Below are 125,750 nucleotides of genomic sequence, written 5' to 3' on the forward strand. Positions count from 1 at the left end.
GATTTTCTACTTCCCTTCTCCTAGAAGAAGATGGCTCTAAACTGGCCAAAGCACTAAAACCTCCAACTTCCTGAAGCCACTAAATACACGAGAAGGGAAACTGAGGAACGTATGACCTGATGTTGGGCCAGGTAAGCTGCAGTTACACTTATCCAAGCAGGTAATATGACATTTTTCTCACATACATTCTCCCTTCGCTGCTCACAGCAGGGCTATGACAAGCTAGGGAGTTCAGGCTATAGTTTTAAGTGGGTTGTTATCATTTTGTTTTCATTAATAAGTGACTGTTTTGTTCATGAAAGTGAAAACCAGGCCTTGGGCATGTAGGTGTTGCATAATCTCTCCTCCCCCACCCTAATATGGTAAACTCCTCTCAGTCCTTCTAGCAGAATCTGATCCCTCCAACCATGGGCTTCTCTCTCCAACAGAAAACAACAACATCTGTGTCAAACTGCAGGGTGCCACTGTAGTCACAGACACCTGGACTAAACAGGAGGTGTTTAATTCATCAGTTTGGGACTTTGTGAAATAAAAACCCAAACTAGAGCTGATTGGGGTCCTAGGTCTCATTTTATCCAAACCCCAAAGTACTGGCTTGTGTGGATCTATCTTATTGATGCACTTATACAGCACCTTGCACAATATGGTCTCATACATGAGTGTGGTTTGTAGGCCCTACAATTAAATTACATTTAAAAATATGAAATTTTAAAAAATATGGGTAAAAATGGTGGTTAAAAACTGGCAATTTTTTTTCTTATATAAAATCCTTTGTTTTGTCTTTTTTCCTTGTTTGTGTTGCAAAACAAACCCCCCAGGTTTAGCGGCAGGACCTGTCCTTTTCTCAAATCCAAAAACTTGGAGATGGGTGGAGTCAGCTACGTGATTCTAATGTTGGCTTTTGTTAATCTTAAGGATGATCAAATCCTAGTCTTGTATTGTGAAGGTACACTGAAGAATGTATGTTCCTTACCTCGGCATTTCAGCTCTAATAAAACCTATCAGCACAGTGCAATGTGATAGACTAAGGCTACATCTACACTACGGGGGGGGGGGGGGGGGTCGATTTAAGATATGCAAATTCAGCTACGTGAATAGCGTAGCTGAATTCGACATATCGCAGCCGACTTACCCTGCTGTAGGGACGGCGGCAAAATCGACCTCTGCGGCTTCCTGTCGACGGCGCTTACTCCCACCTCCGCTGGTGGAGTAAGAGCGTCGATTCGGGGATCGATTGTCGCGTCCCGACGGGACGCGATAAATCGATCCCCAAGAGGTCGATTTCTACCCGCCGATTCAGGCGGGTAGTATAGACCCAGCCTGAGTTTGCAATACTGTAGTAATGTGACCCAGTGACAGTGTCTTCCTATAAATGTCCCTCCTGTTGGAAAAGGGCTGAGTTAAGACATCTCATGTTGTCAGCTGCTGCTGCGCTTTCGGTTTGGAGTCCTTGTATTATTGTGTTAGCATCACAATGAGCCATTGCAGAAGGTGGACTTTGACTGGGGTAAATAACAAAAGTGGAAAGAACTTCAAGTGCCAAACTCTCCAGGGGGACTTAACCTGGCCATTTGTGGGAAGTAATTTCTGCCTGTGGTGTGTTTACACTGAGACATGGCCATAGCCTTCTCCCTTTTCTCCTCAGGGGCATGGGGCCTGGACTCCCCTATAAGAGTGTCTGGTGCCTCCATCCAAAGAAGCCGCTCCTAGTGCAGAGAACACAGAGGGCCTGGCCCTTGGGATAATTTTCAACACCCAATCTCTTACAGAAGAGTGTAAATCATAGAACCCCCAAATAAAATAGCTATCCCTATTCCCAGAGTGAGAAAACAGGAATCAGGGCTTTATTAGGTCTTGGGAACTCGGGATGAGGGACAACCAAAAAAGGGTCAGGATAATAAAAGACACAAACAGCAATACATAAATTCTCCCCCACCCAACATTTACAGCCAGCACAAGCCGCCTTATGCTCCATCCCAGCACCTGCCTAGGCAAATAGTGAGTTTAGGCTCTGTCTCCGATGGGCGGTGCAGCGCTGAAAGCACAATATCTAAATAAATAAATGGGGGTGTTCTTACAAAGTATCCACCCCAAGGGTGGCCAGGTTGTCCCTGAAGCTCGCTGGTCTGGATTCTAAGGTGCAGTTAAGCTGGCTCTTGGTAGCCTGACCATCACTCTCTCCTCAGTTTCTGGTCTCTGCTGAGATGACGCTGTTCAATGTCCCAGAAATCCCAAAAAAACTCAGTCTCCCCTTGGGTAGGAATGTGGAGGGTTGAAAGGTCCTCCCGGGCTGTGATGCTTCAATCTCGCTCTGCTCTGCTCCAACAACAGCCAAAAACAAACCTTTGTCTCTGACTTGTGGCTTATGATAGAACCAGGTAGCAACACTACCAGAACCTATCTCCACCCTGGACCCTAGGCAATCTGGGAAAGGGAGTTCTGCACCTCTGTAGCCATTGCTCTATAGTCCAGGGGTGAGCTGTGTGTTATTTCAGAAGCATCCCTCTAAGGAGTTACACGCACGACCCATGTGCATTCCGTTTGTGCTTAGCTTCAGTTTCATGGACATACACAAGTGGATTTTGTACATGGAAATTCCATCAGTTGCACTCAAGTTTTTCAGCAGTGTCCCTGCTCGTGAAAAGGTGTGCATGTGCAAAGGGATAAATGTACAAACAGACTGACTTTTGAATACGTGGCCATTGGTATCTAATCAGTGTGGTGTATCTTTCCCTGCAAGCATACAGATTGTTCTACAAAAAGCTTAGATAGCAATCTCCACAATACAGCACAGGAGGCTAGTGAGGGTGAGTTAGCTAACAGTTGTGAGGAGTAGGGAAGATGAAAATGTTATGATACAAGTGCTAAATATATTCAGAAATGGTGAGCCAAGCCCATAGCTCAAATGGGATGTAAGTGGTTCATAGCCTTTGTGGTGGCCCTGTGTACTAGGTGAATTTCACCCATTCTCTAGATGTCCTGCACTTTTTTTTTTTTCTGTGTCTGTTTTGGTAGCCATGAGAGATGCAACACTGGACTTTATCCAAGGCCTCGTGCAGTGAAGTCCCAGTTTTCCCCTCTCTTGACAGCTCCAGTTACACAATTCCTTCACACATCATATGGCGCAAGTCACTGTCTCTGCTAAGGAAAGCACTCCGTTCAAAGGCAACCTGAGGCCTGTCTTACAGAGGTGAGGGCTGATGTTTCCACAGTGGAGTTGGGCGGGGCTAAGCCGGGTTCATTACAGACTAGTGTAGGCCAGACCTTTGTAACAACGCTTGTACAAACTTCCTTGTTATTTCATCCAGCAATCCTAAGGGAATCAATGGGACATTTAATTACTATTTGATTAGCTAATAAACCACTTTTGTTTGCTGCAGTAACAATTAACTTTGAGGGGATTATTTCTATTACAAGCTATTGGTAATCTTTTATATTTAATTTTGTTTCCTGTCATTTCATGATCAAATTTCTACCAATCCAAATTCCTAGTTCTTGGTATATAAAGCATACCAAGGAATTTCTTGTCTGTAGTGCAAGTTTCTCAAGCACATGTTCCTTCTTTCACTTACATTAATGTGAAAAGGATATAAGCCAGGTGGGAGCAGCAGTCATTTGTATGTATCCTATGCAGTTGTGTTTAATGTTTGTTCTTTAAAAGGCAGCTAATTACCAACTGGAGAAATCTCATGATGTCTGGCGTTGTTACAAAGGTCTGGCCTACACTAGAAAATTAGGTCAATTTAACTCCATTGGTCAGGGTGTGAAAAATCCACACCCTGAGCAGCATTATTACACATAGCCAGCGCTACTACCTCTGGGAGGAGTCAGGGGGTGGATTACCTACCTAAACTGTGTCTCTTTTGTTGAGCCAGATTACATTGAACCATGGATGAGCAAGAGGGCATATGGAAACTTCTCCTGCCATGCACCACTGCACAGGAACCAGGCACAGTCTTAGTCCTTGAATTCCTGATGTGTAAGGACCTAGGGATTCTAGGGCCAGCTACAGTGCTAAAAACTCTGTTGGCAATTGCCCCAGCTCTCTCTACGCCGGCCAATCGAACAGCACATCTAAACATTGCCCGACTCTGGTGTGCTTCTGCACTTGCCTTACCTTAAAGCAGCAATAAAATAATGGTTAGCAAATTTAGACCTGATCATTCTTACTTTTCTGACACTACAGGCCACATCTTTCAGCCCTTGCTCACATGGATATTCCCAGTTAAATCACTGGATCTGCTCATTTGAATAAGGCCTACATCTACTATGAGTTGAAGGGCTTAATTTATGCATGTTATAAAACATCCAGTGGACTGACCTTTCCTTCTTAGTGATTCTCAGTCACTATTGTTTAATTTAGATTAAAATCATTCAAATGAAAGGGACATGTGTTAAAATGGTCATTGTATGACCATCAATTCTCTGTTAGAGAAAATGAAAGTGTTGTAATCTACATAATTCTGTTCCTACTTGGTTCTTCCTAAAGGAGAACAAAGGATTAAAAGGAGAGTCTGCCTGTCTGTAGGTACTCTTTACCATAGTGCCTGCACACCTCCTAGGTATCGAAATAAGTAATAATATCCCTCTCGTCCTTCCCAGTTGGTCAAGTATCCTCCTGGTGGGTGGTTTCATTGATCCTGTGGAACAGGGGTGGGCAAACTACGGTGTCGCGAGCCACATCCAGCCTGTGGGACCATCCTGCCTGGCTCCCAAGCTCCTGGCCTGGGAGGCCAGCCCCCGGTCCCTCCCCCGCAGCCTCGACTTGCTTGCTCCACCGCCGGCACAATGCTCCGGGCGGCGAGGCTGTGAGCTTCTGGGGCAGTGCAGCTGCAGAGCCCGGCCTGGGTGGTGGCGGTGGCAGCATGGCCCAGCTCCAGCCGGGCGGTGCGACTGTAGCGCCGCCAGCCACCGATGCTCCAGGCAGGGGTCCGGGGGGGGGGGCGGCCATCAGGAATGAGAGGAGGGGTTGGATGGGGTGGCAGGAGTCCAGGGGCAGTCAGAGGACAGGGAGAAGGATTGCTTGGATGGGGCAGGGGTCCCGGGGGGGGGGGCTGTCAGGAATGAGAGGAGGGGTTGGATGGGGCGGCGAGGGTCTGGGGGCAATCAGGGGACAGGGAGCGGGGGGGGGTGGATGGGGCAGGGGTCCCAGAGGGGCCATCAGGGAACGGGGAGGTTGGATAGGGCAGGATTCCTGGGCGGGAGGTGGGCAGATAGGAGTTGGGGGCCAGGCCCCCATTCCCTCCCCTAACCGGCCCTCCATACAATTTACAAAACCCGATGCGGCCCTCAGGCCAAAAAGTTTGCCCGCCCCTGCTGCAGAACATAGCTGTAGAGGGATCTCCTAGTAATGGAGGAAAGGGTCTATATGTGCAGGAGTCTTCTGTACAAGCACCCTAACACTAAAGATAGGATTTTCAAAAGCTTTGCTTTTCAGTGCAACTTGTGCTCCTAAATCAGGTAAGGTCTTTTGAAAATCCACAAACCCAGGAGCCTTAAAAGGTGGTTTGTTTCACTTTAAAACAACTCTTAATGTTTTTGAACCATCCAATTATATAAGTTGTACATGCAAGAGAGCATTCTAATCTTTTTTTGACTTATACTGAACTCCTAGGACCACCTCCTTTTAAAAATTAGGAGTGACACATTTGATCATACCCGTCTGGAATGTGGAATCTGTTCTTCTCTCTCAAGAGTCATTTATATTACTTGGCTTTGCCTTGCCAGGATTACGATGAACATGCTTGCTAGCTCGCATTATCATAGAGGCACTAAAAGGTAAAGCAGAGATGGAAGGAGGACAGGCCGTGTTGAGTGATCTTTGCCAGGCACCCTGATGGTGTTGCCAAAGCATGCAGGACTTTCCTGTGGTGTTTGTCTTTGGGAATGTTCATAGTGCAGTCATGTCTTCCCGTACCCAGGGTGTGGGAATGTCACTTCACATCTGGCGCTCTCACTGCGTTTTGATCTGACAGCCATTTCACCAGTCAGTTCACTAACGCCATTTTTAAAAATAAAAGATTACATATTACACATGAAAAGGACCATTTCCCAGCGAACAGTTTAACACATCAGATGTGTCTGGGTATTTCAACAGGTTGATGAATCTTTTCTCAATAAAAAAGGGCTTGTAATTCATGAGTCCCGATTTCCTCATTGTCCTCTTTTGTTCAAGGCATATTGACTAAATGCATGTCAACATTTATAGCTTTTTAGGATGAGCGCTGTAAAAGCTACATTCACAGTTCACATCCCTCCCCCATAACAATGTCGCTTCTAGGTTCACAATGTTGCTATATATGAGGCCATCTCCGAGGGCGAATGGAGTGGGATTCTGCTCTTTAAAAGAATACATTAATGAAGATATGTCCTTATTTCTCACTCATCTTTCAGAATGTAACCTGTTGTCTGTTTACTTTTCATCACAACAGTATTTTAAGCACGTCACAAACACCCACCCAAAAACATCTCTGAAATAAGGAAGTTTCAGCCCCATTTTACACATGGTGAACAGAGGCTTTGACCTGGCCAAGGTCTGTGGCAAACCAGCAAAAGTGTTGCCTATATGGCTCTGATGTCCCATCTGATGGTCCAGAGCTATCTTTAGCACACTAGCACGAGCCCTGTTAATACATGGTTGGGGACCTGGGTTAGGAGGCTCCCTTCCAGATGCCGTGTAAATACGCCATCTGCTACTTGGAAAGCCATGACTGAAAAGCACTGTAAGAGCCAAGTACAGTATTGTCATCGGAGCAGGCCACAAGTTTGTTTTGCATTTCAATGAAAACCCAGTATACATGGGGCGGGAGGATTAAATGTTTGTGTAACTTTTCCCCTGTGTTCTTTGTACCGGTTCTAAACATTAGTGTAGCTAAATGTGTAGCTAAATGTACAATTCTGGAATTCTGAAGTGTTCTCTTCTGTAAATAGAGAAATTCAGTTTTCATTGAAAATATCTGATATATTTGGAAAGGGTTAAGTGAATACTAGTCAAATCCAGCTCCTATTGGAGTTGGCTTCAATGGAAGTTAGGACAGGCCCTAAAAATGTAATGTATTCATTAACATTCAAAACCCATAAAATATCTATTAGCTATTCTTCTGATTGAATCCCAGCCAGATAGCAAGCTTTTGGGCTCTGGAAATGGCATAAAATCAGGGCTTGTCTACGCAGTGTGTTAGCCCACACTTGAAGGGTGTAAATTCTAGTGCGCACTAGCATGCTATGCACTAATTAGCCCATATGGACCTTGCTGGTGTGCACTAAAAGTTCCCTTGGACATATTAATGTAGTCCTATTTCAAACAGTACTACAACAATGTGTATTCCAGAACTTTTAGTGCACACTAGCAGGGTCCATGTGGGCTAGTTAGTACACACAACGCTAGTGCGCACTAGAATTTACACCCCTCTACGTGGTTCATTAGCTCATATTCGACAAGCTCAGTTGGGTCACAACTAGAAATGCTTCCTCTTGACGTTAGCACACTTAAGAGACCCTGTACTTCTCTCCACTGCCATGTGGTAAATCCAAGCTTAATTCACTGACTTCACTGGCACTACTCACTTGCTTAAGGTTAGACACATGCTTAAGTACCTGGCTGAATCATTGGGGCCTAGTCTTGTAGTGATTTGGCCTTCAGGTCTGTGTGACTGCTAAGAGCATTGCACAAGAACAGAATGGCCTAAGTCTAATCTCTTGGGTCTGCTAGTTCACAGATGCCTCCTAAACTATATTTGAAGAATCTCCTCCTCCTTTCATGCCTGTGTCTTACTAATAATAGTGTGGTATCCAGAAGGCCATGTTGGCCTGCCTGACATCACACAAACACAACTGCTGTAACACATGAACAGGGATAAGAACTCTCTCAGCTGAAGATTAAATAACATCTTCTGTAATAGTTCTTGGAGCGTCCTGTTAAAAGTAATCAAAGTTTTCAAATCTTCATTTGAAAATTACACATGTTCATCTTGCATAACTTTAGTGCCTACCTAAAAAGATCAAATGAATGTGCATATAGTGAAAATCCACTCGGGTTCCTCTTTTTGGTTCCCAGTTTGGGACTGTAAACTGTATGTTTAAAGGTGCCTGGAACACTAAAGAAGGAAGACGGTTGGGTATTAGAATTCCTCCATCCCCATGCCTCCAAGGTCATGTCTACCGTGCCCTGCAGTTTGGACTAAGGAGGTGTGACTAGCAGTGTGTACCAGAGTGCTACGCTGTAACTCCACTGTGTGGATGCTGCAGGCCCAAATTTAAAGGTCCCAAGTTCACACCAATGTAGTCCTCAAAAAGTTGAAGCTTGGTAACTGTTAGAACACAACTTTTGTCAACATCACTTCAAAGTAAATACCCTTAAATCAAACCAATAAGTTCTCAAGCAGCATTTTTCTTTCTCTGTCTGTCTGTAAATGTTGATTATCATCAATGGAAAAGTGGTTTTGTAGGTTTATGTGCATACGGTGAAACCAATTAAAATCTTTCAAGCCTATTTTTATTCTTTACATTCAAGAACTTGTAAATCTTGGTTCTGCCACCTGACCCAAATCCAAGATCAGTAGGAGTTGGATTGAATAAAGGAAATTCTTAGGGGAGTACAGTTCCCTTATTAAAATGGGCTAAATTTTCCAAAGTGAATGCATCATTTTGGATGCATCAGGTCTTTGGCACCCAACTCAAGATACCCTAAAGGGGCCTGATTCTTGAAGTGTTGAGCACTAACCTTGTGAAAACCTGGTGCTTTAAAGTGCCAGAGTGGGCAGTCAAAAATTAAAGCACCAAAATCACTTGGGAAATTTAGCCCATCTTTGCCCTTTAATTAGAAAGGACAGAAAAAAAGAGGGGGCTACCCCTCCTCATTCAAGATGCAGCTTATTTGTCTCTGTTCCACTTTCCCTACCTAGTGCATATATATATGATGACTCAATGACAGATTTTGTTGGAAATCAAAATGCATCTAGGTGATGGTTTGGTTCCAAACTTACTGTAGGAATCAGCTGGTGTGACTACGAGAAGAACTAAAGAATACTATCATCCAACACTCTAACCAAACACCATGAACCCTTCCAGAACTTCCAAAGTGTTCTGATAACTAGCTCCAGGCCTGATTCTGCCCAGTCTATGCCTGTATGCACAATTGGGAAGGGGGGGAGTTAAGGAGCCCTTTTTGTATGACCTCTGTAACAAAGAGGCTGCAAGTGTGGAACTCCAAAGCAGACTGATAGGAGGCTAGAGAAGAGAGTGCTATTTCCCCTGGCTCCGGATGGTTTCCCCCCAAAGAGGGTGGGAAGGACTTCTTAGGAGGAGGATTACCACTTGTTTAACAAATATTTCATATCCTATGGAAGATATAGCTGAAGAATTAGAAAGCATATTGATCATCAAGGACAGCATGGCAGGTTAATTAAACCACTTCAAAGACATTAGCAATATGGGTTGGAATTAAACGGAGGAAAGAGTCAGCTCTCTAATTGATGTCTCTGTAATGGAAGAGGCTCTTTGTTAATTATTGACTCTATTCCAAGTTCCCTGAGGTTGCCGTACTCTGGAGAACATGAAATGCTATATTAAGACCCATGAATGCCTATTTCCAAATCAAAAATGTAAAATCCCAGCCACATGCAGTCACAGAATTAGAGTGGTGAATCCAAAGCATTTGCATCAGTTTATGAATTCAGACATGTTGCCACTTGTCCATTATATTTTCAATCTAATGGCAAAACAGAAGACAGGATATAGATTATTAATGAGTTCCTATGAAAATGCACCTGACAGTAACTCAGCCATATTCAGCTTTTCTTTGGCTATTCCTGTTGCATCATTAGATTGAGGCCTGTCACACTCAGAACTCTTAGTTAAATTGGACACAAATCATATACAAGACTTGCCTACGCTGATAAAGAACGGCTCAGCTATAGGTACCCGGGACTCTGTTCTATTCTGGCTCTGATGCTGCCTTCTTCACTGTAGTATCTGAGAACTTCCCAGAAGTGTAATAAGTGGCTGACTAACAACTGCTATGTGTGACTCATTGTCTCCCTGAGGCAAACTGTGTGTGCAATGCAGTAGTGTTCTTTTTAGATGGACATGCGGCTAGGTCTATATTAGTGAAGGGAGGTCAAAGTGCATCTTGCACTTGGTGCAGAAGGTGATGAGGTTTGGGATGGTTTTTGCTGTCTGAGCCTGTTCCACGCTCTTGGACTGGCCCCTGAGAAAGCTGAATCTCCTGCACAGATGAGCTCTACCTTTCATTGGCTCCAATTCTATTGTGCCATACCCTGACTTCAGTGGGAGTTCTGTACGTTAAGTGACTACAGAGTTAGGCTTGAGATCAGGATGTAGAACAGACACCTCCCTAGAAAGAGGATAAGAGCCACTCCCTTAAAATGAGTTTCAGCTGAATGGGCTAAAAGTATCTTGGATTTACCTGGCTAGAACCTAACAGAGCTGGACTCTGAACCAGAGGGTAGAGTCAGTATGCGGCTCTCAAGAATCAGGCTATGTCTACGTTAGAGACCTTACTATATCAATGCAGCTGCACCGCTGTAAGATCCCTTGTGTAGTCGCTCTATGCCGATGGGAGACAGCTCTCCCATCAACATAATTAAAGCACCCCCAAAGAGCGGTGGTAGCTATGTCAGTCGCTGTGCACACTACCACTCGTGCCACTCAGGATGGTGGTTTTTTCAAACAATTTATTAGATGTATTATGTAAACTTTGGTGTCTATCTGATTTGTCAAATGCTTACCTGCTCTAATAATAAATAAGGTGAGTATTGCTGACAAACATGTTTGCTACAGAGACATCTCTTGCTTCCAAGTCTAATGGTACAATAATCTGCTTGGACCATCTGACATATCTTGTGCCCTGATCCCAAGTCAATTGAAATCGATACTCATATTTACTTCACTGGTCTTCGAACCATGCTCTTGTTTTATAAATAAGTGAGCGCCTGCTCCTTGCAGGGGTTCAGTGCATTCTGTGAGACAGTGGGAGTGGAGGGTGTTGAACACTTCAGAGGACCCAGCCACAATGTCATAACCTGAGAGTCCTCTGACAACATGTAACTGAATGATCATTCTACTACTCCTCTACCTTGATATAATGCTGTCCTCGGGAGCCAAAAAATCTTACCGCGTTATAGGTGAAACCGCGTTATATCGAATTTGCTTTGATCCACCGGAGTGCACAGCCCCGCCCACCCGGAGCACTGCTTTACTGCGTTATATCCGAATTTGTGTTATATCGGGGTAGCAGTGTATTTTATTCTTCAAAGGTGGATGGCTAAGATAGCAGGATGCTACTGTCAAGTACTGCAGGCAAAGTGGTCCCACAATTGTTGAGTAAAGGTCAAGAGTTCAGACTCCGACTTCAGAACAGCTGTGTAGCCACAGACCAATTATTCACTAGAAACCTGTGAAACTGATCGTCTTGTTGCATCAAAATGTAATTCTTTCAAAGGGCCTGTTCCTTTTAAAGAAGCTTCTGCTATCCTGAAATAGAACACAGGAAATGTCTTCATGTTACAAAGATCTCCAATCTCTATGGTAATAAATATATAAAGTAGTTTAAAAAACACTTTGTACATGACATAAACAGCACAGGCCAGATTCTCAGCTAGGGTAAACAGGCATAGTTTCTGTAGAGCTACAGCAGTTGAGGATCTGGTCTCAGAGTCCTGTATCAGAGAGCTATTCAGATGCTTTATTTTCTGTTGCGCTTTATTCCTTTTTCAGTTGATCAAATACAACTGGACACCCCCCTTCCCCCAATCCCCAATTTGGATCCGGTAGAGCCAATGTTTTTAACAGGCTTGTTCTTTTAACAGGTCTTTAGTCGGCTACACTGTAGCACAGATGACCTTTCCCATGAATTTAGAGACTAATAGAGTGTGATTTAACATTAGACAATGTAACATATTATAGTGTGGGGGAACAACAGACACTTTGGCCCACTGACAAAATGCCTATTTAATATCCAAATCCATACGGCAACTTGCCCACGCAACGTGCTTCTGAGTGTCTGTCTGCAGTCTGTATGTTTTCCTTTCTTCTGTTTGTAGTGCACCGCTCTATGCCATTGTCTTTCCTCACCAGGGAACAGTGGTCACTGCCCAGAAAGACAATTAAAAGGCCCAAAATGGGTAATCCCTAGGAACAATCAGATACTAGCAATCACACACAGTAAATGTAATGTATGGTTAGCAAGAGGCACCCATTCAGTGAGGCACTGTTATTCTACAGCCTCCACTTCCATTGTTCCATGGGCTATAAGACAAAGGGTTAAGTAAATGTTTTTAGAAGATAAGGTGCCCTGTTGACAACCAGCAGGCTCCAGTGGTCTCAGCAGGATCTCTCTCAGCTGTGATAAATCGGGAGGGTTTCAAAGTGGACTGAGGAGACGCCATGAGAAAGGGAGGTTGCTGATGATGCTGGCAGCAGGGAAGGAATCTGGAGGTGTTTAACGATCCCACACTCTTGGATAGTTTTTATTTAAAGACTCCATGTCTAGCCAGAGGAAAGTCTATCAGCCTTTGTGACTCGTACACCCATTTTCCATGGTGACGTCCGTTGAAATGCATCCCGGATAAGGGCTGTCTGGGGATCTTTCATCCTCTCACATTGACTGAGGAATTTTTAAGCTGATCCTCTTTGGGGAAACTGTATTTGAGCAGTGGCTATTTTCTTACACATGGTTGTACTATCCCAATCATTGACTTTTCTATTCCCCAGCTAACTTAAATACAAACTAGAAATGACACTGAAAGGAAAATGTTAAAAGTACCTACATGACTTAAGCACCTATGTCACTTATGAAAGTGAATCTTCGGGTCCTCTGAGAACTTCACCCTGCATCACCAAGTTTGGATATGAACTTTCTCGGGGTGGGGGTGGGAGGGTTGTTCAGGAAACAGATTCAGAGCTGGAGTCATGTCACCTAGCATGTGGTTTGTACAGTGGCTAGCACAGTGGGGGACTGACCTGCCTGAAGCCTCTAGAACTCCTGAAATGTAAACCTTAATAATAAAAATACACCGATAGCATGAGCAGCTTGCTGTACCCCATCTCCTAGGGCAAGTTTTAAGGCTCCTCGTCACTCTTGGGGGGGGGGGAAGGGGATAGTATTGCTGATGTCAGGTGATAGCCTCAATTAAGCCTAACCATTTAGATCATCACATAGTGCAGCACTGCCAACCAGCCTCAAGAAGTCAGATGAGTTGGGCCCCAAAAATGTCATGAGGCTGCCCTCACAATTATGAGATTAAAAAGTTTTGAAGCTTTTCTCTGCAACCATGGGGGTTAGAATCTTACTATATTAATAATAAAAGCGAGGGTCCCTCACAATAACATGACTCCAGGAACTGGGGCAAATGAACAGGTAAACCACAAATATTGTGAGATTCATGACAAAAATGACAGGTCTTGGCAACACTGCACTAATCTCTAGCTTATTCACACAGAGGTGCCGTAAAAGGGATTTTCTACGTGCTCTGAGTAGAATGCAGTGGTGTTGGCCAGAGTTTACTCAGGCAGACTGTTCCTGGCTGGAGAATCTTGCTCAGTTATGGTATTGGGATACGTTATGATTACTTTATAATCCTGAGAGTAAATGAAAAGAAGGATCTTGTCAGTGTGAGGAACAAGGATAGAACAAAAAGATTTATGAGAATATAGGCTAAATATATACCCGATAGCTAGTCATAGAACCATGGTGTTAGACTAGATGACCCTTGTGGTCCCTTCTAACTCCCCTGCCAAGATGCAGGATTGGTTGTGTCTAAACCATCCAAGACAGATGGCTCTCCAGCCTCCTTTTGAAAAACTCCAGCGAAAGAGTTTCCACAACCTCCCTCCGCAGTCCGTTCCACTGTCCTACATGGAGAGCCTGTTAAATTGGAATCGAAAGGAATACATAGGGCTTGATTCTCCACTGCCCTGCACTTTGTGCTGTCCCTTACACCAGGGCAGAGTAGGTGCAAGATGCTACCCTTCTGCTTTGGTAACATCTCAGACCCACTCTGAGGGATGGTCAGTGACAACACAAAGTGCAGGGCAATGGAGATTCAGGCCGACAGAGTTGGTGGCAGGTCTAGATGTCTTATAATGGAAAGACTTTCCTCACTGCAGAGTCAGCTTGTTACAAACTAACCAACAGAATAAAATCCCTCCAATCTACAACCCTTTCTCTCCAACTTCCTACTGTGTGGTGCTCGCAATGCTTCTGTCTATGGACCATCATGAATGGATCCATGGGCTGTGGCGTGAGAACCACTGATCTGAACAACCTACAGCGAGCTCAAGGAAGAGCAACAAAAATGGGAGTGGAAGGATAGTTTTATGGGGAATGATTAATGGAACGATGTGTAACTCAGCTGAGGGACTAATGAGTTGGAAGATGAAAAGTGTACACAAATAGTTGAACATAAACACCAAGGTGGAAGAGGAATTATTTAGCATGTGAAGGGCTTGAACTAGTGGTGATGGGATGAAACTAAGAGAAAACCTGGGCTAAATAGCAGGAAAACCTTTCTAGAAGCCAAATCTGGAAGAATCTCTAAAAGGGAAGAGCGCTTTCCCAGGAAAAGTTTAAAAGTAGAATGGACAAAGTCCTAGAAAATATACTGTAGGGAACAAGATTGCACTGGCCTGTGATGAGCTTTTCCTGTGATTGATATCAAGCAACATCAGGCAGACTTCATAGTGAAAAGCAGGGAACTTAATGGAATATCTTCAATAGAAGCACAGCCAAACCATTGATCAAGGCAATTTTAATGGCTTAGATTTGGCTTGTGATGCCAGTACACACCCGCTTCTCAAGACTCTGCAGCATTGTTTTCTGCAGTGTGTTGAGCAGCCTATCGCGTAAGCTATTCTGAACCTAAACCTGGGAAATGAGCCAAGGGAGGTTCAAGTTGAGAGCAAATGGGATTTAGCAATCAGAAGAGGGGAATGCAAAATGCCCAAAGGAATTTTGATTGAAATTTTATAATGTATAGAAAATCTACTGCAGATAAATTGGGAGGTGGTTTAATAAACAGTTTGAGAGATTAAAATTTGAAATAAATCCCAGCTAAGTCGCAGCAGCGAAAAGAGTAACACAGACCATTGCAGTTAGAGGAGGTCAAGGGTATTCTAGGCACTAAACAGAAGGCTTTTCAAAAACATAAACAATCTGGGGAGGAGGCGGGTTGGAAAATCGGTGTTTGTTTTTTTTAAGCAGAATAATATTAAAAGGAAAAATAAAGGCGCAAAATCAAATAATGAACCCCAGACTGTAGGGAGTATTTGGACTAATAAAGCGTTCACCAAATATATTTTAAATGGACAAAGTGAAAGCAAACTGCTGAAAACCAAGAGTAAACTAGGAGACAGAGTAATGGTCTAATTTAAACAGTGGGGTTTTAATTCTGTATTTACAGAGGAGGAAGAGATGAGCTTTGAAGGTGTGGTTCGGACATCCTGGTATGGCAGGAGAAGAGTCGGACCACGTGCAGATATTGCACCACAAATACCTATTTAAAGATTAGAAACCAGTTAAGGTAGAAAAGATCCCCCGCAGTGAGCACCCAAATTAGCTGGGCATCTTCCACTTACATGTGTGGTAGTTTCCTAAGGAACAAAGGACTGATATCTAAACAAATATGTAACAGAGGATTACAGAACACGATGAGACCTATGCATAGAGTCAGAGTTTAAAGCCAGATGTGACCACAAGGTCTTCTACCTTCACCTTCGTGTATATCACAGACCACCACCAACACCCAGCATCTGCACACTCAAGCCAACAACTGAAATTAGACCAAAGTATTACAGCCCACAAGAGACTAGACTACTATGTGCCACAGGGAGGGAATAGCAGGGACTGAGGTGTACCAATGCCTGAAGCCCCCATGAAGGCAGAGAAATGATTAAATGGGATCTACCCAGATAATCCTCAGTCACATGCTGCAGAAGAAGGTGACACTCCCCCCCACACACACACACACACAAGATCACTGTCAGTCTGACCTGAGGGGAAATTCCTGCCTTTTTTGCAGCCATATCACGTTGGTGGCTTATAATCATCCTGACCCACACACCTGGACTTTCTCCTCCTCTCTTGCTTCCAACTGATGGGGCCCCCAGCTTGTAGCAGAAATTCTTATTGTTAGATGCTAAGTGCATGACCTTGTCACATTCTGGGGTGCAGTCAGGCCAGCGAGAGGTTGTCCCCACCTGCCTTGCAACCTGGGGTGCCTCACCATGCTTTGCTGTTGTGGCTTCCACCCTGGGCTGCTCACGTAGAGCCAAACAGCATGCAGGTCACACCCTGAGTGTCTGTGTATAGCTGCAGCCCTGGTCCAAGAGCTCTGACCCCAGCAGCCTGTCAGCCATGCTGTGGCTTCCACCAGTCTTGGTTACTACTTGCAGGGTGACCCCCAACGCACTCCCAGCCCTGAACTTTCCCAGAAAACATGTGATCTGCACTGCCCAGCTCGCTACTGCACAGATCACTACGAGGGGTCCGTTGGCCTTGTAAGGGGTTAATACAGGGCCGGCACTTCCATTTAGGTGACCTAGGCGGTTGCCTAGGGCACCAGGATTTGGGGGGGAGGCATTTTGCCGCCCTCTGTGGCAATTCGGCAGCGGGGGGGTCCTTCCGCGCTCCAGGTCTTCGGCAGCAATTCAGCAGCAGGGGGGTCCTTCTGCACTTCGGGACACACCGCCGAAGTGCCCCAAAGACCGGGAGCACAGAAGGACCCTCCCCCCACCACCGTAGAATTGACTACGACGACCGGGAGTGCAGAAGGACCCCCGCCTAAGGCGCCAAAAATCCTGGCGCTGCTCCTGGGTTAATATGCAACAGTTTGCTACTTTAACCAGAGTTACCAAACAGCTCAGTTTAACCACAACACTGGATTAATTTCAATGTATACAACACATTTATTTAACTACAAAGAGGTTTTAAGTGAGTACAAGTATAAAATATTAGAGTCAGAAATGAAGAGCAATAAAGATGAAAATGCTTTTTAGTAGCTAAAATTTAACAAATGAGACCTGGTTCAAGGTAAACTCCTTACCACATGCTCCCAGCAACAGGGCTGGCCAAATTCTCAGGTCAGGATCCCTGCCCCCGCCCCCACCCCAAAGTCAAAGGGCTTGTTCCTTTGTCTTCCTAGGTGAAAGAGAGAGAGATAGGAAGAGAGAGCCTGGGGTATGGTGCGCTTCACTTTTATAGTCCAGTCACCCTTTGAAATGCATTTCCCTGATGGTTACGTCAGCTAGTCCTCTGTCTTTGAGAAACCAGTTTACCCCTTCTTGCTGTCTCGAGGACCCTGTTGACTACTTGTATGTAAATTGAGATAAACATACATTCCTTTGTTTAGTTTAGGCCTGTTTAACAACTTTTGCCCAGTTGTGGCTGTGTGGGTGTGAACATGTGCTAACAACAGCATACAGGGGGAATTCATAACTCTACATCTAATGTTACTACACACATTTCACTATGATGTTATTGACCAGTGAGTTATTAGTTTTCAAATGATGCCTCACAAGGTGTATTATTACAAAGATTATTGCAATAGTGTGTAGGGTGTGAATACCAAGGTGCTTTAGGTCACATCTTGCACTTTGTACTCTTGAATTTCATCCCATTTCAGTCACTCCCATCTTCAAGGTCATCCAGGTCTTTCTGTATAATGTTCCGATCCTCCTCTTGATTGACAATACCTCCCAACTTGGTATTATCAACACATTTTGTTAGCGCACTCCTGCTTCTTGTGCCAAAGTCATCATTAAAAATGTTGAATAACATTGGTTTCAAGACCAATCCTTGGGGAGCTCCTCTAGTAGCCTCCCTAAAGAAAGTTAAGACTCTCTCTTGTTAGCTGGGAGATCTGGCAAATATTGTTTGCAGATGGCTCACACAATATAGAAAATGGGGTGAGGAGGAAATCGCATAATAAGTACAAAAAAATACACCAAAGCAGAAATGGATTTCAACAAGACTGCCTGATGTAAGCGTGGACTGATAGTGGGTTTTTTTTTTTTTTTCAAAACTTAATGGTAAAATAGTGTGAACAAACCAAAGCATTAGGTAAGTATGTGACCCATCGTACCCCAAGGGATGATCACAGATTGGAGGAAGTTCGCCCATACCTAATTAAAACTTTGCTGAAGAGTACAGTATCAACCCCATACTATTGGAACTGTAGTGCTGCACCTTTTAAAAACACAATTACTCATTCGAGCATGCAATACATCTTCGGTTCAAAATCCCATCTTCTCTAGTGTATCTATTGATTAGTGAACGCAAGTCAGATCATTCCTGCTTATCAACCTGGTGAAGCTGTCACATACAGTAGATGGGAAACTAATTGAACTGCTCCTTGAAACTATTGAAACTAATTGAGCTCCTTGAACTTGCCATGTGTTTCTCTAGTACAAACCCGGCCTCCAGTGCCGGCGGTGAAATGGAGAATGCGTCACTTTCCTTTCATAAATCCTGGGTCTACTCTTCTGCTTGAACTGAATCTCCCACTTGCCCTCCTCTCAACCCCCTCCCTCCCTTTGTACCATCCATATCCTGGATAATACGTACAAATCTAGGGGAGAGGGTTGGATCCCACTGAAGTTGGGAATATTTCCATTGGATGTCTTTTTGTGGAGAGGAAGAAAAGGTATCTACTTTGGGGTACATATTAGCTCAGTCTTATGTAGTATTTAGACATACTGCATATGTCTATTTTATTTTATTTTATTTTATTACCAATGTACCTATATCCGTGAAACTGCATCAGTGCACCACTTCTACATTAGGGTTTTGCACAGGTACAGCTACATCATTGCAGCTAGAAAAGGCCTTCCTAACTAGCAGGAGCCCTCAAGGGCTGCCTCTCCCATTAATCCATAGCTGGTAATCTCGCATAGGTGCAGACACATGAAGTTACAACTTGATTACATGCAGCAGCTACACAGATGCCTGTGTCACTTTCGCAGCTCAGCAGGTAAGAAGCAAGGCTGTCTTCTTAGAGACTGTCTATATAGCAAGAGCTGTACATGGGCTACCCTACCCAGTCTAGCTTGACTCCAGGTAGGCCGGGTAACAATAGCAGTGAAGATAGTAGTGCAAGCTAGCAAACGGTACTCAGATACGTGCTAGGCTCGTATTACCTACCTATGCTCCACTGTCTTCACTTCTAATGTTATGCACACTAACTTGATTCAAGCTAGCTTGAGTAGGCTAGACAGTGCAGAGCTTTTGTCTATAGTAGATGGACCCTAGGTGGCAATACCATGGAGATGGGAGGTTTTGCAGCCCAGAGTAGCAGTGGCATGGCAAAGCAGTGGTTTAAGAATTCATGCTGATGGGTGACAATTTGATATTTGTATGAATTCCGTGGCTTCCTCCTACCACAAGCCTCTTCCATTCAGTGATTCCCTCACATACATATCCCATTCATTGCCATACTTCCCCACTCCCCTTCATAATCTGCTGAACCCTCCTCTTACAGTCATACCCTGCCCTCAGATTATCTGGTTGTTCCTGTTAAAGTGCTCTGCATCTTTAGCTTTGCCATCTTTAGGGTTCAAGTAAATGAATGGGGTAGTTTGTGCCTATAGGAGCCATAGTTTTAGACTGTCTGCAAGCTCATTTAAACAGTACTACACTGCTTACAGCCACTTCACCTTTTCAAAGTTATCTTCACCATTCCGAAAGCCAGAAGCAGGCAACCAAACTTATTTAAGAAATGTTTGTTTTAAATTGTGCTCAGGATAAGACTTAGCACTTACAAAGCAAAGCGTGTTACACCCACTAGTTAATGTACAATTCATTAACTTTCTCAGCCCTCCTTGTGAGCTGGAAAAGTAGTAGAATACCCTTGGGGATACTGAGGCCTGGAGCAGGTAAGTGACCAAGGCCACAGAATTAGTGGTAGAGCTGGAACTAGTGGCAGGAGTTCCTTCTTCCCAGTCCCTGACTCAGTCGCCTAGACCATCTTGCCTCTTACAGTGTTGCAATGACAAACTCCTCAGGTGTGTGTTGGGGAACTATTTTCAATCCTCGACTTTTGGAACACCCCATTCACGCTGGGTCTGCGAAGAGGCATGTAAGAGCTGATTAACAGCTGGTTCCTGCCTGTTTAGACAGCTCTGACAATGCATCCCTTCTTTTCAAGGTGACAGGAACACCCAGCTGCCTAATGGTTACAGAAGTGTCTATTCTTTCCCAGTGACATTTATTGTGAAATATCTGAGTGGGACTGAGAGACATGCAAGGCTTTCTCCCTCCTTATCAGGCGACCCTGGTCAGTGTCCTGCTGTCAAGGACTAAAGTAATTTATGTCAGAGCTGCAAGTGTTTACTTATCTACCCCAGCGACTGGCTGAGGCGAAATCAGCCAGACTGGCTCCTTTGTCTCACGGGCTTTTTCCTGCCAGTGGGAAAAATGAGGCACTGGGCGCTATTACCACGCCACCGAGCCATGTCACGCTTTGGAAAAAACAGCACAGAAGGTGTAAGAAGTGGTGCCATACATGGAGCAGCCCAGTCTCCTGTGGCCACCCTTAAGCTGACATGAGAACACTGATAGCCGCCGCTATCCAAAATGTTACTACAACTCTGGCACAGATGGAAAATTTAAAGTGCCAGCTAGCGAAAGCCAGTGCTGCTCTAACGACAGATGACGTCCAAAATCAATCCCCCGTTTGGGGTGTACAAGTATCTTCGCATCAGCTTCAGCAGCTTCACCATCAGTGAGATAAGCCGCACAAACAAAATACCTCCTTGTAAATGGTACAATATTGCTTGGACAGACTTCAGTGTTGAATGTCAAATCTGCGTGTGCGTCTCTCTGCCCCGGGGAGTCTGCATGTGAATACAAAGCAAGTGAACAATCCGAACACCGGGCAGGTAGGAGATAATCACACTGAGGAGATCTGTGTTGGAAGCCTTTGTGAGAGAAGTGAGTTTTAAAGAGGGATTTGTAAGAGAAGAGGAAGAAAACGTTGTGCACGAGAAGTGGGGCATGTATCAAGTTTAAGGAATACCCTTACCAGTTCTCCCCCATGATTTCACTGGGAGTTGTGCCTGAGTAAGGACTGCAAGATAGGGTGCTATAAAACAATGATACATCTCTGATTAATGCATCTCTGCCCTTTATAACTGTGGTCATATTGATTGGTACTTTACTTTAACTGTTATGGCAAATATCCTCCACCATGAAGGTCCAGTGCTAATAAAGACTTGCTCCAATTTCTGCAGGGCCTGACTTCTCCGCCCCCTCCCCCCACCAGTGGTGCTGAGTTCCCACAACTTCATTTGAAGTCTATGGGAGCTTGGCACCTCTGAAAATTGGGCCCATCTAATGGAAACCCATGCAAGCCTCAAAACAGACTTTAAGAACTGATCCAATTTTTGTTTCTTGTATCGTGAAAGAGGAATGAGAACTATGACTACGTCTGGCCCAGAGGCCCGGGCTGTTTCCCATAGATGTAGTTTCATAAATCACAGAGGAAGATTTGTTGTTGGTTGTTGTTGTTGTTGGGTTTTTTTGTTATCCAGGCATTCTGCTTTCCAGACTAAAAACTGTCACCCTAAATACAGAACAACTTTCATCTTGTCTCTCTACATCCTTCCTGGTGAAGGAAAGAGGAGCATGTGTATGATAGATTTGCTCTTATGGAAGCTTCCCTCCTTTGAGAAGACAAATATTAAGCAGTGGTACCCTGTTTCCCCGAAAATAAGACATCCTCCGAAAATAAGACCTACTTACAGTTTTGCCTCTCGTTGTAATATAAGGCATCCCCCCGATAATAAGACCTCCCCGATAATAAGGCATCCACCGATAATAAGGCATTTTTCATTTCTGAAAAATAAGACATCCCCTGAAAATAAGACCTAGCGCATCTTTGGGAGCAAAAATTAATATAAGACACTGTCTTATTTTCGGGGAAACAGGGTAGCTTCCTTTCCTAAACTGAATAGTTTATCATTATCCGGCAAGGAAGCCTTTAACTATATGGACAATGGATTAAAGAAGCCAGACTATCTCTCTCTAAATGAGCTGTTATTTTAAATTAGCTTCCTTCTTAACCCAGGTCACTCCTCACAAAATATTCCACTGACTGATTGTATTTTTCTAGACAAATATTTTTGTGAGCTGTCTTCTCTCCCCACCCAGCAGGGAATGTTCAAAGGCTTATTCCTCCACTCTGAAGAGTTTAGTAAGAGACAAACAGGCTTAATAATCTAGTGGTTAGAGCTGAAGTCTGGGACTCTAAGGCCTGGTCTACACTAGTGGGGGGGATCGAGCTAAGTTACGCAACTTCAGCTACGTGAATAACGTAGCTGAAGTCGACATACTTAGATCTATTTACCGTGGTGTCTTCACTGCGGTAAGTCGACAGCTGACGCTCTCCCGTCGATTCTGCCAGTGCCTCTCGTCCTGGTGGAGCACTGGAGTCGACAGAGCGCTCAGTGGTTGATTTATCACGTCGAGACTAGACGCGATAAATTGACCCTTGCTGGATTGATCGCTGCCCGTCGATCCAGCGGGTAATGTAGACGACCCCTTAAACTGTGTCCCTACCTAGCCATGCTGTTCATTCAATGTGATCTTGAGCAAGTCCTGTAAATTTTCAAGGGCCTGAGGCCTAGGCTACCTTTGGGTGGCTGGCCATTTTAATTTCTGCACTCCCAAAATAAATTGTGGACGTTAATGTGAGTGGATTAGCAGATTAGAGGGGCAAAGGTCCAGCTACGTGTCAAACGGGGGCATAAAATAACATAAGTGCAAATTTAGCACCACCAAACTGCATCTATAAAAGTGAGATGACATGTGAAAGATCACCCCCCCTAACCTCCTGGTGCATTAGTTCACCTGTCTGGGAAATGCATATAACAACCCTCTGGGTGGGTGGCCAATAGGGCTTGAATTTGGGACTCTAGCTCCAAAACACAGGCCTTTACTACTTGAGCTAAAGGAGTAAATCTGTCAGCTGGAATTGACTGAAGGCTGATATACTCTTATGTGATCCAGCCACTAGAGGGTGGAGAGACCTACTTGGACATATTCACACTTCCCTTCCTTAGAAGTACCTGATTCCCAGAAGGAATTGTAAGGATTAATCAATTGGGTTGCTCCATATCACTGCTATAAAAATACCATGTTTTTATGTAATAAAAACAATGTATTTTGTCTTCACCTCTTTTTGGATGTGTATGATCCTGGCAGGGCTGGCTCCAGGCAGCAGGCAACCAAGCACGTGCTTGGGGCGGCACCTGGTAAGGGGCGGCCAATCTTGGGGTGGCGGGGGGGCAACGCGGCGCTTGGCTGGGGGGGGTTCCGGCAGCGCGGTTCTCGGTGGGGGGTGTTTGGCGGCACGGCGCTCAGCAGAGGTGGGGGGGTTCAGCAGCGCGGCGGGGAGTGGGGAGTGTTCGGCAGCACGGTGGGGGGCAGCGGTTGTTCGGCGGCGCTCGGTGGGGGGGGTTGGCGGCGCGGCACTCAGTGGGGGGGTGTTACGGCGGGGCGGCACTTTTTTTTGCAGCTTGGGGCGGCAAAAAAGTTAGAGCCGGCCCTGGATCCTGGATGGAAACGAAGATTAACACTGTGTTAGAAATATTATTGGAAAGAAGTGGACTCTGGTCTCGAAATCAACAGGCACAAATGTGTTGGCTTTGGTTACATCTTGGAAGGACTGGTTGTAGGTTATTGTAGTCGGGGATGACCAGTGAGGAGAGGGATAAATGGTATGTGACTGATCATTGGAAGGTCAGCTGCTAAGTATGGGCAGTTAGCAGAGTTTCTGAAGCCTTCTCAATCCACTGCTATGTCACCGCTGAGAAAATGGACTTTACTTAGTTACTATTCCCTCCTTCCAATGCATTTGTTAGTACTTGGAAGACTTAGGGGTTGAGGGAAAACATTCTCAGATGCTTAAAGGGTCAGCGTTGAGGTTGGTTTAGCCTAATATTTGGTCTAAATGAATTGATATAGATTTGTTTGCAAAGTCCTTATAATTCTTCACTTGTAATTTTTTTTTTTAAACAAATGAGTCAATGAGATTCAAAGTTCATTGGCAGCAGCCCAGCATGAATGAGGAACTAACTGAATAATAGCAAACCAATGCAGCTATGCAAGGGTGGAAACAGATTTCAGATTCAGATTTTCAAGGGATCGTAGGCGACAGCGAGAGATGGAGGGGAAGCAATGTCCTACATTTTGGAAAGCGTGCAGCAATAGCACATCAACCCTTGCAGGAAAGAGGGAGTTCCCTTAACTTGCTCAAGAGTGATATAGCTGTTACAACCTGGTCCAGCACCCCACTGCACAGTCACCGGTCAGCTGCAAGTGATCCCAACTGCTGGATCCCCCATGTTCCCAAGTCAACTGGCTTTGGAAAGTCTAGACACAGCTGCTTGTACATGCTCCACCTAGCCTAGGAGCACTCCGGGCTTCTAGTTTAACCCCTCTTGGGGCAGGAAAGCACAGAGCACAGGCTTAGCAAAGGAATTTCTTAACCACAGAAACTCTTCAAGCACTCAAGAGTTCCAGATCTTTGAAAATAACAAGTTTTGAGATGCCCCTCCCCTAGGCAGAGCCCACCCCTTCTTTCAAGTCAGGTTTGTCAGCATTTCAGGCTGGGCAGAGTCCATCCTGCCCTGTGTCTCCTGCAAGTCCTTCTTCCATCTCGTGATGGTCAAAACCCCTGGACCAAGTAGAAACCCGTTCTCTCCTCTGGGCTACAATGCTTTATGGTCAGCTGGAAGCTCAAGGACCATACCCTAGTAATGCTTGCCCCCATCTGCAGGCCCCTGTGTAGGGGGGGGAGGGAGTTGTTTCATGAGGGAGAGCCAGTAGTTGAGTCATTCAAAGTCAATGGCTTCAGATTGCCGTCTTGATGGCTGTTTTTTTAGTGTTAGTCATTCAGGAGGTGTCAAACACCTTTCCTTGGCAAGGCAGCTGTCTGCATGCAGCACACCAGGCTGACTTTGGGCATGTCCAGGCTTGGTGCAACTCCTAAAACAACACAGCGTTCATAATTGGACCTAGGATATCCCCCACTCTTTTACAACTGCTAACAGTGGGCTGCTCTAGCAGACCTTCCTGTGAAGGCCTCACAGAACGATCACTGACGAGATCCTGCAGAAAGGGAAAAGTGGAGAATGGGCAGGACACCTGAAGGATCGCAGAGGATCCCCTGGATGACGAAATATTCCAAAAGTACCCCAACATTGCACTCTTCTTACTTATCCCAGCTGCACATGCATTAATATTTGCACATTCCCTGGAAGCACAAATTTCAGACTGAGTGCCCACCAGGGTCAATAGCTGGGCCAAAGGAACAGCTGTAAATCCACCGATTCCGAACAGCTAAAATGATCTGTAAATGTATCATATGTTAGCTGGATTGATCAGAGGGTTCAGACCTCTACTCACGAACTGCAGTGGGAACTGGGGCAGCCCCAGAAAGCAGAGATAAGGACAGAGGATGCACACACTCTGAATCAGGAGTGGTGCCAGGGTTTTTGGCACCCTAGGCGGGGGTCCTTCCACGCTCCCGGTCATTGTCGGCAATTCTGCGGTGGGGGGGGGGGCCTTCTGCACTCCCGGTCTTCGGGGCACTTCGGTGGCGGGTCCCGGAGCGAGTGAAGGACCCACTGCAGAATTGCCACTAAAGACCCGGAGCGCAGAAGGACGCCCCGCCGCCGAATTGCTGCCGATGGCGGCAAAATGCCGCACCCCCAAATCCTGGTGCCCTAGGCAACCACCTAGGTCACCTAAATGGAAGCGCCGGCCCTGCTCTGAATGCATTTGTGAAAGGCTTCAGTATGTGCCGTGTTGTACCTGAGAGAGAGACCCGAGCCTTGCCGCCTGTGAGAAAAGTGCATTAGCAGCTAGTGGGGCAGGAGTCTGTCGTTCACTCATCTCTTTCAAGTACCAGGAGATTTCTTAAGTGCAGTCTGATCATATGAAGTGTAACTCCTCATATTTCTCACTCAATAGCCTGCTGCACAAAGCCCTGAACATGGCAGACAATAACACACAGCCCCAGTGCTCATTGCCCTGGCTCTGACAGAGGCATATGCAGAAGTACAAAAGGCTTTTTTTTAAAAAGAAGATATTAATTATGCCTTTGATGTTCCATAAAAACAGCGCAGCTTCTGCTTAGTCTCCAGAGTCCAATTGACAATTGTTTATTAGTTTTCAAATAGCTGAAATTCATGTCAAACATTCCGCATGTTAGAAAAATGTTTATGAAGTGTTATCATGGTTTATTTAACTACGAATGTTTGGGAACCCAGTATAAAATATAATGGACCACACAAGACTCTGGGCGTTCTGATCATGACACATACTTTAAAAAGCATTGGTAAAAATCATGTCACCTTAATCCGCATACAGATTTCAACCAGCTAAAAGGTGTCCTCGAGGTAGGCTAGCATGATCTGATCACGATGCCAATTGAATGGACAACCTATTTCTGTTTTAATTTTAAAGGAAATTTCTAATATTAGGAATATGATGGGCAATGTTGCTTATGAATGCCAAATTACTCTGAGGCTAATTGTTGGTCCTGCGATGAGCATAAGGTCTTGAATCCAGGGAGGGAGGAATTTCCTAATATGACCGATAGAAGCCCAACTGGAGCGCTCCGTGAAGAGCGCCAGGAGTCCAGAGAAGGAATTCAGATGTCAAGGATTAATATTCGTGCATCATTCATATTTATAATTTGCAATACCCTGTATAAATATTTATAGTATCCACGCCACTGCAAATGAGTTATCTTTTTTCAAACATAAAGACGATCAAAAAGCAACAGGTTTAAGCTTTGAACGAGGTGACGTTTTAATCCTCTTTCTCTTGAGTTGCAGCTTTAAACCCAGGAGGTGGAATGATTGCTGGCCTTTAGCTGGGCTCCATTTTGCCCTGTTCTCCATATCTAACGTGTGGCCAATGTTGCCCTGTGCGTGCATGTCCGCTGCCTGGGGCTGGAGAACTTCCTATAAAGCTGGCCCTCCAAAACTGGCAATGGAAAATCTTGAGCTGTAAGAAAGTGAGACCCAATCTCCACAAGAGCTGCATCTCCTTCTAGGAGCTGACCATTCTGCAACCCCATTTCTCCCTCTCTGGTGTTTAGATGCAGAATGAGAAATTGGGTAAAGATCATCTTAGTGCAGCAGGGAAAACTATTATGGTAGCATCTAAAGTCTGGGACCACATCAAGGGAGGTGCTAGTCAGACACATAAGACAATCCTTATCCTGAAGCGCTTATGATCTATGGACAGCACTGAAAAAATGTGGGAAGGGAAATGGGCACAGGAGTGATGTAACTGTCTATGGTCAAACTGCAGGTTAGCAGCAGAACTGGAATAGCGCCCCAATTCCCTGGCCTGTCCCCTGGTCACTAAGCCACGCTGAGCCCACAGCTGTCTCTAGCTGCATATTGGAGGCCAGGCTGTAAAATTAGGGCAAAAGCATTCATTCCATGTCCACAGTACCTTGGGGAACTGAACCCCTGAGATCTGAGCCATTCACACCATCATGACACTCCAATAAGAGGGGAAATGTCTGGTTATTCTTTCCAACCATTGACAAAGAAATGAGAGAATGGTGAGTTGAGTTTTGTTTTTAGCAACTCGAGTTCAAAATATTTCTCCACACTTATCAAAATGAACTCAAGGTTGGCTTTATTATGCCGAAACCCAAGTGAATCCACTTCCTATTCCATGATATTAGAGTATATCTTTTAAGACTGTTAACGCTGCAAAGATGCTTTGATAGCACGCGCTCCATTTCTTTAAGGCATTTCTCATAAGCTCAGAATCTACCCTCCTGACAAAAGCCAAATTCCCATTGACTTCATTAGTGAACGTAACGCATGGGGATTTATAAAAACAAAGCAAATTATCATCTAGTAAGGATCATACAGTAGTGAAGAGCCTTTCTATTGGCAGCAGCTCCTGCTAGATTTGATTCCCTGGTTAGATATTACAATACCTTGTGCCATTTATCTGCAAAGCATCCACATTCCAAGCAGAAAATCAGAAGGGAAGCTACTCCACACTGACTCATTCCCCAAAGTACGGTAATTGCTTTTTCTTTTAACATTTGACGGTTCAGCATTATTTCCCTCATTTTAGTTTTGCTTTTTGGCACATGAGTGTGTCTGTCTAAGGAGCTTTGCTTCACTGTTGTTTTTCAATGAAACTTAAATTATTTTTCATCCATCTCCAGCAACCTCCCTGTGGGGCCTGATCCTGTTTCCATTCAAAAAATCCCAGGGGCTTTAATGCATGCAGAAGAGAATAAAGTGAAGAGTTCACATTGGGAGCTTGTTTCAAACCATCCAAGTTCACACACAAAGGGTCCTCCCTCCTCTCTCTCTGCTATGAAGGAGCCAATTAATAACCCTTGCTTTTTGCACGCTTTTTTTTTTCATGTCACCTTAATCTGAACACTCTTTTCCTTCAATCAGAAAATTGTTGCTTTTAATATTTTAAACTCTGATTTCTCATAAAAGCCCCAAGTATTAGAATTTCTCTTAAGAAATATACCATTAATATATCTTTATTATGTGTAGCTGATCCTCACTGCATGGGCAATGACTTTTTTATATTCCCTGCTTGTCCCTGAGGCATCTGTTGAGCCATTTTATTTTGACGTGATACCCTTATATGTTAAATTAAAACTTGGTTTTTATTATCTGTTATGTGCCAGTAGACAACAGAGCCTTAATGCTATTGTACAACTCCTCCTGTCGTGATCTTTAACCAATATGGGGTGCCTCCCTCTCTTCCTCCTTCTGCCCCATCTCACTCCCATCCTCTCCAGAAAAAAACCCCTGGATTGAGTTATCCAGACTGACAGCAATTTACAATCCCCATTAATGGTCATATAAATTCCAGTGGATCAAGGAAGCCTCTAGTACATTATATTCAGACACAGCTAATAGGTCTGGGATAACTGCCATTGCTTGTTTCTGTGTTCTGAGTCCGACTGTTTATATCTACAGTACAAGTAAGCGGTATAACAAGTTTTCACATTCTCACAGTCATTCAAGGAGGCCCAGTAATTGCTTGCTCCAATAGCACTCAGAGGGCTGGAGGTGGTAGCAGTCACTCCCTATATTTAGGGAAAGCTGTTGCACCAGAGGCTTAGCAGTTTGTTTGGGAAAGTGGGATCAGTTCCCTAGGACCTTCTGGGGGTCTTGCGCTCAGATCTTAATCCAGCATCCATTAAAGTCAATGAGAAAATTCCCAGTGAGTGAACCACTGGATCAGACCCTTGGCACTAAGGGCTGGTCTACACTTGAAATGCTACAGCCCCAGTTGAGCCACTTCAGTGTAGATGCTATCTACGGCGACAGGAAGAGTTCTCCTGTCAGCATAGGCAATCCACCTCCCCGACAGGTGGTAGCTAGGTCGATGGAAAAATTCTTCTATTGACCTAGTGTAACCCACACACCTCCTGGGTGTGGTGTTCTGTCCCATCCAGTGGCACCAAGACCACTTAGAGCAGACTCATTAATCTCTCTCTATAGCCTTAGCTACAAGCGATGTAGCTTTTAGCTCATGCAGGTCTTTAGCACCAGAGGTCCCAGGTTCGATCCCGATGACCGGGGTCTGTTGGCGTTACACTAGCTCTGTATACACAGGGACTTAGGGTTTGTCTACACTATCGTCCGGATCGATGGCAGCAATCGATCCAGCGGGAGTCGATTTATTGTGTCTACTATAGACGTGATAAATCAACCGCCGATCGCTCTAGCATCGACTCCAGTACTCCACCTCAACGAGAAGCACAAGTAGTAAGTAGATCGAAGTATGTCGCCTTCAGCTACATTATTCACATAGCTGAAGTTGTGTAACTTAGATCAATCCCCCTGTAGTGTAGACCAGCCCTTAGATAGGTTTAACTACGCTGCTCAGGGCTGTGGATTTTTCACACCCCTGTTTTCTGTAGTTATGCTGACCTAATATTCTACTGTAGACTAGGCCTAAGACGACAACAACAACAAAAAACAATCTTGTTGTGCATCAGTTCTTATGGCAGGAATCTTCACCCTGGCTATTTTTAAGGAGCTGAATCGAATCTTTCCGTAGGTAGGTTCTCTATGGAGAGACAACAGACAACATGGCAGAGCAAAATAAGAAACCAAGCAAAAATAAAATTCATTACTAATTCCACCTTTTGAGGGGTGAAAATTTAACACTTGAGACAGGCTTTCAGAAATGAGAAATTTTAACGACACAATTTTGACAAAAAATGGACTTTCTTCAAACCCGTTGCAACAAAAACAACTTAGAATTTTTTCACAAAGTCAGTATTTCATTTTTTTCAAGCAGCATTAGATAGAACACAATAGTGGGCTGACAGTGGTACAACACAGACTGGTTTTAGCTGGGTGGATGAGACGTAACCTCACTGTAATTATGTTACAGATCCATGTTATAGTCCTGCATAAACCAAGGTTCTAACGGTCTTCTGTAACATGCATTGGTCCCATAGTCTCGCATCCTGTTACTAGACTACCTAACAGGGGCATGCATTGGGGCAGGAGTGGCATGGTCATTAAGGTGGAATTTGGTCCTGTGTGTGGTGAGTGTTCTGACTTTTACCCAAAAATGTTCACAGGACAATCTGTGACAGATTCTATATTGCCAGATCATTGCTAGGATTCAATGTCACCATAAGCAGAGCTAAAGCGGTAGTCAATAATTTCCCTTCCCTCCACCCTTGGATATCAGGCTCTGGGTTACTTGGGTCTATGCAGCCATGGAGAATCCAGAAGAGAAAAGAACGCCACTGTTAGAGATCCAGAGCTGAGCCCTACATTGGAAAGAGCAGGCAGAAGACAACAGCAATCAATCAGTAGCTATTGCAGGGGAGGTGATTTAAAAGGCCAATCTCCGGACCACCAGGCCTTGTAGAAGATACTTTGTCTCCATAACTTAGCTACACAATCTTCACCAAAGTTTTTCCCTTGCAACAGATCAGCAAGAAGGTGAAACAGCCCTGAATTTCCAGGGCACTACATCATCATCTTCCCCTTCTTCAGCAGCAGAGGTACTGTTCCCACCCACACAGTCTAGATGATTCATTGCAGCTTAAAACGCCCCTCTCTCATTTGCCATCTCACAAGCCAAGAAAACCTTTTCTTACTAAATGAAGACGAATCCTCTCAATTCTGTACATTTTTCATAAATTATTTGTGAGCGCTAGGCTTTCACATCTGCAGGGTATGTCGGTAGTGTTTGCAGGCGATTGATTGCATCCCCTGCGTTCCAGGGAGCAATTTGATTATGATATAATTAAGCCTGACAAGGTTATCAGATGACCCTCTGCAAAATGGTAAAGCACTTTCCTTCTTTTGCAAGTTAGATAAATGAACCTTTTTCTGGGAGCAGCACAGAAAATCAGCATGGCGAAAGTGCCAAATGGATGCCAGGGCTCAATGCCATATATGAGGAGAGTGGCACAAGCCCTACTCCCTTCCAGTGCACGCCACATTACCTTCATCGTTCACACCTGCCAGATTGCCGGAGCACTAACTCTTGGATGTTAATTTATGATTCATTTTGCGGTGTGTATTAAATTGTCTCAGACTTTGTTCAGAGTCAATTACATTCCAATTTCCAACCATCTTTCTGCAGTAGATACTGTTTTATAAATGGGCTGTTGTATCGTGCCCTTAGTGGTGGTAAAGCTTAAACTGTAGAGCAGGGGTCGGCAACATTCGGCACGCGGCTCACCAGGGTAAGCACCCTGGCGGGCCGGGCCAGTTTTATTTTCTTGCTGACGTGGCAGGTTCGGCCGATCGCGGCCCCCACTGGCTGCGGTTCGCCGTCCCAGGCCAATGGGGGCGGCGGGAAGCTGCGGCCAGCACATCCCTCGCCCGTGCCACTTCCCACCACCCCCATTGGCCTGGGACGGCGAACCGCGGCGAGTGGAGGCCGCGATCTGCCGAACTTGCTGCGTCAGCAGGTAAATAAACTGGCCTGGCCCGCCAGGGTGCTTACCCTGGCGAGCCGCGTGCCGAACGTTGCCGACCCCTGCTGTAGAGTGTGGTGGGGATATCAAATTTATTTTTCTCAAGAGGGTGAACTAGAGACTTGGCATGGAGAAGGAAGGTTCCACTGCGTATGTGTGTGCAGAAGGTTCCTAGTGGGGTTGGCCCTATGGAAGCATTGCTCAGCCTGTTTTGAGCTGCAGGCAATATGACTTTCACGGCAGCATGACTTCTGGTGTAGGGCTTGTCTCCTTGGTGAGTTAATGATTCCCAAGCCACAGTGTGAACCTACAGCACACTAGCCTGCCATGCACCGACTCACCAGGTGGCTCCTGCAACTGTGCACTAAAAGTTCCCTAGTGCGTGTTGTTAGTGCTCCTGTTATGGGACGTTCCACATGGCAAGTTAGTACGCGGCAAGCTAGTGCGCTGTAGATTCATACCACTGTGTGGACAAGCATGTTCTCAACCGTCATTTCTCTCTTGCACACCCGTAGTACTTTCACGTGGAATCCGGACTTGGTAAAAGAGACAACGGTCCATGTGATGGTCTATGCTGGGAATTGCAGCTAGAACTGACTGCTCCAACTTGATGCACTGCAGATCAGCAGCAGTACTGCGTGGTAGTTCGTGCATTGATTAGAAAAGTAAGGTCGTCATCAGCAACCAACAGAATTCTTCTACTGCCCCGTTCCGTCTTGCATGCTGCCAACCCATCTTTTTTGTGCCCACTTTTGCCTGTCACTGAGGTTTCTAGGAAAGTATCAGTGCTAGAACCTGCAATTGCAATGGCTGAAACTCCTGTAATGTCTGAGGCTGCATCCCTGATATTAACCTGGACTTTTAGAGGGGGTTAACTAAGATTTTGTGCTGGTAGTTAGTCTGGCATAGCACAGGCTGGTAGTTCTTAGGCACCTACGTTATACTTACAGCAGTCCTGTATATCGCACATGCAGACATGACTGTTTATAGTGTCCTTCTAATGGCTGCCCCATCAATCTGCAATCCTGGCAGTAGTCACTGGATCTTTGGAAGGAGCTGGTGATCATTGCTCTGAAGGCACCTCATTTATATAGAGCCATGGAACTATGGAGCCAGAGAGTGTGCTTGGAGCTGCTCTCTGGCACCGTTGGCTTCAGCTGCTCTGACCGACATTTTTTATCTGTGAACTTTGTTTTCTCTTGGGGAGTAAAAGGCAAAGTTTGTTTGTGTTCACTTGCAGGTCTCTATGGAGTCAAAACAGAAACTCCCCAGATACAGTATAAGTCCGGGAGCCTATCAGCAGGGAAAGTGCGGTGTTGGTTGGGAAAGGAACACAAGGAGTCCAGATTGACTGGCATTAGTTCTCCCTGTGCTCACACCCCTTTAACACCTTCTCTGATAGAGTGGGGCCAAGGCAATGAACTATTGTGCTCAGAGTCCATGGTGAAGGTGCTCTTAGGGCTAGTCTACGCCCAGACTTACGCTGAAATAACCAAGTCAGTTGTAACTCCCTTGTTTTGGACTAGAAGTGTTTTATTCTCAATAAGTGACTATACACAGCCTTGCACAGGCTTTGTGTGTAGACCACCCCAGTATCCATGTGATAGGTAAGGTGCCCAAACCTAGAACTGGCATGTTTCACAGTACTGTCTCAAGAGGTTTGCCAACACTTCCTTCATACGTGTGTTCTTTTCATGTGCACATAACTTAGTTTTAATACTCTAGCACTGACCAAACTTCTTCTTATTGGTTGTGAATTTAGCTCTGCCCGGAGCAAGTGAACTTTCCCGTATTGAGCCTCCTATATTCATTATTCCCAAGTATTTGCTGAGTAGTTGGGTCAGTAACTTTCATCCTCTGGGCTGCTCATAAGCAGTTAGTTTTGACTATTAGTCACTCATTATTCAATCAGTAGAACTGGCAAAAACTTTTCCAAAAGCTTTTTTGTTGTTGGAGGGGAGGGGAGAGGCCCCTTTTTTTAATACAAAAGTTTTCATAAACTTGAAATTCTCCCTTTTTATCAAAAACTTATTATCAGAATCTTTCACTTACTGAAAACTAGGGTTTGTTTGTTTTTTCAGTATATGACAAATGATTACAGATGTCATGCAAAATTTCACACGCACATCCCCGAAAACAGGTCTCGTTTAAACCCTGCGAAATGAATACAATCCTGAAATTTGCCAGATTGTTTTTACATCTCTTAACTAGCACTGTTACATCATCCATTTGGTCAATTGTTAGGTCCTGAGATTGCCAGAAACAAAATATGGGGGAGGGGTAGAAGAGGAGCCTGGGACCCATCAGTAGGTTGGGTTGGATGCTGGCTTTTGGTTTATACTTGTATACCTTTTCAGTATTTGTATTTTTTTACTAGTTTGGTGATTTTTAAAAAATATTATTCTTGTTTCCTAGAAAAAATATTTTTATTTGACTTGTGGCTGCATATGTTTGGACAGAAATCCAGTTGTTTCATCAGCAATTAAATAAACGCAAGGTTCTTTAATACGCTAAGCTTTTTTTAACAGCCTCATTGATTAGTTGTATCCAATATTCCCAGACTGCATAGAACTGCACCAAAAGGTGCTTATCACACTACAGCTATGCACCATGTCTGAGAGCCTGAAAAGGGAGTAATACAAGGACTTCACAGCAGATGGTGTGAGGAGGACATAAGTGCAACTGAAAATCCCGTTAGGAGAAATTGGTTACTTCCTTTCCCCACCCCGACCCTGGTTTGTTTGTTTGTTGTTGTTTTTCAAACCAGAATCTTCCAAAATTGCATTTGGGGTTGTTGTGTTTTGGGGGGACACTTGGTTTAAACTAAAACTTGACTCCATGGTTGAGTGCAGTGGGTAAATTGTTAGCCCTCTGCACATCTATCCACATTCAGCTTCTGCTCTTAGAAGTTCTGTCCTTCCTCGCTCCTTCAGAGAGGGTCAGTGCCACACTCACTGGCCAGAGGGGACACTGTTGAACAAGCGGTTGTTCCCTACTCACCCATGAGCAAAGTAAGCTTTCTTGGCAGTACTGGAAAGCAAACCGTGGTCCCCCAAAGCAGTGCAGTGCAGACAATTTCACTTATGGAAAGAGTAAGTGTTGAGGGGGGCAGGGCCCAGGAGAAGAGGGTCAGAGGTGCAGGTTTGGAGTGAAGCTGAAGTGAAAAGACTATGAGGGATGGGCAGGGGGAGCAGGAGGGCTGGAGCAAACAGCCAGTCAGCACAGGGCAAAGAAAGTCAAAACTGTAGAAAGTTCCTCGTCCATGTTACAAAAGCTATCAGCTTGGGCTAACTTCCCCCATTGCCAGCCATCTCAGAGAAGAGGATTGAACAAGCCTGGAGAGGGAACCACTTTCTCACCCCTTGAGGTGATCCCACCAGAAGAACTGTGAGGCACATGGACAGGATAGTGTGGAGGAACACTTACCACTATCCATGCTGCGACTGTTCTGTGTCTCCAGAGAGGGCATCACTGGTGCAGTTGACAGGGGATGGGGGGGGGTCAAAGAGTGTGTCTGTCCTGGAAAAAACCAAACATTTGAACCTGCTTTTCCTATTCCGTGGGACGGGAAAGAGAAAGCCAAGATGCAGGCAGGTCAGAGCAGATGTTTAACAAGATGGTTTCAAGACAGCACATGGTTTGCAGATTCAGTGCTGAATGACATCTGTTAGGGGAAGCGAATCTCCTTTTACTGTGTCAACTATAAAATAAAAACCCCACTGAAGCAAAATGATTTCAGATTTTAACTTTTTTTGATTTGCAGTAAACCTAAGTTCAGTAAATTGATTTTCATAGCAATAAAAGCTGAACACTCATAACCCCAAAAGCAATAACCATTTTACTGCTATTTAGAATTTATATTTTATTTCTAGTCTTTTTCGTGGATGTGCCCTGAGGGGAAACGTTTTATGTGCAGCTCTGGAAATGAACTGAGTGCAAATATTTTTATTTTCTGCTTGGCATCAAAATTTTGATGCATCCTCCTGAGACCCAACACACTTCTTAAAAAATACAGCACAGCCTTGCTTATAAGCAACTGAGCCAGTTTCCAGAGAGAAAGCAGCATCAGCGACCACTTGGCCATGAGGCCCAGCAGCCACTGGGCATAGGAGATTGGATGCAATGAGAAACAGCCTGAACCTCTGCCCAAAATTGACCACCTTTCTTGAGGTTCAGAATGACTTGATTTGATTTGAAATTATTTTTCAATTTCATGAAGCCCTGCAATTCTTGCTTCTGGCCGGGGAGCAGAAGCAAAGATGCTAAAGTGCCGCAAGAAATAACATTCACATGGGGGCTGATTCTTTTGTTGCTATGCTAATGTAATTACGTCGTCTTTCACTAGTGTAGCTTCACTGGGCCAGATCCTCAGCTAGTGTAAAATCAGCATAACTTCACTGTCTTCAATGGAGCTATGCTACTGTACCCCAGTTGAAGAGTGGACCCATTGCCTTGATTGGAGTTACTCATAATTTACATCAGTGTCTGTGAAGACGAATTTGGCATTTGCATTAGAAGCAGGTAGACTCCGAAGAACTTGTAATATTTCTAGAGCCATTTTGTTATTGGTCAGGACCCTTTGGGGGATGGTAGGAGGCTCGTCGTCTTCTGAACCCTCCCGGAGATATAATTAGGGGCAATGAGATTAGGCCAGAAAAATGGAAGAACTCACCCCTGCAATAACGACAAGGAGCAAAATTCATCCCTGTTTAACTCCACTGAAGTTGGTGTAGTTACAGCATGGGTGAGTTTGGGTCTCTGTAAGTATATGGAGATACTATTTGTGTGATAGGGTGATATTAATGTGATACATTATCATGCACCACGCCACTAACTGCCTCACGTGCACTCTTCTCATTAATGCTTCTCCAGGATTAAACCTCCTGAGAAGCTCTGAAGAGTCACCATATCTTCTTGAAACACTCATCTGGCAGGTGTGTGTTTCCTCTTCTCCTCAAATGGGGTGTTTCCCATCACAATCCCACTGGCTGTGGTCCATGGTGGGCACTCATCACCTTGGACCAGTGACAGACTTAAATTCTGGTAAAGCATGACCTTTGGAGGCCTAAAAAGGAAGCAATGTGCCACTTAAAAGAGGCGATACTCAGAATTTCCATAGAATATACAGCACTTGGTCTGAGCCTTGGAAGGGTAAAATAACGACACTATGATGTATGGAAAAGCTACTTTAGGTAATTTTTAGAAGTTTCTATTAGCTATAACTTTCCTCTTCTTGTGACTCCTGGGCAGTCTGATTCCTGGTAACTAATGCATCTGGCTTTACATGATAGAAGCATAGAAATGTAGGGCTGGAAGGGACCTCAAAAGATCATCAAGTAAACCTAGACCATCCCTGACAGGTGTTTGTCCAACCTGTTCTTAAAAACCTCCAAAGATGAGGATTTCACAGCCTCCCTCGGAAGCCTATTTCAGAGCTTAAGTACCCTTATAGTTAGGTTAGATATTAGGGAAAACTTTCTAACTCTCCCTTGCTGCAGATTAAGATAATTATTTCTTGTCCTACCTTCAGCAGACATGGAGAACCATTGATCATCATCCTCTTTATAACAGTCCTTAACATACCAGAAGACAGTTATCACGTCTTGCCCCCAATCTTCTTTTCTCAAGACTAAACGTTCCCAGTTTTAACCTTTCTTCACAGGTCAGGTTCTCTAAACTTTTTATCATTTTTGTGGTTCTCCTCTGGACTCTCTCCAGTTTATCTACATCTTTGCTACAGTGCGGCTCCCAGAATTGGACACAGTACTCCAGCTGAGGCCTCTCCAGTGCTGAGTAGAGCAGGATAATTACCTCCCATGTCTTGCATCTGATACTCCTTTCCCGCAATTGCATCACATTGTTGACTCGTATACAATTTGTGATACACTATAACTCCCAGATCCTTGTCAGCAGTAATACCACCCATTTTCTACTTGTACATTTGATTTTTCCTTCCTAAATGTAGTTCTTTGCACTTGCCTTTATTGAATTTCATCTTGTTGATTTCAGACAAATTCTCTAATTTGTCAAGGTCATTTTGAATTCTAATCCTCTGCTCCAAAGTGGTAGCAACCCCTTCCAACTTGGCGTCATCCCCACATTTTATAAACATACTCTCTACTCTGTTATCCAAGTCATTAATGAAAATATTGAATACAGACGCTCCCCAGGTTAACGCAAACCCGACTTATGGAAAAAGTTCTGTAAATTCCATAAGCTTTTTTTTTTTTTGGTAATTGTCGGGTATACATTCCCGACTTACGCAAAATTCAACTTGCGCAAGGTGTTCCAGAATGGAACGCTTGCATAAGTCGGGGAGCGTCTGTAGTACCGGACCTAGTACTGACCCCTGCAGGACCCACAAGATATGCTCTCTCAATTTGACAACAAACCATTGAGAACTACTCTTTAAGTGTGGTCTTTCAATCAGCTGTGCACCCACCCATAGGACCACATTTCCCTAGTTTTTTTGAGAATGTCATGTGGGATTGTGTCAAAATCAAGATATATCACATCTAACTGCTTACCCCCGCCACCTCATGTCTACTAGGCCAGTAACCTTGTCAAAGAAGGAAATTTGGTTGGTTTGGCATGATTTATCCTTGACAAATCCATGTTGGCTATTACTGATAACCCTGTTGTCCTCAAGGTGCTTACAAATTGATTGTTTAATAATTTGTTCCAGTATCTTTCCAGGTATCAAAGTTAGGCTGACTGGTGTAAATTCCCTGGTCATCTTTATTCCCCGTTTTAAACCTCACCTGTCCTCCATGAGTTCTCAAAAATAATTGCTAATGGTCGGAGATTTTCAGCTAGTTCCCTAAGTACTCGAGGATGAATTTTGGCTTGAGGGGCATATGAATATTTAGCATATCTGGCACATAAATACCTTGCAATGCCGACTACAAAAGTGCCATGCAAATAGACTCATAGACTCATAGACTTTAAGGTCAGAAGGGACCATTATGATCATCAGGTCTGACCCCCTGCATGCTGCAGGCCACAAAACTGTCCCTAATCTTCCTTGTCTCTGCTGATGAAGTCCCCAACTCCTGTGTCTTAGTGACTTCAATTGGCAGAGAACTCTCCTGCTAGAGATCCCTGCCCCATGCTGCGGAGGAAGGCGAAAAACCTCCAGGGCCTCAGCCAATCTACCCTGGAGGAAAATTCCTTCCCGACCCCAAATATGGCGATCAGTAAGACCCCGAGCATGTAGGCAAGAGTCTCCAGCCTGACCCTTGTTAGCCATTATACTGTTTACCTACCATTGCTTGGTATTCCTCAGCTAATATGTTTTACCATTAAACCATTCCCTCCATAAACTTGTCTAACTTAGTCTTAAAACCAGACAGGTCCCTCGCTCCCACCGTTCTCACTTTCTGTTCTCACTTTCTGGTGACATTGTAAATAAGAAGAGAGCAGCATTATCTCCTGTACATGTCAACAAACTTGTTTGTCTTAGCAATTGGCTGAACAAGAAGTAGGACTGAGTGGACTTGTAGGCTCTGAAGTTTTACATTGTTTTGTTACATAACTGCACTCAAAACCAAAAAAAATCTATATTTGTAAGTTGCACTTTCATGACAAAGAAATTGCACTACAGTACTTGTATGAGGTGAATTGAAAAATACTGTTTCTTTTGTTTATCATTTTTACAGTGCAAATATTTGTAATAAAAAATAATATACACTTTGATTTCAATTACAACACAGAATACAATGTATATGAAAATGTAGAAAAACATCCAAAATATTTAATAAATGTCAGTTGGTATTCTATTGTTTAACAGTGCAAGTAAAACTGCGATGAATCGCAATACATTTTTTAATTGTGATTACATTTTTTTGAGTTAATCATGTGAATTAACTGCGATTAATTGACAGCCCTAGTATCCACAGAATATGCAATCGGATATGAAAAGCAATACTTACAAAAAATGTTAACGCTCACTAAAACATTTTTAAAATATTCTTTCTGTAAAATACGTGTAAAATAGAGATTATTTTATTTGGGGTGATCCAAATAAAATTTTGCCACAATGAGTAAAGTGGCCATCCTATGTCCTGGCCAATACAATATTTATATAATGCCATACCACCATATATATTCTCTCTCTCTCTCTCTCTCTCTCTCTCCCTCTGCCCCTTGTATAGAGACAACTACAGTATTTTCATTATGTATAAATAAGTGGTAGAAGAACCTAGAAGGCTGAGTTCAGCAAACTGTCAGGACCCAAACCCTTGGAAATGTTTTGGCACCGTGACCGATGTAAAATTTTGTTTCTGAACTGGGTGTAACCTGTACCTTGCAGCTACATCTAAGAAATAAATCCGAATATAAGACATGGGTAAAACAGACTTTACTGGGGATACGCTCATTATTTAAAAGAATTGCAGCACAGTTGAGGAAAAACCTTTCTCTAAGAGCTAACAACGTATTCAGGGGTTCTCAAGCACCTTACCTATGGACCACATCTTAATAGAAAGATTGTCTTATGGACAATCATTCCCATTCACGGTTGGGTAGACCACTTCCTTTTTTGCTGGTGATCAAATAACATCCCTAGGACAACTACAGCAATTGCTTCATGGGAGAGTAAAATTAGGAAAGCATTTGACGTATTTAACTTACTTAGCTGCTGGAAGCAAGATGGAGGCACCAATACCTTGTGAGCGGTCAGCTCCCCACAACAGGGAGCTCTACGGACCACAATTTGGGAACCACTGGCATGTACTTTGTTAAACAGAACTAGCAGGATCCCTATGTTAACAGCACCAGCTGTTGGCTCTGCAAAATGGTACACGATTAACCCATTCTGCTGCTTTGGCCTCCACACGGGGAAGAGGTGATGAGCTGGCTCTTCCTGGTGATCCATGTGCCCATACAGCCGTCATTCTGGAGATGAAGTCCTAGGCCAGGATTTTCTTTGCTAGTTTCTCCCCTTTCCATCTACGCTCCTGTTACCGTCATTCAGAAAACTGACCTGGTCCATCCATCAGGGCATCTGCCCGTGCACGCTGCTCCTAGGCTTCCAGATCCCCACCTCATTCCTGAGACTCCACCATGGACTCCTCCGCTATTGTCCCCCTGTCTCCTTTCTGTATGTGCGTCCACCCTGGTACGTATGATTTGCTCACACCAGCACCGTTCCACTAATTTCAGTGGAGTCACTGCTGTTTTACACTGGTATACATGAGGGTAGCATCAGGCCTCCCGGAACTTGCTTGATCTGTTTGGTGCCAGCTCAGGAATTGCCATAATATTAACACAACTGTAGAGCAAACTATGTTCAGTAAATCAACATTTTAATTCATGTACATATAACTTCAGCAGCCCTCTCTTACCATCATACACAGAATGGCTAGCACCAGGCTATTATCAGACCACATACACTGTGACATTTCCCTCCCCACACCTCATCACATTTTCTGGCTCCCCCCATCATTAGCTTTTATTTGATTTAATACCACTGTTAGCCAAAACACCACCAGTGATGAGTAGCACGCAGTGAGTAAGCAGAACCCAATGTAAAATGCATTGCTAGTCACATTACAGAGACAATATAAAATTTAAGAAACGTTAGTCTTCGCAGACGGATTTAATGAACTGAGCATCTCAAAAGGCAGGGAGCAACATTCGTGTTCAGTGCTCAGCTTACTAAAAAGAAAGGCATGACCGTGAGATAAAGGTAATAGGGGAAAAAACAGCCTTTTCTAACTAAAACCTAATTTGACCAGCAGCAGGAGTTGCATCTGGTTCAGGAATTCACAGCCCAGAAAATATTGTCCCCTCAATCAAAATAAAGCCCCATTTGTTAGAATTGTTTGACCAGCTTCTATCTCACTTACGCCTGTGTAAATTGGGAGTAACCGTTTTAAACTGATGCAGCTCATTAAGCTAGATGACTCTTAGTTACGCAGGTGTAAATCTAATATTGACTAACTCCACTGATTTCAATGGGACTACAGCAGATTGACCCCCCTTGTAACCGGGAGCAGAGTATGACCCAATGCAGTTGCACCAGCTTAAAACAGGAGTGAGATCAGAGTCACTCTTTCACCTTTCAAAATATTCATTTGCAAAGTTATGGAGTAATCTTAATGCAACCTCCGAAATAAAAGAGACACTAGCATGCACAGAAAGGAGCTCATTCTTACATTACCTCCCCTGTTACTTTTCTAAACACTTGGGAACCTTTGGCTCAACTTTACTGCAATAACAGGAAGAGTAATGTCAAAAGTAAGAACCCTGGGAGAATATTAGATCAAACACCCAAAGGGCCTACACATTGTTTGTCCATTTTTTAATGTTCTGTAGTCGCTAATTTGCCACCCCTCCACTTCCTGCGCTGCCAGCTCTGGCACCGCTTGCTGTGGGGTGATATTTAATCTGGGTGGCGAACGTTTGGCCTGAATTTGTTTTGCATCTAATCTTTGGGTGGCGCAAGGGCAGCGTGCCAGGAATGGAGACATTTTTAGCCTTTCCATGCCAAAGTGGGGAACAGGATTTCAATACTGAGCCTGCTTATCTCTTCCCACGACGCCTCTTATCGTGCAGCCCTGCCGCACCCTGACTTTAGAAGATGTCTCTCTGCATCTCTGCCCCACATAACCCAGCCAAAGGGGTTCTGTGGTTAACCCTCTGCAGGGCCGGGAACTCAGGGGTGACTGCATTGTTTGCGACTGTCCAGAGGGGCTATTGGCCTGGGCACGTTGGTTTAGTTGAGAAGGATGCTGAGAAACAAAAAGGCACCCAAAAGAGCACAGCCTGTAAGGGCTAAATTCTGTCCTCAGCTACAGCCCTGTAACCCTGCTGACTACAGAGAATGTGTATGGGGATGGACCTGACAATAGAATTTAGCATCCAGGCTACTGCTATACACCGAAAGCTTGTGCTCACCGAGGTGCAGAGGGGGCATACAACCACTGAACTACTTTAACAGTCAAGCAGAACCACATAGGCCCATATTTTTGCCTAGTGGGAGCCACATATTTCCCTGCGTGGGCTGGACTCAGTGATGGCATGTTCGGGACATGCCCTACACTGGCCACCCTTTGCAGCACCTTGGATCAGATAGGCAGTGTAGCCAGGGAAAGGGGGATTGGCCAGAGTCCTTGCACTCCAGTGAGTATGCCAGCTGGCATAATAGCCCATTGGGGACTAGTACAACAGCACAAAGGCTGCTCTAGGTTGTACCGGGTTGAGCCAAAGCATCCCCCAGCCAGTGTCAGGGTTGAGGAGCTGCTAAGTGTCTCAAAGGGTATGTCTACACTGCAAATAAAAACCCACAGCTGGCTTGTAGCAGCTGGCTTAGGCTGCAGGGCTGTTTAATTGCAGTGTAGACTTCCAAGCTCGGGCTGAGGCCCAAACTCTGGGACCCTCTCACTTTGCAGGGTCCTAGAGCCTGAGCTCCAGCCAAGCCTGGAAGCCTACACTGCAATAAAACGGTCCCTTAGCCCAAGCCCTGCGCACCTGAGTCAGCTGGCATGGGTCAGCCACGGGTGTCTAATTGCAGTGTAGACACACCCTCAAGGTCCTTGTCCCCTTCCCCCCTCCGTTGTACCAATGGGAGCTCATCCACATCTGAGGTTTGAGTTGGATTTTGTGTGTGCAGATGGGTAAAGGGAGTGTGTCACCCTGTCATGAGTGGAATATTCTGCTTGACAGAACAGGAGGGTCTATTAGAAACCAGACAAGGATATTCCCAACAATATCCCGAATGGCTCTGGTTTGTTCCAAATAGAGCTCTGGTTTTAAATGTTGTGCCATGCAGGATGTTTTCTCCTCATTTAATTGTGCGCGGTCCAGGTGCTATTAATCACATACTTTGACAGGTAGGCCGGAGCCTATGGGTGGGCTGAGAGGAACTGCTTTGTCTGGTCATTGACATGGAGTTGGACCCAGGAAAGGTTACACAAATGACTAAGCCCTTGTTTACCAGTCAACTCTCATTTGCCAGCTTAGGGTGCCAATCTGGCATTCATTCCCTACACACTCAAAACTCTCACTGAAGGAATGAAGCCAATGGGAGGTTAGGGTGCAGGAGAAATGCAAAATCAGTCTTCTGAAGAGACATGTGGCTAGAGACCCCAGCAACACTTCTCCCCCTGGATCTCAGACCTTTTTTTTTTTTTTTTGTGGGACAAGTACACATTCAGTAGGGTGTTTGTAGATATTAAAGCATAAAACAACACTGTGGGCCTGATTCTCCTTTCAGACAGATGTAAATCAGGAGTAATTCCATTGAAGACAGCACTCACTTACACCACTTTTGGTACCAACTTTTGGGTCAGGTCTTCAGCTGGTATAAATTATTATCTTCCTTGTTATGCAATTATTCTGTAAGTAATTATTATGATGGGTGAAATCCTGGCTGCATTGAAGACAACGGGCATTTGGCTATTGACTTCAGTGGAGGCTCAATTGCCACCTATGTGATTCATTTACACGTGAAGGGAAAAGGTTTCTCATTACAAATAGGTGCCTAATTCCAAGAATTTGGGTCATCTTTCATTTTCTCTTAGTGTTACTGAACCCATTGCCCTGCAGGGTGGCTTTGCCTTGAGATACAAACCAGAACGAAACGTGTTACATGTTCCAGGCACTGACAGCGAAGCATGTACTTTCAGTCGAGATGACTTTTGCCTGAGATAAAGGAAGAAAAGAAAGCATCGTCTCCATGAGAGACAATGCGGGTTTCTCTCCCTCTCTTTCCCTGTAAGATCCTCCATCTTGAACTGACTCCCAGTCCTGATTCCCCAAACACAACATGAAGATTCCCGCTATCTATTTTCAGATTTTGTACTGCTACCCATCACTGTCATGTCTGAGCATCTTCCATATAAACTACAGCAATAACAAAGTCCCTAGAGGACTTTATGGGCTCTCTGGCGCTCTTCCCTTTTTAGGGTAAAAACTCTCCTTGGGGTAGGTTTTTGGGTTAGTTTGGTCAGTCGGAGTTTGGAGGAAGAAGGGGATCTCAAGTGTTGCGAGTGTTGTTTTTATGGTGGAAAGGCTTCTGAAGGTGCAATACGCAGAAAACAAAATCAAAGTCTCTCCCCTATGTCTAAGTAGCTACATATGCCGCAGAATGCAAGATGATTTCAGAGGCATTATTTATCTCTGGCATAAATGTTTGCAAAGGAGAAGAATCGTTTTTGGTCTCAAACCAACACTAAAATGCCTGCTTCCTGGTATTGAAAGAAATCAAGAGGATCGGTGTCGCTAAGAAAGTGCTAGAGATTGAAAGATGGACTCTCTTTAAAAAAAAACAAACAACATGTATAGCAACACACAGGATTTTAAAGGGGAAAAGTAGTCAGGAATAATGTTAATTATTTAAGGGCACTAAATTATATGCCAAGAATTTTGTCCATCCGACAAAAGTTTCAATCAATTGTTTCTGCCTTTTCACTGACATTGATTTCCACTCCCAGGCCATTAGACTAGTGACGTCTAAGGGTCTGTTTACACTGCAAGTGAGCACCTGTGGCTGGCCCATATCAGCTGACCCGGGGTCGTAGGGCTCAGGCTGTAGGCCTGTTTAATTGCAGTGCATTCAGGCTCAGGCTCTGGGATCTCACGAGGGGCAGGATCCCACAGCCCGGCTCCAGCCTGAGCCCAAACATCTACACCGCAATTAAACAGCCCGCAGACTGAGCCCAAGTCAGCTAACATGGGCCAGCCGCAAGTGTTTAACTGCAGTGTAGACAGACTTTTAGGGATCTTCCATAGGGTGTGGATGGGGATGTCTTTCTGCAAAGCTTTTAGCCTCATGTGTGTTCTTCAGCATAGAGTAGGAAAAGGGAAAGACTCTAAAACTGAGTGCAACCTTCACTCACATTAGTGAACACCGTCACACGTGTTGTCCCACTGACTTTGAGCCTGTAGGTCAGCGCTCACCTAGTGAGTGTGGCACAAGCAGGTACTTCAGCAACCAATTAGGGGCCCAATCCTGTTGCCCTTTTACTCTTGCAAACAGTCCTTAGTCATATGTAGGTCCTTTAATGGCAGGAGGAAGGAGCACAAGACTAGACCCTAAAACTTGACCTGAACAGCTCCAGTTCAACTTCTCAGGTGTTGTATTCCAATCCCTCTCAATGCACAATACATAAACCTTTGGGGCCCAGATCGGGAGCCCCATTATCTCAGCATTGTAGACTCCGTGTAGGCAACTGCCAGCCCAGTGTAGTCACTAGAGTTGCACCTGTTTTTACCCAGTCTGAATTTAGCCCTTTATCTCATATGCATGACCAAATCCTGTCCTTCCTCAAACCCTGGCCAACTGAAGTCAGGGGGGTTGCTGAGAAGATAAATCAGGCTAGATCAAAGCTAGCTGGGGTATGTCTACACGTGCTGCCATCACACCTTCCGACTGCAGTGTAGACATACCCTCAATTTTATATTAAGGGCCAAATCCTGCTCAGTTACACATGTGCTGCCCCATTATCTGCAATGAGACTGTACATGTCAGTGAGGGCCGAATCCATTCCTACAATTGCAGAGCTGGGATGCCGCTCTTAAGACTTAACGTTTCCAACGGTGTCAGGTTAACGTGACATATGACAGACCATTAGACAATTAAACAATATGCCATCTACCCATATAAACTAAACAAGCTACAGGAAAATTAATCAGGAAACTTCATCATTATTCTGTGCACCCCTCCCCTCATAGACACACACACACACACACACACATATCCACTGCCATTCTAGGCTAGACACCTTCCTCAAGGAGCTGCAGAGCAGAGATTCCTCCTTTGGCAATTGGCGAATGATTAATCATTTTCACCTGCTTCGAATGCAGGATTTTGTACAGCACTAAATCAGATATTTCTCGAGCGGATGTCCACAATGGTTAAATGACGCACTTTTTCTTAGAGCTGCTCCATTGCCTTTTCTGTTCCCTCTAAGGACATTAAAAAATTTTGTCGACAAAAGTGAACGTCACAGAAAATTTCAAATGCAACAAAAAAAGAATTTCTTGAATTTTTTTGTGACGTGCCCTTGTTTTTTTCGAGAATCAGAGCTGCGGGAGTAGATGTAAAGGGATCTTAAAGTTGTCATTGTACCTCCATTCCCTTCTGAACTGTGTTCCTCAGACACAGCCCAGACTGGGCTATTGACTTCAGTATTATTATTCCTGATTTATGTTGGTGTACGTGATGGGTGAATCAGGCCGATAAGAAGTGAGTGTAGCTATTCCTGATGAGGTTTAAAAAGAGTGTAAATTCCAACACCAGTTTAAAATGAAATGAAAAAAATACTATCTTGCAGTTTAGCAGTAACTTTTATCCACCAATCTCTAAATGCTTCACAAAGAGTAACTAACTGCCCCTGCGAGATAGGTCAGTATTAAAGTCCCTGTTCTCCAGATGGGGAAACTGAGGCACAGAGCAGTGAAATGACTTGCCCGTGGTCACCCAGCAGCAGGCCTATAGCAGAGTCAGAGCTAAAACCCAGATCCCTTGACTCCTCCTAGACATCAAGAACACTTCTTCCTTTGGGATTCCTGCATTCCTGTGTGAGTTGTTCTGAATGAAGAAAGTGTAGGCAACTTATTTCTGGCTCCAAATGCTGTTAGTTATAAAGAGGGGGAAAAGATCATTCATAAAGGAGAGAACTCCACTGTATGCAGACACATATTAATAAGTAAACCATTTGTCTGATATGGACACAAGTGCAGTTTGCAGGTATTCAGCCACATTACACTCCAATCATACCACTCTGCTTTATCTGTCAACCAAGTAACACAAACATTTCTGAAACTACAGTTTTAAGGCTTTTAAAGGTGTATTTAAAATGTGTTTTCTTTGAAGTCTTATCTTTGCAAGCTTTCGTGTACTGATAAAAGCCATGTTTAGCTGCCTCTCAAGGAGCTAGCCTGAATACTGTCTGTTCCAGAGATATTTCATTCTCCTGGGTCAGAGTGACAGGGAAGAGCATGCAGCAAGCAATGGGAAACTGACAAATGTTGCCTTATAAGCAGTATTTGTGTTGTTTCATGCAATGGGCTTTATGCTGGCTTTGCCATTGTGCCTTCGGAGTGGAATGGCTGCTCTTGCAAGAAGAGAAGTGACGGTGTCAAGATTTGCTGGCATTATCCCTGCTGGCATAATCCATATTGCTCTTTGTAGAGTAGAACCGTCTCATAGTGAAGTCGGACACAATGAGATTCTTTGTATGTATATTTTACTTCTCTGGAAAGCACCGTGTACATGTATCACGCTGTCTAAATAATAGAGTTTCTGGCCATGATGAACCAAGGAGATGGTGTATGGATATGGACTGGGGGGATCAGGCCACATCAGGACTCGGGTTTGGGTTCTGGCTCATTCTAGTGTATGGATCTAATCTGGAACAAAAGTCACACTTTCAGGCAGTTTATAATGAAAATGAAATGAAATCATTTCAGCCTATCGCAATGTGCAAACTGTAACTTGGGTTACAGTGACTCTCCGCTGATAGTTAAGTGGTTCTGTGAAATCCATGACTTCACTATCTCCGTGGTATATTTCCACCCTTTCCCCCTCCATTTAAAATAAAAATATCAATAGCCAATTGCTCACGAGTAATAGCAAGCATAGCCTAGGCATTATCCTGCTGTAAATCAGCTTGCCCCAAAGCCCATTGAAGTAAGTGGAAAGTCTCTGATTGATTTCCACAGGCCTTGGATCAGACTACAAATACAGGCAAAACTTTAGTGACGTCAAAAGGAATTTTGCTAGCAACATAAACAGTACTGTCAAACCCATGGGGAAATTTTACCAACAAAGCAGATTCCTCTTTTGAAATTTCCAAGGGAGTTTCTACAACGAGTGATAAATAAACCAGGGAACCATACCGTGTAATTGCCCCTTTAATTACAGGCAGCTCTGGACAGGTAGCAGTTATGTTCATTTGGTGAAAAACAACTCTAGTAAGGTGCAAATATCCTAGACTTAGCACCATGTGCCCCTTCTTGGGCCCTCCCCAACTCCCTACAATACTGTCTTATTAGTGACCTCCACCCTGACCCAGAATAGAGAACTCTTCTCTGGAAAGCAGCCATATTCTTTCAACATGAAGCTCAGATACCCTTTTGTAGTTAGTTACTTTCTTTCATTTTCTTCCCCAAAGTCATTGGGTACAACTTGTCTCAACATATGCCGAACCTGATAAGCCTTTGGCAGGCTCACGAATAAATTGCTTTAATAAAAAAGAAAGCTATTTTGTAAGGAGATGCAGGTGGGGGTGAGGGGAGCAAGACGCAAATGTGAAAATAATATACAGGCAAGGGATCATGTGATCAGTGTGGCAGTTGAGGTGTTAGGAACTCAAACAAAACATAAATTACCCCAGCCTGAGCAATCAGGCCAGACATCAGAGATGAAGGCGATTGCCAAAGCCTTTCACCTTGAGGTTTTATTTGCATATTCGTTTCTTTAAAGACCACAAAGAATGGACACATTTCCTATCAGATAGCACAAAAGACTCATTAACAATACTTTGACAAATGCACAGAAGTCGAGAAAGCCAGATCAGGCTTTGTACAAGGACAGAAGAGAGGTGATACAAAAGCAGCTCCAAGGGCCAGACACTGGCACCAGTTCAGGTGTTTCTTGAGAGGAGGGAACAAATTCCAGTTCCCGACACACATCCCCATCAGGGACCCCATTCCAGTCCCTGCTTGTCACGGGCCTGTCTTGGCTGGGGAGTCCTTCCCACTCTCTTACCCACACAGCATATGAACTGGTATTGCCAGGAATTGAGTTCTCAGCGGACTCCCCTGTGCTCTGCCATATGGAAGGTGACTCCCCGTGCACCAGAATGCAACACCATTTGGTCCAGCTGTCACTCCATCTGGATGGAAGGGCAGCTGGGCCAAATTTCAGTGGCTTTGCGATTCCATGCATACACCTGGTCACAACTCCACTCACTGAAATTTGGCCTGGCCTCCCTTCATCTGCACAGTGAGGTGGGCAGGTCAGATTCAGTGGCGTTGTGACCACGCAGCCAGAACGGTGCTCCAGACCTCTCCAGCAGCAGCCATACTGATTTAGTGTGGCACCACTGCTTAAAAGTGGCCAGGCCGTGGCCCCCTGGCTCTGCAGCCTGGGGAACATTGAGCAAATGCAAAAATCTTGGGTGGAGGGGGAGCGTTGGCCTCCCCCCAGAACCTAATTGGTACCCCTGGGGCCAGACCATGACTCTGGCCGCGTGCTCCTGTAGAGGGAGTTTTAGTCCTCTCCCTTACTCTTCTGTGCTTGCTACCCATACCGCAGGTAGAAGCACGGTAGGGGAGAACAGTCTCCAGAAGGCTACTTTTCCTTCCCATGCATTGGTGGATAAGGAGAGGGCAGAGCCGTGGCTCCACCTCTCCCCACCAATATGCCAGCCAGCCGGCACAGAGGGAGGAGTAAACTGTACCAGGAAAAGGGCTGGCCTGTGGATGAGGCTCCAAGGAGCAAGGGGTAAACAGGCACTAGACTGTGACTCTGAGTCATAATTCAGACCCTGATGGGCTCCTGGGGCAGCGCAGCTACAAACTGCCCCTTTACTAAGGGCAGACTGTAAATTTCCAGTCTACCCCTGTGTAGTTCACAAGGGTTTCTTGGAGTATCTGGGCAAAGACAAACTGGTATAATATATGCAGAAGACCCTAAGGGCCCAGCTGACAGCACTGTGCAGTAGAACCACATGCCGTGCTAAATATGGCTATATAGACTTATGCCTACTTTAATACAGAAGCTTAGAAATAATAATTACCGGTAAAGCTTTTCATCTTCAAAATTAACTAACCCCAAGTGAGGGAGCTAAGTGAATACTGTAACAAACTGTCTAGTGTGTATGTACTTCTACCTTCTACTGTCATAGGCAAAATCTACTCTCATAGGCTAAATCGTGTTGCTTCCTGATGAAGATTCTTCTGTAGCTGAAGTGATAAGGGCTTGTGCTTTTGAAGAAGGGCGGTTTTAGGTACAATTCTTCAATGCCACTATGAAATTCTGAATGGCCATAGCAAAGTGACCGCTGTGAAGTCATAGTCAGCCATCCATTTCTTACCACATTATTCTATATATTCAACAAAGAGAGAGAGTGCAGAGCAGAGGTTAAGAAAGTTGCCCAAGACCATAGAAATAATCAGTGTTAAAGCCAGGACTAGAATTTAGAAATCCCTGCTTCCCAGTCTGGATTTTAGACATGAAGGGGACAAAAGAATCCATGTTCCAGTTCCAGAAAGAAGCCTGTTTCACTACATCAAAAGCCCAGGTTGACGTTTGGTCTCTGTAAATGTTAAATTAAGTTCTGCTTCTATTCCTGCCAATTAGGCAGTAAGGAATTAAACATAAATCATCAGTGAGTACAGTTCAAACACTGCAAAACCAAATGCTCCTCAAGGATTGCGTCATATACACACAGCAGAGTCGCAGTTGGGCTCTTGGGACAAATCTGATCTCATTGGAATTTTAATAGAATTTAGTCCTTAGTCTAGAAAATAGTTTTCAATATTGCCAACCCCACATGTTTATACTTTCTTGTTTCAATTCAACCTTATTGTTTAGATTCATTTTGACTTTTATATTATATTAAATAGTAACATAATAGTATGTGAATATACATAATATTACATTTAAGATTTTATACTGGTTTGCCATTATCAAAATGCTTGTTTCTGAATGAATTGGGTTTGGGGTTTGGTTTGGGTTTGAATTTCCATTCCATTAGAAATTTCAACATTTTCTTCTAATCTGCAACGAAAACAAACTTTGAGATGCTGGAATTTCCCAGGGAACAGAAATTCTGTTTTCCAACCAGCCCTCGTCAAAGACATCTGCAGTGTTTGACTCTACACCCTTTTTAGCACTTGTAAAATCAATATGGTTCAGCTCTACACGGTTACTACCTGGGGGGTGTTTTAGTGACCTACATGAGATGGCTTTAGTGGTCTCATTCTACCTGCTGAGTCATAGAAGTCATCACCACAGTTAGCACAGACTTGCACATTTGTTGGCAGTCACAGCAGATACTAGGGTCTGAATAAGCCAGAGGAATTTCAGCTGTGCTGTGACCTCTATCAATTGTCCCCATCTAGCGGTGTGGGCAAATCTTGCACTGCTGGTGCCCTTGTTGCATCTCTTTCCTGGAAAAATGCTTCAGGCACCTTTTATACTGTTGAACATGTAAGTGAGAAGTCAGGCCTTCCGCCTCCAAAGTTCTCATTTGGGCATCTTAAACCAGAACCAACTATGCATGCAAACTTTTCAAAAATGGAAACCAAAAAAGACCGCAGAAGCAGCATCTTCTAGGGAAATGGAAACCTCACAAAAACACTTCATATTTCTCGTCACAGTTCATTATTATTTTTCCAATTCAGAATAGGTTTTCTAACCTATTAAGACTGGGGTGTTATTGATATATTAATTACAGTGAAGAAACTGGCTTCAGCTACAGTTTTATTAGTAAAATGTTGAAAACCTGCTAAAATGTGCAGATTTCTTTTTCTTTTCCCAATGCTCTCAAGAATGGAACCCTTTTCAGTGGGAAGCTGTAGCAAATATAGGAGCTGGGCAAAACATTTTTACTATGAAAGTTTCTTCCATCAACTTTTGCATCTTTTGGAATCTGCAGAAACCTCTGTGAAATTGAAGCCATTTTTATGGAGCAATGACATTTTGTGGGAAATATTTTTCATTCTCTGGGTGTCGGGGAAAACTCCAAAAGCAACTTTCACTCAGAAGGAAAAAACTGAGGCAGAAGAAGGAAAGATAGTTTGAGGACAGGCCACTTCATGGGGACTTGGAACCCACGAGTTCAATTCCTGGTTCAGGCACAGACTTTGTGTGACCATGGGCAAGTCACGTAATCTATCCTGTTCCTCATTGTAACATGTGCCTTGTCCATAGGCACCAACTCCGTGGGTGCTCCAGCCCTGGAGCTGGAAAAATTGGTGGGTGAGCTCCCCTTCCTGCCCCCCCACCACAGCTCGCCTCCACCTCCTCCCCTGAGTACCCCATGGCTCCGCTTCTCCCCCTAGTTCCCAGCACTTCCCGCCGTGAAACAGCTGTTTCACGGCGGCAAGCACTGGGAGGGAGGGGGAAGGAGGGGGAACGCAGCGCACTCGGGGAACAGTCAGGGCCGTGGCGGGGATTTAGGGAAGGAATCCAATAGGGGCAGGGAGGGGGTGGAGTTGGAGCGGGGACTTTGAAGAAGGGGTTGGAATGGGGAGGGGGCAGGGGGGGAGTCAGGGCAGGGCCGGGGGCGAGGAGGGGATTGAGTACCCACCAGCGCCGCAAAAAATTGGCGCGTATGGCCTGGTCTACACTACAGGGGTAAGTCGACCTAAGTTACACAACTCCAGCTCCGTGAATGACGTAGCTTAGGTCAACATACTGCAGTATCTACACTGCACTGGGTTGACAGGAGAAACTCTCCCATCGACTTACCTTACGCTTCTCGTTCCAGTGGAGTACCAGAGTTGATGGAAGAGCGATCAATTTTAGCAGGTCTTCACTAGACTGGCTAAATCGACCCCCGGTGCATTGATTGCCGCAGCATCGATCCCCGGTAAGTGTAAACATACCCATAGGGATAATACTTTCCTGCTTCACTGAGGTGTGCAGGTAGAATCTATTAATTGCTGGACACTCAGATACTAATGTGATGAGGGCCATAACAGTACATAGAGACAGGTCTGCTCAGCTAATCACATGGTCTAGAGAATTTTAGGGTTACCATTCGTCCGGATTTACCCGGACATGTCCTCCTTTTTGTGCTAAAAATAGCGTCCGGGGGGAATTTGTAAAGCACTCACAATGTCCGGGATTTCCCCCTGGCAGAGCAGAGCGAGCGGCTGGGAGGGCTGCAGGGAAGTCCCAGGCTGGACTCAGGAGCAGCTGTAGAGGAGCCGGATCCGCCCTGCATTCTGAGCCGGCAGCTCCCTTGCAGCCCAGTCCGGCAGCACTGTGCAGGGCCAGACCGGGTTTTGTTGTGCAGGGCCAGGGACCGGGTTTTGTTGTGCTGGGGAGCTCAGCCAGGTGTCCGGCTCGGCTGCACAGAGCCCAACACCCTGTTCTGAGCAGCAGGGTAAGGGGGACCGGGGGCAGGGAGGTTCTGGAGGTGGCAGTCAAGAAACAGGGGGGGGGCTTTTTGGGGGGAGTGGAGAAAGTTTTGGGCAGTCAGGGTACAGGTAGGGGGTAGGGTCCTGGGGGGCAGTTGGGGGGGGTCTTAGGAGGGGGCAGTTAGGGGACAAGGAGCAGGGGGGGAGTGTTTGGGAGTTCTGGGGGGGGCTGTCAGGTGGCAGGGGTGGGGAGATGGATCGGAGCAGTCAGGGGACAGGGAGCAAAGGGGTTTAGATGGGTTAGGAGTTCTGGGGGGGGGCTGTCAGGGGGTGGGGAGTGGTTGGATGGGGCGTGGGAGTCCCAGGGGTCTGTCTGGGGGTGGGGGTGTGGATAAGGGTTGGGGCAGTCAGGGGACAAGAGGCAGGGAGGCTTAGATAGGGAGTGGAGTCCTGGGGGGCAGTTAGGGGCAGGGGTCCCAGGAGGGGGTAGTCAGGGGACAAGGAACGGGGGGAGGGTTGGGGGTTCTGGGGGGGCGGGAAGTGGGAGGGGCAGGGGCGGGGCTAGGGCGGGGCTCCTCCCGTCCTCTTTTTTTCTTGCTGAAATATGGTAACCCTATTTTACAGAAGTCTGGAAACCTAGAGGCCTTGAGCTCTTTTCCCACCTATATTACTATGTTAATGTTTGGCGCTATATAAACGTTATTTTGGAGGCAAATATAATTAACCCCCATGTCAGCAAATGAGGATTCTCCTATCTTGTGTTTCACTGGGTGAGTATGTTGTTACTTAGTGTCCTGCTAGGGAGTTGCATGACTGGAGTTCCTGAGAAACTGGTCCAAACTAGTTTTCTCTCCCTGTCTCAACTTGCTCATGCAATTGATTTAATCTCTTTTAATAAAGCATTTGTTATTATTCCAATATGCCTCTGTCTTCCAAAGACAGTTCAACCAGCTTTGTACCCTGCAAAATCCAGTTTGCGCTTTCTAGGTACTCAGGTTCCTCAGTGGAAATCTTTCAGATGCACTGACAGCAATCATTAGTAGATTGCAGGAAGTCCGGTATGAGAGTATAGCAGTGAGATACTGTTAAACACCCCCTGGTACCTCCTGGGGACCATCCAAAAACTTCAGGATAACTTTGCTGTTAAAGCATATATTTATTTTTTCCCTCTCTTCTCTTTTTACTGTGCACATTTGTATGAAATCTGGATCTCTGTCTGTCATCACTTCCTCCCATTTATTACTCTCCTCAAGTTATAATCATATTCTGTTAATTTCCAGAGCAACGTATTTGTCCAGATTTTCAGAACTGCTAAGCATTAATGAGCGGAGAGAGCTGTTTTGAAAATCTGGCTCACACTGGTAGAAGCAGGTGAATTCTTAAAGCAACAATGTCAAGAAAAGTTAGCATTTGATTTTGTAAAAACAAGCTTTGACAAAGCCTAACTGAACAGACATTTTTTCATTGCTATTTTACATTGCAATGGGAAAAAAATGGACCCAATTTTCACACACGTGTGTGTATATACAGACTCCAGTATCTGTGTGCAAGTCCTGATTTGAAAGAAAAACACCCTGCTGCAGTGTTTGCAATCCAAACATGTCAGCATCCTGCTTATGCCTGAGAAGCAGAAAACAAAACGGCGGCATGGTAAAACTGTTTCCATTTTCCAAACTCAGAGAAACACAGATTAAAGTGAAAAGTAATGGACATCTTAGTACCTTAGCAGCGAGCCAGATAGCTACTTATTAGAAATGGTCAAAAAATGGAGGGGGGAGGAGGAGCTGAGGGAAGGGGAATGTTTGAAATAATTTTCACCGTTTGTCCTCCATTTTTAATTGAATTTCAAATATCAATGAAAAAATTATTGAAATTTCAAATTTCAAAAAAAAAATGTGACCAGCTCTATCTGTCTTGCTATCTATCTAAGTGCAGCAGATCAGTCCACCAGGGAGTCATTCATTTACTTATTAGCATTACTCTAGTGGCCAGAGTTTCCAAGCCAGATCCCACAATGCTAAATGCTATAGATAAGACCAGTTCCTGCCCTAGCAAGCTTAGAGTGTCTGACCTGAGTTCTAGTCCCAGCCCTTCCAATGAACTATGTTACCTTGAGCAATCAGGTGGAACAGATTGTTGAGTATAAGAGGTTCACACATCCCTTTTGGAGACCATTTAAAATTAAGTAGGCAATTAAGCAGGCAGTAGGTTGTGTTACAAATTGTTGTAATCAGCCATCAAACTAGTACCTCTGTTAAGTCCATGGTTTTTAGTGTCCAGCAGAATTATGAATTTTAGTTCCCAGGCTTGAATTTTGGAGGTGTTGTGCAGGTTTCCTTTGAGGATGAGGACTGAGAGGTCAGATATGGGTGACCCCTTTGTGAAAAGTGTTTGCCCATGGGCTCCAGGGTGTTTTTGTCTTTCATCATTTTTCTGAGTGAGCTCATTCAAGAGTGTAGTGATTGTCTGGTTTCACTCACTGGTTGCGGCAACACACAGCATATGTGAATCCCTTATTCTTAATAATCTGTCCCACCGTGTATTTAGCTCGGACAGACACTCTGGTTACCTTCTCCAGACCTGAGCAAGACCTTACTCTATGGAGCTCGAAGCTTGTCCCTTCCACCAACAGAAGTTGGTCCAATAAAAGATATGATCTTGTCTCTCTGAAATAATGTCAGTTGTAATGTTCTGCGGTGTCTGTGTATTAGGATAGTCATTGATAAGGAAACCTCTGTTTTAAAAGTATATGTTTTAATCAGACAATACAAAACAAATACTTGGCTTTTTTCATATTTATTTATGTGGTGCTGTTAGCTCAGGGAAATGACACCCCCTGCCATGAATCTAAATATAAAATGGTTTGCTCATTGGGGAGAGCATTTTTCCCTCTCTACCATTACATAGTTTGCTGTGATTTCCTAAATATGGCCCCACTCCTCCACACACTTTATTATCTGAGTAGTCCCATTGAAATCAATGAGATTGCTCATGGTAGTAAAGTTAAGCATGTGAGTCAGTGTTTACAGGATCAAGGCCTATAAGAAGACAAACAACTTATCTTCTTTCACACCATCAATATTTTTGGAATGGCTTCCTCCACCCCAGATAAATCGCTGCCTGTTTTCATGTAAGTACCTTCTAGTAACAGAAAACCAGTGGAATAGAAATACAGGCTATGTATAAAGGTACACAGAATTGTTTCTAAATCAGGATTTTTAATTCAGGTTTCGGAGGATGTCCACAAAGGTCTTGAAAAGGTTAAAGAAACTCATTTCTGCCTGCACCCGGTTTGACCCGGTGCCAGTCCCGCAAACTCAGGCATGCACTTTAAAACGAATCTACAAATGGCATACTACCAGGAAGCACTGTACAAATACAGGATGTCAGGCTTGTACGTGGGAGACATTAGTACCACAGCTCTTTTCTTTGCTGCTGTTGATACGTAAGAGTGATAAAACCTGGGAACAGGCTGACGGTACCATTGGTGTATTGTTTCTTTAAATATTGGTGCCTCTGTGTTGTAGCTTAGAAATCACCTCTGTTAGCTAGATGCAGCAGACTAAAATAAATGTGATGTTATTTAGAAGTTTATAGTGATGGTGAACAATTGGTTTGTTTTGGCCTTTGCTTGCCACATTTTTACAGGGCCTTTCCACCTTCCCAATGCAGGAAAAAGGACCAAAAAGCCCCTCCACGTTGATACTTCAGGTGATCAGATGACTGGCCCCACTGGTTCTGGTGCATGAAATCTCCTCAGACATCCATTCAATGGGATCACAAATAACAGAATCGATCTGGAGTAAAACAGAACACCAGTGCTAAGCAGGAGCATACATCCTCTGACGTACACACGCTGAAGATTCTTTGTTAATCTTGTCTGGAACCTGAGCTAAACTGTTGAGGCTCTGCCTTTGCCCAATATAGATCCCATTCATGGGCAGAGATGAGAGAATTCTCAGGATCGTTCTTGAAGGTCGAGAGTTGCAGTCCATTGTTTGCAATGTGGTTTGTTTTTTAAAGTTGGCTAGCAACCTCTGGTGGATAGTACTTGTAATATACAATGATATACCAACCACTGAAAACAACAGAGCTCTTGGGCTGTGATCATCTGAATGAGGGAGATTTTAATCACTTCATTGTGAAATCCTTCTGTTTTATTCTATACAGGTTCTCATATCGCCCTCATCCTAATAGCATCTGAGCACCGTTGAGATGTGCATTAACTGACGTGACTAACGTCTGCCATGTGTGGTTTGCTCTTTCCTCTCTACCTCTCCCTAGGGGAGAATTGTGTGTGTACTGTGCAGTGTTTTGTTCTGGTAGGGTTTATGGAGGATTACAAAATCCTTCATCCCAAGAGGAAGAGGCTATGAAAAGGATCTAAAGCTTATTCATAATACTGTCAGTAGCTCTTTTCATGCTGAAGGAACCCCAGTTATATACATCTAGCCCCTTTGAAATATAGCCACCTCCAGAATGGAGAGAAACTACACACAACACACTAAACAACAGTGGAGGGAGGGAAATTTTAGCCAACAAGACACTTGTTTTTACAAAAAGAGCCGCAGAGTCTTTAATGTCTAAGCAGTCCAGGACAAGACCCTGAGCTGTGATCTGATCTGAAAGTCCTGATGGTAGGGAGGAGCGTAGGTGGGTTTGTTGTACCTCCACCTCTGGGCTATGCTGGTTTAAAGAGTTCACCAGCACTTTCTCCCCATGAGCAAACTGGATGGTATTCATTCTCCCTACCTCGGAAGGATGGCTGAGCCAGCCCCATTAGAGTTTTTAACCTGTGATCCCAAAAAGACATTGGGCATTATTCTAATCTGAAGATGGTGTCGATTAGGAGAGTAACTATTGGATTTGATAGCACTACAGCAGTGCAATTGAGATCAGAATCAGGCCCTGTAATAAGTGTTTCGTACCTGAAGCTTAGACCATGAAGTCATGGAGGTCTGTAGAGTATATGTCGCTATGCCGCCATAGGAGAGGGAACACGATTTGGAGATGGGGGTAGTGCTTCCCTTCGAACTTGGGCATCTACGAGCCAATGTCTTTGGTTTGGTTTGGTTGAATTTAAACAGATTTAGGTGCAGCAGTTCCTTCCCATAGAGGGTCCCAGTTTCCATGATGAGATGCAGCATAGCCTAGTAAATTTGAAATGTGGGAATTTTTTTTTTTTTAATTCCCACCGACATGATGGATTCTAAGGCCTCCTTCATGGCCATTAGGTTTATGATGTCAATAAAACTCCTGAAGCCCATGCTGACATGGGCTTTGATGATTGATGGCCTGTAGAAATGTTTCTTAAACCTCCATCGAGATGCCTATTAACAAAAAAAACCAACAAGCAAACTAACAAGAAATGCTACAGGAAGGCTGGTAGTCTGACTTCAAACCATGAAACGAAGACATTCAGAATTCTATTCCTGCATCTTTAATTCTACATCATCCCTAATGAAGCAGAACAAGTATGAACTAATTTGGACCTAATCCATATTTGTCGTGCATTATTATTTGTATTGTGGTAGTGGCTAGGGACCACAGTCGTGGACCAGGACCCCCTTGTGTTAGGCGTTGTAAAAACACAGAACGAAAAGATGGTCCACCCCGATCCAAAGAGCTGACAATCTAAGTGTAAGACAAGAGACAACAGGTGGATACAGACAGATAGACAGGGGAGCACAAGGAACCAATACGATAATATTGCCTAACACTTAAACAGAACCCAGAGGGATAAGATGGGCTGGAAAACTTAGTTCTGCTGTCAGTAACGACACTGTAAATCCAAAGTGATGCTATTGGAAACAATTACACCAGTTTCACAGTGGTAGCCGTGTCAGTCTGAATCAGCAAAAACAACGAGGAGTCCTTGTGGCACCTTAGAGACTAACAAATTTATTAGAGCATAAGCTTTCAAGGGCTAAAACCCACTTCATCAGATGCATGGAGTGGAAAATACAGTAGGAAGATATATATGCATGATTTTCTCCAGTGCATTGTCTTTTGTTTCTCATACCTCCCCGTCCCGCACTCCCATATGGCAACATTCTCTGTATGTCCAATAGCAGTTTGAAAGTCACATCAGCTGCTCTGTAGCTTTCCAGTGTGAAGGAAAGAAGGTAGATCTTGCATCCTATCCACTCATAGATTAAAGGCACACAGTGAGTGCCATTAAAATCTCATTGTATTTACCTTACTAGTGGTAGTGCATTATTTCCAATACTTGGAATGGGACTGATACCACAGTGACTTTCACTTCTGTAGGCAGTAGATGTCAAGATTTTAATAATGCCCATTGTAACTTCCACCATGCTGCCAGCCATCACCGACTAAAGGTCGAGTTTCTTAAGATTATCTTGCAAACCTCTGCTCCTACAGGTTACTCCACAGCTGTACTCACTAGAGTACTGCGCTGGTCCAAGTAAAGCTCTTTCTTCAGCGCAGTTGCCAGTATTTACATTATTGGATTCATCGGCCCGGCGTATTTCACTGTATCAGTCAATCGACCCCTAATTGACATATCCCTCAGCAAAATAAACTATCTGTAGGGAATAAGCAATGATTAAAGGAGCCAAAAGATGCTTTGTAGCTATTTGCTCTTTCGGAATGGTCCTGCGGAGCCGTGGGTCAATAGTAATGATCCCTGAGTCACCTTGTTATATCTCCCTCTTGCACACAGAGCAAGCGAAGAGTTCCCTCCACGTGGTACAACAAACAGTCCCGACAGGCCCCCCAAGGACCACAGCTTATTGGGTGGCTTGTTTCCCCAGCCTGCTACTTACATAATACAGGTGTGCAACCACCTGCTTCAGAACAGCAGCACCTCAGCACCCAGTACACCCTAACATTCCACCAGGGAAGTGCAAAGTCGAGGTATCGCATAAGGAATCAGTGGAGGCCGCCTGCTTGATTGATAAAGTGCCTTGAGGAACACAGCCAGGGAGAGTTAGTTCTAAATTGGACACTCCGGATGAGCCAGATCCTCGGCTGGTGTAAATCAGCATAGCAACATTGACATCAATGCACCTTCCGCCAGTTTATACCAGCTCAGGATCCGGCCTATGAGCTGGAGGTTGAGGTCCTCTGTGTATCTACAGAACAGGTGTGATATGGGCAACAGCAATGTAACCTTCCCCACCCTGCTCCACCAAAATACCTCTACCCTATTTGGAGGAATCTCTTTCGGGGGCAAGAGAGGAGTTTAATTTCCATGTCCACTTAGTCCTGGGCTTCTCTGCAGAGCTTGCCAGGATGTACCCGTTGTGGTGATGGCTTTTGTGGGTGTTTGGTTTACTTAGACAAATGCTTTCACGCGCCTTTAGCTCCGGGGGTGCCGCTGTGTAACTGAAAGGCGATCTTGTCAGGCTGTTTTCTTTGCCATGTACCGTTAGAAGCAGAAGAGTCTCCCAGCCTGCTACCGGGGCACTTACCATATTGCGTTTCAGTTCAGATGCAGAATGTTATAGGGCGAGTTCCTGTTTGCTCTCTCTGTCGTTCTCTCGCTGTGTGTCGCAGAGACTTTATAGTCATCCTTTCTTTCTTGGCTGTTTTCCGTAATCTGAAGTCAAAGTCCTTTAGACTGTAAATACACGTTTTACACTGTTGCACTGTCCTAATGAGCAATGCTCCAAAAGCAAATCAGTCCTGCTGCAACGGAGAAATCTACTGTAGAGTAAACAGAAAATGGATTTTGGTTTCATGCTTGTAAGCAAGAGCGTATTTGTTGTTTGTGTAATGAGCTACTTGTTTTCCATACAAAGAAGACAAGCTTTCTGCCTCAAAAGCCTGGTCTATGCTATGATTTTTTACAAAGCAGTCCACTCTTGTGCAACCTACAACACTATGTCATTGGTGCTAGCAATGGTGGAAGCTCTCATGCAGATAGGGCTCCCTGATGTTTTCACTGGCATGCCATGGAAACCTTCTCTGGGAAGGGATAGGTGGGTAAGGTGGTTAAAAACATGGTCCTATCTGCACTAGCATTCCCACTGTTGGTGGTGCAACCACAAGCAATTAGGAGAACATGGTTTAGTGGATTGTGCACTGGCTAGGGAGTCAGGAGACCGCTGGTGTAATCCTAGCTCTGCCAATGGCCTTGGGTGGGTACTTTGCGTCTCTGTGCCTCAGTTTCCCCCCACACCTATTGTCTATCTTTTCTATTTAGATCGTAAGCTCTCTGGTACAACTACTGTCTTTCTTAGCACAATGGGCCCCACATCTCAGTTGGGGCCACGTGGCTCTATTGCAACATTAATAATTATTTCCCCCCCAAAATCCCTAATGTACACAGAGTGGTGTAGTCTGCGGCCTTTTAAGCAGCTTGTTCCAACTGAATGTGAGTAGAAGGATTAAACAGGATTCTGTTGTGCTTTCTCTCTAAAACAGCTACCTTATGTGAAAAGAAGAAAGAAATCCCACCTTACCGGTAGATGCATTATTTCAATGGGCCAGTTTGTTAACATGACTGAGTTCAACCAACAGCACAAGTTGAACTATAATTATGGGGAAACAATCAAATCCCTATCTGAGTTCATAACAAACTGGTCTTACCACTTTTTTGTATTATAGCAGAACCCGTTTGGCAGCTTTGACTAAGCCGTGCCGCCTTTCTGCTGCTGGGTTAAAGAAACGTAAACCAGTAGAGCAAGTTGGACCGAAAAGAAAAATTATGGCTTATTGTCTGTGCAAGTTCAGCCACACTGCTCCCTTCTATCTCCCATGTACCAAATGACTGGCGATTGTCCTCGACTTAACGCAAGCAACTGCCGGAGGAGTCGAGCGAGAGAGAGGAGCAGTAACACGGCGTGAGTAACATTGTGCATGGAGGGACCTTTATCCACAGCGTCCTGTGCAATGTCACGGAGCAAGGGGGGAAAGAGCTGACTAGTTTTGTGCCCACAATGGAGGAAGAGTTGCGGAAGAAAAGCACTTAAGCGCTCAGTATAGACCTGTCACTCAGCGCCTCGTATCAGGTTCTGTTCAATCTTTAAGTAAATGTGTGGAGTTGTTCAGGGATTCAGGGCTATAATCCAGAAGGGTTTTTTCCCTCCTTCCATTTTTGGTAGGAGATCTAGAGAAAGTTGGATTTCTACTGCATCAGCTGGATTCACTGCCTGCTGCAGTGAGAAGGAGACAGCTTGGAGCAGCACATAAGCGAGCCAGGCCAGCAGAGATCCACATTGAGTCATAATTTCATTTCTCTGGTTTTTGGTCTTGGTTGTCCAGTGTTGATGCTTTTGCTAAATCGAGCTGCAGCTGGTCAAAAATTGGGGGCAAGAAGAGGGAGATTTTCACACACAAAACTATGTTTGAAATTTTGGTGGAAAATGTCATTGGAATTTCAAATTCAGAACATGTCAATCAAATCTAAATCAAGCTGAAATAAATGATCAGATTTGCCAGTGGGTTAGGGTTCTAAACTGGCTGCTGCAACCTTCACTAACGGGCTTGTTCATGGATGCCAGTGGAGAAGCCCACGCAAAATGGCATTGGAACAGCTGGGACAGGATGGAAAAAGTGTAAAAAAAAAAAAAAAACCAAACTAAAGACAGTTGTTGTCTACTGGATTCTATGTTAAACAGGTGCAGTGGGCACTGAGTCTGCGTCCACTCCATCCATAGCCCCCCTGCTGTACTGCAGAGGTCTTTGAGGAGTGGGTGGACTTTAATAGCATGGATGCTGCAATCACGAGGTGGCTCTCTGTCGGGCCGAGGTGGCAGCTTTCTCAGAATACTTTTGCTTTTGTGGATTGAAGGGTCCATGAAAACAAAACTTGCTCTTTCACCTTTCTCCGTTTCCTTTCTGTATAGCGTTGACAGCTCACAACATTGCACAGCCAGGAATTGTTACGGAAGTGGTCTAACACAGCAGGCAGTGTGGGCTGGTGGATGGGGCAATGGGTGGCGACTCACAAGGCCTAGCTCTGATTGAATTTGGGCAAGTCGCTTTCCATGCTGTGTGCCTCGGTTTCCCCATCTGCAAAATGGGGGACAATGTTGTTTCTTTCCTTTGTATAGAGCTTTGAGATCTAAGGATGAGGTGCTCGGTGGAAGAGCTAGACGTTATTAATGCAGCATTTCCATTGCTCCATTTGCACTGTTTTAAATGCAACAAGTTTTACAAAAAGTATTGAGCTGATTCAAAGATTGAGCCAAACCAAACCATGAATGCACTTGATAACAGATAACTTAAAGCTGGATCATTGGGGTTTTCTTACCTCTCTCTCTTCCCCACCCTAAATCAGTCATCTCATTGTTCCTGGATAAAAAGGAATTTGATCTCCTTTCCCCTACAGAGAACTGGGAATCAGATTGCAGTGGTTTCTTTCCCATGCTCACAATGCTGTAAGATTCCCACACCCAGGGCACATCCCAGTGTGGTATCTCCCTGCTGCCAGTTCAACACCCTCAGTGTGTCTGCTGGACAGTGCTCATGGGGGCAGTAAAAACACAGATCAATTAGATAGCACTTTAGAGCTTCTAATTGCTTTGCAAATGCTAGGGACCAAAACCTGGACTCCTGTGCAAGGGGCAGTCAGTGGGCTTTACGCAAGGTGTTCCTGTGGGGGTGCATGGATGGGATCTTCCCTTTCCTCATCCCCCACCCTCCCTGCAGGAACAAGGAAGCCACCAATGAAATTGCTGCTCTAGTAGTGGTGGTGTCCACTGTACACTCTCTCATGCATGGCAGTTTTGTCCAAGTGGACTAGACTCTCCAATAGCCTTCTCCCCTCCATTCTGTGTCCTGGCAGGACTGAAGAAACCCTGCCGGTACTGTGGTGATGTGTGCCCTAGAAGTGCCTATAAATAAAATAACTATAGGCCATTCCACACCTGCAGAGGAGGAGACAGACTTCGGTACTATAAAATGACTCTTCAGAATCCACCCTGTGCAGCAGGGTAAGCATTGTTATCCCTAATGTTCATCTGGGGAAACTGAGGCAGGTAGGTTAATTGATTTGCCCAAGTTTACCAAAGGAGCCAGTGTCAGAGCTGGGAGTAGAACTCAGGGGTTCCTGCTCCCAGTCCTGTGCTCAGATTAACTCGCACCCCTCTGTGTCAGGCAACGTGTAATGAGGTTCTGGACACAGACAGGCACCATTCATAAAAGATGTCTTTTAACATTAAAAGTATATGTTATTCATGGCAGGCAGGGAAGCCACAGTGCATAAGGATGTTCATGCACATCAAGCCCTGGCAGGGATCCCTCTCAGAATGACACCCCTTAATGGATGAGCTGCACTCACCCACCATGGCAGCAGTAAATGGAAGCCCACATAGATGGGTGGAAAAATACCTTAAGAAAACTAACAGGGCTTTATTCTGCTCTCCCTGTGTCAGTGTAAATCATTAGCAGTAAATCCACTGACGCCAATGGAATTCCACTGGGGTAAAACAGGTGTAAGTAAAGGGAGAATCTGGCCTATTAGTTTTGAAAATCTTGGCATTACTGAGATGCCCTGTTAATGGGAGCCCTAGAAGGCATTAAAATTCATAGGCTGAGGACACCAAGCATTGAACCTTGGGGGACACCATAGAAACTGATGACTGCCCGTTATCTTCTGTGCAATTGGCTAGAAGGGCACAAGCAGAGGACTCCTTCAGTGACTACCTGACTCAACAGTAGTGGCTCTTGCAAAGCGTTTCTTTCGCACTTTTCAGAAGTCACAAATCCTTGCATAAACCATCAGTTGCCATCCTCCCGAGGAGAGGAAATCAAAGAGCTGGGCTGGAGAAAGAATGACTGTGCTGGAGTTGGGGAAATCACTTTTTAAATGACTGTTGTAAGAGTCAATCTTTGTCATTTTCTTTAGCATAGGGATGGCTTTTCATCATTGGTAGGATAGTAGATTCCCGCTGCTCAGCATCTTCTGTATTGTATTATCCACTTTGCTATTGTTAGGCTGGGTAGGGGTGTGGTGGATTTTTCATCAGAAAAGTTTTTTAATGCCTAGAAAGAGAAACGACTGAATTTCCAGCACGGTTCACGTACAGAGGAGCCCAAACTGCCAACTTCAGACCTGGATTCCAAAGCCCGGAAAGTCTGAGGATGTTTGGCTGTGGGGTTTGCACGGGGACACATCATTACAATGTCCCAAAAGGAAACTAGCCAGCAGAGATCATCTGTTTCCAGGCACCCATTCAAATCTCACTGCCCCAGGAGGAGCACTGGAGGAATTGGACCTCAGAGAGGTACACGTACTATCAGGGCTGGTTGGCTGTGGTGGGTAGAAGGACAGCCCACCCCTTCCACAGTGCCAGGCACACTTCCTTCTCCCAGTTTGAGCTGACATATTCATAGAATCGAGAGGTCATCTAGTCCAGTCCCCTGCACTCATGGCAGGACTAAGTATTACCTAGACTATCCCTGACAGGTATTTGTCTAACCTGCTCTTAAAAATCTCCAGGGATGGAGATTCCACAACCTCCCTAGGCAATTTATTCCAGTGCTTCACCACCCTGACAGGAAGTTTTTCTTAATGTCCAACCTAAACTGGCCTTGCTGCAATTTAAGCCCATTGCTTCTTATCCTATCCTCAGAAGTTAAGGAGAACAATTTTCCCCTCTCCTCCTTGTAACAACCTTAACAGTTTTGAAAACTTATCATGTCCTCTCTTGGTCTTCTCTTCTCCAAACTAAACAAACCCAATTGTTTCAATGTTCCCTCACAGGTCATGTTTTCTAGCTCTTTCATCATTTTTGTTGCTCCAATTTGTCCACATCTTTCCTGAAGTGTGGCACCCAGAACTGGACACAATACTCCAGTTGAGGCCTAATCAATGTGTAGTAGAGAGGAAGAATTACTTCTCATGTCTTGCTTAATACACTCCTGCTAATACATCCCAGAATGATGTTTGCTTTTTTTTTGCAACAGCATTACACCATTAACTCATATTTAGCTTGTGATCCACTATGACCCCCAGATCCTATTCTTGTATAGCAGCTTGTTTCCAGTCTGCAATATCATCTAGCCATAGGTTTGCATGGCTGTTTTTACAACACTGTCAATGACACCACTAAGGCACCTATTCAGCAAGATATTTAAGCACGTGCCAAACTGTAAGCATGTGAATTGTCCCTGTGATGTCAATGGGACTATTTGCGTGATTACAGTTGGGCATGTACTAAAGTATCTTGCTGAATACGGGATTTAATTTGCCTGGCGGACTGGGTCAGAATATGAGGGGAAAGAAAACTTGGCCTCCTAAAGCCTTATTCAAACAGGGCCTGATACAAATGTCTTTGCCTCCTAAAATTGGGTGAGAAAGGGAATGGGGTGAACATGTTCTAACCAGTCAGCAAATATGCAGTGCATTAGGACAACTTGAATTTAACATCTGACTAGATTAGCTTCGTAGTAGTAACTTCGGTTTGGAAGCTGGCTTACTGCTCCAACAAGTGCAAAATCAAGCCCTTTGTTTTCTAAATCAGAGTAGTGAGCCATCTTACCCACAAGAAGTAGAATCTACCAACGTGTTTCAACAGCAGCCGTACGTGCCCCCGCAATGGACAGACAGTGAGGATACTTAGCGCCTTTCCATCAAGCGCTTTCAGAAACAGTCACTCATTCTCACTACACCCTGCCAAAAAGTATTTTTCTTCCCATCCAATTGAGAGGGAAACTGAGGCGCAGAGAGATTCAATGGCTTGCCCAAGATCACACAGTGAGTAAATGGCAGAGGTGGAAATAGAACTCAGACATCTTTACTCCCAGCCCTGTGTTTGACCCACTAGATTGTAGTCCCATTACAGTGCTTAATACCTCGCAGGATCAGGCCCTAAGCTCTGCCATCGTTCCTCACGAATGACCCAAAAGCTGCATTTAGAACAAAGAGCATTAATCAGAACACTGACTCTATGGTTTGCATTAGAAGAATCCTGTGAAAGTGATGGAGCATGAAAATACAAGAGCTTGCCCAACACTAGAGACTCTACCATATCTTACTGTGAGTAACTGCTTGAGTGCCCTGGTATGAGTATTGTGTATGTGCGCGCAAAACGACAAAGCCTCTTTATGGCCCTGTAGACCTGTTCCGCACTTTGCTATCACATTCCATTAACCTGAAGGAACATGCAGCTAATAAACAATCCCAAAGAGGGCTGAGAGAGGGAAGGTTTTTTGATGCATAGCATCTCTGACAGATCACAGCGATATATTACACAACCATCTGAGTGAGCAGCCCTGAGAGGCAGGGAGGTGGCTAGAGCAGGGATGAGATGGGGATGGTATTGAAGGAAAGAGCATGCTTTACCAGGATAGCATTGACCTAGCCCTGCCTGACAGCAAAGTACTGTGCCAGGCAGCAATGCGGAGCACATGTGTGCGTTCATAAAAGAGAGAACGCTTTCTGAGTTAGTTATGCTATTGATTTTGCTGACCGGTATACGTGCCTAGCTACAAGGATTGCAGGGGTTTTGTGCTGAGTTTATTTAAATAATTAATAAGCCAATAGGGTGCTTTAAGTCATCAAAGTGCTTTCCAAATATTGACTAACCATTTGCACTTGCAAGACGTAGAGTAGGCTTCTGATCGGCAGCTATCTTGTCGCTCTGGGAATGCTAGCCTAGATGCCATGGTGATGGGCAGTTCTGGTAGGTGTACCAAAGAAACTGATCGATCCGAGCATGCGGGGGGTGAAGGGGAGTGAGGTGCATTGGGCTGTTGCTTACCCTTTATTTTGAGAGCAAGAATGATGGTGTATTTTCCCAGATTCTAACCCCTATCCCCATTATGGGGTAGGAATATTACTTACCAAAATGATTCTGGATTTGGGGTAGTCGAGTGACTATGAAGCTGTACTGAAGTGAAGAGGATTAATCACTGGAAATGACAGTTGGATTTCATGGGGGCAGAATGTAATGACCCAAGATGGAACTGGACCAGGACTCTCGGGTTTATCACCCCGGCTGCTGTGAAAAGGGAAATATTTCCTGACCGTAACGACTTCAGCTCTAGCCAGTGTGGTGGGCTCTTTGTGAGGTGGCGCGAAGGGGTTATAATCCAGCTGCAAACGCCCTCCTCCACTGGTGCCTCTGCCCCGCAGCCAGATCTTGCACTTCTGCCCTCCTGCTACTGGGGTAGAGGAGGTGCCGGGGGCAGAAGAGGGCTTCCACTGGTTAGGGTTCCAGTGGCACACTATAAAGCTGTCTGGCAGCAGCTTTAAAATTCATCAAGACTGGCCCAAGAATGAGGAAGCTGGAGCTGGCTCCCTGACTCCCCACACAGCCTCATATTTAAAGGATTATACCTCTAGCAGCACAGCACCCTGTAGCACCACGCTGGAGCTCTGGCTCCGTCCTGACTCAGAGCAAAGAATGTCACACACTAGATTACCAACCCTGCTTCCAGCAGCACCTGGTTCCAGATGAGAGATTTCCCAAACCGAGGTTCCCCTGGCTTGACCCTACTTAGCTCAAGAGCCGACAAGATCACAGAAAAAGGAGATGCGGGCATAAGGATCATGCTAGTGTTCTTTGAGAGACAACCTGCAAATAATCCATTCCAGGTTTAATATCTGCAGGGCTTGGGAAACTTCAGATCTTTTTAGGCAGACAGAATGTTGTTCAATCCGGCTAATCTCTCTGCTTTAACACCAAGACTTGTCTTAATTCTTGGCCCTAAAAAATCTGAGGCCCGGCACAAAGGTTGTTAAGAGTCAAGAAGAAGCCAACAGGTAACCTGCAAAGAGGAGCGAAGTCTGACATGTTAAACTGTTAGTAGATGCTTTCTATCAATTCCGAGAAAAGAGTCGTTTTGTTGAAAGCCGGGACAGCCTTCCATTCATCTCCACCTGCCTGACAGTAACCACGCCAGCTGCTGCGGACCTTCTTTAGTGTCACCCGCCCTGTTTTTAAAAGACGCTTTAATCTGGATCTTTTCAGTAGGGAAAGCTAGCCAGGCAGTGCACGAGAGTACCAAATACTTGGTTCTGCTTTGTAAGTCTGAAACACTGGAGCACACGCCAGTCTTATAAATAATGTTGAAGACAAAAGCCAATTCAGTTAAGGACTTCTTTATAGACATGGGTTCTGATTATTTGCATGTTCCCTACCCTGACTCAAGATGCACTAGCAGCAGCAACAGAGGGTGCTAGTTTATAGCACCACCGAGACAATTAATTCTTGTGACAAAAAGCTTTAGTCTTCCTTCTTTGTACAAGCCCAGGCATCGTTCATGGAATAAGACATGTGAGGAGCAGAATAAGAGCTGGAATGAGGTGGGAATTGCATTTTTGAGCCCTGTGGAGGCCATTTTTCCTAGCTGCGCTTGCCAAATTTGAAAGACACGTTTTTAATGCCTGCCAAGTGCCAACCAAGAATTTCAAAGTGCAAGTAACTTGTCTACCCACAATTCAATTACCTGCAGGGCAGGCACACGTTTTGTGGGCTAAAAAGAGGGCTAAGCAAAATGAGGGCTAGGGCCAAATGGTCAAAGTAACATGCAACTGTTTCCCCTTCCAAAATGTTCATGCACCCCTCCCCCCCACATAAACCCTATTTGCATATATAAACTGGCATGCATATGTGGGATCAGGAATGCAAGAGGATTCTTGGTCTTCCAATAGCCTGGCATGGAAATAATGGGGTTTAACTGGTGCACAAGCACTTTTGCAGGCATCTGGTTACGAACATGTGGCCCTTAGAAATGATATTTTAAAAGCGGCTGAAACAAACTTGGAACAGGCACATCCTTCAGGGAGTATCAAACTCCTCCCTAGACCATGACAGCCATCTTGTCCAAAAACACAGGCTTCTGCCACTTGAGTTGAAGGAGAATCTCCATTAGTTGTAAGCAGTATAGGATCTATGGCACTGAGCTGAGCTGTTCCATCCAAGAGAGGGCAGGGAAATATTCTTCTGCACCAAAAATTTAAAATCTCTCTCTGATGACTGAATAGATTTACCTTGATAAGACAATAGTGTTTATATTGCCTGATACTATAGTGTGCATTGTTATCAAACTTATTTAAAGTCTTTCCAGGTTATTTTCAACCTGATTTCCAAAACAGAGAGGTTTGGTTAAGGGGAGGAATTGTGGCTGGGGTTAGAATATAGGTGTGTGAGTCAGGTGTTCTAAATTCTGTTCCTGGGTCTGCTCTTGCCTCCCTCTGTGGCCTTGGTCTTGTCCCTTAATCTCTGTGCGCCTCAGTTTACCCAACTGTAAAATGTGGGTAATAATAGTTTCCTACCCACTTCACAAAGGACTGAGAGGCCTAATTAATTAATGTTTGGAGGGTAGGTTGTTATCCCCAGATACTGAAGAACAAAGTACTCATTATTATATTAAGCTTCCAAACTCTATCACCCTTCCCCAGACTGACCCTCTCTGCTCCTACATTCTCCTCCAAAGCTCACTGAAAGCAGTGGGAAGATTTCCATTGACTTTAACGGGCTATGGATCAGGTCCCTATTGATGATGGCCCCTGGCCCGTATTTAATGCTATGCTTTCCCAAGCCGGAAAGCACTCGTCCCCACATGCGTACCATGCCCCATTCATTTTCTTGTCACTTCAGCTCCTGTCTCAACCTGCCAGAGGCTCAGGGTGGTGAAAGAGCATCCATGCATGGAGCACCATGTGAAAGGGGGGCTGATTTCTACAGCAGGTAGAAGAACATTTTCCAGCAGAATTTTTTTCCATCAGAAAGTGGTGTTTTGTCGAAAGTGCCATTTGCCACAGGAATGGGTTGAGGTCAACCCAATTTTGCCCTGCCCCACGAGGAGCCACTCCCCACAAAATGAAGTGTTTGATAATTATATTATTGATTTTACATTATAAAAGAAATGGAACCGTTGCAATCGGAATGAACTATCTCAGTGTTATTGAAACAGGCTATTTCCATTGGCCTTAGTGGGATTGTTTTCAAAAAACGCCATTCCGCAGAAAACTTCCAAGTTCTTTCCAATTGAAAGCAAATGTCGGAGCTGCAGAATTTCCCTCTGGTTCCTGTCCAGCTTTACTCATTTCCCTAGGACAGCTGTCTGCTCAAAGGGCAGTTCAGTCTGTAACTCACACACCTCCTGGGTGTGGTGTTCTGTGCCCTCTCGTGGCACCGAGACCAGTTAGAGATTAATGAGGCTGCTCTACAATCTTAGCTAAGTGGCATATGGCTTTTAGCTCCTGCAGTAGAGTAGTGGTCTCCAACCTTTGTACGCCCAAGGTCACTAAGGGCAACCCAGGATCTACCTCGCCCCTTCCCGGAGGCCCCGCCCCTTCTCCAAAGCCCCTCCCCGCTCACTCACTCTCCCCCACCCTCACTCACTTTCACCGGGCTGGGGAAGGGGTTTGGGGTTGGGCAGGGGGTGCGAGCTCTGGGCTGGGGCCGAGGGGTTCGCAGTGTGGGTTGAGCCTGGGGTAGGAGGTTGGGGTGCAGGCGGGAGTGAGGGGTGCAAGCTCTAGGAGGGAGTTTGGGTGGAGGAGGGGGCTCCGGGCTGGGACAGAGTATTGGGGTGCAGGAGGAGGTGTGGGCTCAGGGAGGGAGTTTGGGTGCAGGAGGGGGCTCCGGGCTGGGACAGAGTGTTGAGGTGCAGGAGGGGGTACAGGGTGCTGGCTCTGGGAGGGGATCAGGGCTGGGGCAGAGTGTTGGGGTGCAGAAGGTTGTATGGGGTGCTGGATCTGGGTGGGTCAGGGCTGGGACAGTGTTGTGGTGCAGGAGGGGGTACAGGGTGCTGGCTCTGGGAGGTGGGTCAGGGCTGGGGCTTGGGGTGCAGGAGGGTGTTTACTGGCTCCGGGAGGGGACTCATGGCTGGGGATTGGGGTGCGGCCTCCCACCGGGCAGTACTTACCTCTGGCAGCTCCCAGTCGGCAGTGGACGCAGCAAGGCTAAGGCAGGCTCCCTGCCTACCCCGGCCCCACACCACTCCTGGAAGGGCCAGCGCGCCCCTATGGCCCGCGGGGGCTCTGCGCACTGCCCCTCTCTGCAGGCACTGCCCCCGGCAGCTCTCCCAGCCAATGGGAGCTGCAGGGGCGGTGCTTGGAGGCAGGAGCAGCGCACAGAGGGAGACCCCTGCCCCCCTTTGACATAAAGGGTCCAATCCTGCAGCTCTGTTACCATCTATGGGGCTGCTCCCGCACGTAAGATTATTTTCATGGATTGGGCCCAAAATGAGGACTATCCCTTGTGATGAGTATACATGAGAAACTGCCCTGCACTGCTGTACTGGAGCAGGGATAGGGTGAACCTATCGAACAATAAAGGGTCTTACCCACCTCAGTGGCTGATCATGCCCGGGGGAGGGAAGGGCTAACATCATAAGGGAAATATACCAAATAGACTTGGACATTTTCCACAATGGTCAAAACAAACCGTAGCCATTGACACAGGCAAGCCCGAACACCAGGGTGTCTTTTTTAATAATTGTTTCCATCGATGTATTATGGCAAAACAGACGTCACAGGATTGAAGTAAATCAGTAAATGTGCAGGCTGGGACTTGAGACCTCGGTTCTCTCTAGCCGGATTTGCTTTCGATTTTCTCTTGCACTGAATGGAAGTAAATAGGAGCAGTGACTCTGCAAAGCCTCCTCTTCCATGCAGCCCCTGCTGGAAACTAACCGTGTTGCCATTCAGGTTTAGCTTGTTTTGAAGCCCTCGTGATGAGACTGAAATACATACAAATGAGGTTGCTATGAGCTGGACCCAGCCACCGAAGCAGCAGTTTGGCTGCACAGGGGCTCTTAGCATCGATGTAGCTGCACTGGCAGTGCAGAGTCCTAGCAAAGAGGTAGCAAATGGATGCAAGTATCATTTTACATGGGGGGAGTGAATCTGCAGTAGGGAGTTGTACTGATGGAGCACCCAGGTGTCGCTACACGGGTGCAAACAAACCCAGGGCCTGTTCTACCGCACCCCGCCCCGCCCCTCAAGCACTCATTCCCACCATCATTCCAACCCACCACGTCGGGTGAAAGCCCTGATTGGTCGCATTTTGCACCACAAAGACTCCTGCTCCCAGGGTAGGGCATAGGCCTCTTCATATCCCTGCTGCTGAGTTCCTCGTTGCAACTTGCCTAGGCCTTTGCAACACCAGCATAGGAAAATAGCTTGTGGAGTGCAAGCCAGGAGCACCGTTTGCGGGCTCTCTGTGCCACCTTAAGGCCTTGGCTACACTTGGCAATTCACAGCGCTGCCGCGGCGAGAGAGCTCTCGCAGCGCTGTAAGTACTCCACCTCTCCGAGGGAATAGCGTGCAGTGCTGCGAGCGAGCGTGCAGCGCTGCAGGCGCTGATTACACTGGCGTTTTACAGCGCTGCACTCGCTGTGCTCGGGGGGGGGGGCGTTTTCACACCCCGGAGCACAGCAAGTTGCAGCGCTGTACGGCGCCAGTGTAGCCAAGGCCTAAGTCTGTTGCGACAATAAATAAAATAAATAAACAAATGCCCAGCAAAGCTGCAAAGGATTCAGTGCATCAGAAAAGGAAAACAGTCTCACTCTGAACTACAAAGTACTCCTGCCAGCCCTGGCCCTGGCCCCTCCATGACTGAGCCTCCAGCCTCTCTCAGTATAAATCCAATTTGGAGTTCTAAAATTAGAGAAAGATCAGGTAGGGGGAGCCAAGAAATGAAAGTCTGGCTAGCGAGAGTAGTTCCTGTCTAGGAATCATATATCAGAAGGCCTCTGCATGCGTATTATGTAAATCTGTTCTGACACCGGAGAACTCTAGAACTGCTGATGGTGAAGCCGCTGCACTCAACTGATCCCACAGTGCGAAAGACTCCGAGCCCTGCAAACTTCATTAGTGTTTTAAATACTTCAGCTACGCGCTTCCTTTTGAAAGCAGACACTGCTCAGGGTGGAGTTCTTGCCACTGGCGCAATCTGCGATCTGCAACCTGAGTTTCATGGAAGTCCTGCCCTCCTGCAGATTCCCATAGGGTCCGGCTGCTCCCTCTGAATGAGATTGACACTGCCATTGAAATTAATGACAGGCTGGGAAAATCACCAGGGAACCGGAAACCACTCAGTGTTATGGTGTCAAAGGCAGCTGTCCAGAGGACGTCCACAAATGTGGTAATTGTGCATGACAGTGGGTAGATAAGAGCAGAATTACCTGATTTACTTGAGCACTTGTAAGGTTTGTAGAGGCAAGCACGGGTCGGGGGGGAGGAGGTGGGGAGGGAGCAACAATAGGGCCCCTGTCTTTCAAAATTTGGTAAAAGATTAAAAGGCAAAGCATGCATGTGTGTCAGTACTTGTGGAACTTGATGAATATGAATGCTTTAAGAGGTTGCTGTGCCTTTAAGTGGAGTACTGGTTGTAAGCTAGTGTCTATGGAAAAGTCCTATAGAATTGAACAGAAAGGGGGAACTTTCCTGTTGGTCTGTTGACCCATTCTGTAGAATTTATTAGAGAATAATACGTCTGCTATAGAATTCTATAGGATGGGTCAAAAACCAATAGAAATTATCTCATTCTCTATTAGATTCTTCTGGTTTTTAGAGCAATGTCTATAGAAACCTACCAGCTTTCCCATTAGGGATGTGCTTGGAGATAGGAAGAAGTTAAGACAAGCAAATAAACACTAGGGACTTGAAAGCCATTCTACCCACTTACACCAGGGTGGAATCTGGTTCCAGGAGTTCAGAGGAAGAAGATGAGAAAACCACGTGGCTTCAAGAAGATCCTAACTCCTCTCTCCAGCCGGGAGTGTGGGTGTAACTTTAAAGTGTCCCCCACACAAAGCAATGTGTGTGTGACACAGAGAGAGGCTACATGGTGGTATATCCTAGGAAAGGCTAAGGCAACCGCTGGACGGGAAATCCTCACTTCATTGACGTCAGTGGCAAAACTCCCGTTGATCTCATCCCAAGTCTTGGTTCTGCAACCCTTGCTCGTGCTGAGCAGTGCTTACTCCTTCAGGTGGTCCCACTGAAGTGAATGGGGCTCCTCCCGCCAGGGCCACGCAATGGGAGGCCTTGCATCTTCCTTTCCTGGGAGGTAAATAAGGACCCAAAGCCAGATTCCAGAGAGCATTATTAAGCACACGGGAAGGGAAGGTGCAGAGAGCAGCAGGCATGGCAGTGGGGCATTGTTCCATGGATGCCCCTAAGATGGTGCTTCGGTTTGCTGTCGGGAGAGGCCAGATGGAAAACTCACCTGGTGAGCCAGAAAATTCCCACTCTCTGATCTATCTAACGTGGCTGCGCTCCCACACTGCTACCGCAGCCAGCCAGGCTCCTTTGCCCCTGACAGATACCCCCTCGAGCGGCTCTAGCTTTCCTCGGGCGTAGCTTTTCTGAACCTGGCTGCAGTTATGGAGACAGCCTAGAGGTGTAAGGGCATCCTCGAAACAATGAGCTCGCTTCCAACCCTGAGGCTGTGTTTGGCAAGTGCCCCGTCACTGTGAAATAGGGCCAGTCCCGCTTCGACAGTGCTTCAAAAGACTCCCACTCCAGCACTCCGTCGAAGGGTGAACTGGGATATATTAAAGTGACAGATCTAAAGAAGGCTCGGGGCTATAAATGAAATCATTGTTTGGAGGAGTGAACCTAATACTCAAATCCTCTGTGGTCTGGTCTTCATCAATTCAACTCCCTCAATAAATTCTCCCGAACTGCAAAGCCAATGCATGGAGGAAATGGAGAAGCTTATGGAAGTATCAAAGGAATGGGGAGCCTGGGGGTGGGGTGGGGGGCAGCCGGGCATGACATCACAGTCAGTATACAATGAAGGTAAAAGAAAACAAAGCGGATGAGCTGAACAAGTAGGGATGTCTGTGTTTTCCAGGAGAGCCTGGAGGTGCGTAAGGGCTTGTTCTTCAGAACCTACAGGCCAAATCCAACCTGGGTACAAGAGCATCAGCTCCAGGTGTGACCCAGAGTCTCAGGCAAACCATGCTAGTCATTACAAAAAGCAGGCTCTGGCTTGGATTCTTTAGAAGAAGGGAGTGGGGTGTATGTATTGTGTGCATGTAGCAACTGTTATCTTGGTCATCACCAGGGACCTTTGAGTTAACAGGAGGAGCCTCTACAACTTGAGCTAAAGGTCCAGATCCTCAAAGGTATTTAGGCCCCTAACTCCCATTATAATCAATAGGAGTTAGGCACCTTGCAGATCTGGGCCTGAATCCCCAGCTGGGAACCGTAGCAGACTGGTGTAACACATACTGGCCAGTGATCTAAGTACACTGATGTCTTTTGGGAGTCATGCAACATCTTCAACAGGTTAAAGAATATTTAGATAAGTTAGATGCATTCGTCAGCAGGGCCTGATGAAATTCACCATAGGGTACTTAAGGACCTAACTGAAACAATCTCAGAACCGTTAGCAATTATTCTTGGGAACTCATGAAGGACAGGTTGGGTCCCAGAAGACCAGAGAAGGGCAAATATAGTACATATCTTTAAAAGGGGGAACAAAGTGGACCCGGGAAATTATAGATCAGTCAACCTAATATCGATACCTGGAAAGATACTAGAACAAATGATTAAACAATCAATTTGTAAAGACCTAGAGGATAATAGTACTAGCCAACACGGATTTGCAGTGCTTCATTTGTGCCAGGACTTCTGGCACCTCTAACTTGGCAATTCATAGCTCTGGCACCTCTGGGCTTGCGGCCTCAGTTATGAAAGTAAAAAAAATTGCTTGAGCCCCGGCATCTAATTACTTGAGCCCTGGCACCACTTTCATTACAAATTAAGCATTGTGGATTTGTCAAGAACAAACCATGCTAAACCAAACTCATTTCCAGCATTGACAAGGTTACTGGCCTAGTAGGTAGGTGGAAGCAGTAGATGTGATATATCTTGATTTTAGTCAGGCTTTTGACATAGTCCCACATGTCATTCACATAAGAATACTGGGGAAAAGTCGTCTAGGTGAAATGACTATAAACTGGGTACACAACTGGTTGAAAGACCTTACTCAAGGGGAAGGGGCAGTTGTCAATAGTTCACTGTCAAACTGGGGGGACATAGTTGAATCCTGTAGGAGTTTGTCCTGGGTCCGGTACTAGTAAATATTTTCATTAATGATTTGGATAATGGAGTGGAGAGTACGTTCATAAAATGTGTGGGTGACTCTCAACTGGGAGGAGTTACAAGCACTTTGGATGACAGGATTAAAATTCAAAACAACCTTCACCCATTGGAGAACTGGTCTGAAATCAGTTAGATGAAATTCAGTAACGGCAAGTGCAAAGAATTACACTGAGGAAGAAGAAATCAAATGCACAACTAGAAAATGAGGAATAACTGGTTAGGTGGTAGTACTGCTGAAAAGGATCTGGGGGTTACAGTGGATCACACATTGAATATGAGTCAACAATGTGATTCAGTTGTGAAAAAATCATCCTGGGGTGTATTAACGGAAGTGTTGTATGTAAGACATGTCCTGCTCTTCTTGGCACTGGTGAGTTCTCAGCTGGAGTCCTGTGTCCAGTTCTGGGTGACACACTTTAAGAAAGATGTGGACAAACTGGAAAGAGTCCAGAGGAGAGTAATACAAATACTAAAAAAAATCAGAAACCCTGACCTGTGAGGAAAGGTTAAAAAAACTGGGCATGTTTAGTCTTGAGAAAAGAAAACGGAGGGCGGGACCCGATAACAGTCTTCAAATATGTTAAGGGCTGTTATAAAGAGGACAGTGATCAACTGTTCTCCATGTCCACTGGGACAAGAAGCAGTGGGCTTAAACTGCATCAAGGGATATTTAAGTTAGATATTAGGACAAACTTTCCAAGTTTAAGGATAGTTAAGCTCTTTGGAATTCATGTCACTGAGGGTTTTTAAGAACAGGCTGGACAAACACCTCTCAAGGATAATCTAGGTATATCTGGCCCACCCTCAGCATGGGGGGGGACTGGACTAGATGACTCTCAAGGTCCCTTTCAGCCCTACATTTCTATTATTCTGAGTCTGAGTCTTTCATTTCCTACTTTAGTCATCTTGGTAGATTTCTATAAAAGGGAAAATCAAAGAGTCCCACATCAGGTTTGTTTAATACAAGATTACCACATTCACAAAAACAAAATGGACACAGAGTTCTGGTTATATCATGCATCATAAAGGGGAGGGCTCTTGAAGTAGAAATGGGATCATGGGGTAACTCTTCACACCCAGAGGCCTGGAATCAAGTCCCCATTCAGGTTGCAAATGAGTGTGACGGTATCATTCCAGTCCCTAGTTGGCATGGATGCAGTCCTAGGATGCAGCCCAGGCCTCAGCTGCATTGGCAGAGCTGTGAGGGGTTGAGGGCAGATGGGAGAGTGTCCATCCATTCATGGAGGTTAAGTCCATTAATGGCTATTAGCCAGGACGGGTAAGGAACGGTGTCCCTAGCCTCTGTTTGTCAGAGGGTGGAGATGGATGGCAGGAGAGAGATCACTTGATCATTACCTGTTAGTTTTCATTCCCTCTGGGACACCTGGCATTGGCCACTGTCAGCAGACAGGATACTGGGCTGGATGGACCTTTGGTCTGACCAGGTATGGCCGTTCTTACGTACTTATGTTCTTATCTGATAGGCTGTTGTCCACACTCCACACAAATATATGAAAGTGCAGCACACAGACCCAGATCAGTAAAACACATTCCTCGGGTTCCTGAAAGGACTTGGCCCAACTCACACGAGTGTCAGGGATAGCTGAATACCTGGTTATTCGTTATCACTCACTTCATTCTTCCCACATCCAAGGCTGACTTTACCATTTTAACATGAGGCATTGCCAGGCCTGAAATACGCCAGATCCCTGACTCTGTGCTCCATAAAGTTACCAGACTAGTTCTAGGAACTTGATCTGTTTACAACCATACGGCTGTTGACACATCTTTTTTTTCCCTTCCAAAATAATGGATCAAAACAATGATAGGTGGACCCATTAAAAACACACTGGGAGAGGGGCTGGGACAAACCATTATTTCCCTTGGCGCCATTCTTGATGCAGGAGTCCCATGCAACTCCCACTGTTTGCACAAGCAGTGACGTGTAGCAAACAAGCTGTCTTGTCGCACTTATGACCTCATGCAGTGGGAGGCGTGACGCTGCAAAGACCTGTCTGCCAGGACCTGAGGAATGGGAAGGAACTGGAATTCACCTGGTCTTTCCCCACTCTGCCCCCAACAGCAAACGCTTCCTCAGCAGGATATTCCAGGCCTTGCCTTCACTGCAGTTAATCATTTTATAAATGAAATAATAATAATTAACAGCACTTAGCCCTTTAGCTCTTCAAAGCATTTTACAACCAGGAATTCATTATTCCAGTGCTGAGGAAGCAGGTAGGGGTTAGTCACACTATCCCAATGCAGGGAATATATGCAGAGACTTTCCAAGACTATCCTCTGACTCTGAAGAGGGCTGGGCATAGTGTTCAGGATAGAGTTTGGCAAATAATGGATTTTTCAGTCTCTGGAAAGTCTAAAAAATCAGGGGAAATTGTTTGGAATTTCAAACTGAAAAGGAAAATTTTCAGCAAATCGAAAAAGTAAAAAAAAAATCATTTTGATGTTGAGCAGTGAACATGTTTTACGGTTTAAATCAAATGAAAGGAATTTTTTTTTTAAAAAGTTGTTTTGAAACTTGTCAAAAAACGTGTCTGAAAGTTGTCAGTTGAAACGTTTTGTTTTGAAAATGTCAAAATGAAACATTTTGATTTTTTTTTCCAGGTATTTCTTAGGCGGGGCTGGGAGGCAGGTTTTTCAGAATGGAAAATTCAGCGAAATAGTCACAAATTCTCGAACCAGTTCTTTGTCACTGAATCTGCATCTTTTGCTGAAAGAAAAGTTTCAGCTGCCAAAATTCACCCAGCTCTTCTCAGGTGTCTCTGGCTACCACCCCTGCTGCTTTTCCACAGAGGCAGCTCAGGAAGTTTTGCTAGCGCTTTAAAATGAAGGCTCCAGTTCTGCCCGTGGCCACACGGCTGTAACTTCTGCTGATCTCATTTAATAGAGGCTTTAATGAGGTAATTCATGTTACCCGGGCTCATTATTAAAACACTGTTATTGAGGTTAAACTACCTTATAACACATCTGTTCCTAATTCTGCTTTGTGGTTATTAATTCCAAAAAAATATGTTAGCTATGTGAGCCACAACACCCAGCAAGGTGTGTGCTTAGGTTGGCTCTGCACATACCTTGGGTGTGTTACACCCGCCAAGCGGGGCAGGCACACCTGGATAACTGGGTTTCAGGTGGTGGGTTATGTATTGCTTTTGGGAAATGGTTGCAAATGCAAATGATCATTTTAAAGCATTTTCCACCAAGACAGTATGATCCCTGCTGCTTATAGAGCAAGTGAGACATTTGGAGATAGGGTGACCAGACAGCAAGTGTGAAAAATCAGGACAAGGGGTGGGGGGGTAATAGGAGCCTATATAAGAAAAAGCCCCAAATATCGGGACTGTCCCTATAAAATCGGGACATCTGGTCACCCTATTTGGAGACTAGCATTCAAAGAGCTTGGGTATGCAATTTAGTGTCTAATCCAGTGGTGGGCAACCTGCGGCCCGCCAGGGTAATCTGCTGGTGGGCCACAAGACGGTGTGTTTACATTGACCGACCGCAGACACGGCCGCCCGCAGCTCCCAGTGGCCGCGGTTCGCTATTCCTGGCCAATGGGAGCTGCAGGAAGCGGCACAGGCCACAGGGACGTGCTGGCCGACACTTCCCACAGCTCCCAGTGGCCGGGAACGGCAAACCGCGGCCACTGGGAGCTGCGGGCGGCCGTGCCTGCGGACGGTCAATGTAAACGAACCATCTCGCAGCCCGCAAGTGGATTATCCTGATGGACTGTGTGTGACCCATGGAGCACAGGTTGCCCACCATGGTCTCATCTGTGGTTACAATTACTGTGACCAACTATGCATCTAATTGGTCAGTTGCACGTGCAGGTTTCCATCTTGCATGTGTAGACATGGTAAATGCATGCAAATTAAACATGTCATTTGTGCTCACAAGTACAGTCCTAATTTCTTGAAAATTAGGCCCTTTATGGACTCCTTTTCAAATTCTCACTCCTATTTTGCATGCCCATGTTTTGCATATGTAGCTGTTTAGGGACACACGTTTTTTATGAATGCAGACAACTGTACATGCAAAACAGACAGCTCTAATGTAGTCATTGATGAGATCAATTAGATGTGCATGAAAAAAGTGGGTACAAAATACTGGAGGCTGCTAAAAAAAATGATCACTTATAGTCTATTTTAATGTCTTTCTTTTCAGAAATATTGATGGATCTGTATTCTCTTTCACTCTCCAATATTTAATTTCACTACTTTCGCTCCGTTAATGGCTGCATTCCTCCTTGCTGTGTTCATTTTATTCTGCATGGGAATTAATATAGTATCAAGACTCCACTGAGATTTTCAGCAAAGAGACTATAAAGCTGTCTGAACCTTTGTGGTAATCTGAATGCTCACACAACAAAAGCCTGTGCCACCTTTCCTTTCGTAACGTTCATTTTCTTAGTTTCACAGATCATGGAGGATACTGAATAAATCCTCGGCTACCTGGAAATTCTATCATTGTTTTTAGGCTGCACATCATGGCCAGCCAAAATATCACAGCTAAAGCAGGGCTAGAATGTGACTTTAAATTAAATTAAATAATGGAGATATCCCATCTCCTAGAACTGGAAGGGACCTTGAAAGGTCATCAAGTCCAGCCCCCTGCCTTCACTAGCAGGACCAAGTACTGATTTTGCCCCAGATCCCCAAGTGGCCCCCTCAAGGATTGAACTCACAACCCTGGGTTTAGCAGGCCAATGCTCAAACCACTGAGCTATCCCTCCCCCCTTCTTCTGCTTGAGCTAAAGGGAAATCTCCATTAGCTGCTAGATCAGGGGTGGGCAAACTACGGCCCGCAGGCCAGATCCGGCCCCTCAGGGCTTTGGATCCGGCCCATGGGATTGCCCTCTGTGGCGCCGCAGGCCCCACGCCGCTCTCAGCAGCGGCCGGCACCACTTCCCTGCAGCCTCCAGGCGGGGGGGGGGGCGGGGCAGAGGGCTCCATGTGTTGCCCTTGCCTCCAGGCACCGCCCCCCACAGCTCCCATTGGCCGGGAACGGGGAACCGTGGCCAATGGGAGCTTCGGGGGACGTACCTGGAGATGCAGCAAGGACAGCGCACGCAGAGCCCTCCACCCCCCCAGCCCAGCCCACGGGCCGCAGCGCTTCCTGGAGTGGCGTGGCGTGGGGCCAGGGCTGGCATGCAGGGAGCCAGTCTTGGCCCCGGTACACACCGCTGCCACCCCGGAGCCACTTTAGGTAAGCGGTGCTGGGCTGGAGCCCAAACCCCTCCTGCACCCGCCCCCCAACTCCCTGCCCTAAGCCCCTGGCCTGCAGCTCGCACCCCTCCTGCACCCCAACCCCCTGCCCTGAGCTCCCTGCTGCACTCTGCACCCCTCCTGGAGCCCAACCTCCTTCCCTGAGCCCCCTCATCCACCCCACACCCCTCCTCTGCCCTAATCCCTTGCCCTGAGCCCCTTCCTGCACACCACACCCCCTCCTACACCTCGCACTCTCTCCGGCACCCCAACCCCCTGCCCCAGCCCTGCATACAATTTCCCCACCCAGATGTGGCCCTCAGCCCAAACAGTTTGCCCACCCCTGTGCTAGATACACAGGTCTTACAACAAACTTAGCTGATCAGTACTGATCCCATCCAGCAGAGGGAAGTGGTGCACATAACTACTGTATTTCCGTGCACTATATTTTATATGCACGTTGTGGGTTGGGTAATGGGAGAGAGAGTTTATGCCAACATAAATCTCTTCAGTGATTATAGGGTCACTGTCAACTTGAAAATTATTCTTGCCTTAAAAGTTTTAACCAAATATTGTTGCCTATAACTTCCAACAATTATGATCGCTGAGGCTAGAGTAAAATAACATTTTTCTTCTGGGTTATTTGTTTATTTTGTGACCTGACAACATCCGGTGTCTAATGAGTTTTACTTGCCCCTGTATATCAGGTCCTTTTCCCCTCTCCCCAGGGGTCTGTGACAGAGTGGGACAGCCAGGAGAGAGCTGGGCTGTACTTGCTATTTTTTTTAATGGTTGAGTAAATGAGTTTGCTTTCTCCATTTGAATAGATTAGATGCTTGTCATATTTTTAAAACTTGGAAAAAAACATGAAACATAAGATATTTTGTTTATCTTAGATATCTGGGATGCTAATTATCTTATTCTGTGTTTTTTGTTTTGGGCTAAGGACTGAACGATAAGAAAAACCAACAACTTTGAACTGGAAGCAGAAGATTCACATACCCACAAGGCATGTGGGTAGACCCTGAACATGGCCACAGAAAGTTTTGCAGACTTCTTGAATAAGCTCAAGGAAATCCATGAGAAAGAGGTCTTAGGTAAGAAGAACCTCAGGATCATTTCTGCAGAGAGACAAAAGTCAATTTAGTTTTTAAAGCTAAGAGTGAAAACAAAGTCAGACCCTTCTGTCTAGCTCCAAATAACCTGGGCTGGGGAGGTGTGTCTGCCAATTAAAGAGCCTGGGAAAGGAACCCAGAGCTCAGCTGAAGTGTCCTTTATTAGGGTCAGTGGGAGGCACAGAGGCAGGATCAGATCATGGGCCTCTAGAAAATGAAGAGGTTGGTGATGTGGGTGCCCTGCCACTTGGTCTTCAGGAAGCTCTAGAGTTTCAGATGTTCCCGGATGCAAATCTGAGCTCCTTGGGGGTTTGATGCCAATATCTGAGCACTACTAAAATATCCTGGATGACAAGTGTACCAGATGGAGCCCTGGGAGCCTTACAGAACATAAGGTCTAGTGTGGAAATCAGCAACATTTCATACCACAAAAAGAAACTCATGGTGACTGTTATTTTTATGCTGTCTGCTTTCCCTGTCCTCTGGAGTCCTTTCAGCATGGTATGATGCAATTATACTTCCCTCACCAGCCATTTGGGAGGTGGGAGGGGGTTGCTCAAAGCAGTGTAGAATGAATCTTTCCTAAAATACTCCCACCCACCCAAGCAAAATAGATCCTATTCCCCTCCTGCTTTGTGGTCTGTGTTGTCTGAATTTCCTATGTTGGAAGCACTAGCTGTTATCAGCTGGGCCATCAAACTGGTCTAGGATAACATGTCTGGAAAATAAATAAGGAGTTGGCAGGAGAGTGAAAATGGGAAGCAATTTACCTATTAGGACACTGATATCTGACTTCAGGTGAGGCAGTCATTTGATCGAAGAGGAAAGAAGCAAAACTCCATCCTGAAAGAAAGTTCAGAATTAGCAGGGGTGAGAAGTCTTTGCTACAGTAAAATTTAGAGTAAGGATGGATAGTTTGTTTCTTTAGAGCATTAACAGCTTGTACATTATTAAAAGCAAGGCCATTACACAAAGAAAACACATGCTACTACTTCCCATTGTTCTGGTATAAAGGCATTTCCAGCATCAACTTTCTGGATAAAACTGTTATATCAGGGGTCTGCAACCTTCGGCACGTGGCCCATCAGGGTAATCCGCTGGCAGGCCATGAGACAGGGACGTGCTGGTCGCTGCTTCCCGCAGCTCTCATTGGCGGGGAATGGCGAACCGTAGCCATTGGGAGCTGCGGGGGGCCATGCCTGTGGACGGTCAATGTAAACAAAATGTCTCACAGCCCGCCAGCGGATTACCCTGATTGACCGTGTGCCTAAGGTTACCGACCCTTGTGTTATATTTTACACTATCCTGGGTTATAAATACAGTGTCACTCTCTGTAATTCTAACGCTGTGATGTTTTAAAGCTCTCAAACTTTCCAGACTACTGTACCCCTTTCAAGAGTCTGATTTATCTTGTGTACCCCCAAGTTTCACTTCCCTTAAAAACTGCTTGCTTACAAAATCAAACCTAAAAATACAAAAGTGTCACAGCCTGCTATTACTGTAAAATGGCTGACTTCTCATTTTTACCATATAATTATAAAATAAATCAATGGGAATATAAATATTGTACTTACATTGCAGTGTATAGGACATAGAGCAGTATAAACAAGTCGGCATGAAATTTTAGTTTGTACTGACTTCGCTGGTGCTATTTATGTAGGCTGCTGTAAAAAACTAGGCAAATATCTATACAAGTTGATGTACCCCCTGAAAGACCTCTGCGTATCTCCAAGGGTACATGTACCCCTGGTTGAGAACCACAGTTTTAAAGGATACTCTTGAGCAACTCAGACCCCAAATTTAGATATTGCATAAAAAAATTGTCTTCAAATCAGTTGAGGAAAAGAATACTCACCAACTCACCAAAGGCTCTTATGTAAATTAAGCTGCCATGGGATAAAAGGGAAGGTCCTTTCATGGATTGAGAACTAGTTAAAAGACAGGGAACAAAGGGTAGGAATTAATGGTAAATTCTCAGGATGGAGAGGGGTAACTAGTGGTGTTCCCCAAGGGTCAGTCCTCAGACGGATCCTATTCAACTTATTCATAAATGATCTGGAGAAAGGGGTAAACAGTGAGGTGGCAAAGTTTGCAGATGATACTAAACTGCTAAAGATAGTTAAGTCCAAAGCAGACTGTGAAAAACTTCAAAAAGATCTCACAAAACTAAGTGATTGGGCAACAAAATGGCAAATGAAATTTAATGTGGATAAATGTAAAGTAATGCACATTGGAAAAATAACCCCAACTATACATACAATATGATGGGGGCTAATTTAGCTACAAGAAGTCAGGAAAAAGATCTTGGAGTCATCGTGGATAGTTCTCTGAAAATGTCCACGCAGTGTGCAGAGGCGGTCAAAAAAGCAAACAGAATGTTAGGAATCATTAAAAAGGGGATAGAGAATAAGACTGAGAATATATTATTGCCCTTATATAAATCGATGGTACGCCCTCATCTCGAATACTGCGTACAGATGTGGTCTCCTCATCTCAAAAAAGATATACTGGCACTAGAAAAGGTTCAGAAAAGGGCAACTAAAATGATTAAGGGTTTGGAACGGGTCCCATATGAGGACAGATTAAAGAGGCTAGGACTCTTCAGCTTGGAAAAGAGGAGACTAAGGGGGGATATGATAGAGGTATATAAAATCATGAGTGATGTGGAAAAAGTGGATAAGGAAAAGTTATTTACTTATTCCCATAATACAAGAACTAGGGGTCATCAAATGAAATTAATAGGCAGCAGGTTTAAAACAAATAAAAGGAAGTTCTTCTTCACACAGCGCACAGTCAACTTGTGGAACTCCTTACCTGAGGAGGTTTTGAAGGCTAGGACTATAACAGAGTTTAAAAGAGAACTGGATAAATTCATGGTGATTAAGTCCATTAATGGCTATTGGCCAGGACGGGTAAGGAATGGTGTCCCTAGCCTCTGTCTGTCAGAGGGTGGAGATGGATGGCAGGAGAGAGATCACTTGATCATTGCCTGTTAGGTTCACTCCCTCTGGGGCACCTGGCATTGGCCACTGTCGGTAGACAGAATACTGGGCTAGATGGACCTTTGGTCTGACCCGGTACGGCCTTTCTTATGTTCTTATGTTCTTAATACTAGTTGGGCTATAAATATTGCCAACGTGGTTTGCAACCAAAGAGTGTGGAATTGTGCCAGCATGAGAACTAGAGCTGAGTGAATCACTGATTTTTCGGTTCAGGAGCCAAACAAAAAAATCAGTTCAGATTGAAAAGCATCCAAAATGAAACAAAAAAAAGGGAGAAAAAGAAAAAGAAACAAAATGAATTTTTTCAGGTTTTCATTTGGTTTCATTTTGGAGTGTTTATCACCCTGGTTTGTTTTGTTTTAATACATAAATACAGCTAAATTTCTAAAGGAATCATCTAAATGTTTTGTTTTGTTAGTAATCAGTTTTTTCAGCCAAAACTATTTGCCAAATTCAACCCAGAATTCAGTGACCTGAAAAATGCAATTTTTTTTTTTTTTGGCAAATTTACTCTGCACTGAAAATATTTTGCCCAGCTTTAGTGAGGATGAGGTTTTGTAACTAACTAGCCATAAAAGTCAAACAGACTAGACTGCTTTCATCATCCCAGCAGAGGGGAATGCAAAAATAGTAAATGGTGAAAAGGAAATAAACTAACAACATGGGCAGGGAACCTTGTTTTTCAGAAATGAAATTTTCAGACTAACAGTTTCCTTTTAAGTTGCCATGCTCTGCTGAAAGTTATGATAGCACATTCTGTTTCTGAACTGTCACGTAATTTGCAATAAATACCCATCTTCTGAGCCTTCATTAATTATTCCAGGACTGCAAACAAAGCTCACAGAGCTGACAACAGAGAAGTGTCGGTGAGTAAAGCAAGTTTTGTTCTCTACTCCAGGCTGTGGTGGTAAAGTTCTGTTGGAGGGATGAGGAAGGGCTGCACTATTTACTCATAACATTGAAGGGATCTGCCCTAGGCTGCAGGCACCCTTAACTTAAAAACCCACAAACTGGAACAAGAAGGCAAGCCCGAAAGCAAACTCACTGTCTTCTTTTAATATAATCTGCAAAGCAATGCCCTTACACAAGAAGCCACCTAGAGAGGGCAGTTCAGATTTACCAAGCTGTCCACTCAGAATTTGTGGATACTGTGGGGCACATAAAGAACCTCTTCTGAATCTCCTGCCCTGGCATGGCATAAGAGTTTAAAAACTCTTTGCAACGCATCCAATCAGATTAAGCCAGAGATATTCTTCTCCCACCCTACCCCCAGTCTGACATTTCCTAACTTTTAAGTGTGTGACTTTGTAACCTTAAGGTGCACGCATAGGTTTGGGTTGGGGGTTGGGGGTTGGCGTTGTTGTAACACAATATATATAGGCTGGGCAGTATTCAATTTTTTAAATAATTTTGATGGATAATATCAATGTTTATTTTAAGTATTTGTTTTATTTTTAGCTATTTAAATTTTACAGTTCTGCAGAATTATGGTTTTAAGCATTTTTTTCTGATTTGTACCAATTTAAACTTTCACAATTGCAGGAAATTATGGGGGGAGTGTCAGAAAATAATTATCTAATGACCTTAGACGATATTCAAAAAACGCAAATTGTCAACATCACATGACAAAATATACCACGTAAATAGCCTTAAATTAAATTATAATATATTCTCAAGCAGCAGTTTTCTTACCTTCCCTATCTGTAAATTTTGATTATTACCAATGGAAATATTTTTTCGTTGGTTTCTGTGTACAGTGAAATTGACATTTATCAGCATTCACCAATGAAAATCTATTCCTTCCACGCCTAAATATATGGAAGTGACAGACGAAGCAGTGGTATCCAAGACCTTTATCCTATTGAAGTTTTCATCATGTATCCCTGGGCTTTGAGTCAGATTCCATCCCCTGTTGTTAAAAGAGTCTGTCATCAGTGCCCTTCTGGTTCACCCAATATTTAGCTCAGAGGAGTCTGTATCCTTTTGTTTTCCATACTGTTTATCCAATGGGATTTGTTAACCTTGCACCAAATTGCTCTGGTGCCAGCATTTAATATGTTTCTATCCCCGTCCATCCAATGCACTTACTGCTACACAAAGCAATAGTAGTTTAGTAATAGAAATAGTGTGAGTGGCGTGACTGGGCTAGTGTATAAATCCTGCCTGTTGACAGTACATTGAGAAGAAAGCAGCAGATATTTGGGGCAAATCCAATGACCTTCTTGTTTTGTCCCATGCTGCCTCCTGAATTAGAGATGCCCAGAGAATTGAAGAGCTATTTGCTAAAAACCACCAGCTAAGGGAACAGCAGAAGATCCTTAAAGAAAATGTGAAAGTGTTAGAAAACAGGTAAGAGGTGTGTGTTTGATTGATTGATTGAGAGACCTAATGCTGTTGTGTGCCCAATAGTATACATGCCTACACAGAGCTTGCTTTTCAGTGTCTTTTCAATGAGTGAAATATAGCATCAGGATCTTTTTTTCTCACTAACTAGTGTTAACAAATTGAGAACCCATGGGGCCAGACTCTGCTCTCAGTTACACCAGTGTAAATGCAGTAAATCCATTGAAATTAAGGGAGTTGTTGCATTTGCAGTGATGTGATTAACAGGCGTGCCATGTGTAATACACAGGAGGTAATTGTCCCGCTCTTCTTGACATTGGTGAGACCTCAGCTGGACTACGCTGTCCAGCTTTGGGTGCCACATTTGACAAATTGGAGAGAATCCAGAGAAAAGCAACAAAAACGATAAAAGGGTTTAGAAAACCTGACCTATAGGGAAAGGTTAAAAAAAACCCTGTATGTTTAGTCTTGACTGAAGTGGGGCCTTCAAATATGTTAAGGGCTGTTTAAGAACAACAATGATCAATTGTTCTCCATGTCTGCTGAAGGTAGGACAAGAAGTAATAAGTCACCAGGACCAGATGGTATTCACCCAAGAGTTCTGAAGGAACTCAAATATGAAATTGCAGAACTAACTGTAGTATGTAACCTATTGCTTAAATCAGCCTCTGTACCAGATCACTGGAAGATAGCTAATAAATGCCCACAGTTCAACTACTACGTGCAGCTCTGGTCGCCCATCTCAAAAAAAGATATATTAGAACTGGAAAAAGTACAGAGAAGAGCAACAAAAATGACTAGGGGTATAGAACAATTTCCATATGAGGCAAGATTAAAAAGATGGGGACTCTTCAGATTAGGCAAGAGATGACTAAGGATATGATAGAGGGATATGATAGAGGTCTATGAAATCATGAAGGTGTAGGAAAAGTGAATAAGGAAGTGTTATTTACCCCTTATATAAAACACAAACCAGGGTGATCCAATGAAAGTAGTAGGCAGCAGATTTAAAACAAACATAAGGAAATACTTCTTCACACAACACGTAATCAACCTGTGGAACTCGTTGTCAGGGAATGTTGTGAAGGCCAAAAGTATAACTGGGTTTACAAAAGAGTTAAATAAGTTCATGGAGGATAGGTCCATCAAAGGCTATTAGCCAAGATGGTCAGGGAAGCAACCCAATACTATCGGTGTCCCTAAACCTCTGACTGCCGGGAGGTGGGACTGAGTGACGGGATGGATCACTCGATAATTCCCTGTTCTGTTCCCTCTGAAGTATCTGGCACCAGCCACTGACAGAAGACAGGATACTGGGCTAGATGGACCATTGGTCTGATCCAGTATGGCTGTTCTTATGTTCCTGAGGAATGGGCTTACTCTACAGCCAAGGAGATTTAGGATAGATATTAGGGAAAACTTTTAAACTATAAGGGTAGTTAAGTGATGGAATAGGCTTCCAAGGGAGGTTGTGGAATCCCCCTTACTGGTGGTTTATAAGAACTGGTTGGACAAACACGTGTCAGGGATGGTCTAGGTTTACTTGGTTCCGACTCAGCACAGGGGGATGGACTAGATGATGTTTTGAGGTCCCTTCCAGCCCTATATTTCTATGATTCTATGTAACCGAGAGCAGAATCTGGGCCATGGAGTTTACTGAAACTTTTTTCACTTGTGTTACTATCCACTTTGAAAATTCATATCTCCACCTGATTGCCATAGGGAAGAATTGTGTATCTCTACACGCTGTGTCCAAAGGCTCACTAAACTAGACGTGTGGATTTTTGCCCAGCATATCACTGTCATGGTGTAATGAATGCCAGATTTCGACTTTGTCCTGGTGCTGTAGATCTGCCTCCAAGTGCAGCTGGGATTCAGTTTCATTTGCTCGTATAGCCATGCATGGATAACTTAGCTTCTTGGCTCTGGGGTTTTTTGTTAAGGTTGAGAGCAGGTCTCTGTGACAGATGCATGGTTGCCCAGGAGCTCGCCAAGAAGAAGCAGAATGAGTATGAGAACTCCCACTTCCAGAGTCTCCAGCACATCTTCATCCTCAGTAAGTACAGAGGCTAAATAGACCTTCAGCTTTGCCCTGCTGGCATTTTGCACTTTTGCACCTTAAGTGTCTGCTGATCATTCGGGCACAATCGTATGTGCAATCCTGGGGGCACATGTCCAATGGGCACATGTTGGGGGGCGCAGATCTGAACATCTGGGCCTAGGAAAATCAACATTTCCTATAAACACTAGAGATTTTATCAAAGAGATTTCAACACTGGACTTTGCTACAGCACGTGCATATGGGCCGGGCAAAGTCAGCCACTTATAAAAAGATCCATTTGGCAAGGTTGAGGCAACACTCTGGACAATACAGGAAATCTACAGCAGCAGCTCTGCACTGGTAAAGGAAAATCAAGCAACACGTATGATTAATTTTCTCCTGAGTCTTTGACAGCACATGAGCACTGCACAAGCCAAGGGTATTTTTCTCTCTGTCTCTGCTATCCCTGGGGATTGTGGTATTTTGTTTTGCTTTGCCTTTGGAAGAAAGAGAAAAGTGTCAGCAACTGCGTGTTTATTTCCTCATTATGAGTTTGATCTTCCTCACTCCCTGTACCTCAAGTGTCACTTTCACACAGAGGTGTAAAAGCCAGGCGCTGGTTGATCATATATCTCCTTTGTACTGTAGCTGTCTGTCCTCTCTACTCTTCATTGCCACTTGGCTTGTAGCAATCAGAAGAAGCACTTTTCACCCTAAAGATCCCAAAGTTCTTTGGGAGAAGGAAAGGGAGTTGAGACTCCTTTGGAAATCTGGCTCTTTGTCCTGGTAGACAAAGCAGGTCTCTGTTTTAAGGTCTCATCCCAAAGACCCACACAGAGTAAACTGCGAGGAATTCCTGAAACAACAAGGAGTCTGGTGGCACCTTAAAGACTAACAGATTTATTTGGGCATAAGCTTTCGTGAGTAAAAACCTCACTTCTTCGGGTGCATCCGAAGAAGTGAGGTTTTTACTCACGAAAGCTTATGCCCAAATAAATCTGTTAGTCTTTAAGGTGCCACCAGACTCCTTGTTGTTTTTGTAGATACAGACTAACACGGCTACCCCCTGATACTTGAGGAATTCCTGATCATACTTAACATACTTTCATGCCCACATTGCACAGCGAGCTCATGCCTTAATTACCATTGCAAAGAGGCAGGTACCTGTACTTTACAGCGAAGGATGCCATCAGTGTGAGGGTAAGCTCCTGGGGGGAAGCAGGTGCTCTCCTGGAGAGGAGATGCTGTTTACTAATAGGGGTCAGCCTGCATTTCCTAGTTACTGCCTGTTCCTGGAAGGATCATCTCCTGAAGATGATGCTTGCAGGAGAGACATTATAGAGCCAGACTCACTGATGGATGCTCTAAGGCCATGCCCAGAGGGCATGCTGCCTTCAGGAGTTATGACTCCCAGCTGTGACATCACCGTGGATAATCACTGTGACATCACCGAAGGCAGACATGGGCATTTTAGTCTGTCTCTTGTAATGCTCCAGTAGGGGGAGACGGAGGGCAATGAACAGCCAGGTCGACTACAGCAAGGAAGTTCACGTTGCTGGGTATTTAAGGTAGAAACTCCCACCTTTGCCACATGGTGCTGGAACGCTCGCTGTGCACATTTCTAATGGGAAAAAAATCTGCAAGCGTTTGACCTTAAACAAGCATTTTGAAGAGGCCTCGTTGGAGGGATGCTGAGCACTTGCTGATTGGCCCTTCTGAGCCACTTCAGCTGCAGAGCGCTTGGCATCTCGTCTCTGGAGGGGTTCGATGGAGGGTGGCAGGAGAGATTTCACCAACTGCCCTGCGGTCATGGCACATCTGTGCCTTGTTGTAAAGCTGTCTCCTCAGGGCAGCATTCAGCTCCCAACATCTTGCCCACGTCTGATCCCTAACCTGTCGCACTCACTGTCTCTCTCTGCAGCTAATGAAATGAACAGGCTGAAGGAAGAAAATACAAACCTGAAGGAAGAACTGAAGAGGCTACGGAGCCTGGAGTAAGCTTAGTGCTGGGTTTAACTCATTGGGTGGCGTAGGGCCGGCCAGATGGCTCCCCTAGGACCCTGGCACTACCCTGGACACTGTTGAGCCAGCCCAGTATGAGAACCTCCTGGCCAAGGGAGTGGAGATGCCTGTACAATCTGCACCATTGTTTTTATTCCAACTTCCTAGTATGAGCTTCTTGTTCCTTCCCTCACCCATCTGTCCACCAGCATGTAATAGAGACCTCTTCATCTTCAGCCTCATTGGAACCAGGCAGGATTGATGCTTGGCACTGGTGATGTCATGGGGTGAAATGGGGAGGGGGATCATGGAGAGTTCAGGGAGTTTCCTGACCCTGGGTCCTCTTTAGTCAGGTTCTTTGACTGAATAGTGATCGCCCCACTAGTGAATGGGAGAATGAACCCCTACTCTGACTGCAAGTGTATGCTGAAACCCTTGTCTCTGAGACTTGAGGACCAAATGGCACTCGTTACACGCCTGACATGCACATAGTGCACTGCTGCTAATGTGCTAATTATGTGGGGTGAAATCCTGGCCCCACTGATGTGAAATGGGAGTTTTGTCAGTGAGTTCAATGGGGACAGGATTTAACTCTTGGTTTTTATTATCACCAGCTTCATCACCGTTCACGCCCTGAGTGAATCTGTAGAGACACCTGTCTAGATCTAACAGCTCTTGGCAAAGCCATTGGGACATTGGGCAAAGGCAGATCTGCAGGGAATGGATCACGTTTCACATGGGAAAACAAACTGTGAGAAAGAGACTCAGGAGGGATTAGGAGGGGAGAGGATGTTTGCTATAAGTAGTAACCTAGCGGAGCACTTTGGTGAAACCCAAGTAACATGTCAGGTTAGCCAATATATACAAATTAGCTCATTCCTTAGGGGTTTAAAATCCATAGAAATTATCATAAAGAGATCAGTAGAGAAACATGCTTGCTTTGGAACCCAAACGTTTCCTCAGTTTAACACAAATTCTCATATCTAGCATCTCTCAAATGACTGCAGAAGTTTCTAGACCTGGAACTAGCTTGACTTACTGAACTAGAGCTGGGCAAAAGTTTGTTGCAAAACCTCCCTGCGTTGGGGCCGTATATGGCTAAACTGAAACCCCTGCCAGGGTTACCAAGTTTGTCACAGAACGTTGAGAGCACATGGGCCAGTCGTTGGTCTGCATTGAATCCACACCAATGTCATGGCTTCCCGTGAAATTTTGCATAGCAGACTAAGAGGAAACTCAGCTGCATCAACTGAGTTTTGCTTTGAGATGGTGTCAGGGCTGCACTGGGGTTTTGGGGTGCCTAGGGCAAAATCTGAAACTGAGACACCCCCCCCCACACACACACACCCTTACAAAAACATTGCCATGGATATGAAAGAGTTGAAGAAGAGGGGAGGGGAGAGGATGGAAGGTCAGAGAAAGCCCAGGTGTGTGGGGTCACTGCCTTCCCCATGGGGATGGGGAGACTGCCCTGTGTTCAGGCGGGGGGCCACTCCTGGTCCCACCTCTCCCTGAGCTCCAGCACTGTTGCGAGTGGTATCCCCAACCCCTGACCCTGCTCCTACCTCCAGGCTCTCGGCCTGGTAAGTCGCCTCAGCCTCAGCATGATAAGGCTAATGGCGGTGACAGAGGAATCTGGACCTGCCCGGGGAGGGCAAGAAACCCCATGTGCCAGCTCGCAATGACTCTCACTCAAATTTGGCCTGGCCACCCCCTCCATCATTTTGGGAGTCCTCTCAAACAGACGGCCTGGGGCCAACCGCCCATTTTGCCCTCCCCTCTGGGTGGCCCAGGATGATGTATTGGTTCAGAGCAAACCTCAGCGTGAATTTCAGTTGTGATGAGCTGAAACGGAAGAAGATGTTTCCGCGAGTGCTCGGGAAGCCCGATCACCTGGTTTCCCCGGGCTCTTGAGTCGTTGCACATTCAGTGAAGATGAAACCCTGGCGCTCAGAGCTCGCGCCGGGGCAGCTTTCAAACTGGTGGTTCCCATCTCATTTCTTTTTCCATTCATTTGTTTCCTTTTCATTGCAACAGTGACAGAACAAAGCACCAACGAGCCCTCCCCAGAGAAAGCAGCTCCATCCCGGACTCACCTTTGGCTTTACTCTCCTCAGTAAGCCGGAAACCCAGCACAGACAAAGCGACTAGCAGAAAAGCAGAAGAAGGGTATCATGAACAGCCTGGCGAACAGCTGGGAGAAGGTATATACTGCTGGCTCCAGGATAGGGGGTGTAGGGACCAATGACTGGGCTGCAGCAGTGAGTTATTCTGACTACATCAAACGGGAGCAAAAGCCGAAGTCATCAGAACCCCAGGATGGACGTTAATCTAGAGCATGATATCTGGTTTGCATGGAATTGCATATCAAATAATACATGAGCTGCAGTGCTTTAGAGGAAAATATTCTCCTGAGGTGCTCCAGTGTCATCCATCGCAGATGATGTGTGGGAAGTGCGAGTCTTTTCCCTTTATTCTGGCAGCCTCCTTCCAGAGAGCACCTAGGGCTCCATCTGGAATCAAAAGTGAGACAAAAAGGTTCCCTTTTCAGCACTGGCCTCCAAATCCACATGCCCACTGTTACGCATGCCACTGATTGTACCCCCATACTGGGCACACTCCCATTAATGTGCAGGCAGCCTTTTGCACAACAAACCAGGCCACTGATTTGCACACACAAAGCACCTGTTCGTGCGTTTTGTTCCTTCCCCCTCCCCTACCCCCATTGTCAATTGCACATGCAATCGAACATACAAATTCAGGGGCTGCCTTGAGTCTGACAGAAAATTTGGCTCCAGATAGCTAGAAATCTTCCTTGGGAAGCACTTGGTGCCCTGCCAGCTTTTTATAGCTGCGATGTGCTGATTGATATCCCAGTTATCAGACTGGTTGGCCGCTGCATTACAGCGCCATGTGCAGATGGAACAACTGGGAAAAAACGCAGGGCAGATGCAATGGAACTCTGCACAGCTTTCGCAATGACTGGCTATCGCCTTTGTTTTCAGAGACGTCTGCAGGACAGAGATGTTCTCTGGGCAGTAGGATTTCTCCAAGTGCTGTTCTCCAAGAAGCACATGCTCTGGAAATGGTAAGAATTCTGTTGGGGATACTTAGCACTGTCAATCTGTCCTTGTCAAGTTGAGCATCGTTCCCGTGGGGACCTGATGCTGGATAAGCTGTGAAAGGGATGGGAAGAGGAATGAAATGGAGGCACGTGGGATGAAGTGACTTGCCAAGGTCACCCGGTACATCACTGGCAGAACTGGAAACTCCTATCGTATCTCCTGCTGATAAAGTCACCGTCCCAGCTTTGCTTTCCCATTTATATTCCCTAGGAGCCTCAGAACTTGCCTAGCAGCAGTTGATCATTATCGTGTGACCGCATTCATTCCTTTTCAAATCACACTGACTCCCCGCTTAAATAGGTAGTTGGAGAAATCTCTTAGGGCTGAACCATAGGGGTATTCCACAGGCCCACATCTGAAGCCTTATCCTGTGGGATATTTTCAGAGAGACGGGGAATCCCTGCCACTGTCAGTTTTGAGCTTGTATCTTTCCTAACCGTCCACCCCTTTGAAACTGAAAGTGCATTTCAGCCGAGGGATCCTGGAACCAGTGATCTGAACTCCATGTAAATATGAAACAGCAAGTGAAGGGGGTTTTGCTGAGGCTGCAGGCGGGCTATGAGAGTAGTTAATGAAGATAAACAGTAGAGGTTGATGGCATCGGAAAGTGGGTAGGCAAAAATGTTGAGTAAGGGCTTATTCAGAGCCTTTTTACAACAGCAGAAAGATCATTCTGTACTGGCCGCAGAATCGGAACCTCCCCTGGAAATAAACCAGTGAAGCAAATTAATGCTGTAAGCTAATGCAAATAGGGTCTAATGGTTTGACCAAAGGACTGGGAAAGTGACCCATCTTGGCTAAGCCACTGACTCCTGGCTTGACCTTAGACAAGTTACATGACTTCCTGCTCCGTAAGTCAATGCATCTGGAAAATACGGAATAAATTAGGACTTGCTGAAAAACACGATGCTGTGTTGGAATGGAGCCTTCTTGGGGAAGTACGTGGCTGATTATTATTTAAAATTCCAACACCGTATTGAAGAAGCATTCAGCTGTTCACTGGAAACGTAGCAACTCGTTTTTATCACCTCTTGAATGTAAATGGATATAAGACAAAATGTAGCCTCACTAACAAAGACCACTAGTAAGCAGGGTTTTCTGCTGTCATTGTTCTCTCGTCAGCTAGGCTTCTTTCACCTGGGGATCATTTCTGAGAGCCCTTTAGACCACTCTGAGCTTTAAGCCCAATAGTCCTGGACATGCAAACTTTTCTCCTCTGCCTTTAGACTTCCCAGAGGATAGCTAACCAGCTGCACGGAACCATCGCTTTGGTGAGACCTGGCTCCAGACTGTGCCTCCGTGAAAAAATCTCGGCCAGGAGAGCAACATCGCCAGCAGCAAGAAAAAACTCACTGTTCCTGGAGCGTGAGCGCAGCCCCAGCCATGAGGCGTGAGTAGCATCGTCTCAGTATTGATACATCACAGTCTCCTTGGGCCTGATCCAGAGCCCATTGAAATCAATGGAAGAATTCCCATTGACTTCCAGGGCTTTGTATCAAGCAGCTGTTGTGTTACTGGTGGGTTTTCTTTTTGCTGCTCTCTTTCCATCACAAGCCAGTTCTTCTAGCCAGCACATAAGCCCCACCATGGTCTTTGAACCAGGAAGATCCAATTCACACAAATTTTGGAGCTTAGGCTTGGATAAGGCCTCCTAACCTCTTAACTCCAGCAAACCAGGCTGGAAATCTCACAAGAACAGACTTTTTCATGAGATTCCCACTATTTTCTGCAACTATCCCAGGCAGAAAACACCAGGAGCCTAGTTCTTATGCTATCTTGTTATTGTTCCTTCAACCTGAATCAGTTTACTCCTGATCTACACCAGGGCAAATGAGAGGACAATCAGGCCCCTAGAGAACAATCTGTCAAAATATCGCTGGCCTTCTGCAATTGGCCAGCACTGAGAATTGCAGAGATTGACACATAAGGGAAAAAAATTTTGATTTGAGCACGGGGCAGAGATCCCCACTGCTCCTTATCTAATCCAATTGGCTTTTCTGTGGCGCTCGTCACAGTAACATCTGAGCTCCTCACTTCCCATTAACTTTAGTGGCAATTAGGGCTGAGTGAGACCTACAGACTCATTCAGAAACTGTAAGATCCCCCCCAGCAAACGCCTAGCTTGGATGCGTTCTCCATGAAGCCGGGCACTGCCAAATGCCGAGGAATAGTAACAAGGAGAGACTCAATTTATAGAGGCAGGGTTTTCTGAACACAGTTTGCACAGCTCACCCATTGCTTGGGCCTCTTTAAATGTGTCTGTAAAACTCTACAAGCGCGTATGTTGAAGGAAGCAGGAAAGACTCTAGCAGCAATGTAAAACTGTCAGGTTTTGGCAGCCTAAAGCTCTATCTTCAACTGGACGCCACTTGTTCATGTCTGTGTAACCCCCTGGTCTTACAGGTCCCCCTGTGCTTTGTCCATAGAGGCTCTGAACCAGCTAGAGAGACTTGGCTCTTTGGCTCACGCTGGAGGTCCCTCTTTCAAAGAGCCTTGGCTCTTTGTTTCTGGAAGTCCCTCTTTCAATCCTTGGTGTGGCACACAAGATGGAGGCCATCACAGGAGCTTTAGTGCATAACTGATTGACCCATCTACAGCCAGTAGGCACACACCCATTTTTACAGACAGGCAGACAGCGTAGTTGTGCACCCAGCTACTTGCTTTGCACACCCAAGTGCAGATTTTGCACAGATGTATTTACTGTATGCATGACCTACTGTAGGTGTGCCAAAGTGGGCGTGCACCCTTTGCTCCAACGTATCATTTTCTGCCCGTGTAAACTGGCAGAGCTCCATTGATTTCAACAGAGCACTGCAAGTTTACATCAGCAGCGTATCAGGGGCAGCACATGGAAACCCGGGGCTAAAAAGGGACACTGTGATAGTGAGGTGACCCGCCTAGAAACTTGCCTTGGATGTGTTTGATGATTTTTGTTTGTTCGTTTCTTTCATTTAGTTGCTTAAGAACAAACAAACCAGATTCCCACAAAGCCACTTCGTCCTATGGAACTCTACCGCTGACCACCAGGCAGGAGCACCTCTGCCTCCTTAACAACCATTTCTCTCTGCACCAGTTTGGACTCAGGAGTAACAGCGCTTCTGCAGATAGGGACAATAGCTTGCCAAGCCACTTGCTACAGGCCAGAGAGACTGAAGACAGAACAAGGCTGCAGGAGGAATGGGAAGATCAGGCCGCCATTTTAGAACTCCCTGGAGCTGTGGTGTACATGCGGGACCAGCATTTGGAGGAGAGGCTTCCGTTTCTTAAGCACAGAGAGAGGCTCCAGTATCTCCTGGCACAGCAAGGATTCAGGGCCAGGACAGAAGGCGACCAAAATGCAACTCCAGTTCCAGCGGCTCCTGAGGACAGGCCCCTTTCCCCGCAGCCGACCATGGGGTGCAAAGAAGAGAGGTCGTACCTGGAGGAACCTGTAGAAGGGAAAGTTGTTTGGATAAACAGGGACAACGTGGAGCAAAGGGAGAAGGCAGAGGCAGCAAGAGAATGTCTCCTGGACACACCTCTGGACCTGTCAGATTATGGCAGAAGGAGTGAAAACCTGAAACCTGCCAGCTGGCACAAATCCCCCAAACAGCGTGAGGCTGACAGTCCAAGTCCAATCCGTACAGAAAGCCCCACTCTTCAGACAGGCCAGAGCTCCAGCGTGCTGCCAAGAGCAGAGCATGAGAACTCCCACCTAGCCTGCAGCCAGCTCCCTGCGGCCAAACCGCTGCAAATCGGCCACAAGACTGAGCAGTTCAGTGCCAAAGAGCAAGAGGCCCTTGCGGTACCTTTGGTGAGTACATCTTGCACTGGCATCCGCTTTGCCTCCGCAGGGAGGCTGTGGTCAGCAGTCCGCTTGCTGGGCCGATCGCAGTTTAAAATGGGCATCACCACTATTGCTGAAAGTTCTGACCTGATGGCTCTACTGTGGCCCACAGCGTGTGAAACAGGTTGGTGGTGCCAGTCCTGTCCCTAGTGGACAGATTTGCACATTGCAAAACGACCACCACAACGGGCACTGATCAGCGTCCTTGCTCTCCGGCTCAGAGGAAACCCAGGACTGAATGGACCATGGAAAGTAACTACCCTCTAAGCCTCGGGGTTTTATTCCTCTGGGTTAGGATTAAGGTGCATTGAGAGACTCTGCGCCTGCCACTCCCCTGCTGAATCTGTGCGTAGGGGACATCAGGTTCTGTGGCAATGTCCCGCAAATACACAGAAACCCCTATCTGATGTTGTCCGGGGCAGATGTGCATCTTTGCAGTTATACTCATTGCCAGGCTGGAGCGGGGCACCAGTATTTTTCACCACCTTAGGAGAAGGCAGCGTCTCTAGCAATAAAGGCATTGGCAGTTCTTCCCATCAGTTTGTAATTAATACAGCTATTGCCATGTGTTACAGGTCCCTTCCTCACAAGGACAGCCCGCGGGCAAGCTAACATCTTGTGATCCTGCAACAGATTCAGAGATCAGGGTGAGAGTGTCTCCTAGGGCACAGAAGCGAGAACCAGATGCTCAAACAGGTAAAAAGCCCCATGGAAAAGCAACATTTGAGAAGGCAGGAGCAGACAGTGTTTTGAGCCTGGTGTGCTGATCTCCTTAGCACTGGAAAGTCTATGGACGGCGCTTCCGAAACATGCATGCAATATATGGCAATTGTTTTAAATTTTGTATTCTAAATTCCAAGAGGAAGACTTCCAAAGGCACAAAGGTCACCTGGGCACCAAACTCCTATGGCAGTCAGCGGAGTTGGATGCTTACCTCCCATTTGTGCCTCGGAGAACCGCTCCTCAAGTCTACAATTTTCAGACTTACATGTCTCAATGTGAGACTCCTCAGTTCATATATAGGTACCTCAATGGAAGTGGCCTGATTGTCAAAGGTGTCGAACATCGGCAGCTCCCTGACATAAAACAAAGCAGCCTCAGGACTGCTGTACTTTGTGCCAGTCATCAACAGACCCCTAAGGGCTGTTCCTGCACCCAGGGATCACGTCCAGCGTGCACAGATGCCCTGGCTATGCCCCCTTTCACACTGGCATGTCTCTATACCAGGGGCCAGAAGGGTAAGTGGCATAGGAGCCATGCAGTGGCTCAAAGTCATTCAAGGATCCCCCCATCCAGTGGGCTAGAGCTTTCCATTTTCCAGCTTCTTTGTGCCACCAGAACTGGGTCTATGATCTGGACCAGCAATGAAGATAAATGGCTGCTTATCAAATAGGGGAATGAATGCTTTGGGGAGCATTGGGAATGGAATATGGAGCCATCAGCTACAACTATAGTCATCACAAAAAAGGTGGGGGGAAAATACTGTTTATATAAAATACTTTAGTAGGCACTGGGGATGGACCAGACAGACTGGTTTTTTATTATTAATTATTATTATTTATTATTATTTTATTTTATTTATTATTATTTTATTTGGGGTATACATTTAGTTTGAGTCTCTATTATGGTGTTTTTAAATAGTTTCCATGCAGCTTGCAGGCATTTCACTCTTTTGACCTTTTAATTAACAATTAATTAAATTGTGGTCCTTTGTTGCCAGCAGCCAGTCTCCCCTCCAAAGAACAGTAAGAGGTACCTTAGAAGTTAGGGGTTAGATTTTTAAAGGCACCAAGGGCAGTTTAGGTGCCCAACTCCTACTGGATTTCAGGGAGTAACTGACCTTTATACCTCCATAAATCTGCCAGTGTGAGTGCGGATTGGGTAACTGTGCTCCCAAACAACTAGATTTGGTCATTTGCAAGTCCTGGTTAGCTGCAATCCCAGTAATTGGGTGCATACATTAGGTGTGCATTTGGTGTATGCAATTACGTGCCTGAATTTTGTAACCTCTGGCCCAATATACAATGGAAACCTTTTGCAGTGAAGTCAGTTTTGATTTTTTTCACAGAACAGATTCACTACTGTGAAACTCCACTACAGTGCATTTCAGTTTTTCAGTTTGTCCACTGCAGGAATTGTTTTGAAACCTATTTGGAACATCTGCGCTGGTTCATTCTGGCTCTGGTCCTGCAGTCCATACACAAGCAAAATTCTCATTGGCCCTGTCTAGCCTAGAAAGATAGGTTGTATTTAAAAATCGCACAACCTCTCTTCCCCATCTAGACATGGCCATTGACTTCAGTGGGGGATTGCTACATAGATACAGCAGGGTGCGATTGACAGAGTTTACTGTAGATTGTGTTCCCCCCAGTCATTTCTTTTATATTGCTATTCTGAAAGTCAATCCCCTTACACCGCCAAAACACACACACTTGGGACTTGGACCTCACGAACCCTGTGGTGACTTCACTTTGGAACCCAGTTTATTACTGGGTCAGACTTTTGCTTAGCTCAGCTCTGGGCCAGACTCATCAGTCCGCTCCCGTTACTTGGTGCTACTCCAGTGATGCAAGCAGGGCTGGCTCCAGGCACCAGCCAAGCAAGCTGGTGCTTGGGGCGGCAGCTTGTAGGAGGCGGCATTCCGCCCAATCCTAGGGCGGCATGACCGCTTTTTTTTTTTTGTTCCGCTCCGGCCGCCCTGTAGGGGGCGGCGGCGCGGAGGACGGGAGCACCCTGCAGCAAGCCCGGCAGGGCAGCCCGCGTCCTTCCCTCCCCGCCGACTGGAGCGGAGCCCTCCCGGCAGGGGGCACGGCGGGAGGGGCCGCATGGCAGCGCCCCGCTGAGGCCCTGGCCGCTCCCCCTTCTCTCTCTCCCCCCGCTCCCTCCCCCTCCCCCTGCTAGCCGGGGCACATCTGCAGGGCAGGGAGTTCCCCTGCACCCTGGCTCCGACCGCGCCGAGAGGGACTGAGGGACCCGCCGCCAAATTGCCACCGGTCGTCGGCAAGGGAGAGGGGCAGAACGTCCGGCTCTTTGGCGACAAGTCCCTCAGTCCCTCTCGGAGGGAAGGACCCGCCGCCGAATTGCCGCCGGTCGTCGGCAAGGGAGAGGGACGGCACGTCCGGCTCTTCGGTGGCAATTCAACAGCGGGTCCCTCAGTCCCTCTCGGAGGGAAGGACCTGCCGCCAAATTGCCACCAAAGAACGGTGGCAATTCGGCGGCAGATCCTTCCCTCCAAGAGGGACCCGGCGCCGAACAGCCGGATGTGCTGCCCCGTCCCTTGCTTCGGGTGCAAAAATTCCTAGTTACGGCTCTGCTAGCCAGTGCTTATGACTGCTGTGTGGCACTGGGCAGCCGGCGAGTACTGGTGAGCTTGGCCCCTGGTCTCTGAGTAGTGCCAGCATTTCTTGCCTTTTCATTTTGAAATGTCGTTCATTTTGATGTCGTTTTGGTGGCTCTGTTCAGTGACCAGAGCTGTGACTATGGTTCTGTGTAACGCCTGTGAGGGGACTAGGAATTGTTACTGCCAAAGCCGATCAGTTAACCGTCCCCTTCTGTTCCCCTAGAGGAAGACGATGCAGAGTCTGTGAAGCAGGACTCGGATGAGCCCGACACGTCGGACAGCGAGGTTTGCTTCCTTTGGCCGACACATACACCAAGAGCAGTCCAAGTCTGGTTCCTCTTTAAGGCTGGGAATTTCAGTGGTGAACGTTTGTGGGAGCTGGGCCCCTTTGAAGAGCCCAGGCTACTCCTGTCAGGCAGAGATATGCTACGGTTTCCAATAGAAAATGAGACGAAAAAGGCAACACAAACACTCTTTCCCCAGGCTGGAGTGGGCTCAGGTGCTGTCTCTGGGTTGCAGAAAAGTTCTGCTTTTGCTTTCTCATGCCGTTTTTCCTACATGATTAAGATAAAAGGAAGTCGTGCTCCTGCTGAGATGGCAGGTTGCCCTCCATCAGATGCCCAGATATCTCTCTCCTGTTCCCCCACCCCTCACTCCCCGGTTCCCAGCCTATCAATCACAGATGGAGATTCCATACCTGATACCATTTCCTGTGCCCGGTTTTGTCTGAGGAAATTCCAGACATGCGGCATGACTCTTTATAGAGACAAAAGGCTTTCTCACACCATCGGGGTATCCCTTGCCTTTAGCCTAGTTTGGTAACACTGGTAACATATTGACCTCATGAAGAATTACAGCACATACAAAGATAAGAGGAAGATGCTTTACTTTTCCTGGAATATCACATTACAACACCCTGGTGTTTCCCTGGCAGAGAGGTGGGTCTCTTTAGCCGGACCCCCAAATCCTGCCACACTCCCATTGGCCAGGAACCACGGCCAATGGGAGCTGCGGGGGTGGTACCTGCGGGCGAAAGCAGCGCGCAGAGCCACCTGCCGTGCCTCCGCTTAGGAGCCAGACCTGCTGCTGGTTGCTTCCGGGGCGCGGTGCGGAGTCAGGACAAGCAGGAAGCCTGCCTTAGCCCCCCGCTGTGCCGCTGACCGGGAGCCACCAGAGGTAAGCCTGTGCCCCAACCCTCTGCCCCAGCTGTGAGCCCCCCCAAAACCCAGAGCCCCTTCCTGCATCCCAAGCCCCTCATCCTCAGACCCATCCCAGAGCCTGCACCCCAAGACAGAGCCATCATCCCCTGCACCCTAACCCCCTGCCCCAGCCCAGAGCCCCCTCCCATACCCTGAACCCCTGTGCACCACCCCCCAGTCTTGAGCCCCCTCCTGCACTCCAAGCCCCTCATCCCCTTCCCCACCCCAGAGCCCTCACCTCCAGCTAGAGCCCTCATCCCCTTGCCCCAGCCCAGTGAAAGTGAGTAAGGGTGGGGAAGAGTGAGCCACCGAGGGAGGGGGAATGTAGTGAGCAGGGGGCAGGGCCTTGGGGAAGGGGTGGGGCTAGAGTGTTTGGTTTTGTGTGATTAGAAAGTTGGCAACCCTACAGGGAGGGCCCACCTTGGCAAACGTTAAAGGGGGCTGTTTTTAAAGGGTGAGTGCTCAGTACTTGCTGAAAGTCAGGCCCCTTTCTGGCACATCATACTGATCATCCAGTTTGGAAATCTTGGGTTTAATATTTGCAAAGTGCTTTGAGCTCCTTGGGTGACAGACACTAGAGAAGGGCAAAGTCCTGGGATCATTGTGAGCATCACATTCACAAACAATTGCAAATTAGCACTGTGCTGTAAGGGATAGTAATGAATCCAACAGCAACAGGATGGGTCATCAGAAGCCTGGCGGGCCAAACACTGACCGGTTTTCTGATTTGTCTAGGTGGCTGCCACTTATGAACATGAAACCCATCAAGAAGAACACGCAGAAGGAAAACATTTGTGCACAGAGGACAAGGATGAGGTCTTGCAAAAGAAAAGGAAAAGAGGGCAGGATCCAGGGACAAAAGGTATGCAGAAAGAGGGCCTGCTCATAAAGAACCCTCTGATAGAGCCCAGCTTGCATTGTCTGAAGCTAACTGATATGAATCCCCAGGCTACCTGAATCGCAGCCATGTCCCTCAAAATTAGTAAGGGTCATGACCCTGTTTTGGATACTGGTGTGGTGAGAGGAGAGAGCTTAAGTAATCGAGCTTGGAGGAACTGGAAGGTCACAGTCTGTGAAGTTCCTGCCAAGCTTAAAAGAGTTGGAGTCCTGCCGGGCTCCTGCGGTTCTGCACTCTAGAGGAGGTCCTTCCAAGCCAGGGCAGAGGTGTAGTGAGTTAAATCTTGCACTGCTGCTGCCTGGTGCTGTGGATACAGAGAGGACCTCCCACCGCAGATACCATGGTGATGGGTGGGGAATAAGAGTAGGGACAGGGTTTTAAAAGCAGTAAATGGGCATGGGGGAATTTTTTTTTTTTTTTAAAACACGTAACTGGTGATAGTGCAAGGGAGAAAATGGGCATCTGGGAATGGAAACCTTTTATTTTTCTTCCTTTTCTGTATGATTTTTCCCTTGGCAAATTCTCGAATGTCATGAGCAGCAAACAAACTTGTGGCACAGACCTCTCCAGTCTCTGGAGGTCTGGAACTGTGAGTGATGGAAATGTTAGTGGGGGGAGATATTGTTTCCAAATGCTGAGTGTCAGTAAATACAATGGAGCCAGACTGTCAGAAGTCTCCTGTTGTTTAGCTACAACTAGCCAGTATGGGCCTGCTCCATAGGGATGCCAAACTGGATCAGAGCTGAGGTCCATCTAGTCCAATATCCTGTGTCCAACTGTAGCCAGCACCAGATGTTTCAGAGAAATGTGCAAAAACCCCACAATAGCCAGATGTGGTATAATCAGCACCCATGAAGGTCTCCTCCTGATCCCTAGTAGTTACAGATTGGCTTAGCCCCTGAAACACGACATTTTTATCCTTTCCAAAACTCGCTGTTTGCATTAACCATTATAACTCTGGGTATTCTTCTTGTTCATATAAACAGCCAGTCCCTCTTTGACTCTTATGAGATGTTGTCCTCAAAGACATTCTATGGCAATGAGTTCCACAATCTAGTTATCAATCAAGTTATTGATCAGTTTTGACTTTGCTACCTTTCAATTTCATTGACTGTCCCCTCGTTCTTGTGTGATGAGACAGGGAGAACAGAAGCTCTTGGTCTCCCTGCTTGGGCTGTCACTTAAGCTTGAAAGGGGGCTTGTTTAACAACCAACATCTGCCCCCCACCCCAGCCCCTTGCCCCCTAGACCATTCATTATTGTATATACTTTTATCATGTCCCCTCTTACTCATCTCCCTAAGATAACAATCCCAACCTTTTCAGTCTTACTTCAGAGGCATTTTTCCTGGCCTCTGATCATTCTCATTGCCCTTCTCTGAACCCCCGTCTGTACTGCGCACAGTATCCAGATGCAGGTGTTCTGCTGATTTATAGAATGGCATTATAATATTCTCCATCCTGTGCCTTTGCTTTATGCTTTAACTTCAATGAGATTTGGATCAGGCCCCTATACAACTATTCCAATGACCTACACTTGATTAATTAGCATTTTAAGAGAAATACATGAGGGGCATTCAGCCCTATTCCTTGACCCACCATGGGCGTGTTTGCTTCCACTAAGTGAATTTCACACTGCACAAATGTTTGCCCAAGGTGATACAGTTGGTTCCTTATGATAAGACACGCTACACTGTACATTGGTAACTAGTGTATCTCCAAACAGGGAAGCCCTTGCTAATGGTTAGCCAAGCCAGCTTGGGCTAGGAGTGGCTGAGAGAGCACGTCTTAACACCTAAGCTAATAGGTGTAAACTGTAGTGTTTGTTTAGCCAATACTAAGAACCGCTGATTGACAGACTAGGCAAAATACTCCACAAAGCGTTATTGACATTTGGAGAAAGCTTTCACACAACCGCTGTTGATCTTTAAGCATGGCCGTAGAGGTCGCACCTTGCTAACAATGGAATGTGTTGTACCGGTATTTCCTACAGGTGAGTAAGCAGAAAATTGTTGTCGATAAGGGGAGGTATATAGCAGCAGGCCTGTCAAGCCGTAAATACTGCTCCATCATAAATGGCTTGCTAGTGGCCCTCTTTGTGCAGTCAAAAAAGAAAGGCCGGCGTGGACCGATTGAAAAATGTATAGACAGCTGTCACCTGAGCTTAAAAGGAGGCTTGTATAACAAGCAACAGCCACCTCTCACCTCACCCCCGGCCTTCCTGAAATACCTACAGAGGCAGCAAATGAAAACTTGATCAAACAATAAAGGAGTTCCTCTTAAAAACAAACGCCGGAGCCAAGCTTTGGAAGCTGTCAAACCAAAGGCAGATGTGGAAATGGCACTGCCAGAGGTGCTGAGAATCTTAAAAGGCCTGATCCTACAGGGTGGGCTGTGGGATTAGGCAAAGATGTACAGAGTTTGGAGACAGACAAGATCTATCAGTCAGGAATTATTCATACACGATCATCTTTGCTGTATTTAAACATTTCCTGGCGTATGTCCAGCCACCAGCTAGTGCGAGGCTGTTTGCAGTGCTTTGTCCAGCCTTACTGTCAGGGGTTCAGATTGCACAGCCAATTGCACAAACACATTGACAGAATTTATGTAAAATCCGGTGCCAGATTTTCATTTGAAGGGTGCAATGTGACTGGCTGTACACACTGCTGCATCTGAATTGTGCATGCAGTTAGCTGACTTCAACATGTCATCATGATAACTCTGAACACAAGTTTGGAGCACATTTTGTACATTCAGATTGTGAAAATCTGGCCCGTAATTTTATCTTCACCCGTTTACTGGTTCCTTTTAGCATCTGACTCACCAGGAAAATAAGAGCCACATTTACCAAGAGCCAAGACCCATTTGTACCTATCCAAAATTAACACTTACACATCTGGCTACATTTGTGTACACCAGGGGTCGGCAACGTTCAGCACGCGGCTTGCCAGGGTAAGCACCCTGGCGGGCCGGGCCAGTTTTATTTACCTGCTGACGTGGCAGGTTCGGCCGATCGCGGCCCCCACTGGCCACGGTTCACCGTCCCGGGCCAATGGGGGCGGCGAGAAGCGGCGCGGGCGAGTGATGTGCTGGCTGCGGCTTCTCACCGCCCCCATTGGCCAGGGACGGCGAACCGTGGCCAGTGGGGGCCGCGATTGGCCGAACCTGCCGTGTCAGCAGGTAAATAAAACTGGCAAGGCCCGCCAGGGTGCTTACCCTGGCGAGGCGCGTGCCGAACATTGCCGACCCCTGCTGTACACACACCCAAGGAAAGCTTTGCATGTGCAAATGCCCAGTCTGTGCAAACAACCAGTAGGCTTTGCATACAAATGCAGGTGCATGCATCTCCCAGCTTTCTGTACACATGCACTAAGTCAACAATTAAATATAATACACTGTTGAGACTTCCAGCCTCTGACCCTCACTTTTGCATCTGCCCCAAAATGGACACAAAGCAGTTTTTCATACACCAAACAATTTCTCATACACCAAATAACTAATTGCAGATCTGCCAGTCTTAGGCCAATGAGGGTTTGGCACACAGAAAAGAGATGTACACACTATCGGTTGCACACTCAAAAAGTGGATGTGCAAGACTAGACTGAGGCTGCCTGAAAAATTCCGTCCCTAAAACTCAGTTGATTAGTTTCACTTTTGTTTCAGAGTCAAGTTCTCTTTTTTCTTCTCATTCACTTTTGCTGCTGTTTTTCAGGTTCACAAGCCCATGAGGGATATTGAAATCTCATTAAAATACCTGCGTTTGTGGATATTTAAAACAAAACTGAAAACGGTTTCCATTCCTCTGTAGTTTGCTAAGCCTCATTTTGGTTTAAACAAATGATAGTTTGGGCCTAGAAATTGTTGACCATATCCCATTAATAATGGTCTGAACAATCCATTGCTATGTGGTTAACGCCCATGGTCCTCTTCCCATTAACAGCATATAAGAAGTCAGTGAGAAGAAGAAGGAAAATCAAAGCTCCCCTAGCAACTGCTGATGCAGCAGAAATTACAAAGGAAATGGAGCACAACAGCCCTGCTTGCAGCAATGACGTCTTTGAGGAGAACTAACTGAAAAGTGCAACAGGAAGTAATATCCCAGACGGTGTGGACTGCGGGAAGAGGCTTGGACCGGGAGCCAGAGAACCCAGTGTTTGAACCCCAGCTCTGATAGTGACTCCCTCCGCAACTTGGGCAAGTCACATAACCACTCTCCCCGCCCATGAAATGGGGATAAAGACATTTTGTTAGCTTGTGGAGGGTTCCAGGGGGACTAATTCCCAACGACGTGGAAAGCACTTTGAAGATCCTTATGAAGAGCTAAGCGTTATTGCTGGGTCTGAGGCATGAAAACCTAGGCACACAGCTGAGATCCGTGTATCATGGCAGTGGTGAACTCCAGAGGAGCTGGAGCAACCCAGCTGAGCTTCCACTGGTTTTACACAAGGCCTAGAGAACAAACAGCTCGGTGCTTTTCACACTCTCAGAGCAGAACCTCACTGGAAAACAAGAGCTGGTGGTGCCTGTCCTTGATGGCACCGTGCTGACACAGCTGTGTATCACTGCTGGTGCCTCCGGGTCTGATTCCCTTCTCCAGCGCACCAGTTCCACCCTGGTGTCACTCCCACACTGAGTCACTACCGGTTTATGGCCTGATGCTGCACCTTGCTGGATCAGGCCCTTGTGTTGCTGCCTGCGAGAGAATTAAGACCTTAAATGCAGCGCTGCTTTGGAGTGCTGGAGTCAGGGCAAGGAGCAGAGACTTTAGAGGACGCAATGCCATGGAATTTCATACAAGGAGAAGCACTTCAAGGGGGTAATTACAAAGACAAGCTGATGGGAACAGGGATATACACGTTAAACATCCCATTTGTGAGTTTCTGGCTGTAGGATAAAAGAAGGTGACAAGCAGAACACGTTGCACAATTAAATGTGCTCAAGCCTGCTTTTCCCCACATTTACAGCCTACATTGATTAAATCGCTGCACAGGTTGACTATAATAGGTGGTTCTGTTGTTTGCATTGTACGAAGCTGATGTTTTCCCTTTTCCAGTTCAATGCACGTGGCAGGAAAGCTGGCTGTGGAAGGGAGCAGAGGGAGGAATGATGGGGTGAGATGCACGTGCAAAGAGAAGTGGGAGAGAACAGGATGGAAAGGGGAGAAGCTGCACATATGCTCTCCTGCAAAATGTACCGGATCCCTGGAAAGGTCAGGTCTGTAAGTCAAAGCTGCAGCTTGCATGAGCAACACTTACTCAGCAGGTCACACTGACCTTGGCAGCATCACCGGGCTCTTATTTTCTCCTGGAGAAACTGTTCATGAACAATTTTTCCAATGTGTGAGGTATAAAGAGGGTTTCCTTCAGTGTCAGGCAAGCAGGGCTCCTCTTCCCACCTAGTCGATGCTGAACAAGCGTATTAATTTTGGCCGTTATTGCGAGGAGGGACTCTGCTGTGCATAAGGGTGGAATTTCCCTGAGTCCCTCCAGGAGTGTGCAAGGACAGCGGCACTGAGCAGGAGTCTGTGCCACACTCGGGTCTTTAACTGGCTTCCCTTTGGAGGCACTACAGGAGCAATGAGCGGAGTTAGTTGCTTTACTTTGAACAGCAGTTCTCGGGGTGGGGAAGTTGAGTTTCTTCACTCTGGCCTGGGCCCCTTCTGTCTTTGAAGACTGTGCATTGGCTTGCAGGTGTGGAAGCATCCCAAGAAGTAGCCTGAGGGCCTGAGAAGTGACAGAGATTGTTCCCCTGATCTTGCAGTTCCCAGGTCCTGCCCCAGAGGGTGATGGCCTCTTTGGGTCCTAATGCTGGATAAAACCCATGTGTGCCCATTAGAATCCATGTGTCCCTTATGTGTTTAAAGAAAACAGAGGTCGGGGGGGAATCTCACCTGGGATTGTCTATATGGTTTAATGAAAGACACTTGTACGTTATCCTATGGAAAACTAGCTTAGGCAGCAACAACGGAGCTCTTGTTTCAGAGGGAGAGCGGAGCTGCCCGGATCAAGTGCAGAGGCGATGCTAGGGTTACCATATTTTGTGCCTCCAAATGGAGGACACCCCCAGGGACCCCGGCCCCGCCCCCAGCCCCGCCCACGCCCCCGCCCCAACTCCGCCCCCTCCCAAAGTCTCCGCCCCCTCCCCTGCTTCCTGCGAACATTTGAGTCGCAGGAAGCCTGTAGCAGGTAAGGGGCGGTGTGGGGGGAGGAGGCGCGGCCCAGGCTGGCCCCCCGGCGGCTCCAGCCTGGGTCGGCTCGGGCCCTGGGGTGCCGGCCCCGGCCCACCACCCCTGGCCCGCCCAGCACTGCCGGCCCCCCGGACCCCCCGGCTCGCGGCCCCGCGGCCCCCCCGGCTCGCAGCCCAGCGGCCCCCCCGGCCCAGCGGACCCCGCGGCCCCTCCGGCTCGCGGCCCCGCGGACCCCTCCGGCTCGCGGCCCCGCGGCCCAGCGGACCCCCCGGCTCCTGGCCCCGCGGCCCAGCGGACCCCCCGGCCCGCAGCCCAGCGGCCCCCCCGGCCCAGCGGACCCCGCGGCCCCTCCGGCTCGCGGCCCCGCGGACCCCTCTGGCTCGCGGCCCCGCGGACCTCCCGGCCCAGCGGACCCCGCGGCCCAGCGGACCCCCCCGGCTCGCGGCCCAGCGGACCCACCGGCCCAGCGGACCCCGCGGACCCCCCGGCTCGCGGACCTCCCGGCCCAGCGGACCCCGCGGCCCAGCGGACCCCCCCGGCTCGCGGCCCAGCGGACCCCGCAGACCCCCCGGCTCGCGGACCTCCCGGCCCAGCGGACCCCGCGGCCCAGCGGACCCCCCGGCTCCCGGCCCAGCGGACGCCCCGGCTCGCAGCCCCGCAGACCCCCTGGCCCTCGCGGCCCCGCGGACCCCCCGGACCCCCCGGCTCCCGGACCGGCACCGCACCCCCGGCTCCCCGCCCGGCCCCGCGCCCACCCCGGACCGGCACTGCGACCCCGGCCCGGCACCGCGCGCCCGGCCGGGCTCGGCACCATGCCCCCGGCCCCGCGGCCCCGGCCAAAGAGCCCTCCTGATTTTCCCGGACATGCCCGGCTTTTGGGGATTTCCCCCCGGACGGGGATTTGAGCCCCCAAAAGCCGGACATGTCCGGGAAAATCCGGACGTATGGTAACCCTAGGCGATGCTCAGTCTCTGGGCTGGAAGGGTTTAGTTCATATCACTCTGTGCCATACCCTGAGCTCTCAGCCTGGATCTGGTGGCTCAGACGGCTGCCTGCCTTCTCCACAGCAGCAGGGAATATCAGCTGCTATAAAGCGGTAGGGAGATAAATGGCAGCCAAAGCTCACAAGAAGGAACAAGGCCTTGAGATAGACAATAATACTGACTGCACTGGGGGAGGAGAAACAGCAAAACATCCAGGGTGGATGGGATGGGCCCAAGCTCTAGCACTGCGGCCCCAGGACCACCACCCCTGCACCTGAGGGGAATGCCCCGTCACATCCGCCCCGCTGGAGCTCAGGGCCCTGCCACGAGTCCTGGATGTTCTCTGGGCAGCGGAAAAACGCAGTCAGTGCAGGCGGCCCGCGTGACCAAATAAAACAAGTATGTGCAGGAGAAGGAAATAAGCCACGGCCTGAGCTCCTGTAGCATTGCCAACAGCCCCTTATTATCTGGGGCGTCCCTATTTTTCCATCTCTGTACAACAAGATCAGGAGTTGCTGACTAGTGATGCAAAAATCAGCAAGAAATACCCCTGTCAAATGTAGGTGAGCAGTGCTTATTAGTATTATTGTTATTAATAATAGTAATAATAATGATGATGATAATATTGGGAGGAGGACTGGGGTGGCGGATGCTAAGAAAACAGCCCCTTATTTTTGAAATACAATGTTGGCAACCCTAGAGGAGGCATGTCTTTTAGTCTGACACTGCCACCTAGTGGGGGAAACATGCTAGCACCTAGTTTCATTAATTCTGAACGGTGGAAGTCTTAGTTTAGGTCTATAATAAAAAGTTAAGTATCAGAGGGGTAGCCGTGTTAGTCTGGATCTGTAAAAAGCAACAGGGAGTCCCGTGGCACCTTTAAGACTAACAGATGTATTGGAGCATAAGCTTTCGTGGGTGAATACCCACTTCGTCAGATGCATGTCATGTCATGCGTCTGACGAAGTGGGTATTCACCGACGAAAACTTATGCTCCAATACATCTGTTAGTCTTAAAGGTGCCACGGGACTCCCTGTTGCTTTTTAATAAAAAGTTAGGCAAACTCAGCTACGTTGCTCAGGGGTGTGAAAAATCCACACCCCTGAGCGATGTAATTAAGCCAGCCTAACACTCACCCCCGTGTAGACAGCTCCTAAATCAATGGCCTGATTTTCAAAAGTGTTGAGTATCCAACAGCTCCTACTAAAGTCAATAGGTTCTATGGGTAACAGCACTTTGAAAATCAAACCACTTGTTTAGGACCCTAATTATGGATTTAGGCACCTAATGGCTTTTCTTTTTTCTTTTTTTTCTTTTTCTTTTTTTAAATCGCAGCCTTAACTATTGAAGGGGTTAATAGCTAGGTGCCTATTGTGCACAAATCTTTCTATGAACAGGATAATTCATAATTCCAATGTAATGTTGAGCACAAATTCTGAACCAGCCATCTAAGACATCCTTATTGTCAAGCATCTAGAGAACCATCAGAGGCTTACGTGGTGCACAGGCTTCACGCTGGCCCTCTGAACAGGGGTGAATTTCTGTTCTATGGGGGTGAAATCCTGGTTCCACTGACGTCCATGAAAAAACTCCCATTGAGTTAAATGAGGCCAGAATTTCACCAGATGGCCTTGTCTGCATTAAGAAAAGAGGTGTGTTTTTGCCCTACCTGAACTGTGGTAATTAATACATGGTAGAATCTAAGGCCCTCCCTTGGGGTTTACCTCGACTCGCTGTTAGGTGTTAAAACTGCTACAGCCTTGTCCACACTAGGATATTAGTGCATAGTAGTTACCATGTGCTTAAACCCCCACCTTTTTTCATAGTGTGGCAACTCTCTACGTGTGTGTTTGCTGGCAGAAGAATATCATTCAGTTAAGGAAATGGGAGGAGATGTCATGCAGACGTTAATTTTATGTTCTCAGATAACTGTGGCTAATCCTGTGATAGCATGGTAAGAACCAGGGTAGATTATTTTCAAATCTTCCTTTTAAAGTGTCACATGCCTGAGGTTATATTCTATTATAAAAACCAAGCGCATGTCCTAAATGGAGGCTGGGAAGAGTCACAGGACACAAAGCTCAGTCCTGTATTTCCTGTGTGACAAAGTGCCTCTGATGCAAATGTGGAATATGTTAACCAGGTGATTGCAAATCAAAGGGAACGTTGGAGCAGTCCAGTGCTTAGGGTGCGGAAAGGCGAGTGTGGCCTGATAGGTAGCGCACCGGGCTGTGAATCAGGAGATGTGATGGCTACATCATGTGATTTGGGGGAGTCACCTCTCTATGAGTCACCAGTGAAATGGGGCTAATGGCACTTAGGTATCTTTGAGGTCAATGGATGCTAAGTATTGTTATATGAGCACACTGTTAATCAAGGGCCTAATCCTCTGAGGAGCTGAAGTCAATGGAACCATGCTGATTCACGACAGTTCAGGAGCTGGCCTCTTCATTGGGTAGCTACCAGAGTAAGAGATCTGGGTCAGGTCTCTGCACAGGGGAATCTCCGAGTGGCATAGCCAAGTCTAACTCACCTGCTCCTGGCAATCCGGCATGGAAAAATGGGAGGGAGAAGAGGGAGCATGGCAGGCAGGGACTATGGTTATTCCAGGTTGATCCCTAGGAACTGTTATAGCTGGAGTGATTTAGAGCAGCGAAACTGGCCCCCAGCCAGCCCCAGGACTGGCCGAGCAGAAAGGTGACTGAGAACTATCTCTTCTAACGCCCCATCCTTGGTTCTGCATCAAGCGCAGCTCAATTCAATCCAAGGATCGGCCCCTACTTTTTGAGGCTGTTGTAGGAAAGACACTGAGCTCTATTTCACTAACAAAATGAAGTCCTGGCAACACAGGGACGCAGTCGCTTTTAAAACCTTTGCTGAGAAGTGGGCAGGAGCTGCTGACATTTCTGTCAGTGCAAATTATGCAGTGTGTGGATTAGTGAAACGCAGATTAGCAAATTACCACTTTACTGAAGTACCAACAAGAAGCCCAGATGCCATGTAATCCTTCAATTAGTGATCTCAGCTCAGTTCCTTGCTGATGCTTTTCCACCACGCATTCAGCCACAGCTCAGCGCAGTTGGCAGCCTGTGCGTAGCAGAGGCCCAGAACTGAAATCACCAGGCTTTGGCTGCAAGGGTTGACCAGCAGAATTACCACTGAGGAACTTGCACCCTGCTCACCTGTGCTACGGTACATTCTAGCTACTGCTAGCTCATCACAGAAACTCTTGAGAGGGTTTCCTGAATGGTAGCTCTGCGAAGCCAGAAGCACCTTTGTTTGCAGCAGCTCTCAATCCTTTCAATAGCTCTGCTCCGAGACCAGGAACTGAATCGCTGCTTGCCAGCTACAGCACCCCACTAGCAGTGGGCATTGTGGAAATCAATATGCTTAGCTCCTCTGTTCCAAAGTGCTTCTGACATTCAGGTCATTAAACAGGAATAGATCCAAATAAGAGAGTAGCTTCCCTTGTCATCGGCACTGAGTGTGCTGTCGATTTTTCATTTCCAGGTGAAATTACAAGGACCCTGCCTGGGGAGGGGGCTGATGGGCAGAGGGGTAGAAGATGCAGAGGCAGCAGAGATGGGAGATGAAGGAGAAGATTCTCACCCAGATACTAGTTGATGGCCTATCCTACATACTCTCACAGCACATTTTCTCGAGGATCTAGCTAGCATCCCACAGCCAAGGATTGGGGTAGTGTCAGGCAGTGGATGTCTGAGGGCTGTATCCAAAGGAGAGATGGAATGAAGGCACAGAATTCAGAAGCAGGTCCAGAGTTCAGGCACCCTATTGTTTGGGGTTGTGCCGATGCAAGGATTGGGTTCGGGCCCCTCTCTGATCCAATGAGAGCAAGGAGGATTGTGGAAGGGTCACAGCGGCGTTTGTCTTCCATGTATGAGGATTTGTATCTTCTCTATACGCCCCGCCCAGCATGATGGGAATAGAAACTAGGCCCAGTTTAGGGCCCAAGCCTGCTCTCAGCTGCACCCCATCACACTATTTGGGGTTTCCAGTGCTGCCCTGGCATTTGTCATCTTCATGTCCTGCACGTCTGGTTGTTGGTAGCAAAGAATCACCCTTCACCCACAAACTATATCTATAAACAAAGTTTTGCCTTCCCCCTAACCAGGAACATCACGGGCTCTGGGAGGGAGTTTGGTGCAGGAAGGGATTCTGACCTGGGGCAGGGGGTTGGGGTGCAGGAGGGGGTGTGAGGTGCAGACTCCAGCCGGGAGGCGCTTACCACAGGCAGCTCTCAGCCAGCAGCGCAGCAGGGCTCAGGCAGGCTGCCTGCCTGCATGCCATGGCCCCACGCTGCTCCCGGAAGCAGCCGGCTGCTGGCACTTCTCTGTGTGCTCCTGGAGGGAGTGGGACAGCATGTCTCCACGCACTGCCTGCGCCCCCAAGTGCCACCCCTGCCGGCCAATCGGAGCTGCAGGGGTGGTGCTGGGGGCGGGGGCAGCATGCGGAGCCGCCTCCCTCCCTCCTCCACCAGGGGCCTCAGAGACGTTCCAGCAGCTGGCCACTTCCGGGAGCGGCGTAGGGCCACGGCATGTAGGCAGCCTGCCTGAGCCTTGCTACACTGGGGTCCCCCTTAGCCTGGGGCCCTGGGCTGCAGCCCCTAAAGCCCTTGCATTAATCCAGCCCTGCCACCAAACTGGATGGAGACACACTGAGCCAAAAAATTAGCACAGAGCCAAAAAATGTAATGAACGATGGAATTCATTTCTTTATGTACAATAATCGCCCTGATACATGCCTACACTTCCTTGGCAAGGGAACCATTTAAAAGTCCTGCCAACGATAACAAACTCCTAATTTTTTTTCCACGGGCAGCAAAACGTCATCACATAATGAACCTTTGTTCTACTGCATTCTTCTTTTACTGTATTTTCTATTGGCTTTTTGTCCAGAGTCTGACATGTTCCAACAGGATTTTTCAGCTAATGTCCTGGTACCTCCATCCTTTTGGGAAGCCTGGCAGGGACACAATATTTCAGAAAGCCCCAGTAACCCATAACCATAAAACCAAAAGATACATGTGCAAGGTTTGAGCCAAGTGCTGCTCTGAGCACATTCCTCAAGTAAAATAAATCTTTATATGCTGCAGTCCATCTAGCTGCATAAAACTAACTACAATGCTTAGAGATACGTGTTCCTGCCCCACATTAGCTTTGAAAACATGAATAATTTTTGAAATCCATTAATTTTTGTAATTATGCCCCTCAGCCTCTCATTAACTTAATTCTTGACAGCCAAACAATGCCTATTGATTTGGCAGTATTAGTTATGCTGTAGACCTGATATTGGAAATGTTCTCCTATAAGAAGGCCATGTGAGACTACACCAGGAACCGGTGATGACGGAATTTCATTACTGTGAGATTTTCCACATAGGGACCCAATCCTGCTCATCTTGACTGAAGTTAATGAGACTATTTGAATGAGTAAAGAGAAAAAGATTTAGTCCTATGGGGCCAATCCGACTCCTGTTGGAGTCTTTGGCAGTCTTTTGTTAACTTGAATGGGAGTTGTTTTAAGACGTGTACATACCTACAAGACCAACTAGTCTGCAAGTTAAATAAAAACATTTTTTCAGCTAAATTTATATTCAAGACAGGAAGGTCCTTTGAAAAAAAATCCATTGAAATTGTACCTGCAGTTTTTTGTTTGTAAGCTTGATCTATGCATATCAGGCATTGTGTCAGAGTCTGTGTCGGTCACTGTGAAGCTCTTGTTTTGCATAGCTGATTGGAACCAGACTCAGAATAAGTGGAGCTCTTTCTTGCAAGTACTTTTAGCACTGAGTGATCAAAGAACATCGCACCTTATAGGCTGGCTGCCCAATCCATGTGTCCTGCCCTATTTTGCATATGCAAATCTAAATTTTAGCATGCACAAAATGGGCAGGAAAAAAAATCTGAACCCACAGTTTTGTAGGCCAGGTTCAGGGGCCTTTGCAAATTCTCCACTAAAGATCCTTCATACTAACAATGGAGCAGTAAAGTAATACAGAAGCTGTCCCACTGAAGGAGGAGGACTTCTAGCAGTTTGACAGCTCTTGTTTATTTAGCTTGGCTAAATTATAGCTCTGACACCATCAATAAGGAAATTCTAATATAATGGTTGGAATCGTGAATTGGTTTCCCAAAAGGAACTCGTTCACGTCTTACCCAGTTGGTTTCTACTAGATAAGGATCTGGATCTGAAATTCCATAAACGGTAAGAGTGTTTAGATCTGTGCTTAGGGTCTCGTTCACTTTTATTCCATTATAAATAGCCAGGATTGTCTCCCTTATTACCTGCTGTGAAAATCCAGATTCCAATAACAGACTGTTGTAATTTTTTGCTTGCTGATCCTCAAGCACTCATATATATTGGATCATACTTACAGCATGAAACACTGCTGTCAGCTTGCATGTCCTGGAAACACATATCAAACACCCTTATTCTATTACTGCACGTCAGCCTCTTGTCCAATTCGGCACTAAAGGGACATTTCCAGGTAGTCTCTAGACCCAAAATATAGGTGTTGTAAGACACAAAGATTTTACAAATCTTGACAATCGATAGACATTTCTATCTTAAAACAACAAAAAAATTAAACCCTACACAAAAGTTTCTCTGGAGTATATTTGTAATTCAAACATTCCAGTGCTATATTCAAGTGTGGAAACCAGAAAGTAAAGCTGACTAGAAGCAAAATGAAACTAGCTCAAATGTTTTCCTTATTGTCTGAGCTGAATGAAATGCAGAAAGTAAAGAAGCGCAAACAGTGAAAGGCAAATTAGATTCTTAATCTTTTTTTCAATATTCTGAAATGTCATTAGCTATCTGGCTACAGAATGTTGGGGATGTTTTGTTTAACCTCTTTAATGAGAAAATCCTTAAAAACATTAAACTTGAAGAAGTTACTGCCACACATAAGGAAATTTTTAATAACACAGGATTTTCACAAAAACCCATTCCCGTATCCTTTTCTTTTAACACGTGCCTTTTTTCATCATGCTGATCACCAATTCCTCCATAAAGAGGAGCTTTCTTGTTTAAATTGGGTCTGATTCAGTCAGTAATGCCAGCAAATAATAATAATGCAGCCTCATTCACTGATTCACTGCAGGTGCAATTCATCCTGTGCAGAGGGCTGGCATGCGATCAATGCAATGTTTAAATCCCACCTAAGTGTTGAGGATTTCAGCGGGATGTGAGTGATACCTAGGCCTTGTGCAGGAGCTCTGCTCAGGGTGAATTTCACCCTGTATGCACAAAGTATGTGCATAATATCTGCATAAAAAGTCAAGTTTGCCGTATGCAATTGCTAGTTCTGCGTGGGCAGCTGCACATTTGACTGGGATAGTTTGCATGTGTGGGCACATACTGTATATTATTAGCAAAAATTTAGGGGCAAGATTTTCAGCAGTGACTAGTGATTTTGAGTCCCTCGCTTTTGGGGTGCCCAATTTCAGACACCTCAAAGGAGGTGAGGGTGAGTGCTCAGCACTTTTAGAAAATCAGCCCTCTTGAAGGTGTCTATTGGGTACCCAGATGTCAAGGCACCCAGCCTCACTAGTCACTTTTGACAATCTCATCTTGGGTGTCTAGTTTTGAAAAATGTAGCCAGGTCCAAGTTTTCAAAAGGGCTCCTCCCCACCTTTAAATCTGTGGCTCCAGTTCTGTGTGCAGAAATCGAGTGCGCCTCCCCTAAAGACACAATTCATGTCTCCCTGGGCTGCATGGCACAAAAGCTGCTTCCAGGCACAAGGCCTGTATTTTTCAGACACAGACGCACTGTGTACACTAATCTACATGTGCAAATGTAGAGGCTAGTTTTGAAATTTTGGTTCATGAATTCAAAATGTTGGTCTTATTATGAGGGTTTTTAGCCAAGCCAAGAACTGTAATGCACAACGTTACCTGAGCAACGAGAACAACTCACCCCTCACCAGACTTCCCAGTGCCCTTCTGAGTGGAGATGCAAGCCTTTGCCCTGCTCCTTAGCCCACACCCCCAGCATCTCCCGCTTTTCTAGCCGCTCAACTACCATTTTTTTTTAGTCTTCAGCTCCTGCCTGTCGTTAGGATGTCTCAGCTGCTGGGTGGGCAGAAGACGGATCAGCCAGGCAGATCCTTCCAGCCCTGCAAGAGGGTCTCTGTCTCCTGCCATTTCCTGCTCCCTGTCCATGTCACCCCACAGAGCTATGGGGAGAAGATACGGGGATTGGAAGCAGAGAATCCCTGGGCTGCCAGAAGGGCAGCTCCATTTTCCCACACAGTGGTGCACATGGAAGGGAAGATGAGGCAGCCCCTGCTATGAAAAGGAGGCTGGCATTGAGTGAGGATGGGAGCAGAGGCAGCCTGTCGAGATGCTGAAGGTGAACAAGGAGAATTGGTGGACTGAAAGGGGCTGGATCACTGATCTGCTGGAGAGGAGGAAGGATGGAGCAGGGCTGGAAGTGAGATAGATTATGATGCTATTGATGGATTGCGCGGGGGGAGATAATTGATGGTAGCATGGATTTGGGTAGATTTAGGAAGGGGGTTATTTAGGGAGTTACTCTGATGTGGTCCTTAACCTGGGGGGTCATCATATCAGGCTTCTTGAGGCAACCTACACTGGTCTTCCCCACGCACCCCTGGGCATCCCTGCTTTCTCCTCTCCCTCAAAGCCTTTCTTACTCCCGCCCTGATTGTGTCCTGCTCTTTACCAAGTGGGCCACTGTCTCTGCTGAACACTGAATATCTATGCGGAGTGCTGATTTTTTGCTACTTATTCAGAAGACAAATTTTACAAGATCACACCAAGAAAGTTACCACTCTGTGGTTAATAATCCATATTGCAGTTCCTGTGCCATATGGTTAAGTAAAGGTTTTGATTCATTCAGTCAAAAATCCTCATGTAAATGCCACATACATTTTTCATGAAGGGAGCACATAACCCTCCCCAGTGGAGAGTTATATGATTAAATCAATCAGCTCGGCCTTTTTAAAACACTTAATGATGCAGTGAAAGCTTGAATCATTTTCCAAGGCATATAGCTATTGGCACTGCGATCCACTCGGTAACATTTTCCCCTGAGGCTGGCATGTCATTATGCTTCTAACTGGAAACTAGCAGTGACAGACGAGCATAAAAAATACCTGCATTGATGAATGCATCTCAGGGTTCTGGGGGAAATGTCCACTCTGCTCCAGTGGGTGTCAAGAGGGAACACAGCTCCCAAGTGAAATTGCCTGTAGTCAAACAAAATCATTGGAACATCACTTCAGGTCATGTGATTAATGCACCAGTGAAAGCTGAAAGCTGCCAATCGGTCATGGCTGGCTCAAAGGTTTGGAATATAAGGGTAAGTGCCAGGGAGATGGATTAATGGGCAGAGTGCAAAAGAGGCACTTTCAGAGGCATTCAAAAAATGGCACTTTACATCTATGCTATTGTGCTCTTGTAAATATAAACCAGCCAGCCCTAGTATTTATCATAGAGACTCTGCAGCACTTAAGAGTCAAATGCGCCTGAGGTCAGCACTGGAGGATACTGCTCAACAACATAGTCTGTTGGGCTTTTTGCCATAACAGTATCTTGTACTTAAGTAATATTGTCCTGGTAGGTTGAATTGAAACTGGGGTGTCCCTTCCCCTTCCCAAGTCCTGTTTGGGGGGATGGAAGTAGGGAGGCCAAGGAAGGGAAGGCTGACATGGGTTGGACCCAGTTATCCTCATTTGTGTAAATGCCTTCACTGCTGATGGAATGTTCTAGTAACAACCTGAATGAAATATGAGGGTGTATGTGCTACACTCATCCACACTGAAGGAGCACACTTGTCGATGGATCAGGAAAGCTCTCTGGCATTCAAGCATTAACAGCATTGGCATTCAAGCTCTTTAACTGGGCTTTGAAGATAGCAACCCATCAAGATAACCGTGGAAGTTCACTTCTCTCTGTGCTATTGTTTCAGCTTTTCTGCTGGCTCAGTGGGACTGGTTACATGGTACTGCTGTTTTTGCCAACAGAAAACAAGAAAAATTATTTCCATTTTAATTCACATCTTGGGCTCTAGAGAACGGCAGAGAAAGGCTAGCTGAGTCTCCATGCCCATTCATCCCTTCGCCTCATTGATGGGATTGACAACAAGGGAGCTTGACATTATTTTTCAACCTAAATTATGGTTTTGGTGTCTTTCCTGATAAAGTGATGCTGCCAAATGATTTAGGACGAAACCTGACCTACACTGACTGTCATAAATGATAGGGAGTTTTTTCTGAATTCTCTGATTTTTTTTAATACAACATTGTATTAGTGATTATTTTTGCAGTGGCTTTTTTTAAAAATAGAGCCTACAGAAAACAATGTTTTGTGCCTTGTTTTCCTTCATTGCTATTAGTCAATACTATTAATTTTATAACACAAATGTTATTATATTTAGGACAGTATGAAAAAAATAGAGTTTACGAAAGATCTACAATAATAATATTTAGCGTTTATATAGTGGTTTATGGGCCATATAAAAAAAATCTGCCTTTAATCTTGTGCCCACCGTTTAGCATCTACAATTCATGTACCGTAGTTAGACATCGATTTGATTGCAGGTGCACAGTTGCAGGCATAGTATTAAAAGTTGGTGTAAAGCCTCTTTAAAAATGTGGCCCTTTTTGGTATTATTGGAAAATGAAATTCAACATTCTAAGGCCTTGATCCTGTGAATACTTACGTACCTGCTTAATTTTAAGCATGTGAGTAATTCCATTGACCTTAATGGAACAATTGGCATGCTGTGTTTGTGGTACTAGGGCCTACATCTTCACCCTTTTAAGTATCAGAGGGGTAGCCATGTTAGTCTGGAGCTGTAAAAGCAGAAAAGAATCCTGTGGCACCTTATAGACTAACAGACGTATTGGAGCATGAGCTTTCGTGGGTGAATACCCACTTCGTCGGATGCAGGACTCTTCGCCACCCTTTTAAGTCTCCCAGTGAGTCTTCTCAATATGTAACCCACACTCCACTGCGTCACTCTTCACTGCCCCCCAAGCGGCTGGAACACGTAGAGGTTTATGAGTCTGCTACAGCTTTCATGCAAGCAAAGGTGAGTCTTTCAGCTAAAGCAGTAACACTGCATGTTTTTAGATCCAGTGGTCCTACGTTCAACTGCCAGACAAGTCCCCAAAATGTTAATCCTTCTGCCGGGTGTTATAGCAGTAAGAAGGGCCATGTTCAATGCTGCCTAGGGGTTCTGATTAAAACAAAAAATGAGACCCTGCCTGAAACCTTATCCACTCCCACGTTAAAGGAACTAACAACCTTTCACACACAAACACACCCAAGTCTACAAGTAGAAACACCTAAGGATTCCTGAACCCCCAAATGTTATTTATTTGGGAAAACACAAGAACCACATAGTTATAGATTCATAGATTCCCAGGCCAGAAGGGACCATTGTGACTATCTAGTCTGACCTGTATAACACAGGCAATAGAACTACCCAAAAATAATTCCTAGACAACTTGTAAATAAATAAATAAACAGCCAACTTTGATTTTAAAATTTCCAGTGATGGAGAAAACATGTCAAATAAAATTATCAAAACCCCTTGAACCGAACTGGAAGCAGTAAAACCCTCTGAACCGAGGCTGCATTTGTTTCTGTCACCTGCACTCAGTGCTGAAAGTGTTCTGACAAAAGTGTCAAGTATCAGGGGGTAGCCGTGTTAGTCTGTATCTACAAAAACAACAAGGAGTCTGATGGCACCTTAAAGACTAACAGATTTATTTGGGCATAAGCTTTCGTGGGTAAAAACCTCACTTCTTCAGATGCATAGAGTGCAAAACTGTGTGTGTATAGTGTGGGGGGAGGTGGGCTATCATAGACTGGGAGCAGCAGCTTTGGTGAAATGGAGTTTAAAGTTCACTTCTCAGCAACCCACCTTGATTTATTTTTATATATTTGTTATCCAGGTCTCAGACCCCTTTTGAAACTCCAGCTCCCCAATTTAAGTACCGTCTACAGTCCTGAGCACATCAAGGGATCTAGCTAATAAAATAAATAAACATTAAAAAAATACTGATACTTTCAAAGCACAACAGGCATGTTTATGAATTAGCCCTTCAACTCCCTGCTGGGGGGCAGATTAGGATTACTATTTCATGTGGGGGAAGCTGAGATACAGGGAGGGTAGGTGACTTGCATAAGGACCCGCAGCCAGCTCTAGGCACAGCAGGTCCTATGGCCAAACTCTGCACAACACATCCCTGTGACTCCGCATGGAGATGGTGCCCTTTGTGTATCTGGCCCCAGGGAGCGGCTGCCTACTATGCTCCCCCCAGGGGTGTGTCTCCTTGTACCTCCACCCCTAGGGGGTGGGACCCCTTAGACCCCCCACCCCTGGGGGGGGTGTCTCTTTGTCCCCCATACTTGGGGAGTGTCTCCTTGTGCCCCCACCCCCGGGGGCTGGTCGCCTGATGCCCCCGCCCCTAGGGCC

At 46.0% G+C, this 125,750-nt stretch overlaps 1 protein-coding gene across 1 annotated transcript; it reads left to right on the top strand.

Annotated features, from left to right (window-relative positions):
* The first annotated feature begins 20,878 nt into the window (after nucleotides 1-20,878).
* Nucleotides 20,879-111,109, top strand: RBBP8NL (RBBP8 N-terminal like). Its single transcript, XM_054044919.1, has 16 exons — nucleotides 20,879-20,892; nucleotides 53,423-53,524; nucleotides 62,595-62,827; nucleotides 84,166-84,316; nucleotides 88,160-88,202; nucleotides 89,590-89,685; nucleotides 91,623-91,735; nucleotides 93,642-93,714; nucleotides 95,759-95,925; nucleotides 96,727-96,809; nucleotides 98,073-98,236; nucleotides 99,802-100,639; nucleotides 101,248-101,368; nucleotides 104,236-104,297; nucleotides 105,947-106,073; nucleotides 110,049-111,109. Exons 4-16 carry the CDS (start codon nucleotides 84,250-84,252, stop codon nucleotides 110,177-110,179), a joined length of 2,085 nt encoding a protein of 694 aa, XP_053900894.1. The 5' UTR covers nucleotides 20,879-20,892; nucleotides 53,423-53,524; nucleotides 62,595-62,827; nucleotides 84,166-84,249; the 3' UTR covers nucleotides 110,180-111,109.
* The last annotated feature ends 14,641 nt before the right edge of the window (nucleotides 111,110-125,750 follow it).

Source organism: Malaclemys terrapin, chromosome 12, assembly GCF_027887155.1.
Source record: "Malaclemys terrapin pileata isolate rMalTer1 chromosome 12, rMalTer1.hap1, whole genome shotgun sequence".
NCBI lineage: Eukaryota > Metazoa > Chordata > Testudines > Emydidae > Malaclemys > Malaclemys terrapin.

Excerpts from the sequence above, each read along its gene's own strand:
- RBBP8NL (XM_054044919.1), top strand. The coding sequence starts at position 84,250 with ATGGCCACAGAAAGTTTTGCAGACTTCTTGAATAAGCTCAAGGAAATC. Across the intron at positions 101,369-104,235 it reads AGAACCAGATGCTCAAACAG|AGGAAGACGATGCAGAGTCT; the intron begins GTAAAAAGCCCC and ends CTGTTCCCCTAG. Across the intron at positions 106,074-110,048 it reads GCAGGATCCAGGGACAAAAG|CATATAAGAAGTCAGTGAGA; the intron begins GTATGCAGAAAG and ends TCCCATTAACAG.